The following is a 122,858-nucleotide window of genomic DNA, read 5'->3' as shown; positions in this document are numbered from 1 at the left end:
CACAGCTATAGCATAAGCATATGAATATGTCTCCCCCTGAGATTAACAATCTCCCCCTGAGATAAATAATCTCCCCCTGAAATAAATACTCGAAGAACTTTAATAAAAGACTTCCCTGATTATTTCGGTAGAGACGATCATATAAGCTTCTGTCTTTAGAGAATTCATAGCTTCTGACTTCTGCTTCCATAGGACAGCTTCAGAACTAGAATTTCTTTAGATCCCTAGAACACTCACAGCTTCTGATTCCTGCTTCCATCTAGGACAGCTTCAGAACTTGAATTTCTTTGATCTTCTGAACATTCACAGCTTCTGATTTCTGCTTCCATTCAGGACAGCTTCAGAACTTGAATTTCTTTGATCTTCTGAACATTCACAGCTTCTGATTTCTGCTTCCATCTAGGACAGCTTCAGAACTTGAGTTTTCTGGATCTTTAGAACATTCGCAGCTTTGAATTTCTGCTTCCCTCGGATAGCTTCAGAGCTTGAATTTCTACCAACATTACTTCATGCTAGATTTGTATCAGAACATTGTTGAATGTACCAGAGCATCATCAGAGCATCTCTACATCCTGAAATGTTACAGAACAAAAACTAAACGACAAAAGTCAGCATGAACGAGTCAGAACATAAAATGTATATTCTAACACATTATATGTATCAGAGCTATAGCATTATATGTATCAGAGCCATATAGGCTGAAATAATGTATCAGAGCAAATTGAATTTTGTCAGATCAGAAAATAGACAAATATAGATCAAATTCTATTATCAGTGCTTCTGATTCATTCTTCTTTCTTGCTTCTGTTCTCTGAAGCTTGACAGCACTCGGCTTGCTTCAGTTTCCATGGTTTTGCTTCTTGTGTTTGCTTTGAAGATTCTCTTCACTTCTTTATACCTGCAAAACACTTAAACCATATAGAACTTGCAGTTCTTGTTAGTAAATGTGTGGGAGCTTTACCCAGCAACTGATAGATTAATCAAATCATTTATCATTTATCTTCTCCCCCTTTTTGTCATAACATCAAAAAGAATATTTCAAAAGATTTAGATGCATAAAACGACAAATAAAATCACTGGAATGTAAATCAAAGAAAGTTTTTCATTGATAATTAAAAAGGATTACAAGAAAGGAATGCAGGAAAACAGATGCAACAAGGAAAGGAAACTACAAAGACCAAAAGACTAAGATCCTAGCCTACGCAAAATCCGCGCCAGAACATCATGAATCCCGTCAGTGCTTGTGGCTTGCCTTGTCATGAAGGAACGAAACTCAGCATTGGCTGCTTCTTGCGCGTCCAAACGAGAAGCCAACATAGCTTGATTCTGATGAAGAGTTTCCAAGGTCTCCATCAGAGCTGAGGTTTCACCAGAAGAAGAAGCACCAGTATTTCTGCCAAGAGGGACAGCAATCTCAGCAGGGTGATCTACTGGGAGATCTTCAGCTTGTGCATCTTCCATTTCCTCATCTGAGTCTGACTCAGAAGTAGCCTTAGCATATTCTAGTTCAGGCAGCTCAGAAGTTCCATCTTCCAATGCTTGAAGAATAGCTGCTAGGTTTGTTGGAGGAGTAGGACCAGCAACTTCAGCACGATAAACCACTACTGGAAAGACCATGTGAGGTGCTTTTTCAGAAGGGTTCATTCTGAACCAGTTGAACAGCCACTGAAAATCTCCAGTCAGCACAGGAAACCATGGTCTCCACACCACGATGTCTCTGCAGAGATTTTCTTCTTCCAACTCATCTGCTGGCATCTTCCTTTCAAGAACACTTCTGTTCCTGAAGAGATGGTGATGGCTGCTCTCACCAACTTCCAACCGGAGACCACGAACACCAGGAGCTTCAGACTGTAGCAACCTGCCTAAAAATTAATGTTTAGAGTCGCCACCTATTCTACCAAGGCGAATAGGAAACCTTTGATGGTTTAGAGATTCAGGGTAAGATACCATATTCGGGTTAAGGGAAGGTGTTAGGCACCCAAAACCCTTTCCTAAAGGTTAACATTTCAAAGATTAGGGTTAGGGCAAAGGCAGATGATAATCAGTTATTAGGGTTGACAAAATTAATTATTAAAATGATTAGGGTTTGGAGGTGGGAGACTCGCCTTGTTGCCAAATGCCTACGTATCTCCTTAGGGAGAATCAGAGTCCACGTAGTTCGGGGGACGGGTTGTACGCCCTTAGGGTTTGAAATTTGATTTGATATAGTTTGCCTCAAAGGCTTTTGAAATAGCCTATGATAATGTATGATTCGATGCATACAAGTTTTGGGAAGTGTTTTTTAGGAGTGGGCGTACAACCCTGATTTGGCACAATTAACCGCAATGATCAATAGGTTTGATCACCATAGTTAAAAGATTAACAATTGCATCACTACCAATTTTAATCGATTGATTCGATTATCACTAATAATGAGTTGAGGTATTTTTTAATAATTTTGTAGAATTTTATTTTGTATTGTTACCCCTCGCAATCGATTGATTCGATTAAAAAGAATAACAAATTAAATCGGAGAGAAAAACGGTTAATCATCACAATTAATAAGATAATTGCAACCATTTAACCACATAATAGAAACCAAATTTTCTTAATTAAATAACATTTTAATTAAATTGTTGCTAACCATAGCGATTAATCGATTTAATCGGCACGAATAACAAATTGTAATTTAATAATAATATCATATATATTTTCCATTTACAAAATATAATTATTAAACAATTAATTAAACCTTTAATTATATAAAAGAAATAATTACAATTTGAATATATTAATTAAATTAAATTAGTTAACTAGGTTTTGATTCAATATGGTTGCAGTTATGGTGTATGGTATGGGTATGCAACCAGGATTCGTTGGATCTAAATTAATAGAATTCTATGGCTCAGATTTGAGGGTGCATAGTGAGGGTTTGAAGCTGAGGCGCACTGGATCGAGGGTTGAAATTTTAGAAAAATAAATGGGCAAAGGGGAGGCTCGAACCCACGACCTCCCTTCACTAACGTTTCACATGACCACTGCACCACCCACACACGCGCGTTAAACAACTATCAAAAAATAAACAAAAACAAAACTGGAATACGCAAATAGTAACGCGCGCCAAAATTTGAATTGGCGAACCAGATCATGCCAACGCATCATCACTTACCTCCAGACCTGCAAAACCTGCATATTTAGCTACGAAACTGCTAAGGATTTTTCGTAGCAAACCCCTCACTACCAAAAATAACGAACAGCACATGGATGCCAATAGGAAAGGCGCAACCCCCTGATTCCACTCGTTTTGGTCACGCGATCTCAATGCCAACCCTGCCTTACCCTAATTTTATCCCTACTGAAAACCCCCAAATCCAAAACAAAACCCTAACTCGGCCTCCCATGGGCCGAACATGATTTACGCCCCCAAACTTAAAGAAAATGATTCAGAAACGTCCACAGCAATGACACAAACTCAAACATACAATCAAATTCACATGAACATGCGTATAATATGCTAATCGATTCAGTTTTTAAAACTACATACCTTGGCTATTATGGAGAAATTCTGGGGGTGCTGAAGCTGATAAACGATCCAAACACGTTCCAGATTACTTGAAGAAGCTTTGGAGACCTTTAGTTCTCGATGAAAGCCCCAAATTCTCCAAAACCGAATTCCACTTTTTATGACTTTTTCGGTTCTTGCAAGTACTTTTCTTCCCAGAATTTTCGTCCTCAACCCTTATGCCTCTCTTTAGTACTTATAGGGGGATCTTTAGGTCAAGAAAAAGAACCAAAATAGCCTTTGAATCCAATCTTGCTTTTTTTGAGAAATTTGATTTTCTTACTTGAATGCTAAGCTACTATTTTGGCCAAGATTTGATTTTATTCTTCTTTGATCCCATTACCACGAAATTACATCATGTTTACCATTAATATTGATTGGATTTTGGCCTATACCAATATTTTAACATAATATTTGATTTTACACTTAATTAAATCATAAAAAATGAGATAAAAAATTATATTAAATCAAATAATAGGTTAAATTTCGTGGCATTTTGTTTTGGGCATGCTAATGACTTGTGGACCAAGTTTGTATTATAAAACCATAGGCCCATTTGCAAAAACTTCTCCATTTGAACCCTCTTTTTCCACATTTGGTCCCTAAAAATCTCCTAACTTTGATCAAGCATATTTCACTCAATTTTTAAGATATGAAGGAGTGCTAGGACTTTTTGGAAACCTCAAGATGTCCTCTATAAGCCACTTTGGAACATATTTTCCATTTGGAGCTTTTATCTTGATCATATCCTCTTTGCAAAAAAACTGCTTTTGGAGACTGCTTAAAAAGGACCTGTAATCTTTTGCCTTGTACCTTCCAAATGAAGCATTTCTAGCCTTGGCTTGTGAGAGACAAAGTTGTAGAGAATCCAATTTCCTTCAAAATAGGCTTTGAGTGGGGAATTTTTGATGTTCCATGTGAAAGTTATGCCCAGTCAAAGTTGGGTTGACTTTCTCCTATAGAAACCCTAATTTGAACTTTTTAGATTGGTTCATCTCTGAGTTTCTATTAATGGAATCATGATCAATTTTGATCAAATGATGGATATACATCCCCATACTTGTTGTTTGACCCATGCTTAGAAGTTTGGCTCATGCCTTGACTTTGATTTTGAATCAGCTGATTGTAGATTTGGAGACTGTTTGAACATGTGACTTTTGGAGTGGTGCCTTGACCTTTGCCCTGGGGTTAGATTAGATCATTATGAGCCATATACCCTTGATTAAGAGCCTCATCTCATTGATCCCTCTTAGAGGAATCTCAAACCCTAGCCTTAGGAGGCTTTTGACTAGGAGTGCATCTTGAATGGAGCCCTATCCTTTGAAACTTTGTGAGTGAAGTAGGTAGGGCAAATTTTGGGGTATGACAGCTGCCCCTGTTCAATATTCTTAAACCTGAAGAGGCGGATAGGCTTGTTTGCCTGTTACGACCTGAAGGTGGAAGATTATTGAACACTGAGAGTACCCTGAAATTTGCTGGTATTGTGGAGTGTGAAAATAGATGTGTTGCTGGAAAACATGGTGCCATATCACTGCCAAGGGACTAACATGATAAGACGTAACGCGTGGGTTACGATTTTGTTGGGTGCCGTTATCACTGCCGTGACAAGACGTAACGCGTGGGTTACGATTTTGTTGGGTGCCGTTATCACTGCCGTGACAAGACGTAACGCGTGGGTTACGATTTTGTTGGGTGCCGTTATCACTGCCGTGACAAGACGTAACGCGTGGGTTACGATTTTGTTGGGTGCCGTTATCACTGCCGTGACAAGACGTAACGCGTGGGTTACGATTTTTGTTGGGTGCCGTTATCACTGCCGTGACAAGACGTAACGCGTGGGTTACGATTTTGTTGGGTGCCGTTATCACTGCCGTGACAAGACGTAACGCGTGGGTTACGATTTTGTTGGGTGCCGTTATCACTGCCGTGACAAGACGTAACGCGTGGGTTACGATTTTTGTTGGGTGCCGTTATCACTACCGTGACAAGACGTAACGCGTGGGTTACGATTTTTGTTTGAATTTGAACTTGAGAGTTGAGTTTGGAGATTGGATTCGAGGGAACCCGAGCTTTTGTCTGTGGAATGATGCTTTGCGAATGTATATGCTTATGATTTGTTGTAAATGTATGCATGCTTATGCAGACAGTACATATGTGAATGTTCATGAGTATGAATATGTATGACGAACTCGATGCTTTATCTCCTGTCACCCATTGGATTTGTTTGGCCTTTGAGCAGCTCCATGGGTCTTATCTTAGATCGCCTGAAGTTAGTATACTGGGGTATTGCGGTGCTTTCGGGACCAGGCTTGTATTGACTACCGGAGATGTCGTAGTCTCATCCCCTTTTAGCTTAGTCTGTTAGTTTGTAAGTTTCTTATTTTAAGTTCAGAGTTTAAAGTTTATAAGAAACAAATTATCCTTTGCACTTGGTGTTGAAATGATGAAAAGATAGATATGAAAAGGAAAGACTTTTATTGATTGTTGCCTTGAATTGGCGAGTGTACATGAGAAAGAAAAATGACAAATAGAAATGATATTAATACTACTATCGCTCTTTTACCATCGAGGGCCCCAGTAATCCTTTGACTTCGGAAGTTAATGATTGCTCGATTTCCTATCCTTTACGAATTGTCTTGGGCTCGTAGTTTGAAGTCTTGCCCCTGCTAGGCATAGTACTTCTTGACTGCATCTGAATTGATCGGATGTGTTAACTCGTCTCCGTCCATGGTGGTAAGGACGAGCGCTCCTCCTGAGAACACTGTTTTTATGACATATGGCCCTTCGTAGTTTGGTGTCCATTTTCCTCGGGCGTCAAGTCGGGGTAGTAGGATTTTCTTGAGAACGAGGTCTCCTTCTTTGTAAGTTCGAGGGCGGACCTTTTTATCGAACGCCTTTTTCATTCGTTTTTGATAGAGCTGCCCGTGGCACAAAGCTGTCAGTCGCTTTTCTTCAATGAGATTAAGCTGATCAAAGCGGGTTTTTACCCATTCCGATTCTTCTAACTTTGTGTCGGCTAGGACTCTTAACGATGGAATCTCCACTTCGATAGGGAGAACTGCTTCCATGCCGTAGACCAAGGAGAAAGGGGTTGCCCCTGTGGATGTACGTACTGAAGTTCTGTAACCGTGCAGGGCGAAGGGAAGCATCTCATGCCAATCTTTGTACGTCTTCACCATTTTCTGTATTATCTTTTTGATATTTTTGTTCGCGGCTTCAACAGCGCCATTCATCTTAGGCCTGTATGGTGAAGAATTGTGGTGTTCAATTTTGAACTCTTCGCATAACTCCTTCATCATGTTGTTGTTCAGGTTCGACCCGTTGTCGGTAATGATTCGACTTGGGATCCCATATCGGCAGATGAGGTTATGCTTGATGAATCGAGTAACCACTTGTCTTGTTACATTAGTGTAGGAAGCAGCTTCGACCCACTTGGTGAAATAGTCAATAGCAACCAATATGAATCGGTGTCCATTAGATGCTTTGGGTTCGATCATACCTATCATATCAATTCCCCACATTGCAAATGGCCATGGCGAGCTTAGTACGTTCAGTGGATTTGGTGGCACATGAACCTTGTCAGCATATATTTGGCATTTGTGGCATGTCCTTGCATGTTGGAAGCAATCGGCCTCTATTGTTAACCAGTAATAACCAGCTCTTAGTATTTTTCTTGCCATTGAATGTCCATTTGCATGAGTCCCAAAGGTTCCTTCATGGATCTCCTTGATAATCTCCTTGGCCTCACTCTTATCCACACACCTTAGCAACACTGAATCGTAGTTTCGCTTGTACAAGACATCACCATTTAGGAAGAACTTAGATGCCAACCTCCTTAGTGTCTTTTTGTCAATCGTGGAGGCGTTTTCTGGATACACTTGCTTCTCCAAGTATTCCTTGATGTCATGGTACCAAGGTTTGTTATCAGCTTGTTTCTCAATCGTGAGGCAATAGGCTGGTTCTTCAAAGTGTCTGACCGTTATTTGCGGTTCGTGATTAGGCCAGTTTACTTTGAACATGGAGGAGAGTGTTGCCAACGCATCAGCCATCTGGTTTTCTTCCCTCGGGATATGATTGAAAGTGATAATGTCGAACTCAGCCATTAGTTCCAGTATGAGGTCTCGGTATGGGATTAGCTTTGCATCTCGCGTATCCCATTCTTTATTGACTTGGTGGATTACTAATGCTGAATCCCCATATACTTCAAGTAACTTAATCCTCAGATCGATCGCCGCCTCTAGACCCAATATGCATGCTTCATATTCAGCAATGTTGTTGGTACAGTCAAAACACAATCTTGCAGTGAAAGGTATATGACGATTGTCAGGAGATGTCAAGACTGCCCCTATGCCATGTCCTAATGCATTTGAGGCTCCATCGAATGTGAGAGTCCATACCAATCCTGGTTCGGGCCCTTCATCGGGTCCGGGCATTTCATAGTCCCTGACCAGCATGATATCCTCATCAGGGAAGTCGAATTTCATAGACTGATACTCTTCAATGGGCTGGTGAGCTAGATGTTCTGCCAATACACTCCCTTTGATTGCTTTTTGGGTGACGTATTGGATATCATATTCTGACAGTAGCATTTGCCATCTAGCAATTCTTCCCGTGAGAGCCTGTTTCTCGAACACGTATTTCAAAGGATCCATCCTCGATATTAACCATGTGGAATGGTTCAGCATGTATTGCCTTAGACGTTTGGAGGCCCATGCTAGGGCGCAACATGTCTTTTCCAATGGTGAATACCGGGATTCGCAATCAGTGAATTTCTTGCTAAGGTAGTAAATAGCGTGTTCTTTCCTCCCTGTTTCGTCTTGCTGCCCCAGTACGCATCCCATGGACCTGTCGAGGACAGTGAGGTACATGATCAACGGCCTTCCTGACACCGGGGGTACGAGTATTGGTGGTTCTTGTAGATAACGCTTTATAGTTTCGAAAGCTACTTGACAATCGTCATTCCACTTGATTGGTTGATCTTTTCTTAGTAGCTTGAATATGGGTTCACACGTAGCAGTTAAGTGCGAAATGAACCTTGAGATATAATTCAAGCGCCCTAAGAAGCCACGAACCTCTTTTTCTGTCTTCGGGACGGGCATTTCTTGTATGGCTTTTACTTTGTCAGGATCTACCTCTATGCCTCGTTGGCTTACTATGAATCCCAGCAACTTTCCTGATCTCACACCAAATGTACACTTGTTTGGGTTCAACCTTAGCTTAAACTTCTTCAAGCGTTCAAACAACTTTTGTAAGTGTGTGAGATGCTCCTCTTCAGTATGGGATTTAGCGATCATGTCATCTACATACACCTCGACTTCCTTGTGTATCATATCATGGAATAGTGTGACCATAGCTCTTTGATATGTTGCCCCGGCGTTTCGCAATCCAAAAGGCATTACCTTGTAACAGAAAGTGCCCCAGGATGTCATGAAGGTGGTCTTCTCCATGTCCTCAGGAGCCATTTTAATCTGGTTATATCCTGAGAATCCGTCCATGAATGAGAACACTGAAGCTTGTGCGGTGTTGTCCACTAGTATGTCTATATGTGGCAGCGGAAAGTCGTCCTTTGGACTTGCCTTATTCAGGTCTCTATAATCAACACACATGCGTACCTTTCCATCTTTCTTAGGTACTGGGGACTATATTGGCGATCCACGGCGGATATTCGACTACGGCAAGGAAACCTGCATCAAACTGCTTGAGTACCTCTTCTCGGATCTTGTTATCCATATCGGGTCGGACTCTTCTGCGTTTTTGTCTGACAGGTGTACAGCCCTCTTTGAGTGGTAACCTATGCACGACGATGTCTGTGTCCAGCCCAGGCATATCCCGGTATGACCAAGCGAATATTTCCACATAGTCATGGAGGAGTTTGACCAGTGTTGCTTTTATGCCCTCGTTCAGTGTTGCCCCAATCTTGATTTCCTTGGGTTCTTCGTCGGTGCCCAAGTTTATGATTTCGATTGCCTCTTGAGGAGGGAGCATGCTTTTGGATTCTCTTTCCATTAGCCTTGACAATTCTTCTGGAAGTTCCTCGTCTTCCTCATCTTCTTCCTCAGACTGATTAGCGAGAGCCTCGAATTTATATTGAGTTTCAGCAGTATTATTATCGGTGATGTTAGAAGGTGATCTGCACAAGTTGATTTTTTTTGTCTTTTTAGTATGCAATTATGTTTGTGCTTTTGTTTTATGCAAGAAAGTTATTTGTCATTTTGAGAAGGTGAATGCAGGAGCGAGACAGGATTTTGATACCAAACGCAAACGAAAATTTTATTAATAAACTTGGATCTTTGAAAGTAAAATGGGGCCCTTACAAACCAACTCTATGCTTCGGGCGAGGCATGAGCGACATTGTTTTTTATTTTAATAACTTGAAAGGGAAATGAAACACACGACAGAAAAGCAAATTACTTTGAAATGTAAACTATCTCCGGTATCTCCAGGCTTGTCCAATTTTGAAGTTGTTCTCCTGGCCTGATCATTCTGATGAAATTGGACGTTCCCTCCATGCTAGATATCATGGATACGTGCTCATATCCACCTGTGACAAAAGTTTGTGTGATCGGAGGGAACCGTTGCTCTTCCTTTGCAGCCTTCTTTGTGGATTGGTATCCTAACCCCAGACGATCTTTCTTCTCTTGCACTTCTAGGATCTTGCCCCAGCCTTCCATCTGTGTAGCTTGCAGGTCTCTCCAAGAAGTCACCGCCCTTCGAGTCTTCTCAATTGGTAGTGTGACAGCAGTGGCAATCTCAAGCGCTTGGAATGAAGTCTCTAATGCCTTTTCTCCAGCCTCGATATACCGGTACGAGTCTAGATTACTGACGAATATGTCCTCCTCCCCACTGATAGTTACTATAGAGTTTCCATCCACAAATTTCATCTTCTGGTGCAGAGTAGAGGTGACTGCCCCAGCAGCATGGATCCAAGGGCGTCCTAGCAAACATGTATAAGCAGGCTCAATCTCCATCACTTGGAAATTGATGCAGAAGGTGCGAGGGCCTATTACCACAGGGAGATCTACCTCTCCAAATACTGGACTTTGCGACCCATCAAAAGCTTTGACCACCAGACGGCTTGGTCTTATTACTAGCCCTTCCAGATCTATCTTGTCTAGGGTAGCTTTTGGCATCACGTTTAACGACGACCCTGTGTCGATCAGCACTCTGGATAGATGAGCTTTCCCACATTGCATGGAGATATGCAGGGCTTTGTTATGTCCTTTCCCTTGTGAGGGCAACTCGTGTTCACTGAAACTCAAACATGCCCCAGCAGTAAGGTTAGCTACCATTCCATCGAATTGGTTTACAGTGATGTCTTTGGTTACGTGAGCAGCACTTAGGATTTTCATCAAAGTGTCTCGATGTTTTTCTGAATGAATTAACAGCGAGAGGAGTGATATCCGGGATGGCGTTTGATGCAGCTGATCCACTACCTTGTAATCACTTTTCTTGATCAGTGCCAAGAACTCTTCAGCATCTTTATTGGTGGTATCCTTGTCAGTGGGTGTGCTACTTTCAGTAGGGACCACAGTAGATTGGTCGTTTGCTTGTGCTAAGTTCTCCTTTGATTTAGCAGTATTGAATATGCGACCGCTACGCGTCATGCCTCCAGGCCCAACGATGTTTGTCACATCGGTATTAGCATTAGACTCATACTCCCACGGGACTGCTTTCATTTTATCTACAGGGTATGGATCCCTGACTGGGATGATCCTAGTGTGCCCTTGTGTGGGTATCAGCAGTGTGGCTTTGGTGCAAGGGATGATCAATGTCTTCCTTGCCCCTTGCCTTGGTATCATTAATGGTTCATTTCTGTCCAACATGGCTACATACTCTTCCTCAGGATATTCCTTGAACTGAACCACTCCTTGATTCACTAGTCTTTGCAAGGTCGTCTTAAAAGCTTCGTTATGTTCGAGGACGAACCCCTTTGCAAGTAGATACCTCTTAAGGGCATCTATGGGGGAACTCCGTTGTTGAACAAACTCTTGCTCGGTGACTAGCTCGATTGCATTGACTGTGCCATCATGGCGAGGCATGGGGTTCGTCTTTACATTAGGTTTGTCAAAAGCAATTGCTCCTGACTCTATTAGGTCTTGAACCTTGTGACTAAAGGCCCAACATTTTTCCAATGTATGTCCGGGAGAATTGGCGTGAAATGCACATCTCTCATCAGCTTTGAAATTGGGCATACTTTTTCCGGGAATTGGAGGTGGCATTGGTCTGACTTCCACTAACTGCTCATTTAACAGGTATTTCAGTATCTCACTTTTAGAAGTGGGCAGAGGGTCGAACTTCCTCGGAGGGCCTTGGAATCTTGGTCGAGGCGGGTATGTCATAGGAGGTCTAAACTCTTGGTGCACTACTGCATTGGTCTCCCCTTCCTTCTTTTTAGCGAAGGTTGAGGTGGGCCTCTTAGAGTGATAAGAGTTAGATGAAGCTCCTTGTATCTTCCCATCCTTGATTCCGTCCTCAATTCTTTCGCCGATAACCACTAGATCTGAAAATCCCGAGGATACGCTTCCAATCATTTTGTCGTAGTATGGTCCTTGTAGAGTTCTCATGAACATGCCAACTAGCTCTTTTTCCAACAATGGAGGTTGGACTCGAGATGCTAGTTCTCGCCATCTTTGGGCATACTCCTTAAACGACTCTTCCTTTTTCTGAGACAAGTTCTGCAGTTGCATCCGATTGGGAGCCATGTCCAGATTATACTTGTAATGCTTGAGGAACGTATTAGCAAGGTCGTTCCAGCTTCGGATATGTGTCTTTTCCAACTGCATGTACCATTCGACAGATGCCCCACTCAAACTGTCTTGGAAGAAATGCATCATCAGCTTTTGGTCATTGGCATAGGCAGCCATCTTCCTGACGTACATGCGTAAATGACTTCTAGGGCATGTAAGTCCTTTGTATTTTTCAAAGTCGGGCATCTTGAATTTGTGAGGGATAGTCAAATCCGGCACCAAACTCATTTCATAGGTATCCACATCAAAGGCATCATATCCCTCCATTGCTTTCATTCTTTCCTCTAGTGCCTTGATTTGTCCGCTATTTCTAGCAGTCTCCTCAGAATCAGCTTGGGTTTGTTTATGCTGGGACTCCTGGTTTGGCTCGTCCACCTCCCCGTATTGTAAGTCCACATAGTCCTCATCTTTAGGCGGATTGTTAATAGGGATGCGAACGGTACGAGGCGCCCCCTCCTTCTGAGCGGTGGGAATGAATCCCTCATAGGAAGCTTCTCCCTCTTCATGGGCTTTAGTAACCTTCTTTGACGAGTGGGTGTTTGATTTGTGAGGATCAAATCCCTGAACGAATCCTAGCAGTGGACTTCCATTGTTCGGCATTTCCTCATACCGATTCTTTTCTTCCCTAGCTCTATCCTGTTCCTCCTTAATACCCTTCATGAGACTCAACATTTGAGCCATTCCTCCCTTGAGGTCCTCCACATTTCCTTTCAATTGAGTCATCTCTTCTCGAAGGGCGGCTTGATTCTGTTCTAGTTGTTCCATCGCTTTCTTCTTTTGAGATCTTGTCTGGATTAGCGGTGGAGTTGCAATGGTGTGACTGGAGATGAAGATAGTTTCCTTTTAATGTTTTTGTAATTAAATATGACATGCATGATATGAATGTTATGTTTTATGCTATGTTCATGTTTTATCCACATTATTATAGTAAATGTACTTTCTCCTTTTTTTATTCTTTCCTTTCTCTTTTTTTTCTTTTTTTTTTTATATATCTATTTGGTGAATATTATAAGAACAAAAAATAAACACACTTTATTATTAAAAAGGGAAATACCACTTCATTGTTGGTTTACAAATAAAGGGAAAGAAACTGAAATTGAAAGATACTCAAAGAAAATTAGATTGAAAATTCTTAAAGTAAAAGCAACAAGTGAGGAAGAAAAAAACATAAAACTAAGAACGCCTTTGGATGTTTTCTTGGAACTTGTCCACCATACTTCTACAAAGCTCCATGAATTCTTTGACTACTTCAGGAAGGATGACGGGAGATGATTCTGCTTTCTCCAAACTTTTTGGAATATCTTGAATTAAATCATTACACAAAAAGACTAGTTTGTCATAATCCTCGCGATATTTCTCGTAGTCTTCAAGTAGCTTAGGAACCATGCTTACGTGCTCACTTGCCGCAGAAATAATTGTGTGAAGTCTTTTCCAATGATCTCTTTCATTCAGGGCTGCCTCATGTATTTCTTTTTCCTTTGCGAACACCTCCCTAAGTGACACCATGGCTTGGTATGCTCTATTATACTCCTCGGTGCGCTGTCGGAACGCTTCTTCCACTGTTACTCTCCTTGCACGCTCTTGTTGTCCAACATTTTGAGCTTCTTGAAGGTCATATCTGAGGCCCCTTATTTCTCTTTCTTGGCCCTCAGTCCTATCATTTAAATTAAGGATCATTGTTTCTAGCTCTTTCTCGGTTTCTTCTTTATCATGGGCAATTTCCTCGAAGCGTCTTCTCCACCTTGCAATTTCTAAATCAGCTTGGTCCAATCTCTCATTGTGTGCTGCTAGATCGAAATTAGCACTTAGATACCCTTCAGTTGCACGTTTCCTCTTGCCTCTTTGTCTATCACTTTCCTCCTTCATCGCTTGAAGCTCTTGGTTCTTCTCTTTGAGGTCAAGGCGTAGTTGACTTTTCTCATTAGTAAGTTGATGCAAATCAAGTTCTAATTTCTCTTTCTCCTTTTGGGACGCCTCTAGGGCAGCCCTAATTCCTTCTATCTCTTCGATGGATAAAGGAACAGGATCAGGAGAATCAGGCTTGTAGGCGGGATCCACAACAAAAGGAAGCAGCACTTTCTTAACTCTTTCTTGGACCCATGCGGTGTAAGGTGCTCTTGCAACTACATTCTTTGGCCCAAAGTCTTTTCTTTGAACATGCTTCCAAGCTTGAATTACTTCTTTCCATATTCTTGGTTCAGCCTTCCCATTGTCATGCAATATTAACTCTTTTATCCATTGTTCGGCGGGTTCTTTATCCATGGAATGACCCAATTGGCGAAATGCTAGAATGGGGTTATAATTAATACAACCAAGAGTTCCTATTAATGGTACATTGCTGAATTCTCCACATCTATAAATAATCTTTTCTGAATTTAATTTCTTTGCATACCATAGAATAGAATCTGCTTTTAGAGCCCTTAACTTTTGAGACCAATCGTTCCTACTCAATTCTTTGATAAAGCAACTAGATTTGTAGAGATGAGAAGTCAACCAAGAATATAGCCAATGAACACAACAAAATAGCATTCCTCTTTTCTTTTCATACTTTGTATGGATAGCATAGTAAATATTAGCGAGGATTGTCGGAGTAGGATCTTGTCCATGCACTTTAAAGGAAGTAAAAGCATGAATGGCAGCGGGATCAACATAATCAATATTCTTTGGCAATAAAACCACTCCAAAAATCAGAAGAGCTAATAAATGTCCACAAATGTCCCATTGTTTCTTTTGAGCATACATTGTAGCTTGATTTTCTAAGTAAGATCTCTTGATCCCATGCACATCTCCATCAGTTTTGTAGTTAGTCTTCAATTCCGTAACGGACAACCCTAAAGCTTTTGCCAAATCTGAAAAGTCCACTTCTTTACCCACACCAGTATAGAATTCTTTTTTGATTTTTGAGAACCCTAGCGAAGAATCCATTTCTTCCAAAGTTGGAGCCAACTGAAAGTCTTGAAAGGTGAAACACCTAAGTGGAGGGTCATAAAACTGGGCCAAAGCAGTAATGGCTTCTTCTTGTACTCTCACACCCAGCAAGTCCAAAATATTCCCATAGCGAATCACAAACCTATCCAAAGCACTTGACGGTAATTTTTCCTTGATTATTTTCAGTTTCTTGATATCCGGAGTGGAAACAGTAAAGTGAACAATGGTCTTCTTGGTACTCATCCTTCCTACACATTCACCAAAATAGAATATATTTTACATTTATATTATATATTTTTTTTTTATTTACTATTTTTTTGTGGATAAAACATGATGGAGATGCAAATGATAAATGATGCATGCAATCACAAAAAACATAATAACAAAAAAAGAAGATAAAACATATAAAAGAAAACATATAATATTTCAAGAAACCTAAGTTCATAGGTTCGACGTAGGGGGCTCTAGGGAGCCAACCTTTTTATGGGGGTTCTAGAAGGTCTCATGGGGTCGTTCGTAGCCTCCGAGACTCTTTGTCTCTTCGGATTTTAGAACGGCTCATTTTATCCATGAGGTTCGAATTTTTGGGGTAGGTTCTCGGAGAGATCAGCCAAGTATCCAGTCCAGCCCTCAACAAAGTCAAGCCTCGTTTTGGACCTTTCCGAATACTCAACCCACTCCGAGTGGAGTTATCAATGAGACTCGTAGGCGATTCGTGTCCCCATTTGGTCTCAAAGTTAACTCCCACACTTAGGGTTTAACAAAGCATAACAAACCAGCAATGCATGTAATAATAAAACATTTAAAGGCAGATAAACAAATATTTAATCAAAAAAACAAAAAAACAAATAGACAAATAAACAAATAAAATAAAAATAAAAATATTAAAAGGTGCAACCCCCAAACCCTAAAAATGGCAAAAATGCCAACCCTAAAATGCGCCCCAAACCTAAACCTAAAACCCATAGGAGCATAGTATTCACCATTATAGTGTTTCCCCAGCAGAGTCGCCAGCTGTAGCAACCTGCCTAAAAATTAATGTTTAGAGTCGCCACCTATTCTACCAAGGCGAATAGGAAACCTTTGATGGTTTAGAGATTCAGGGTAAGATACCATATTCGGGTTAAGGGAAGGTGTTAGGCACCCAAAACCCTTTCCTAAAGGTTAACATTTCAAAGATTAGGGTTAGGGCAAAGGCAGATGATAATCAGTTATTAGGGTTGACAAAATTAATTATTAAAATGATTAGGGTTTGGAGGTGGGAGACTCGCCTTGTTGCCAAATGCCTACGTATCTCCTTAGGGAGAATCAGAGTCCACGTAGTTCGGGGGACGGGTTGTACGCTCTTAGGGTTTGAAATTTGATTTGATATAGTTTGCCTCAAAGGCTTTTGAAATAGCCTATGATAATGTATGATTCGATGCATACAAGTTTTGGGAAGTGTTTTTTAGGAGTGGGCGTACAACCCTGATTTGGCACAATTAACCGCAATGATCAATAGGTTTGATCACCATAGTTGAAAGATTAATAATTGCATCACTACCAATTTTAATCGATTGATTCGATTATCACTAATAATGAGTTGAAGTATTTTTTAATAATTTTGTAGAATTTTATTTTGTATTGTTACCCCTCGCAATCGATTGATTCGATTAAAAAGAATAACAAATTAAATCGGAGAGAAAAACGGTTAATCATCACAATTAATAAGATAATTGCAACCATTTAACCACATAATAGAAACCAAATTTACTTAATTAAATAACATTTTAATTAAATTGTTGCTAACCATAGCGATTAATCGATTTAATCGGCACGAATAACAAATTGTAATTTAATAATAATATCATATATATTTTCCATTTACAAAATATAATTATTAAACAATTAATTAAACCTTTAATTATATAAAAGAAATAATTACAATTTGAATATATTAATTAAATTAAATTAGTTAACTAGGTTTTGATTCAATATGGTTGCAGTTATGGTGTATGGTATGGGTATGCAACCAGGATTCGTTGGATCTAAATTAATAGAATTCTATGGCTCAGATTTGAGGGTGCATAGTGAGGGTTTGAAGCTGAGGCGCACTGGATCGAGGGTTGAAATTTTAGAAAAATAAATGGGCAAAGGGGAGGCTCGAACCCACGACCTCCCCTTCACTAACGTTTCACATGACCACTGCACCACCCACACACGCGCGTTAAACAACTATCAAAAAATAAACAAAAACAAAACTGGAATACGCAAATAGTAACGCGCGCCAAAATTTGAATTGGCGAACCAGATCATGCCAACGCATCATCACTTACCTCCAGACCTGCAAAACCTGCATATTTAGCTACGAAACTGCTAAGGATTTTTCGTAGCAAACCCCTCACTACCAAAAATAACGAACAGCACATGGATGCCAATAGGAAAGGCGCAACCCCCTGATTCCACTCGTTTTGGTCACGCGATCTCAATGCCAACCCTGCCTTACCCTAATTTTATCCCTACTGAAAACCCCCAAATCCAAAACAAAACCCTAACTCGGCCTCCCATGGCCGAACATGATTTACGCCCCCAAACTTAAAGAAAATGATTCAGAAACGTCCACAGCAATGACACAAACTCAAACATACAATCAAATTCACATGAACATGCATATAATATGCTAATCGATTCAGTTTTTAAAACCACATACCTTGGCTATTATGGAGAAATTCTGGGGGTGCTGAAGCTGATAAACGATCCAAACACGTTCCAGATTACTTGAAGAAGCTTTGGAAACCTTTAGTTCTCGATGAAAGCCCCAAATTCTCCAAAACCGAATTCCACTTTTTTATGACTTTTTCGGTTCTTGCAAGTACTTTTCTTCCCAGAATTTTCGTCCTCAACCCTTATGCCTCTCTTTAGTACTTATAGGGGGATCTTTAGGTCAAGAAAAAGAACCAAAATAGCCTTTGAATCCAATCTTGCTTTTTTGAGAAATTTGATTTTCTTACTTGAATGCTAAGCTACTATTTTGGCCAAGATTTGATTTTATTCTTCTTTGATCCCATTACCACGAAATTACATCATGTTTACCATTAATATTGATTGGATTTTGGCCTATACCAATATTTTAACATAATATTTGATTTTACACTTAATTAAATCATAAAAAATGAGATAAAAAATTATATTAAATCAAATAATAGGTTAAATTTCGTGGCATTTTGTTTTGGGCATGCTAATGACTTGTGGACCAAGTTTGTATTATAAAACCATAGGCCCATTTGCAAAACTTCTCCATTTGAACCCTCTTTTTCCACATTTGGTCCCTAAAAATCTCCTAACTTTGATCAAGCATATTTCACTCAATTTTTAAGATATGAAGGAGTGCTAGGACTTTTTGGAAACCTCAAGATGTCCTCTATAAGCCACTTTGGAACATATTTTCCATTTGGAGCTTTTATCTTGATCATATCCTCTTTGCAAAAAAACTGCTTTTGGAGACTGCTTAAAAAGGACCTGTAATCTTTTGCCTTGTACCTTCCAAATGAAGCATTTCTAGCCTTGGCTTGTGAGAGACAAAGTTGTAGAGAATCCAATTTCCTTCAAAATAGGCTTTGAGTGGGGAATTTTTGATGTTCCATGTGAAAGTTATGCCCAGTCAAAGTTGGGTTGACTTTCTCCTATAGAAACCCTAATTTGAACTTTTTAGATTGGTTCATCTCTGAGTTTCTATTAATGGAATCATGATCAATTTTGATCAAATGATGGATATACATCCCCATACTTGTTGTTTGACCCATGCTTAGAAGTTTGGCTCATGCCTTGACTTTGATTTTGAATCAGCTGATTGTAGATTTGGAGACTGTTTGAACATGTGACTTTTGGAGTGGTGCCTTGACCTTTGCCCTGGGGTTAGATTAGATCATTATGAGCCATATACCCTTGATTAAGAGCCTCATCTCATTGATCCCTCTTAGAGGAATCTCAAACCCTAGCCTTAGGAGGCTTTTGACTAGGAGTGCATCTTGAATGGAGCCCTATCCTTTGAAACTTTGTGAGTGAAGTAGGTAGGGCAAATTTTGGGGTATGACAATTTCGTATGAAAAGTATTCATGGGAACCAAAACATGTTATAAGAAGATTAAGAAGTTGGGGCTGGTGTTGTCATCGTGACGATGAAATTGAGACCTTATTTATAGGGTCACAAAATCCTATTTAAAACTAATTATCCTTATTGATAAGTTCTAAATAAGCTATGTCAGGCGGTGATCGGAAAATAGCAAGTGTACTAATTTTTACCGATGTAGTTATTAAAGTGGAGATTATCCAAGTATCGATCTCGAGGACTGCTGTGGTAATATAAGTGAGAATTAGAATTCAATTGAATAAAAGGTCATCAAGTATGGTTTTTGTTGGTTTGATTAACTTAAAATGACAATATTTAAAATAAACAATAAGTAATAATTGACTTGGTACAAGTATGAGAAAATATGCTAAGGTAGATGTATGAATCGCCTTGTAATTCATGTAACCGCTGTCTTACGAAAGATTCGTTAATATGATTAAGTATCAATTCTCAATATAATTTTCCCTAATTCCTTAGCGGAAAATCTATTTGGCACTAAGATTCAATTTTAATTCCTTAACAACTAAATTTTGCACCAAGAACCTTGTGAGCTCAACCTAGAATGGATGATCAATACCGTCAAATCCTTATTCCTAAGCAGTTTACCGGTAGTGTTATTATTCAAAAAGCGTTAAGGTGGTTTTTCCGACCTAACCTTAACCGTAAATCAACATAATATTTTCCAATAGAATGAAGCATGAGATACTTTGAAAATAAACTAAATTCATAGAAACCTTAAATTCGTAAAACAACGGTACTCAATTCATTACATAAAAGCGATTCAGGGACATCCCCTTAACATAGATATGTTTAGCTACTCATAGTAATTAAGAAAACTACAAAGGTAATTGTAAACATTACAAGAGATGAGGATTGCTTCAATCTTCAATTGCTTCCGCTCTTGAAGATCTCCCTTTTCCAAACCCTTGATTGCTCTTCTCTCCTTCGTAGAAATCTCCAATATGATCCAAGATGCCTCAATCCTTATCAGAATTAGGTTTTAGTAGTATCAGCTCATCATCCAAACATGCGAAAGGTCCAAAATATCCTTAATGAGCTCAAGCCTTTTAAAATATGAAAATTAGAATTTCGCCTCGCGCCTGCCAACACGGGTCGTGTCCCGTGACACTGGCACCCGTGTTGGCCTTCTGCCAACATCACGGATTACTTTTTCTCCCAGGCTTGCTGACACGGGCAGTGTCCTGTGACATGGGCAGTGTCCTGTGACACGGGTACCCGTGTCAGGCCACTGCTTGCCCCACTCTCTTTTGTTTCCTCCTGCTTCCTGACACGGGTTGTGTCCTGTGACACCGGTACCCGTGTCAGGCCACTGTATGCGCTATATCTTCATTTTTACTTCGACTCGCATTTGTTTGGCTCTGCATTCTTCTTATGGACTTTACTGCATAAACCTGAAACATAATTACTACCAAAACAAGCATCAAAAGCAACTATTATACTAGAAATTACAAATAACATATAATTGAAAAATATGAAAGAACTAAATTAAAACAAAGAACAAACAAACAACCATGTTACCGAAATGACCGATTTTTATCAGATAATTGACGGAGAATAAGTAAAATTGGTGACCGATCAGGCGGGAAAGATGGTGTATTGGGTGGTGGAACTCTCAGAATATGATATCCAGTATGTCTCAAAAGGAAGCATCAAGTCTTAAGCCCTTACAAATTTTGTTGCAGAGTTTAGCTATTAGTTGACGGTGTCTCGAAAATGAAGAATAACAGCTCTAGGATAGTCATATAAGTACCTAGCAATATACTTATCGGGCAATCCTTGAAGTTAGAGTTCACATCCAGCAACAATGAGGCAAAATACAAGGCGCTTATAAAAAGCATGGTTCTCTCCTTATAAATAGGAGCCTTCGGACTGAAAGCCAAGAACCACTCCAAATTAATCACCAACCAAGTCTCTGAATGATACCATACAAAAGAACCCTAATTGATAAGATATTTGTAAAAGGTACGAAGTATGTCTTCTCGCTTTACTTCTTTTAAAATAGGACATGTTCCCCTCGAATAAAATTTTAGATCAAACCTTTTGTCCAAACTTGTGACCTCTAAAAATTAAGGTTTAAATGAACGGTGGTCTTAGAGACACAAACCTCCCTCAATATCGAGGAGGGTGAGGTTTACACCTTGGAAGTTATCCTTGAGTCTTCCTAGATGTCACCCATACTTTGTTACCTATAGTTAGACGAACTCGCACTGGATCTAGAGGAATCAAGGAGAATTTGAAAGTAGGATGTTAAATACACGCTTCTCTCGAGGAAGCTTTATAAAATAGGGAGAGCTTCTCCAATTCTTCGATGCCTGGGAGAGCGTGAATCTTCCCTGGTACTTGGTGAAGTACACAAAGGAGCTTGCAACAGTCACATCGGTGGAAAAGCTCTCACCTACAAATTTTTAAGGGTGGGATAATATTGGCCTACTCTAATAACTAATAACATCGCCTTAGTTAAGAAGTATGACCAATGTGAGAAGTACACCCACCTTCTTCAATCATTTATAGCACCTTGTCCTTTTCTACCAATGAGGGGTGGACCTCTTGGGTCTGTTTCCCTAGCTCCAAATCAAATTAAATTCTTGATAGTGAGAATAGATTCCACAAAGAAAATAGAGGCGAAAGTTGTCGCTAAAATCACGACAAAAAGAGTTTATTATTTCTACTGGCAAAAAATTATTTTTCAGGTTTGAACTTTCCGGAGCTACTATTTTTTATAACGGGACCCAATTCACCAGTGCTATGATCACTGACTTTTGCCAAGATTTGGAGTACATTAAAAGTTTGTATCTGATGTACACCCCAAGCTAATAGAAAGTATGAATCGGTAAACAAAGTAATTCTGAAAGGACTCAATAAAAAGCTTGATGTTTCCAAAGGATTATGGGTAGAGTTGTTCCACGAAATATTATGGTTATATCACACCACCCCTCACTCTACTACCAAGGAAACTCCAATCTCCATGGTGTATGGAACACACGCCTTTCAACCCGTAGAGATTGAAACACCCTTGTTGTGACGCTCCCAATTTGATCAAGAGAAAAACAAAGCAGAATTAAAATGTGTGGCAGACCTAGTCGATGAATTAAGGGTAGCCACCCGTGTTTAAGAATTCCCCGACAAGTATAGAGCCGCCAGAGGATAAAAATACAAAGTCAAGCCAAGGGATATACATGAAGGCGATCTAGTCTTAAAACAAGGGGTTCTACCTACACAACACGGGAAACTACAACCCAACTAAGATGGACCATATCGCATATTCCAGAAGCTCCCTCATGGGACATACAAGTTGCAGGAACTGGACAGACAGCTCCTGCATAAAACTTGGAACAATATTCATCTTAAATATTATTACAACTGAGATTATTTGAAATTTATTAAAAAATGTAAGTATTTATTTATGAAAAATTTCTTGAATATTTATAACAAACAGGGATATTTTCTAAATATTTTGTATGCTAGACTTCATAGAAAAGATCCATGCAACCTCTTAAGATAATATTTTGAATTCTAGACTTCATAGCAAAGATCCTTGTCACCTCTTAAGGAAATATTTTGAATACTAAACTTTATAGCAAAGATCATTGCCGCCTTTTAAGGCAATACCTGGTAGGTCGGACTTCATACTGAAGATCCTAGTCGCCTCTAAAGGAAATATCTTGTAAGTTGGACTTCATAGCGAAGATCTTTGTCACTTTTAAAAGCAATATTTGGTATGTTGGATTTCATAGAAAAGATCCTTGTCGCCCCTACAGGAAATATTTTGGATGTTGGACTTCATAGTGAAGATTCTTGCCTTATATAAAGGCAATACTTTGTATACTAGACTTCATGGTGAAGATCATTGCCGCCTCTCAAGAAAATATTTTGTCTGCTAGACTTCATGGAGAAGATCTTTATCACCTCTTGAGGCAATATTTTATGTGTCGCGTGTCATGTATGAAATCCTCGGTGCCCTTTAAGGCAATACAAATAAACTATTTGAATTCCCTGCCTGAGAGACAAAAAGTTTCATCGGCCGGAACAAAATACATAAATCTCCCCCTAGGGGCATGACCAAAGTCTAGTTTAAGAGACTTGGTCTTAAGTCTTGTATGATAGGTTGAAAGAAGTTTCGCCCGAGAAGTCCAACTCATAGTTACATAATTCGCCTAAGTGGCAACGAACCGCGAACCAATTCGCAAGTACCAAAATGCGGTTCTTTTACGTATTGGTACGTGACAATTCATATGGAATGCGTTTAAAGCCACGTATTTAATGAACCATATATGATTCAGTTAATTGGCCTCAAGACCACTAATGATAATGGTAGTAAAATGTAAGCTGCACAATAGGATATACTCATTATGCTTTATTTACTACCAATTTACTTGTGAGAAGTGATGTGCTTATTATTTTATAAACAATTCTCCACTCTAATGCTTATGAACTACCCGATGTGGGCCTGTTTTTATACATAGATTGGTTTAAAAGCTTACTGAACATTATGCAACATTAATAAATTTTAGTTTTGTATTACATATTAGATTGTACTTATTATTTTCATAAATGGACTAGCAAAAAACTATTGATGGTGTACCGATAACGTACCGACTAAGTATACCCCCCACGTACCGAATTCTTCAAGAGTTGTGAATCGCGAACCTGAACCCGTACCACGTACCGAAGCGAATTGTGAATTATGTGACTATGGTACAACTCTTGGCCTGATTGACTTGTAGCCTCATTGGCTAGGCTCCATATAATTTCGCATAAGGGACAAAAATATCCAAGGTTATCTGAATTACTGGAACGAGAGACATAAATTTTCCTCGTGCGAACCAAACATATAAATCTGTCCCAAGAAGCACAACATAAGTCTAGCCCTAGAGGCTTAGTCCCAAGTCTTGTCTAAATGTTTGATTGAAGTCACGCCTAAGAGGTACAACGTCTCGCCTGAGGGACTTCTAGCTTCATTAACGAGACTCCATATAATTTCACCTAAGGGACAAATATCTCCCGGGCTATCTGAATTCCCAGCCTGGGAGAAATATAGTTTCCTCGGGAAGAAACAAACATTTAAATCTCGCCCAAGGGGCATGATCGAAGTCTAGCCTAAGCGACTTAGCCATAAGTATTGTCCGAGGCCTTGATAGAAGTTTTGCTTGAGAGTTCCAACACCTTGCATAAGGGATATTTAGTCTGATAATTCAAGCTCCATATGATTTCTCCCAAGGGTCCAAGATATCCCAGGTTATCTAAATTCTCCGCCTGAGAGACAAAAAGTTTCTCCAGGTAAGACCAAATATATAAATCTCGCCCTAGGGGCTCGATCAAAGTCTAGCCTAAAAGTCTTAATCTGAAGTCTTGTTTGAGGGCTTAATAAAAGTCTCACCCGAGAGGTCAAACGCCTCGCTTGAGGGACTTGTAGTCTCATTAGTCAGGCTCCCTATAATTTTGCCTAAGAGACCAAGATCTCCTAGGCTATCTAAATTATCCTCCTGAGAGACATAGATTTTCCTCGGGCGGGACCAAACATATTAATCTATTCCAAGGGGAGAAATCGAAGTCTAATATAGAGACTTAGTTTTAAGTTTTGTCTGAGGGCTTGATAGAAGTCCCAAACGAGAGGTCCAAAGGGACTTGTAGTCTCATCAGCCAGGTTCCACACAATTATGCCTAAGGGGCCAAGGTCTCCCAAGCTATCTGAATTCCTCGCCTGAGAGATATAAAGGTTCCTCGTGCAGAACCAAACATATAAATCTCAACTAAGACGCACGACCGAAGTCTTTCTTAAGAGACTTAGTTTGAAGTCTTGTTTGAGGGCTTGATAGAAGTCTCATATAAGAGGTCATATGCCTCGCCTTAGGGACCTGTAGTCTCATGTCCCATATAATTTTGCTTGAGGGACTTATGGTTTCATCAGTTGGGCTCAACGCAATCTCTCCTAAGAACCCAAAGCCTAATCGGTTTGGTTACTCACACATATCATTGGGAAACTTAGGGCTTCGGGATACTCCTTCGTTTTAAGATCGAAAAAATATCCTGCCCTTTATTAAATCCATCGTGCTTGAGGGATTGTGTAGTGTTATGTTTGTAAAAGATATGGAGATGGCGGGTTCCTTATAGCCCCTTGGAGGGGCGACGGCCATATGTTTCCTACAATGAGGTATCACCTCTCCCCAAGTGCCTTCATTTGCCAAAATATGGGAGAACATAAGAAAATGTGTTTCTTGGGAAGAGAGAAGTCAGGGTTAGAAGTTGATCGACGTCTCCCTAGGAAATAGGAATTCAACGGTCCATCATTGATTGAGTGGGTGGTAACCCTTCCCAAAAAACTCTAGGTCCAAGACCTCTATAAATATTTCTCCTCTAAACTGGAAGATGTGAGATACCATAATTCATACGCGCATATCCAAGCACCACACTAATATTCAGAGCTTGTCACTTCACGTGAGAAGATCCTCTAAAACCACCATACAGAGCTTCTCCCCGCCGTGGACAAGCCCTAACCACCCAAATTTGTTTAATCTACTAAGGCCTCTAATACCTACCTTTGTGGGATACCATGCATACTTGTACTTTTTGAACATTATATTATTTTCTAGAACATTAATAGTAGAAATTTTATTCCACTCTATATTTTGTGTAAAGATTTTTATAATTTGGTTGATACAGATTTTATAATTGTTATAATCATGATTAGTCACTAAAATGACAACTACTTAGTTTCCTTTTTCTATAAATAATAGATTTTACAAATAAATATTCGAATACTTAATTTTTAAAATATATTCGTAACCAAAAACTGTCTCAAATATTTTAGAAAGTATTTCTTCCATCATCTTTTAAATTCATTTACATTTCTTAAAATTTTAATTCAAAGTACTATATAATGTCAACAAATTTACTTTTCAAAACATTGTTTTTTTTTATTTCTTTATTTTTCTCACATTTTAAAAGCCATTTTATATTATAGTTTTTTTTACCATGAAGTTTTTTACTTTGATATTCTTTTAATTTAACTATTATTTCTAATTATAAATTTTAGATACAAATTAAATTATAGGTTGATAACAACTTCTAAATAGTAATGAATCATCTAACAAAATAAATACATAAAGTAATTTATTATTAAATATTAATGATTTATAATTTTTAATAATCTTAATAAACAAACAAATTAAAATGAATGGTTTAAAATTTAATTAAAAAGTATATATATGATAGGATATGTAACAAAATTAGAAGAAAAAAATTAACATAAATAAACAAATAATTATTAAAAAAATAAAAAGTGTAATGATTATGATTTATACTAAGAACAAAATTTAAAAAATAATTTGTAGGTGGAGAATAATTATAATAAATTAATAGAAGCAATTGAGAAAAATCTCACGGAAGAGACTCGATATTATGAAAGAAATGAATAATTTTGAAATACTAAAATCCAACGGATGATATTTTAACAAATATAATAATTTTTTATATAGCAAAACTCATATTTTCTCCCCTCCCCTCTAAATTCCTTAATTCGGAGGAACGCAAAAAATATATTTTGGAGGGATTTTATTCTCCTCCCCCACATTCTCCTCTTAAAATTTGAAAACATATTTAATTAAAAAATTTCTCTCTCTTCTTCTCCTTTCCCTTCCATCTATCTGGAATCAAACATATTCTAACAACAGAACCGTCACAAGTTTTGTAGACTACAATGTGATTAACAGTAATAATATTTAGTAGTTGATGTTGATTCTTAAAACGGGCATTTCTAGTTTAACACATTAGTATAGAACATATAGCCCCTCAATTATTCTCTTTTTATCCCTCGTCCTTTTGTTATTCCAACTAGCTCCGTGTATATCTATGGGTCTCTCCTAGCATCTTTCTAAACCTGCTTTACTTATTGTTTAGTCTACAAATAATTTATTTTCCTAATTGGTTACATGTTTGTTTGTACTGGTCAGGATGGAATCAGCTAAGCTAAGAACGTGCATAATGCAAAGTATGTAATAATAAGGATCATGTCTCAAATCTCAATGAGTCTGATTCTACATTCACTATATATTTTACTTTTTGTCTATTTGCCATTTTATTACTCTAGTTTATTTGTATTTCTTATTAGGTAATTCTCTATTACTAGTGTTACTAGAAGTTACAAGAGGATTTTTTATAAAAAACCAATTAACTTTGAATGGTACATAACTGCTTGACTCTATAGACTACTATCTTTACTTATTTTTTTCTTGCATGTAATCCACTAGTTGAATAATATCTTTGAATGCATACAACTGCAAGGAATTACTTACATATACCGATAGTAATAAGCCATTGGTAGAGACAGATTTAGATAAAATTGGGAAGTCTGAACCTATAAATGTCAATCCAATCAGTGCACCAAATTAGCAAAAGGAGAAAGCTTTTGATTCCAATAATGGTTCAAAGGTTGAGACTGATTATGATGCGATTGCAGGCAAGGAAGAAATATTACCACACATGGAAAATCTGTTCATGACTCCACCTCTCAAGACTTCCATACTGCTCTCACGACACCTAGACATAAGAGGTTTTCCGAAATAATGTATTTTAATAACAAATACATTAGTAACATTACCAAAATCAATCAATGACACATTTGGTTATACAACCCATTTCACACTCACCATTATGGCCTAAGGTAAACACTTTTTCTTTTTCTTTTTCTAACACTTTGTTTGGATGTTTGGAGGAGTGTTGAAAATTGCTCTTGACGGAACGAGATTCAATCAATTTTTTGATTGATTTACGATTTTTATTCCTCACTTTTTACTTGAGTGATTCAACCAATCATTGGTTGTAAAATAATTTTCTCGCACAATGATTTGATAAGAAAATAAATTATTGAAAGCAAAAAGGGGGGAGAAAAGAGAAATTAGGTTTTGGGAGAAAAAGGAAAAAGAAGGATTAGCAAATCTGCAGAGTTTTTCTCTGCCTTTTAATTCTAAATTGTAACTTTCTCTATTTCTTTATTTTACAAGTGACGGGTACCTTCTTATTTAGAATGAGACTGCTTACTCATCATAAAATCTCTAACTAATTAACAGACTTCGATAGATTGTATTCCACTCACTGTTGAATCCACACTACTATCAACTATACACAGCTTCGACTCTGCCGAATCTATAATCATGCTAAACACAAGGAATACATATTTAACACACCACCTAATTCATTATGTCAAAGCTATATACATTCATCATAGTTTTCAATCTCTTGAAGAAAACCACTTGCACAACCTTCGTCATGATGTCTCAATATGATTCTCAGTCTTGCCGAGTTCCAAGTTCAGCTTTCCATTTGTTACTTGCTCTCTAAGATAATGAAATCTCATTTTGATGCATTTTCTTCTTCCATGTGTTATCAGGTTCTTGACAAATTGATGAAAAACATGTTATCAATCTTCATGACCATTGCTCTATGAATATGAATCTCTGGAAATCCTGAGACCATGTTCTTCCTCTTCAAGTTGTTGATATCTCTAAAATTATGGTGAACAAGTCTGTAGTGCCACAACCATTCATCCCTGCTAGTTGCAGTTGCCATACACTTGTGCTCCATCACATCAAGTTCAATCTTGAAGGTTCTGTTTTGATACATGGGTCTCTTCAAGATTAAATTTTCACCTGAGTCGAGAACTCTCATCATCTTATATTTGATTAATACTTTTTAATTCTTCTCGATCAATTGCCTATGCTAAGCAAGTTTCTTTTCATGCCTGGTTTATACAACACATTTGCAATCACTAATCTTTTTCCATATTTCCTCATGATTAGAACATTACCAATACCTTTAGCTACTAGGGTATTGTCATTTGAAAATTTCACCTTGTTCTTCATGGAGGGACTTATGTTGACAAACTAATCTCTCCTTCTAGTTATATGTGATGAGTAGCCTGAATCTAAGTACCACCGATCTTTAAATATTTCTTATTCTTCTTCTATTGTGACCATTAGCAGCACTTCTTCTTCTTATTCCTTTTATTTTGTGTACAATCACTAGCATAATAACCATACATGTGATAGCTGAAACACTGAATATAGCTCTTGTCAGGTTTCCTTCCAACACCTCTTCCTCTACCTGTAGTGTCACCTCTATGATTGCTTTGGTTTGTAGTTTCACGCATTTCCTTCTCGTTGGCAACTTCTGCCAATTTAATTAGTGTAACATCCTTTATATTTGTTATCGTTCCAACTTCCTTTGTCTTTCTTTTCTTTTGCTGAGTGTGCCTGCAAAGAAACGTTACCTTTCACCTGGCTTGTAGATCTTTCATCCATTCTTTGTTCATGAGATTCAAGCGTCTCTTAAAGCTCTTCTTTTGTCATACTAGATAGGTCTTTCGATTCTTTTATGGCTACTATCAGATGGTTTAATTTTGGATCCAATGACCTCAAAATCTTTGCAACTATTGATCTTAATGTCAATATTTCTCCATACATCTTGATTTGATTCACTAGTTTCGTAACCCTAGTGAAGAAATCAGACACACTTTCAATTTCTTCCATTTGAAGTAACTCATACATTATTTTATGAGTTTGTAACCTCGCCTCTTTCACCTTCTCATCATCTCTAAAATATTTCTCCAAGATGTCCCATGCTTCTTTTGGTGTGTCTACATCACCAACTTTCTCAAAGTTGTTTGGACCAACGCGTTGATGAATTATAAAGAGAGCATTATAATCTTTCTTCTTTGAATCTTTATGTGCATCCTTTTATTCATCTGCTGCATTTTTGCCAATTGGTGTTACTCCATTCTTCACAAGATCCCACATGTCTTGATAGTAAAAGACAACCTTCATCTACTTACACTAATTATCATAATTCTTACCATTCAAGATTGGAAGATTTGTTGGAAAATCACCCATTTGGATGAGAAATCATTGCTATATACTTCCCAAGAATCGTAGTCAGTTCTCTAGATATCAGATGTTGGAAATTGCTCTTGACCAAACGAGATTCAATCACTTTCTTGATTGATTCACGATTCTCGTTCCTCATTCTTCACTCGAGTGATTCAACCACTCCTTGGTTGCAAGACTATTCTTTCGCATAATGATTTGAGAAGAAAAAACAAATCTTTAAATGAGAAAAGAGAAATTAGGTTTTAGGAGAAAGGGGAAGAAGAAGGATTAGCATATTCAAAGTTTCTCTCTGCCTTTTAATTCGCAATTGTACAATTAGTGTTTTAGGAACAACAACCGTATGATATTCAGTGCCTCTTCCTAATCCTAATGACTTTATATTTAGGAATCTCTCTAAATACGAGAACCCCTCTCACTTTCTCGCAATCACTAACCCCTAGTAATCAATTCTACTATTAACACAATGATTGTTGAACTTATAACTCAACTAAAACAAACCAACAACTATACCAAGTTAGTGAAACATAGAGTGATGTACAATAGATTCAACACTAATCTTTATTATGGCATTAGCGTGGAATACAAGAAACAAAATACTCACAAACCCTAGGCACTAAGAAGTTAGTCTAGCCCAAAAATCCAACACCTAAACATGACAATTGAGTCTCCTTATAAGAAAATCTTTTGGGCTTTTCTACTTTGGACTTCTGAATTAAATTCGTCCAGAATAATAGGTAAATTTGTTGGATTTGATAAGCTCCATAAAATCTCCAACAAAAGATATGATTTGTTATATTTCAAATTCAAACTTAAATCTCCATTTAAATTTGATTTTATCTTCACAGCTTTCAAACAAATCACACAAACATTGCTAACCAATCTGCAACAAATATGATTAAATCTCAATCATAAATTTTGCACCAAGTAACATCCATCATGACGTGTTGATCAGGGTCATATGTTGCATTACTCACAAGTTGAAGCATCGTGTTCAACATGTTGCATTAGAATATCCAAATTAACTCTCTTTATATATCTCCTTTGTAGAGTAAATTTTTTATAAATATGTGTCTGAATCAATACTGCAATAACATATGTTTGTTGTCAGAGACCAAATGTTGCAGCACACATGTTGGAACATTGTGTTTCACATGTGTCAGTTTTGCATTAAAAATAGTTTGAACATACTCCATGTTGTTTTGCATAATGCAGTCAATTCAAAAGGACTAACATAAAGAATGATAAAAGAATTTTTATCATTATCATATTTTTAATTTTGTAAATACTATAACAACATATATTATATTTGAATAGTTCGCCTAAGCCTTCTAAAATCATTCAAACCCCTCTTCAATACAATTTTTTAGTTCGCTCAAATTAGAGGGATTTTGATTTATGAATAAAAATAAATTTTCCAAAATCCTCCTTACCTAAATCCTTCTTTTTTTCCACTCAATTTTTCTTTTTTTTAAAAGTCCTCCATCCATTCTTCTCCAAACTCTCAAACAAAGGCTAAGGAATTTTGTCCTTTCACCCTAAAAAATGTGATTAGAGCTTAATCTAACTCATTTTTACAAAATCGGCTTGTAAGGTGATGAGTGACAAATTTTATAAACTCTTTTCATGTTGTATATTTAATTAATGTTGGATTTGAAATCTTCCCAGTTCACCCTCTCACATACATTCAACACGGTTAGATTTGATTTTATGATATAAACAGGGGAAGACCCGAGTTGTTAATATGTGGGCTTGATTTTTATAATACACTCCCTTGCACCAATACTATTAGGCCTAGTGCACATATAAATTGTGGATAGCTCGAATTGATAGGCTTGTGATATCATGGTAAAATTAGAATTTGGCTTAACTCATCCTACAAAATCGACTAATAAAATGAGAAATGACACTTTATATAAACTCTTTTTAGCCTTTATATCTAAGCGAGATTTATTGAAATTATACTTTTAACAATATATTTTGATAGCAAATACATTAGTAGTATTAACAAAATCAATAACATGTTTTCGATAGTATATTTTGATAGATTACATATATAAATAAAAGATTGACGGGTTAAATATGTTATTGTTCCTCATAAAGATAGTCATTTTCATTTTAATCCCTCTAAAATTTTCCTTTAATGAATGGTCTCTTTAAAATTTCCAATCCATACTTTTGGTTCATCCTGCTAACATTCGTTAATAGAGCTGATGTGGCACAAACACGTGGCAATGCTAGCATGGCAAAGATGATGACATGGATGCCACATGACATTTTGTTTCCATTTTATATCATTTAAATAAATATAATTTATAGCGACAGATATTTCTTCACTAAATTTGTCGTTAACATGTACAGAAACACAAAAACCGTAGCTAATTTGTAGCTAATTCAAACACAACATTCTTAAGATTTAGACTTCATTTTTTTCATGATTTTTTGCAAGAAATTTAATCACATTATAAGGATCTCTCTCACAACAATTTAAATTTGTTTGACTTTAGATGAATTAAATATGATTTTTTTACGAGCTGATTTTCTTTAAAACTGAAACACGGAAAAAAAAACATTAGCATATGATTGAGTTTTAAGCTATTATTTTTCAAGGACTTATCTCATAACATATATGAAGTATTTGCAAGCTTTCATTACATTCCGAATAAGTCTTGATTTATTTTGATTTTTAGATCAAAATACATATATATGTTTCAATCAGAAAATCAAAATAAATCGAGATTTATTCAAAATATCATGAAACTTTTAAAATAATTTGTATGTGTTATTATCTAATTCCTTGCAAAATATTAGCTTAAAATTCAATCATATTTCAATGCTGCGTTGTTTCTGTTTCATGAAAATTTGGCGCTTAAAAAAGTCTTATTTAATTCACCTCATGGCAAAAAAAAATCAATTTTTATGGGAGATATCCTTATAATTTTATACACTAATGTGAAAAAAAAATTAAAATATGTCAGTTTTTTTACGATCAATAGTGTTAAATTTCTCATTACATCACTTGAAAAAAACACATTCATATGTGTTTAGATAAAAAAAAATAGAGACTTATTTGAAATGCCATGAAAACATTTAGATCCTTTTTATATGTGTTATGATATAAGTCTCTGCAAAGTATTAGTTTAAAGTTCAACCATATGTCAATGTTTTCGTTTCATAGAAAATCGGCGTTTGAAAAATTCATATTTAATTCATCTCAAGTCAAAAAAAATTGTGAGAGAGATCCTAATGATGTGAGAAACTTTCTTACAAAAAAAAATGTAAAAATGAAGTCTAGGTTATAAGAATAATGTGTTTAAATTAGCTAGAGATTAGCTACGAGATGGCTATAGATTAGCTACGGTTTTTGAATTTTTGCATGATGTTCATGTTATCGCTGAATTTAACGACAGAATATTAGTCGCTATAAATTAAATTTATATAAAATTGAGACAAAATATCACGTGGCATCCATGTCAACAGCATTTTTGTCAAGATAACATTGACGTGCGTTAGTTTTTTTGCACCCCAATTTTTTACCACTGAGATCCCACCATATCTTAAATAGTAGGATCATCATTGTCATTATAATCGTCATGCATTTATCATTTGCTAACCAAAATACAAAAAAAAAATTGTTGTTTGTTGCTTGTGTCTCAAGACAAGAGACTGGTCAAGAAAAAATTGAGCAAATTAGGGTTTTGAAACCCACAAAGAAATTTAACATTCTTCTAAGATTCAAGGGACTCTCTAATCAATACCAAGGTCCAAGGATGGGTCAATGCAAGATCAATCACCTTCAAGATCATCAGAAGCTCAAATTAGGGTTTTTGACCTAATTTCACTAGAGGGTTGACTTTTAATCAGGAGATGGTTCCAAGACTCAAAATGTGATTCAAGGGCATCCAAATCAACATTATAGTCCATCCATATCATTCATTTGAATAAGAAAGCTTGATTCATTTGGAAATCATAAAACGGTGGTTCATTTGGAAAAAGTCAATTGTGCAAGTCAACCTTTGACTTTTGAGAAAAATAGTCAACTATGGATATTCAAGGATCCAAATCATCATCATATGGATATCTAAGACATTTGATCAAAGAAAATTCAAGGAATTCATCAAGAATCAAAAAAGTCAACAAAAAGTCAAATTAGGGTTTTTAAGTGTATTTTGACCTAATTCATGGATCTCCAAATTTTGCTTACACACTCAAAAATATCCAACATCAAAGTTGTAGATCCTGGCAAAACAAACAACTTATCATATTGGAACTTTTTGCAAAAAAATGATTATTTTGAGAGATATGGAATTAAGAAGATAATTTTCAAAAGACTTGGAGAAATTTTCAAGTGTTTTACTTGGATTTTTTCTTAACTTTATGACCATTTTTCTCAATGATCCAAAAAGAGTTTGAGGAAACTTTTAACTAGTGAATTTAAGTATGTAGCAAGGGCTTTCCAAAGAGCTAAGTAGCAGGAAAATCCATGGCTTTATCAAAGAGATATGAATTTGTCAATAGGGCACCATGAACACTTGAAATAGAGCATTTTCATGAAGAACAAATTCCAAAATTCATCCAAATCTGTAGGAATCTCTCAAGTACAGTCATTTTAACTTGTTCAAGAGGCCATAATCAGAAGATTGCACGTTCTTTTGAGCTATGGACCAAGTATTTTATGCATTGTCCAAGTTTCATGCCATTTATAAACTAAAGTCTCCACTTCCATTTTAGAAAACCTAGCTTTATGCACAAAGTCCACTCCTTGAGCCACTACGATGTCTCCTCTGCATCAAAAGCAAATTGAACACCACAAGCAAGCTCTCCAAACTCAGAATAAAGTCATGGAAGCATGCTTGAACTTGTACCTTGCCATTGGAACTCCAATTTTCTCATTTCTTCACACACAAGCAAAGAAGTACAAAGTCACATGGGAGCTTCAAAACTCTGAACTTTTTCCTCCCACAAACCCTAATTATTTCCTATAAATAAAGAGTATTACTCCCTTGATCAATTACACCAGAATTCTCCAAGTCACCTATCACTTGAAATTCTCACTTTTCTTGTCTTTGCACTTTTATAGTGATTCTGAGTTCTAGCAATTATGGGTGTCAACCAAAGGTTTGGGAAACTTCTAAACATCATTTTGAAGGTGTTTATACCTTCCATGACCCCTCAAAACTCCCCTAACCAAAAAACACCAATTTCACCGCTACAAGTGTCATGTCAGCTTTGTAAACAGACGTTAGTTGAATGGACCAAAAATATGGATTGAAAATTTTAAAATAATTATTCTTTAAAAGAAAATTTTAAAGAGACTAAAATTAAAAATAATTAATTTATGAGGATCAATATTTATTAATTTATTTTTAATTTTGTAGTTAGGAATGGCAAGCAGACTCAAACCCGCGGGGCCTACCCGCACCCGAACCCGAGTCAACGGGTGAAAACCCGAATTGACTGGGTTTGGGTTTGTGTTCGGGTGCGGGTTTGAGTAGTGTGAAATCCGCACCCGAAACTCGAAATTACACTCGTTGGTATTATTTTGCCACCCGAACAGCATTTTGGTTTAGGTTCGAGTTCGGATGTCAATTTGGTGAATTCTTATTTACCCAACTCAAAAAGTTAGGTAAGGTTACCTTTAGTATAAAATGCATTGAAAACATGAAACAATTAATCTATATAATAAATAATTAAATACATAAAAATTAAATGGTGTCATCTAATTGGTGGAAGGTACACTACCCATCTTTTTGTGATGGGTAGAGAAGTTGTCCCCTACCAATTTTAGATACGGGTTTGAGTAGTGTAAAACTCGCACCTGACCCGACTTGTTGTCATCCATATTTTTGTAGCTCTAATTTAAAGAGTAACATCCAAATACCTGAGTAGAAAACTTTAGCTGAGTATACAATCAAATTAATATATCTCGAATAAGCCTGAGTGTGAATATTTAAAAAAGAAAATCATTGACTTCATTAAAACAAAAAGACATGTGGTCCGTCGATAATTCTCCAATTTTGAAGCTCTCTTAAATGTTGTACCTTCATAGTTAATAGAGTCACGAACTTCACGTTATTTGTATTAAATGTCACATATTACCTGAAGTTGCATATTCCTATACGACAAAATCAACCATTCAAAGCTGAAACACAAAATAATGAAAAATATAATCGTGAGAGCTATAGATATAACTTTTTTTTTGACACATATTAAGCTATAGATATATTTAAAACCCAAATGTTGCACACAAACCCCAATAAGGTTAACTAACGTACAATAATAATCTAATCAACTCTAATAAAAAACTAATAACAACTTGATTAAGACAATAATTAAGCTACATCCCATTCGGGTTAAAATTACACAGTTTATTGTAAAAACCCTAAATTTAAGCACACACAATACCAATTGTGGCGGTCGTGAACCGCTCCGAAGCAGACCTTTTAACCAAAGAAGAAATCTCCGGCGAAAGAGAACCAATCTCAAATTCAGGAGCTTCTGGTATAGTAGAAAGAACCGATCCAGATTTATCATAAACCACGTAGAAACGCTCATTAGAAGATTTTTCTTCCACTGTGAAACTATTGCTGCTTGAAGAAACGTTGGATTTATCATTGCTTGACTTGAAAACGGAACGAATAAACTTCTGAAAAGAGCGAGAGATCTTGTACGGCTTCCTCGAGGTAACCGACGTAGAAGAAGACGACGAAGAAGATGATTTCTGAAGAATTGTGACCCGACGTTCTGGTAAATGAGACATTGAAAGTGATCTGTTTATGGCTGAGTCAAGCTGGTGTTTGAAGGAGTTGAGTTCGAAAGAATCATAGAGAGTGCTTCCACAATCCCACACAGTTTTGTTACTGTAATTTGACTCTTCTTTCTTTTCTTTTTCTGAGAGTTTCTGTTTCTCCATATATATGAATAGGATGCTTTTGTTTTTGTTTCTTGTTTGAGTAGAATACTTAAATACTAAACAGGAGCGTTATTTTGGTTGAGAGAGAGTGTGACGTTTTTTGATATTGATGCTTTTTCTAACGGTTGGTGAAGGATCAAACAGATTAGTTATGACTTGTGTACCATAAAGGCTTACAATCACGTACTACATGTATGAACCGTAAAATCTCTTTCATTATGTAGCATTTTTTTCATATGTATTGCTCATAGTTGTTAACTAATCATTGGTCAAATGGAGATGTACATATTTCTGTTATATATCACCTTCAGTTCTTTATATTTTAATGATATCTTCCATGGATACATGATTAAGCAATTTGTCACTATTTTATCCTTATCCAAGTTATTGGAGTGTTTACTTTAAAAAATTTAAAGGAGAATTCTATGATATCATTTGAATTTGGTTGAGTGACCAAAAAAAATGGGTTAATTTTAAATTAAATAAATATAAAAAAAGTGATGTAGGGTTAATTTTAAATATATTAAATATAAAAAAAGTGATGTAGTGTCAGTTAAATATTGGGTATCATCGTAATAATGTAATTCTATGGGTGAATTCTTATCTACCTAATTCAAAAAGTTGAGTAAAGTTGCATTCAGTGTAAAATGTCTTGGAAACAACAAACAATTGTATTATTTAATAAATAAATAAATATGTTAAAATTAAATGGTATCTTGTGATTGGTTGAAGGTACACTACCCAACTTTTTGTGATGGTTAGAGAAGTTGTCCCCAATTCTATGTCTCACATTAATATATTATTATGTCAAATTTTATTTGCAAAATAATAATACCTAAAAAATATAATTAATAGTTAATGAATATGATACAAAACACACAATTAATATAGATATATTTTAATATTTCTTCGTAGTTAAAGCACAAGTTTAACAAACGTTGAGACTGTCTCTGAAATTCTAAAACAGTATGAAAGGGGGGCTTTGGTAAAAAATATCCACAATTTCATATCATGAGGGGACGTGAAGAACACAGACATGAGCTCAAACTTATTGCGAACGAAATGAATATACATCTCTGATCTTACCGAGCAGATCAGGTGGCCGGCAACAAAGAAGGCTCGATATCCGGAACGGTTGAGAGGGGAAAAATGGTTGTACCTGCAAGGCACTCCGATGCCGAAGTAAGTATGTGATCCACAAGGTACAACAAAGTGAGAGAATTTTGGGGTAAGAAAAGATTACCTTGCCCTCTGGGATTAGAGGGCTATTTATAGGGTATCCCTAAGCGAAATCGGCTCCTCTTTCTAAGGTGTGGATTTAGGTAACGCATGAGCTGTCCGCTTACCGGGCACGAGGCTCTCTCGTGGTCGGTTGTCTTTGGTGTTTGCCCGGAACGGGCCGGGGGAGGTTGTCACGCGTGTGTCCAGGGTGCCTTGGGCCGAAGGCTGGATTGGCCCAATAAGGGTGATTGGGCCGGTCCAGAACAATCTCAATGTGTTTCGTTAATATTGAACTGGGTTACTAGAGAGATAGATGGCATGACGTTGGCATAATAAACCATGATGGCCTTGGGTAACACTTTTCTAAACCCCACGAAATCAACGATTAATTGAATCATGCTAACACAACCACAAGAGTGTCACACTTCATAAGACATCACAATTATCCTGCTTCGTAACACGGGTTACCATAATGAACAATTAAACTACACATTTTATACCTAAGATGCTACACGGCTTCCAATATGTCTAATTTGTACTTGGAATGTCACACGGCATCCAACACATCTGATTTGGGTCAAGTACTATAAAAAAACAACGCAACGGATTTATCATTAAAATTTACTTAATACTTCCACAACTAAGGTTGAGCCTTAAACTCTAACATTCATAACATCATCAAAAGATAAGTGTCGTCAACACTCAAATCAACATCTTAGAGTATCACCATAAAATTAATAGCAGATACTTCAAAATACTCAACAAAAGAAATAAAAAAGACAAGCGTCAACCTCAACCCAGTGTTACATGAATCAGAGCATAATCCCTACTACTTAAAACGATAAACTGAAACAAGCTCCAAAAGCTAACTTCCACTTACTTCCTTGGAGTCTACTCATGAGTATCTGCACGTTACCCACGTGGAGGCAGCATTCAAATAGAAGAGGTGAGTAATAATAATCAATCATAAATAACATATGAGAAAAGTAAACTTCAACAATTCTAGTCTACGAATCAAAAGCATCAATACAACATATACTCACGCCTTCATTCATCATGATAGTTCACACATAATCACATAGTAATCATCGTTAATCACCACATCATATATCATCAATCCAACATATGTGGTGTCACATAGATGTTAATGCAGCGACACTAACTCAAATGCATGTGGTATCAATTATGAACACCTGGTTCATTTTCCTCCATGATCCCCACCATAGGATTGATTCCCTCTTGGAACGGAGCACATCACAAATCTCTACCATCACCATAGTAACACTTCACTAAAATTGTCGGACAAGGAATTCTAGTTACTCGCACTTAATCCATCATCATAGAAACAATGCCACATCATAAAGAGAACTGAAGTTCTCACATCATGGATGCATGAACTCTCATCATGCAACAACAAAAACACACATAGGTTCGAACTTGGCTAGTCAAGTGTGTCCTCAACATCATATTCATTATTAACATAGCATTTCTATATTTGGACATGCAAACATCACTAATACATCATCATAATATCATCATAATAGGTCATCATAGCACAACATTAGCACAATAGTACAATAACTCATTAACAAAACATATAAACAATCAACTTCCTAAAAATAAAATACATAGAACTAATACTCGAAAAATTAACCTATCTATATCATATTATAGTTCAGTGTGTTAGCTTTCTAACGCTTTGAACGGTGCTCAATTTGGACTTACGGGTCAAAAGTTGCATCCGTTCTGCCATTACTTGGTACATGCTCGCTACAGCTCGCTTAGCGAACTCGTCACAGAAGAAAAATAGGTAATTTCTCTACTATTTCGCTACAGCTCGCTTAACAAAATACCCCAGACAGTAAACTAGAAAAGTGTGATTTTCGCAGTTGGAGGCTTTCCGGACCTCTGACTTCGATTCCGTAAAAAGTCTCAGTCTCAAAATTCATAATACTACCATTATATAACATTTATAATAGCCTACAACACCTATTTATAGGTCCTAATATCATATATATATATATATATATATATATATATATATCATGCAATCATCAATTCATATATTTAACACATGATTCATGAGCACATGATACAATAATTAAGATACCACGAAATTATTGTCATCAACAACACCACACAACATGATCATCCAACATCAATATCAATGGATTTTTATCAGTTGCATCAATAATCATTATAATCAACAACAATCAACCCCTACATCTACCATTCACCCATATCATTCATAATTGACAATCTTTACCCACCCTTACCTTAGAACTCTCCTAGAATTGCTTTTCTTTGAACTCTATGGATGGATACCTCTTGTTCTTCTATACCCTAGCCTCTTTCACCTTTTTCTCTCTATTTCACGTATGGTGTAAATTGACCTCACTTTTCTCCTTATTACCTTTTTATTTAGTAACCTTGGATCCTTTTATGTTTTTCCTCATATACCATCACTTATCCTCATCCAGTTACCATCATGCCCCTAAAATCTCTACACATTCTATTTATTTATTTCTCTCATTATTTTATTAATAAACCACATGAACTAATATTTAATAATTTTTAACAATTTCTAATTACTCTCTACACCTCACCACATGTTCACACACCCCTACTCCCAAACTTATCTAATTAAATCATCAAGAATATAATTAAATAAACACCACAAACTCCAATTAAATCTAATAAATTGATTTCTAGGAAATGGGGTGTTACACCTTGTGGATGGGAAATGTAACTTAAGAAGAAGGCGAATTAGGAATTAAAAATTTAAGGGCTTTTAACTTGGCACTCTTAGGAAAATGGTCTTGGAGATTAAAATTTGACCCAGATGGTCTATGGCAAAAATTTTAACAAAGAGATATCGATTAGGTGGAGGAGGGTTAGGTGTAGGCATTGGAACAAGATCCACTTGGTGGAAAGATTTTACTGAAATAGGAGAGAAAATTCAAATTGATGAAGACAGTTTGATGAGGGAGGAAGTTAATGGTTTAGGATATTCAGTAAAAGAAGCATATAAGGTCTTAAGAACAAAAACTGATGCAACAAGCAGGTCCAACTCAAATCTAGCAAGGGTTTGGCTCAATGTGATACCAAAAAAGGTGTCTATTTTGATTTGGAAAATGATGCAGAATAAATTGGCAACTAAGGATAATCTATGCAAAAAGAATGCATTGTGTTAGGAATCATGGTATCCATGAAAGGAGGGAGAGAAGAGCTTCAAAATACTTGCATGAATCAAGATAAAATGTTATAAAATGAATGAAATGTATCCTTCTAATGAGGAGGTTACAAGTATATATACTGCTATCTCACTATGACTAATATGTAATAACCTATATTTCTAATAGTCCCCCGCAAGTTGGAAGGTGTTCATAACACTTCCAACTTGAAATAAGCAATCCAAAAATACATCAAATGGAAAGAAAATACAAGAGAAGTCGAAAATACATCGACCAACATCAAAGCCGTAAAAGGCAAAAGCTTAACCATTAAGTAGAAACCACAACTCAAGGCTTAGTCACTTAATAGAAGCACCAAAGCCTAACCACCATAAGGTAGAAGCACAACAAAAGCCAACAAAGGGCACAAAGCTTAACTATCATAAGATAGAAGCACATCAAGAAAGCCAACAAAGGGCACAAAGCTTAACTATCATAAGATAGAAGCATAACAACAAAACCAATATAGGCTAATCACCCTCACAAAATAGGGCAAAAGAAAAACTTCAAAGCCAATAAGGCACCATCAATGCAACAACAAAGAAGTGTATCAAAAAACCCAAACTAGGCTTCAGTCTTCACAAATATAGAGAAGTTGCTCCATGAAAGAACCACAACTAACATCTCAAATTGGGCGTCTCAAAGCTTTACATAATCTCCTGATGCACAAGCACTGCTATCACAGTAATAGTATGTGTTTCCCACACTCCTTTCATATACCTCTTGATAGTTGCAACACTTCCTCAAATTAATAACAATGCTCATCAAATTCTAAATCTTGTTACGTGTTTGACACCATAAGCCATTTGTATTCACTAAGATTGGATTCACTTGTTGCAAATATCATGACTTATGTTAACCAACAATCAAATATCCCATTTGGTTGAAATTAGAACCATCCAATACAAGCATAAAACAAGGCTTAATCCCAATACGTGTAAATTGCACTGACAGTAACAAAATGTCGCAAGCTTTCAATCCATAGGCACCAAATAGTAGCAACAAGATGAGTATTCAATTCATAAATCCATGTAAATCTTCCTTCACTAACACAAACATACAACACTATATGAATAGAAATGAACAAGGCGATTACCATGTATCGCAGTATCAATGCGACGAAATACTGCGAAGGCGCTTGTGAAGTCTTTCAAACAGAAGTGAATCAATCTTCAACACAATCTGTGAAACCTCCAAGATTGATACGAAAAATCAAAAACTACTTAGAATTATGAAGAATATGTTCGCAAAATGTAGCCCAAGAAATTGCACATTGTAAACAAGATTACTACTCCAAACTTAATTCACAAATGGAGTTCAACTATCCATAAGACATCAAGGCAAGCAACAACCCCTACAACAAAATTGAAAGCCAATAACAGAGACAAAGTGTTTCTGACTTGTATCGATGATGAAAGACAACGAAGCACGAAAGTTTGACTCTGCAACCAATTTCTTCTATGATGACAATGCCAATACCACTCGCAAATAAATCCAAACTCAAGAATTGTCTGATTGGAACAACCGCAAATCAGAATCACTTTAAACCACGACTATATGGAAACGATGCAAACGATAACGATGTCAATGGTGTTTGCAGTTGTGAGTTGCCGCTATCTCCGACGAACGACCGAACCAACATCGTCAAAACAGAGAGAAGACAAAACCAAAATATGAAAGAATCACCATCTTTGCAATGTTGACGAAAGAGGTAGGGAAGCAATTAAACGAAATCCTTCGAAGCTTGTTAAACTAAGAATTGAATTGCAAGAATCTCAAGTAGAAATTGAGATATCATAGAAACACAAACAGAAATGGATGCTTACACCGTCAAATCGCAACAGAAAGTTGATGCTGGCATCATCAAATCTCAATACCGGAACCAAAGGCAATATCGAATACTTCAATCAAACCTGCAACTTGAATCTCAAACAGAATCTGTGTAATCTCAAAGCAGAATTGCGAGAATCAGATGTAAGAAAATACAATTGATCTTGAAAAAATACAACCCTAAGATTTTGGGGGAAAGAAAATTGGAACAAAAAAATACAAACAAGAATCAAATCATCAACGAAAGATGATGCCACATCAAGGAAATTCGAAACAAAGAGATAACTGAAACTCCTCCAAGAAATTGAACGAAAACGAAATTGAGAAAAAAAATGGATGATGAATCTGTAAACATGAAACAACAAGAAAATGAAAGAAAAAAATTCCATTTTTTTTCTCAAGAAAATGCAGCGGAAATTTTCCTTTCAAGGTGGATACCAACCAGGCTCTGATACCATGTTAGGAATCATGGTATCCATGAAAGGAGGGAGAGAAGAGCTTCAAAATACTTGCATGAATCAAGATAAAATGTTATAAAATGAATGAAATGTATCCTTCTAATGAGGAGGTTACAAGTATATATACTGCTATCTCACTATGACTAATATGTAATAACCTATATTTCTAATACATTGGATCACAGTAGCGTGGAATGTGTTAATGATTGCGGTAAATCGGAGTCAATAGACCATCTTACGTTAGAGTGCAAAAAATTTTTGAAGGTGTGGTATCAGATATGTAGTTGGCTAGGAATCACTGCATCTTTAGAAAATAACTGTGAAGCTCATTTAAATAAGCTTGAAGGGTTGAAGGGGTGGAGTAAGGCGTATGTTTTGAGGATGAAAGTTATATGGAGTGCTTGTGCATGGACAATTTGGAAAAGTAGAAACGAGAAGATATTTCGTAATATAAATGTTTGTGTTGATAGAATGGTGGAGGAGGTTAAACAAAAATCATGGAAATGATTATAGAGAAAAAAATATGGATTTAAAATGTAACATGTATCAATGGTTTAGTAACCCAAAGCCTTTCTTTTTTATTTTCACTGAAAACTCAATTTCTTGTTAATTTTCCAGAATTAGTAATTTGAGTGAGCTGTTCTGATTGCTTGTGTATTGGCGTTGTTATAGTCTCTGTTTTACAGTGTTTGTCAGCATGATATCTTATTGGTTGAAGTTACATTTTCCGCCTAGGCTTAGCTGATTTGATGCAGAGGTTGATAGTGTTAACTTGTGATTGGTTTAGTCATAATGTCTCAGCATATATCTTTTTGGCCGCAGTTTTGTTTCACGTTTTGGCTCGACTGATTTACTGTAGATGGTGATAGTTTTAACTTGTAATTAATCGTTTCAGGTAGTTGCGGAATTGATTAATTGAGTGTATTCAAATCAGTTGTGCCTTCAAGTCGATAACTTGGTTCGGGAGTCTCGTTGTAATATTGTTTTTCGGGTCTGTGCTTTTTATATGTATGCTGGTAGATAAATATGGAAATCGAGTGGTGGATATCAGTGTTTTTGGGTGTTCTTGGAGCCTTAGAAGGTTTTACAGTGGCTGATTTTTAGTCCTAAAGGTAATATATAATCATAGTGCTTTGGTCTGAATTAGGTGGGCTGGAAGTGGTTATAACTTTGAATTTTGATTTTGGTGTGGTTTTTGATTGTGGTGTTGTTTCTGTATAAGAGGATTTGATTTTCAAGTCTTAGAACAATATGATGTTGTATCATTTCCTGCCTTTGCCAAAAAAAATGTGACACGCACATGATTAGTTGGAATAAGGTAATCAAACCTAAATAATTTATGTGTCTCACTTTTAAAGAATAATTATATGAATAAAAATAGATTATTTTTAGACAAAGAGAATAACGGATCACCCACTTAGAAAGATTTAGGTATTAATTCCCCTTTGATCATCATGTGAAATATTTGGTGTTTTAGAAATAAACTTGTCTTTAATGTCAACATACTATGCAGAATTCGACAATAACCACGATGTTTCTGCATCTTCGAGCAATTTGACAAGCCTTTGATGTTATGACATCAATTCATGTCCTTTGCCTTTTTTCGAGAGATTTCCTAACAACATGGAAATGATGAGACTATAGCTCTTACTGTAGGGGGCATTGCTCTTATAAATATAATAAAATTATACTTTTGAGAACAGAGTCATTTTTTAGGATGTGTAAGATGAGCTACATCACAGGATCTCAATTTTTTTTTGGTTTAGAAAGTAGTTAAATAGGGTCTCATAATAGATTTGTCATAGTTAAAAAATGACTAAAAAATTAACCATATTTTTTTTATCATAACTTATCTATAACTAACCAACACATGACCTCTAAAAAATTAAGATGGCCTATATGATATGGACCATTTCAATTTTCATTGTGTTAATGTGAGAAAATATAATGTGATTAATCTCAAGATTAAAAGTCCTTCTAATTATATGATATGGACCATTTTAATTTTCATTGTGTTAATGTGAGAAAATATAATGTGCTTAATCTCAAGATTAAAAGTCCTTCTAATTGATATTCAATTTTGTTGGAAAATAAGTTTTAAGAAACTCCTATGCTAGCCTTCTAGTAACCATTGTGAGTGCACTGCTGATCGCGAAAAAATGGGTATGTCTATGATTATGACTGCAAGTGCACAGTCTATCGCGTAGCTTTAAAGATTATCGAACCCAAAGGACTAAGAATCGACCTACGATACTTAATTGTTACTACGTAAATCTAAGGCTAATATCTGATTAATTAGGATCAGACGGGGGAAATAGGGAAATAGAATTAAATTGAATTAAGAGAGAATTATATCGGTATGCAATGGTCGGGCGTCGGGGATTTTGTAAACTATCAACGTGAATCGTAATTTAAAATATCTTTCCGTAGAAATCATTAGTTTAAAAACCTTCCTCTCACACTCTCGTGTTTATTGATTACGATCTTATTATTAAACCTAAGTGAGTGCTCTCGATGTGTCAATTAAAATTTAAAATAATTTTTGAAAACAAATGAAGACTAATTAACCTTAAAACGCTCTCGTTGTATTTAAGGTTAATGCTTAATTCCTACTGTCCAATTAAAATCTCAAACTCTCGTTTTTATTGATCCTAACTTCTATCGTTTTTAACTCTCGTTACAAAATGGTTTAATTAAGTATTAGAAATTATAACCAGATAAATAGATTTTCATTAATAAATTACGTCGAAAGCATTACTAGATTCTCTCAGTTGTATGACTTTACATACCGGTAATAAATATTTAGCCGGGCATTATTTTAATTAACGGATCAGAACAGATATAGCAGATAAATAATATTCCAGACATAAATGGCCAATACAGCATAAATAATAAACAATAATTAATACTGAAAACAAAAACCTGAATTAAATTGCGGAACTGAGAATATCAATTTGGTAGTACCAAATCTTGAATCCGAAACTGGAATTAAATTGCAGAAACAAACTCTATTCCTAAAACTAAATCTAAATTCTGAAGCTGAAAAAGAAAGTTGAATTGCAATAGTATTTCCGGTGTGGAATCTATTGCTGAAAAATGGTTGGGAAGAAGACTTGAACTGAGCTGGAAATAAAATACAGAGAAAATAAATTGACGGCAGTAGGGTAAAAGCTTCGTCCCTCTTCAAATCTTCTTGTTGGGTATTTATAGAGTTGCTTTAGGAATCTTGAATCTTGAATTGTTTCGTCTCAGTGCTGGCTTTACGGAGGAAAAATAGGCGGAGAAAATATAGGGTTGACGACGCTCTCTTCTGAGTGTGAGTGTGTGACTCACGTCACACACTAAAGAAAGGAAGTGTGCCGACCGGTAAGAGGGGGTGACGAACGGCATGGCCTGGTGGGTGCCACTCGTCGTGGGCCACTTGGTGACGCGCATCCTCCTTCTTAGGCTGCTTGGTCCGTGGGCCTGTTTCTTCTTGTTTGCGCCCCCTATCATTTTAAGCACCCCTTTTGGTCTTTTTCTCTTCATTTTGGCTCATTTCTTTGATTATTTTCTTTGCAAGCCTTGATTTATTAAATACCTGAAACAAAACAGAAATACAGGCATAATATGAAATAAAGTAATATAATCGAAATAAAATAGGAAAATAATACATATAAATTAATCTAAACATACGATACGTTTTCGTGTTATCACTTGCCCATTAGATGTGTTGCATGATGTCAAAACTTAGGAAAGCTTTAGCATTTCTGTACATTGAACGGTATCTTTGAGTCGTTATGTGTACTATGCATTAGGGATCGTAGAATGCACCTAGAATATGTTTGAAATATGTATCATGCATCAAAAGTGAATTACATAGCATCAAAAACCAGTTGCAAGCTTGAAGAATTAATTTTTGCTCAAAATACAAGTGCATGTATCCACACATACATTCTTCAGGTCAACACATGTACTTCAATATTGAAGCATGCGGCTTCTATTTGTATGTGTCGACACATACCATTTCTTAGGTCGACACATACACTAGAAATTACACTTATGTGTCGATACATCCATATTTCAGGTCGACATATATGTTGTTATTTTGAAGCCTATAGTCTCTATTTGAATTTTTCAACACATAACCTGATACAGGTCGACACATGAATCAATACAGGTCGACACATGCTGTTTTTTTATAGAAAATTTGCATCTTTTTTCACATTTTAGGTTTCCCTCTTGCCTCCAACTTGCACCACTATAAATACATCATACATGCATCATTTTCAATTTGATGAAACTATAAACACATACTAAGATTGCTCATCATCCTTAACCTCTATGCATACACACAAACAAAGTATACATAATCATTCATTATTTAGGTGTCATTTAGACTTGGTTGATAATGTTCCATTTAGATTAGTTGTAACCTAAGGTTGGGTTAAGAATCATATACAAATGGCCAGCTAGTATCATCAAAAGAATTGAAACCTGGATGAGAAAAAACTTCATTTGGAGTGGGAGTTTGGATAAAAAAACAAGCTTGTTAGCGTTGCTTGGAAGACTTGTTGTAAAAGCATGAAAGAATGTGGTATTGGTTTGAAATCTCTCAATACTTTCAATGCAACTACCAACCTTCATATGTGTTGTATTTTTCTCAAGGATAATCAAAGTTGGTTTTCTCTTCTTGCTTCCAGAGTTAAAAGAAATTGTAGAGTCATCACTTACTCCATCAAATATTCTATTTGGAGTAGTATAAAATAGAGTTTTAGCATTGTTATGGAGAATAGTCTATGGTTAATTAGAAATGGATCTCGGATTAATTTCTGGCCTGGTAACTGGATTGGAGAACCTGTTGCCTTCAAGTTCAAAATTCCTGAAATTTTCCATAATTCTCTTACTACTAAGGTTAATGATTGGCTGGTTAACAGGTCTTGGGCTATTCCATATAACATTCAAGCTGCTATCCAAAATCTTCTGCCTCTTATCTCATTTGTGCACGTTCCTGAGTTGGATGTTGATGATGTGCTTGTCTGGAAAGGTATTGAGAATGGTTCATTAAGTCTCAAGCAGACCTGTAACTTCATTCAGAAACCTCACCCTGGTGCTTCTTGGTCCTCGTTTCCTCGGGATAGAAACACTTTTCCCTCGCATTCCATGCTTGTTTGGAGATTCATTCACAACAAAATTCCAACAGACAATAATCTTTCTTTAAGAGGTTTTTCCTTTCCCTCTACGTGTTCCCTCTGCAAAACTAATCAAGAGACCTCCTGCCATATTTTTTTCAATTTTCCTTTTGCTAGGCACCTCTGGAACTGGATGAAAGATAAGCTTCAGGCTCAAAATCCAATTCACAATATGTTAGATTGCAACACGGTTTTAGCTGCCAATTGGTTCCCTCAAGCTAAATATGTCATTATTTCTTGTGTCACCAGTTTGTTTCATCAGATTTTGCGTGCTAGGAATCTTGCTAGGTTTGAGGACATCAAAACTCATTGGAAAATTGCACTATCATTATTACTGCTCATGCTAAGTTGGTTGGAAATATCAATTCTAGATGCTCCACCTCTTCTATCTCCAACTTCATCTTTTTGAAAAGGTTTTGACATTAATATTCATCATAGTAAGCCTTTGAGAACCTTAGAGGTTCTTTGGTCTCCTCCTCCTCTTGGGTGGATAAAAGGAAATATTGATGGATTTGGTAGAGGTTCTTCCTTGTTGACTTCTTGCGATGGCATTTTCAGAGACGACAAAGCTTGTCATGTTAGGATTTTTTGTGCTTACCTTGGTGCGGGTAAATCGGAATCGGTTGAATTATTGGTTTTTATAATTGCTATTGAGAAAGCTAGAGAGCTTAATTGGAAGAAGTTTTGAATTGAAACAGATTGTTTGCTTGTGGTGAAAGCCTTCTCCAATTCTATTTTTGTTCCTTAGAAAATCAAGTCTCGTTAACTTAGTTGTTGGTCTTACATTCTTACCATTGATTTCATGATCACTCATAATATAAGGAATCGATACTTGATAGATAAATATTTGGTTTGTACAGTGTGTAACAAATTGAGTGTGACATCCCTTACATTGTCTAGTTTAAAATTTTGTTAAAAACAATTGATAGCTTGATTCTTACTTTTTTTCCAATACAACTTTATTTATTATACCCAAACCACGTAAAGCTTTAACAAGAAAATTTATAAATTGGTAACTTACCCTCCTAGTCCTAGAATCAAAATTGCAAACTCAAGGTTGTTCTTTCCTTCACAACACTTCCAACTAAAACAATAAAATAATAAAAGTAAAAGCCCTTAACAGCAAATAGAAAGTCACGGATTACACGTATGCGCGCGCGTATATAACACTTTCATTTTGATTTAAAACGAAAAAAAAATCAAATTTTCGTTGCTATTTCTGTAATTGATCACCTTCAATGGCGTCTCAAGATTCAAAACCTCCGAATCACGCGTTTCTCAGTATCTGCAAATCTCTTATCGCCGGTGGAGTCGCCGGCGGAGTGTGAGTGTTTCACTCCGTTTTATCCTTTTCAATTCGATTCTGTTTGTGATTTCTTGCTATCGTGTTTTCACATGTGATTCGATTCTGTTTGTGATTTCGTGCTATGGTATTTTCATGATAGTTCACGAACAGCTGTGGCGCCTCTAGAGAGATTGAAGATTCTACTGCAAGTAGTTATTTATTTCCGATTAAGTTAGTGCTGATTTTTTCTTACTATTGTTGTTGTGTTTGGTGAATAAGATCGTTTTGAAAATGCAGGTTCAGAATCGTCACAATGTGAAATACAATGGAACAGTTCAAGGCTTGAAATATATATGGAAAACGGAGGGTTTTAGGGGATTGTTTAAAGGAAATGGAACCAATTGTGCTCGTATTGTTCCAAATTCAGCAGTCAAGTTCTTTAGTTATGAGCAAGCATCTAAGTACGTTATGCACATCAACTGTTTGTTTTTTTTCATTTATATCTTTGGTAAATTTGTTACTTCAGTGTTCATCTGATTACTGTTTTATACTAATGCAGGGGTATTCTAAGTCTCTATCGGTTGCAAACTGGAAATGGTACTGTATTACTTCTCCCTTAATGATCTATTATGCATCTAGTTGATAGAATATTTTCTTCATCATGGCGCGGTGATCTGATTATTTTAATCTGTCAATTTGATGATACCTTTAAATTTTCTCGATGAGTTTCTTATTTGAATATGGTTTTTTTCTCCACATTAGAGTTTTTGTATCCTTCGATTTGCATTTTTTATTCATGTTATTGTTGGGAGTTTTATCAATCTTTCAAACTTCAAGGCTATGTCCACATTTTTTCCTTTTTTGCAGAAGAAGCTCAACTCACTCCTCTTCTGCGTCTTGGAGCTGGGGCTTTTGCGGGAATCATTGCAATGTCTGCAACTTATCCTATGGACCTGGTGCGAGGACGCCTAACTGTACAGGTATTGTCAAGAAAATTCTTTCTGAATTTTGATTTATATATATTTAGTTCTTAAATTGTTGTCTGTGGAATTTGAGGATAACTCATTGACTATCCATCTGTGTTGGCTATTAAGTTTAATTCATTTTCAATGATTCTGTAGACAGAAGCATCTCCTCATCAATACAGAGGGATTTTTAATGCTCTTTCAACAGTCTTCCGGGAAGAAGGCGCAAGAGCATTGTATAAAGGATGGTTACCTTCAGTCATAGGAGTTGTAAGTAACAACTATTATTTTTTCAATAGATATTATGCAGATGAGCCCTGTCAGTTTTGAAACAAAGCTTTAAATTGCATGCTCCTGTAACTATGTTGTGTGCAGATACCGTATGTGGGTCTAAATTTTTCTGTATATGAATCTCTGAAAGATTGGTTGATTCAAACAAAACCACTTGGAATAGCACAAGACTCGGAGCTAAGTGTGACCTCAAGGCTTGCGTGTGGGGCTGCTGCTGGAACTATCGGCCAGACAGTCGCATACCCCCTTGATGTCATTCGCAGAAGAATGCAGATGGTGGGATGGAAAGGCGCTGCTTCCGTTGTCGCTGGTGATGGGAAGGGGAATCTTGAGTATACTGGCATGGTTGATGCATTCAGTAAAACTATAAAGTATGAGGGATTTGGAGCTTTATACAAGGGCTTAGTCCCCAACTCAGTCAAGGTTAGTTGATCTGATAGGTCATTTGCATAAACTAATTACTTTTCATGTTCATATGCTTTATGTTTTGAATCATTTATCTGAGTGAGTGAGTAGGATTAAATTTTTCAGTTGACTAGTCTTATCTTTTCCTATAGGAATTTAGAGTTTTGGATACATAATTGAACAAAAACATGGAGAGAACAACTTTTTCACCAATTTTATCATTGAAAACAAAAGACCCACATTAGTTCAATTTTTAGGACCGATTAGTAATAAGTGGTTATACAAAAGATCAGCATTTTCAATTGCAATTATGCTCTATTAATTTCAGGTGGTCCCTTCCATTGCCATTGCCTTCGTGGCATACGAAATGGTCAAGGATGTTCTTGGAGTTGAAATGAGAATATCTGATTGAAGATTTAACAATTGTATGATGCTTAAGGTTTGACATGTGAAAATATTTTTTTGTAATTATATTTCATTATTTTCACTGATTTTGTGTAAATAATTAAAAATGAAATAACAATCCTAAGTTGTTCTTATGGATTATTTTCTTCAAAGTTCAATTTTACTCAAATATGGTGATGTTATTAGTGATTATTTTTGTGTTTCATTGGCATACAAATACATATAACGTGAGAAAGTTTACATTTTAAGTTCAACAAACTCACTTCATTTTCTTTATCCTCATATCTAACATCAAATCCTTCATATAGAGACAACGATCACGGTGAAACTCGGTCAAAAAACAAAGCTGTCTTATTGCTTCCTTCTTATTCTCCCCAAGGCTAACCAATTCATCATCTTTCTCTTTCAGTTTCTTTTCCAATTTCATCATTTTACTTTCAAGTTGAGTCACGGTTTTCATCAAATTCATTTTTTCTCCTTCCATGCTCATATCAGCTTCTAATTTCAACACCTTTTCTCTCAGCATCCTAATTTCATCTTCATAATCAGCGATTTTTTCCTCAAACATTTTGCTCTCTTCCTCGTACTTTTGCTTTGTCGATTTGTAAGTGTCTTTGTTTTCGTTATTCAGCAGTTCTGCAACATGGACCCTCCGATGCAATAAGCGTATATTGTCTTCCAATTTTTGTCGAATTCCTTCTGCCAATTCTCCCATTTTTCTTTCCATTTTTCTTTCCATCATTTGTTTATTCATTTTGGAATGTTTATTCTCTTCGTGTGTTAGATCAATGGTTTCTGTTAGCTTCTTTATCGTTTCTGAATCTTCCTTTTGACTTTGCTCATTTTGTAACTTCAACTCGCTTTTCTTTTTTTGCAAAGCATTTATCTCCCACATTGCATCTCTTAACTGTTCTTCCAAATCCTTTTCTTTGCTGCATTGAGATTCCAATTCCTTTATCCTTTCAATGAAACATTGGTTCTCTTTTAACAGATTTTGTTTAGTTGAAACAGTTTCAGCCAAATTCTCCTCTAAGTTTTTTATCCGAATCAAACTTTGTGAAACTTTTTCCCTCTGATTTTCTAGTTGATATTCTAAATCGGTATTCTTGTTGCATGCAGATTCAAGGTCTCTTAACTGTTCTTCCAAATCCTTTTCTTTGCTGCATTGAGATTCCAATTCCTTTATCCTTTCAATGAAACATTGCTTCTCTTTTAGCAGATTTTGTTTAGTTGAAACAGTTTCAGCCAAATTCTCCTCCAAGTTTTTTATCTGAATCGAATATTGTGAAACTTTTTCCCTCTGACTTTCTAGTTGAGATTCTAAATCGGTATTCTTGTTGCGTAACGACTCAAGGTCTCTTAACTGTTCCTCCAAATCCTTTTCTTTGCTGCATTGAGATTCCAATTCCTTTATCCTTTCAATGAAACATTCTTTCTCTTTTAGCAGATTCTGTTTAGTTGAAACAGTTTCAGTCAAATTCTCCTCCATGTTTTTTATTTGAATCAAATATTGTGAAACTTTTTCCCTCTGATTTTCTAGTTGAGATTCTAAATCGGTATTCTTGTTGCATACAGACTCAAGATTTTGCTGCATAACATTAACTTTATCAGTAAATTCCTTCTTTTGCTTCGATGCTTCATTTCTATAACGTGTTACTTTTTCTTCATTTAGTGCATCTGAAGTTTTGGACATTGCACGTTCCTCATTGTTCTTGAGTTTCTCATGTAACTCAGACAGTACTTTTTCAAGCTCAGCATTCTTTGCGCGTATCTGTCTCACTTCATTTGCTTCTAATTCATTTGTTTCTGTTGATTTTTGAGTCTCGAGAGCTTCAAAAGTGTTGACTAATGGGGAATAACGTTCCCTTTGTGATAATCTTGAGCTGAAATCTGGAAATTCTGTGCCATCTGAAGATAAGTAGTCAGAGTCTAAGCTACAGCAAGAGAGGGAAGAAGCCCTCTTTATTCTACGATGAGCTCCTTTCATATATACTCTGGTAAGACGATCGTACGGTACGTCCAGTGACTGATACTGATTGTAGATGTCCTCGACTAGTCCCTCAAGTTCTGTCTCATTCCTCGAGTTGTCTTCTTTTTGCCTTTCACCTTCACTCTTAATTAGCTGTAGGACTGTCGAGAAGTTGTTTTCAATATCTGCATGAGAATGAGAAATAAATCTTGTTTTATATTATTCTCTTAATCTTAATGTTCTGGAGAGTCAAAATGTGTTCAGACAGTATTTATTTTCTCGTTCATTATCTGTGATATTTCATGTCCACTTGAATCTACAAATGTTGCTTCGATAAGACCTTTGTAAAGAATCGTTTGGATGCAAGAAAACTCTATTGACGTCTATCCAAATACAGCTTTAACCAAGCATGAAATCGAAGTTGAGGTGCGAGAAAGACAATTCAAACTTATGTATGCATGTTCACAACAAAAGAATATGCACCTGTTTTGGTTCTTCTGAGCTCTTGAGAATTTTCGGGACAAGTTTGATTCCCAAATGACAGAGATAATTCCCTCAAGTGTTTCTTGATCATCCTTTAACCATTGGGACAATCCTGAAATTATGAAGAGAAATTAATTTTACAATCAATAAAATTCATCATTTTGCGATTATTTTCAGCTTGGAAATACAAAATTGGCATGATAAAAATTCAATTATTTCATGCATTTGTTGATATTTTTTATAGCCTGTTTAACATTTAATTTTATGGCTGACTTTTGATACATTACATTATTTAATGTTCATTCTGTGTTTCTCTTATGCATTGCAAATTAGAGAACACATTTTCTTCAACAAAATGTAAATAAAGCATATGTGATAATAGGTTTCAATCAATTTCAATTTTTACTCAAATATATATAAATACATAATGATAATCCTTATGGTACCTGGGAAATGGAAGTTGATATCCACCAACGTTAAAGGATTCAGAAATATTGAAAAGAAAAAGGAAAAGCAAAAAAAATAGTAATTTTGGGGGTGAAATAAAAAATAAAAATGAAAGGATGTCTAATAATAAACATTTTGTCGGTAAAAAATTATTATTCTCGTAGTCCTGATTTTTTTTCTGGTAAAAATATTCGGATATTTTAGGTGCCTCAGCATGCCATTAATCATTTAAATATTTATCTATATTTATTTTTGTTTTAGAAAATCAAAGTTCATAATTAACATTTTGTTAAGAGTTGCGGACAGGATGAAATATAATTTTAACAAAAATAAAAACTTGTGTTAAAATAATATATTTTCACTTTTTATTATAGAATTAATTATTTATTTGCAATTATATTAGTTAATTAATGTATATTGCACTTTGCATATATAATTATGGAAATGTCGTGAATGCTTGTTTATTCTCATTAGTGAACAAGCTTTATTAATAGAATGCAATTACAATTAGCAACTACTAACTGTCTTACTTAAGCTTTATTAATAGAATGCAATTACAATTAGCAACTACTAACTGCCTTACTTAACTTAGCCAAATAAATTAGTTAAGCTATGACAAATTCTCCTCTTAACTGAACATACAACATTTTAGTTTAATCATTATCGACTTATGATGAATTTTTGCATAGAAACACCTCATATTCTTAGGAACAACCAATAAGAAGTTAGCAAAATTTTAATTTATTTAAATTTTAAAAAAAAAATTATTTGGATTTATGGGTAGTTCATAGTTGTGATTATGAAAGAGAGAAAATTTTGTATTTGTTTTTTAATTAATTAAAATTTTGTGACCGCTTGTATGTAAAAGAATTTCTTATGACTGAGTTTACCTAAGAATTTTCCTACACTTATATCCTTAAACTTGCAAATGGATTTTAAAGTCAATGGTTTGATCATAATGTCAACAATTTGGTCTTGAGATGAACCGTGGACAACCTGAATGACTCTCTCCTTTATGTTTGCTCTTTCGTGCATCACTAAATTTTTAGACAGTTTGATAGACAGGTTTGTTGTTATAGTGAAGGGTAATGCAACATTCTCGATTGCTTTCAATTTGTATCAAAATTTTCTTCAATAATGCACCTAGGCAAATGCTATCAAAAGCTTATTTGAGTTATCGTTTGTGGTGGAGATAGTTACAATAGGGTTCTTTTTGAATGACCATGAGATAGCTCTTGTTCCAAACATAAAATTATGTCCTAAAGTGCTTCTCTATCATCTAAGTGTTCTACATTATTTGTATATGGTCATCCAACAAGCTTCCCCTCCTTACATGAAGGCAAAACTAGATGTTCATTTTAGGTACCTGATAATCCTTTTTAAAGTTGTCATGTGAATTTTGTTGGTCTTTCCGGGTATCTTGCAATCAAGAAAACTAAGTAGGCAATATCAATTCTAGTTGCCAAGAGATACATGAGACACACTACCATTTGCTTGTAAATATTGACTTCAACACTCTTCTATAATTCATCTTTGGAGAGCTTGCACCTGGCAACATTGGACTATACTCCCTCCGTCCCATATTATAAGCAAATTTCACATTTTTAGATTCATTCAATAATTAATGTATTTAGTCTGTATATAGACTAAATACATTAATTAATGAATGAATCTAAAAAGGTGAAATTTACTTATAATATGGGACGGAGGGAGTACATCATTTGCAAAAAAAAAAAAAATAGCATACTTTTGTTGATGGATGAAGATTTCATTTATGTCTTGCTTGACTTCAACTCCTAATTACTTGAATTCATTAAACATGATCTAATCATGAGTATTTCACAAAGCCTTCTTGACAGAAACTATGTTGCTATAACAAGCCATTAGTGCTTGTCTAAGACCATACAAGGAAAAAAATCAGTTTGTACATTATATCCATGTTACACTTTTGATAGCCTAATGACTTCTCAACATAAACCTATTCATCTAATTCGCCTTGGAGAAAAACACTCTCGACATCCGTCTGAAACAAGTTGCAATCCTTCTAAAAAGCTAGGCTAGAATGTTTTTTATTGTGTCTTATCTTGCTAATGATGCAAATACTTATTTGTAGTACACTACATATTTATTGGATTTCAAGTGTGAAAGTTGTGCTAAATGATAAGATTGGTTGAAAATATACATGTTAATACTCTTTATGATAAAGTATGATTGTTGGTGAAGACAAAGAAAATTTACGTATTATTTTCAATCAAAGTGGAGATTGTTGAGTTTTGTTAAAAATATATATGTTAAAAAAATTCAACATTACTTAGTTTTGTGAATGACGAGGGAGTCCAAGGCTACCGGTTAAAGTTGTGAAAGTTAAGAAAAATATAAGGAATATAAAATAGAGATCAAGAATGCAGTGGACAAAGCCAAAAGACTTTGCCATACTGTATCAATCCTTACACACCAATATATGAAAAAAAATCTATATAAAAATTTGCGAAAGGGTGTGGGAAAAAAAAGATAGATTTGAACTAAGTGGAGTGTATAAGAAACATCGAATGTAAATATTTTAGTGGAGTGTACAAAAAATATCGAATGTAAATATTTGATTAAAGAAAGGAATATAAAGGAATATGAATAACTATTTCAAGCACTTAATGAGGTATATAAAATCTTACTGAACTCTAATATAATATATATAAGATGAGGACCTAATTATACGTTGAATTCAAAAACACATTAATATAAACATTGAAAATGATTAATGATAGGTCAAATAACATAATTGTTAAATACTTAATAAATGGAAATTTCTAAGATAAAACTTTTTAATAAGATTTTGAGGAAAAAATATTAGTGGAGACTTAAAAAAAGAAAATTTCTTTGGCCACCTCCCTATGGGGGTCACCCCCAGCGAAAATTCCAAAATACCCCTGCTTCGGAAGTTCATTTCCGAAAGCGTCTTTTTTTGAAAAAATTGACTTATTTCGGAAGTTCATTTCCGAAAACATTATTTCGGAAGTTCACTTCCGAAATACTGCAATTTCTGCAGATTTATCAAAACACTCCCCCTCCCTCAATCATTTACCCTAAATCAAAACAAAAAGTGGCAAAGGCGAAAATTTGTGCAAACAGAATTCCAAAGCTGCATCAAGGCTCCAATCACACTGCTAAACAACATTCAAAAGCCCTCAATCCTAACACTTTGTAAGTTTTGAAATTTTTAGATCTAGTTTTGTGATGCATGTTATTTAGGGTTTTAATTGCATAAATGATATATGGTTAGGTTGTTAGTAGTATTTAGGTTGTTTAGAAGCATTTTGATTTGGTTTGAAGTTTGGTTTAGGGGTCTGTCATGGAAGTTGCAGAAAACTCCATCGCAGGGGTGTTTCGGAAGTTCATTTCCGAAAACACCTTCATCCCAGTTTTCGGAAATGAACTTCCGAAATGTATCAGAAGTTCAAATTTTTTTGTTTTTTATTTTGTCTATGCATATTAATCGTTTTCAATTGTTTACAGGAACATGTCAGGCAACCAACCAGCACGCAGGACTGCGTCTTCTAAAGAGGGCGCTAAGGGAAGAAAGGGTTCTTCAAAGAAGGAGGTGAAAGAGGTGAAGGAGGTGAAGGAGGTGAAGGAGAAGAAGAAGCTTTTGACTGGTTCTGCTTCTCGTCCCCTGGGGGTCCATGGCTCGGACGTGCAGGCTCAGCCTTCAGGCGTGATCAACGCTGATGGTTCTGATACTGAGTGGGATGAGGATTGGTATAATTATCTTCATTCGGAGGAGTTCGCTCGTCGGGAAGAATAACGTGTTTTTATTTTGTTTGATGTGTATTTTGTAACCCTCGTCGGGCAGAATAACATGTTTTTGTTTTGTTTGACGTGTTTTGTTTTGTTTTGTTCTGATTTCGGATTGTATCGCACAGTGTTTTTGTATTGGATTTATCATGTTAGTTTTTGGAAGTGGTAACCGGGGTCGGAACATATGACGGAGGAGGTGGATGTTCGGAGGAAGAAGAACCGGAGGTACGTCCACCGCGAGACAAAGGAGCCAATCAATGTAAGCTATAGTTTATCATTATCATCTGGGGACGTCATTTCTAAAAAATCAAGATTAAAAATAATAAGATTTTTTTCCCAATTTTTTGTAATGACGTCCCCTGATGATAATGATAAACTATAGCTTACATTGATTGGCTCCTTTGTCTCGCGGTGGACGTACCTCCGGTTCTTCTTCCTCCGGACATCCACCTCCTCCGTCATATGTTCCGGCCCCGGTTACACCTCCTCCGTCATTTGTTACTTACAGTAGTACGTATTTTTATTAAAAGAATAAAAAAATCTTTTGAAATTTGGAAGCCTTTTTTTCTCCCCACCACTCTCTCATCCCCACCTACCCGTGTTCAACAATATCTAACTTTAATTTTATGTAATATTATCGTTGTAATCTTCACCCGATTAAATAAAGCGAATTGTTGTTGTTTTTCATTTTATTCTGTCCAGACATATTTTCGGAAGTTCATTTCCGAATTCTCCAAGGGGGGTGCGTTCGGATATGAACTTCCGAAACACCACATTTTCTGAAAAGTAACTTTATTTCGGAGATGCATCTCCGAAATCAATATGTTATATTAAAAAAAACACGTTTTCGGAGATACATTTCCGAAAACACATTTTTTAAGAAAAAAAGTACAGTTTCGAAAATGAACTTCCGAAACAAGGGGTAGTGTGGTAAATTCACCAGGGGTGGGCAAGAAGGTTAGGAGGTGGGTGAAGAAATTTTCTAAAAAAAAATCAAAGTATCAATCATTAATTTTGTTGTATACTAAAAGATCAACCATTGCAACGATCTACTTATGCGACCTACTTACTAAATCATGTAACAGAGCAATATTGAATTGATGAAAAAAACTTGCAATTAATTTTCTTTGATTTTGAAAAGTGCTTAATAGAGTTTGTGAAAAATATCAGAGAATAAGTTGATCTACTTATGCGACCTACTTACTAAATCATGTAACAGAGCAATATTGAATTGATGAAAAAAACTTGCAATTAATTTTCTTTGATTTTGAAAAGTACTTAATAGAGTTTGTGAAAAATATCAGAGAATAAGTTGATTAGAGGGGGTATAAATAGGGTAGCTCACAAGCCTAGAGAGGAACGTGAATCTATTCTTGTGTGTTCAAATGTGTTGGCCCTGAGCTTAATCGCTCGTTTTTTTAGTACAACATCGCATACCATAACACGTGAAAATGTGTGATAGCATACAAAGTATAGTGTAGCCTCCAGTAAAATCAATCAATAAATAATTTTACATGTTTTGAATCTAAGCAAGTAACACAGTAAAATTGTAATTATATGTACACTCAACAATTGACTTTGGTACTGACCTTACACATTGCATGACTTTCAATTCACATTTTTAGGAAAGCAGATGTTCCTCAAATGCAGTTCTCTGTTGCAAACTTTTTTCAAAATAGGAAACTACATTTCTGTTTCAAACTTTATTAGCCCAAAATTGACTTAAGCTATGTTTGGATAGATAGACTAGTACAGAGCAGAGTGGAATAAAACCTAATGGAATGGTTTGAATCAGGGTGGAATGGATCAGATATTCGATGCCATGGGTCATATATTCCATTCCATTGTGTGTATTTTTGTTGATTTGATGTAATGGAACATAACTAATTAGTTCATACCGTTGCATACACCCCCCCAAATTACGCTCTATCCATCATTTGCAAATCTAAACAATGGTATGCGATTACTTAATACTCCACTCCATTTCATTCCATCACATACCACAAAAATCCAAACATACCCTTAGCTGCTAAAGCTACTGCAAATGCCCGTTTTACAACAATGGAATCATATCAGCCTACAACACACTCTCAATCGTCAGCAGAAGACAACTTTTGTTTCTTCCATTTGTAAGCAGCTTCCAAGATCTTGAGATTGGTTGTCTGAGTTTCCTCAGGGAACAGATAGTCGATAAATTCTTCAATTCTGCAAATCAAATTGAGAAGAATGAAGTAGGAAAAAAGACAAATAGCAAAAAATTGTTCGTTTACGGAGTTAACAGCAATATATCATAGTCAACAAGCCTAATGTTATTGACACCAGAGAATAGCAGTGACTACATTGCAAATGATACCATATAAAATAACCCTTGTAAACCATTCAAAGACAAACAATGAGTTAGTTACATACCTAGAAGAGCCATCTTCAGTAGAAATTTGCCTTCTCTTCTTGAGCTTCTTGGGTAGCTTAGACTGGACTAAGCTAACATCACCTAGTTCTCCAGATGAAGCCTCCAAGTTGAGCCATTTCTCCAATAGCATTGCCCTTTCTTCTTTTAAATCTGGAGCTGATGATCTGAAGTAGTTTAGGGCTTCCTCAAACACCCCTAATACACGAACAAAATTAAATATGATTATGCTGCAGTTCAAACTTAATACACAATTACGATTTATAGCATATGAGCATAATAGGATAACATACTTCTGGCACGCTTAATGCATTGCTCCTTTTGTTCTTGTTCTGATAAGTCTAAACTCTCATCAATAGCTGTTGCTTCAAACTCTGCATAACTTATCCATACCTTCAAGTGCTTTGTTCGATCAAGAAGCCTTTCATAAAGCACTCTAGCTTTCTCGAATTCACATTCAGCAGTTTCAAAGTCAATGTATGCCTGCCATATATTTACAATTTTATAGTTAGGTTATGAACAACATGTATATAGGTTTCTTAGACATGGCATGCATCAGAGGATGGCAATCAGATAGAAAGAAAGAAAAATGACAACATAGCAACAAAAAACAGAGGTTATCACACTGGAGCATAACTATATTTGATGCTTTCAAGGGATAGAGATGCTTTGGGAGGGGGTGGGAGTGGATTGGGTAGCAAGTGCTAGTTGGCAAGTTAGTTAGGCCATGCAACATTAGTGGGGAGGGGGTGAAGGATAGGGAATTAGTAGAGGTAAGTGTATAGTTATTGACATCTGTATTGGTGATGCATTTGAGATCTAGCTCTGGTACAAAAATATAAATAAATTTTATGTACCTTCCATAACAACTCAGGCATATCCAACGCTGGTTGAGCAATTGCAAGCTCAAATATTGCTCTAGCTCGCTCAGTCTCAGCTAAGGATCTCTCCAATTCTGCATACTTGCTCCATGCATAGCAATTTTCAGGTGACCACTCTAGATACTTTTCATACAGTTTTCTGCATCGATCTATATTACCAAGCTGCAGTTCTATCTCTATGTATTTCTTAAATATCTGTTGTCAGAGAAAAAAGGTGCATGTGAAGCTAACCATGCAGCAATGAAAATAGGCTATATAATACTTTCGTCTAGATAGAAATTAGTACATTACCTTATCTTTAGGAGCCTTTCCAATAGCATTTCCTAATATTTGACGAGCCCCCTTGAGATTCAGCTGACGTATTTCAAACTGGGCTGCTAGAAGCCATACCTTAGCGAATGAGAACTTCGGGTGAGGTATCTGGTTGAGACACTCCCTAAAGAAATGAAATTCAAAGAGAATGAAAGCAGTGTCAATACTCAATACTCGAGAGGATAATACTGCAATGATAAAAGTATTAGTTTTTAGGTAATTTAGTAAAGGATGGTGTTAGAACTGGACCAGAAAATATTTTAAAAAACAAAAAAAAATAACAGTAAGTCAAAGGACAGAGATGACGAAGCAGAATCAAATGTGGTTAAGAATCTAGAGGAAAGAAGTGGCACAAAAACATATGTCTTACATACCAAAGATGGTGATTTAACTGAACCAGAAAAGGTAAACATCGGCAAGTCAAAAATAAATAATCTGAATCAAATGAGAGTGTGTGACTGAAGAACCAAGAAGAAAAAAGTAGTAGAGAAAGTCGGGATATATCTCTATCTCTATTATATACCAAAAAGCAAAAACAAAGGTTGTGACCTAGGTTTCTCCAACATACCTCACATAACTATTTTCATTTGAGAAAATATAGAACCCGTGACCCCAAACCTCTTCTATGAATCTTCACTCTTCTAACTACTTAGCCAACTCTTCTTCCAAATTAGAAATTGGAAAACCTTTGTTTAATGATCACAGACCTCTCTTTCCTTATTCGATTTAAGGAAATATAGAACCCATTACCCCCAACCCTGATCATATGTTGGTATTTATTTTCTTTTTTGTACTTTCATTGTTTCTTATAGCTCATTCTTTCATATATTGTTTTCTACACAACGTAATGACATTGAAAGGAACATGTAGTTTTTCTAACAGATCATTGCTTTGAACTAAACATTCTACACAAGACTAAATCAAATTGCATAGTCAGTGTTCAAAACAAAACTGGTAGACAAAAGGAGCCGCAGTGCGTGGAAGACTAAATCAAATTACCTATCCATTGTATTAGAACAAAAGCAAGTAGATAAAAGGAGTTGCGGTGCGTGGAAAACTAATAGACATTTATAACTTAACAGACCCTAACTTTCTTCAAACAATAACTAGTAGACAAATGGAGTCACGTGCGTGGAAGCCTTTGAGGAAGCGTGCAGTGACTTTCAAGCAAAATATGAAATATGTTTATTATACTAATGAGATGAGATTCCCAGTAAAGATCCCACATAGCAAATCTACATATAAATGATACAATCAAGGAAAAGCATGCACAGAAAGAACCACATATTATCATTTAAGTATCAAAATGTAAACATGACATTTGGAAGCTTATAAAAGACCGCTTACCTGTACACATCTCTTGTTCGCTCCATATCTCCAGCATCAAGCTCTTCATAGAGTGCATAATTAATCCTAAGTTGCACAGATCAATAATAAGCACCAGGAAAAAATGCAAAATCACTAAATAAATAAACAACTAGATAGTAACACAGGATTCAAATCAAACATACCACAAATAAATATAGCGCTGCCAGTATCGTTTCTCCTCAGCTGGTGGAACATTAGCTATAGCTCTCTCATAAACCTCCCTAGTTCTTCCCTTATTCCCCACACTCTCTTCCAATCTTATATAATCAAACCAAGAATCGTAATTCAAAGGATTTTTCCTCACTTCATCTTCATATTGAAACCTCCTCTTCCCGACAATAGCATCCTCAATCCCCTCCCTATCACCATACTGCTTTTCAAATGCAACAAACTTGCGATACAAATCTTCAGCCCTCGCCTTCGGAATATTATCAAGTGCAAACTTATAAATACACCTCGCCCTCTCTGCCTCCTTACACCTTTCCTCAAACTCCGCAAACGCCACAAAAAGTTGCTCAGCTTCCTCATCTTCGGCAAGCTTCTGCACCGCTCTTTCATACACATTCCTCGCCCTAGGAACCTCGCCATTCTTCATCTCAAACTTCGCATATCGTATCCAAGCACCAACCCTAGGGTGACACAAAACAAACCGCTCGAAAATCCCTCTCGCTCGTTCAATTTCATTATATCTTAGCTCAAATTTGATATAAGACAACCACCCTTGCTGATCCGGCATCCATTTCATCCACCTCTCGAAAACCTGTCTCGCTCCAGCGACATTCCCCAGCACCTCCTCCATATGAATATACTTATACCACAATTGATCCACTCGAGGCAAAAGCGTAACGGCGCGATCCCAAACATTCCTAGCATGATTAATAAACTTATTCTTCATTTCAACCTCCGCATACTTCAACCATAACGTATGATTCTTGTAATCAACTTCCAAAGCTCTCTCCCAAACGGAACGTGCGCGTTTGAAGTCTTTCTGCGACTCTTCCCACTGAGCGTATTTTATCCAAACACTCACATTCCATCGAACTCGCCGGATTAAATCTTCGAATTCCTTTCGCTTACGGAGACGGTACTCGCCGAGTTCGGTGGGATCGGTGATTTTCTGCTTGGGAGGACGGATCTCGGCCTCCTGACGCTCTCTAGCTTCACGGAGAATTTGCTCGGCGGTGATTTGAATGGGGGCGGGGGTTTTGTTCTTAACCCTAGTTGGTCGAGGTAGTTTCACCTCTGTGTCCTTTCTGGTGAGATAACCCAAGCTAGGGTCGGCATCTTTGGAAGAAGACATTGGGGAAGGATTAAGAGGGTGTGATGAAATTTCTATGAAGAACTACGAAATTTAACAGTAAGGTATTTGAGACGCGCTGAGATGAAGAGAATGAAAATGGGGATTAGGGTTCTTGAAAGGGGTTTCTGTGTTTCAACGAAGGGGGAAAGAGAGAAGAATGTTATCCGGGTTGGGAAGAAAAGGATGGAGTCCAACTCACTTGGGCCCAATTAATTTTAAGAAAAATAATATTTTAAAAAGTTTGCGATTACCACCAAATTTCCTTAATTACCCTAATCACATTTAATTTAAGATGGTTTTACATATCCTGAGAGTAATTACACAACTAATCATAATTACATTCCAACAACTAATTTAATGCAAATCTTTTTAATGCAAATCTTTTTTATTGGAATATGAAAAATATCCACTACGTTCTATGCCACTCATTGCAACACTTCTACTATCAATCCAACAACCTAATTAATTTTCTTCTAAAATCTATTCTACTTCCAACATATCTTCTAAAATGCAAAGAATAAATTATTGGAAAACGAAAAACAAATCTTTTAAGTTTCTCTTCAATCATCCATATTTTTTCATTTATTTAAGCAAATTGAAGTTATGAGTGATCTCATTCTTCATCTTTTGGTTCCATCTTCCACCATCTGCAACAACAATTTTAAATAAATAGTAACAGCCACAAAAACTTTTCATTCCAAAACAACATAGTGTATTGCAGAGAGTTTGTAATTTGACAAGGTATGTAGTCACACAATCATTCATCCTTTATCGCTATCATGCTTTTTCTGTGTTGAATCACCTGTAAATAGCAAATGCATTTTCAATATCTTTCTCCATAGAACCAACACTTCCATCAACCAACAACATCAACACACGCACAACAATGGCGGAATCGAAACACCGACGCTTACGACATTGAACAAATCCAAAAACCCTAAACTAAAAGCAGAGGAAGCACAAAAGATCTTACTCGAAAGCAGAGGAAGCACAAAAGATCTTACTCGAAAGCAGACATCGGTAAAGCTTTCATCAATTAGTAGCCTTCGCCGTTAGATTTTTGTCTTTATTTTCCTTATTGTATATTCCGTTTGTGGTTGTAGTTTGTAAATAGTTTCAAATTAGTGAAATCCGGGTATTGGGATATGGTCTGGAAAAAGGTTCTGATTTGTTTTTGCTTTTGCTAATCCCTTTATTGTTTGGTTGTTTGTGTGATGCTTTTTATTCTGATTTCAGTTTACCTTTGAATTTGTGATTGCTAGGACTTTGTTACGCCGCTTGGATGATAGATCGAGAGAAAAAGAAGAGAGCTAAAAGGGTTTCAGTTTTCTTAATTTTTCTGCTATGTTGTTTCGACGATAGATCAAAGACAAAGATGAGAGAGCAATGGAAACGTTGATGAGAGATAAACATAGGCGGAGAGAGAACATTATTATTTTCCTCTTTTTATGTTTTTTTGGAAAATTAAATGAAAAAATAGCGTGGTATTGAAAATTGTTAATTGAGGATTTTTTTTGCCTTTCTAAGAAGAAATTCAAATTCAAGACTTCAAATTTTGGTGTCTTTCTATTTTATTTATTGATTTAATTTAATTTTGATTTAGGTTTCTGCATGACTTGAAAATAAATGAGATTAAATAAAAAATTAATGAAAATTATTATGAACCAAATATAATAATATATTTACTATCATTTCTTTTCATAAATGTTTAATTACTATTTAATTTTTTTTAATATTTGAAAACAGTAACAAGATCAAATTTTTTTGGCACCACGTGTTTAAAATAGGTTAATTTCTTCTATAAATAAATTAAAACACAAATATTTTTAAATGATGTTTTATAAAATATACTTTTAAATATTTTAACCTTTTTGCTATAGGTTTTAAATTAATATAAAAAACGTATGAATATAAAGATATTTTAAATAAATTTTTATATAAAACATTTTTAAAATATATCTTTCGAAATAATTATGTTATTTTATCATATAATAAATCAAAATTAATCTTTATATTTTAATTATTTTATTTTATCTTAAAGAATCATAAATCAAATTTGATAGGGAGATAAAAATAATAATAAAAAATAATAACTTTTTTATTACCATTATTATTACATTTTATGTGCCAAATTAATTCAATTAAACCACTATTTTTACAAATTATATTTTTAAAAGATTAAGAAATTAAAAGAATATAGTACTAATTTTATTGAAGATTTGTTGACAATTTTATTAGGAGTCTACTTTAATATATAAAAATCAGTTTGAGAGATTTTTTCATACCCCTAAACGTAATTACACAGTTAAACCTATTCAATTGCCTTTAGCCCTAATTAATTATAATGTTTTTATTGGAATGAGTAGTCCATTTAACACGCTGCCTTTTAGTCATTCCATACTAATTATTAACCATTTTAAATACAATTTGTAGAAAATTTTAATAATATTAAACCGTTAATAATACATGGAACAATTAATCTGAAATTCTATCAATTTGATAAGAAAAGTTTTATTGTCCAATATTATCATTTAATTATTTTTTTATTATAAACAATGTTGTCGTTAAGTTTTTTTGCTTTATAAATGCAATTCTTATTAACAAAATTACTAATTTATTTAATAAAATATTAAATAGTTTTATTTTATTTTATCGCAATCCTTTGTCATTGATTAAACTGAACCTGTTAGACAATCGATGTCTACCAAAATTAATTTCATGTCCAAGTTTAAACAAATATTTTAATCCGATTTTCATGCCTTCAATTATCTTTTTTTCATCATCAACTTATATCAGCATGCCTTATGTCTTTAATATTTGACAATATCTAAAAACAATCATTATTTTTTTTTGCATGCTACAAGTTTTCCAATCAATTCCAATATCTAAAAGTAATCACTACGGTTAATTAATTATAAAAAGGTGGAATTCATATAACTCTCTACCTTCCATACAATATCAACAAATATATAGTACCTTGACATAATTCAAATTCAAATAGAGGAATGAGTATAAAATAATTGTAAATAAACATACAAAAATGATTTTGTATAGAATTAAAAATTAAATGCATATAACAACTTTCAATACGCATTATTGTATCTTCCCCATTGAAAATAGTTGACATTAATTCTAATTTATATTCATTCCTTTAATATCTATAAAAAAAATATTTGACATTAATTCTAATTTATATTCATTTCATTAAATATATCAAATATAAAGAAAGAGTTGGTATATAAATCTTTTTCTGTCAAGATTATAAATAAAATTATAAGTTATTTTTTATTTAATAAATGTTCTATTTTTGTTATTAGATTTGCAATTTGAATTAAATATTTTTGTTGTTTTTATTTCATTACATTTTTATTTTTGATTCGGTATGAGTAGCTAACACAAATATGAGAAATTAACGACATATATGTGATAAGTAACATTAATATTAATAATATACATCATCTTTTGTATATATTTTTCTTTGGTAAATCAAATTAAATATATATTTAAAGTTAAATAATGAGATTTAAATGTGTTGCATTGAATTATAATATGTCATTTCATTATTTTTTGTTTCTTGACTTATATAGATGTTATAATTTTTTTTTTTGCAATTTTTTATTTTGATAATTTAAATTTGCAATTTGAATCATGTTCATCCTGTTAATGTGCGTCTGCGGAAAAAAAGGCGGGTAGACATACTAGGGGTGGGAGCCCATAAAAACGGTTGATAATGGTAGTACATAATAACTACATTATCTCAATTTTTATTTATTTTTTACTTTTTATTAAGAACTATATTTTTTTAGAGTTAAAATTGTAATCAACAATAATAATTAATTATCTCTAATATTATTTTAATTTTTATCCAATTTTATTCTTATTTTTTAGTTCATTGTAAAATTTATTTAAAATCATCTCTATACCTTTCATTATTTTGTTTGTCTTTCATATTATTTATTTTGCCAAATATTTTTGCGTATTAATATTTATCTTCACGACAATAAGTTACAAATATTTTTATAAATAAGAAATAATTTACTGTTGATACAATTATTTTTATAAACGGTAATAAATTATAAGTATTTTTATAAACGGGAAAAAGTCAACTGTTGATAAAATTATTTTTATAAAACGGGAATAAGTTACAAATATTTTTATAAACGGGAAAAAGTCAACTGTTGATACAATTATTTTTATAAACGGAAAAAATCTACTGTTGATACAATAATTTATTAAACGGGAATAAGTTACAAATTTTTTTATAAGTCGGAAAAAATCAACTCTTGATATAATTGTTTTTATAAGCGAGACTAAGTTACAATTATTTTTATAAACGAGAAAAAGTTAACTGATGATACAATTATTTTTATAAACAAAAATAAGTTACAAATATTTTTATAAATGGACAAACGGAGGGGTGGCAAAACGGACCGTTTGCTCCGCCCCGCCTTAAACTTGCCAAAAAACGAGCGGGCGTACAAGCCCGCCAAGTGAAATGGGCATAAAAATCATGCTCGCTCCGCCAAGATGACGAACGGCGGATTTTCCCGTCTATTTTTTCATTTTATTAAATAAATTACATACTTTTTTTATTCAATTAAATTTTTCATTTATTTTTTAAAACAACTTTTTATAAAAGCATCTTTTAAACAAATTTTACTTAAAAAATATTACTTATATTTACAAATAAATGTATAAAATAAAACCATCAAGAATTGAAATTACTAGGATTAACTAAAAAATGGTGAACTTAATTACTAGAATTAACTAAAAAATGGCGAACTTATGGCGAGACGGACATAGGCGAGACAGGTTTTGACGGGCGGCGGGCTTTGACGGGGCGAGCTTTGGCGGGCGGCAGGTTTTTGCGGGGTGGACTTTGTTGGGCGGCGGGTCCAAAATTCTAACCTAACCCGCCAATTTTTGGCACGTGCGTGGGTAGGGCCAGCGAACCATGACCTATTTCGCCACCCCTACACACTGGTTATAAAATCTTGCCTCCGCCCTGCAAAACCATGAGTGTAGAGTGTGGAGGACACACACACATTGCACCTTTTATGAATGAGAAAAAATCAATTGTTAATACAATTATGTCTCTATGTGAAATGTATTATACCAAATACTCATATATATTCTTTAACATAATTCATATGTATATCCTAACAACAACTACAACCTAATAAATTAAATTAATATTTATATGACAATCATCATTAAGATATTTTTTCTTAACTCATATGTATTTATATATTTTAATTATAATTACATAATATTTATTTAATATTTATATCGGCATTGCGCGACCCGTGCGAACGCCCGGGTCCTTACTAGTTCATTTAAAAGTTTTATAAAATTTAAATAAATTTTAAACTATTCAATTGGAGCAGTGTTTTAAAAACCGGACCGGTCATCGAACCGGTGAGGGTACTGGGTCACTGGTTTATCGGTCGAACCGCACGACCAAACCGGATTAAACCGGATAACTCGGTTGAATAGACCTATCATTATATAGGTATAAAACCGGTCGAACCGGATGATTCAGTCTCTAAAAAAATATAACTAGCTTTTAAATTTTTTAAAAATATCATATCATAAATTCACAATTTCATAACTTAAATTCAAATTTTAAACAAAGGTATCACGCATAACAAAATAGTAAAAAATTACAAAGTCTAATTGCAAACAAAGTCTAATTACAACATAATCTAAACAAAGTCTAATTACAACATAATCTAATTGAATAGTTTATAACAAAATAACTCCAATGTGTACCAAATTTAATTCAAAATAGGATCCTCCTAAAAAGAAAATCAAATAAAATTCAATATGTTTATGCTATTTAAGAAAATTTATTAGCAAAGATAACAAATAGACAATAAAGTTTGTAATTTGTCACTAACGAAAAAAACTATGTGAGAATGCTATTTAAGTAATACACTACTAAATATATTAAAAGAAAAATTTAAAAAAAGTTTAAAAGAAATGTTAAAAAAAAAAAGTTTAAAAAAAGTTAAAAAAAAAAAAGAAAAAAAAGCAATTAAACCGCCGGTTTTCCGGTTTTCACCGGTTCCCACCGGTTTGATGGCATACCCGATCCGACTATTGAACCAGACCGGTTACCTGGCCGGTTCCCAGTTCGACCGGTCCGACCGGCCGGTCCGGTCCGGTTTTTAAAACACTGAATTAGAGCATAAATATCAGGAATGTTTTAGAGTATTTTCATGGTGCAACAACTCTTATTTGAGTTTTTTTTTTGGGGGAATTCACTAATCGACATCATTTTAAAACAATTCATTCAATTTTAACTCTAATAATACAACTCAAATGGTATATTTAGATTGATGGATCGGAGTAGCATGGAATGGAATGGAATGGTATAAATTTATGTTTCATTGTTTGGATTGATTAAAAACTGATGGAATGGAGAAGAACTCGATGGAATGCATTCAATCTCATTTCATCATTTTCCATTATTTCTTATACCTGCAATTTGGACGGAATCACAAAATCTATCTATTCCGTCATGAAATACCCAAACAATAGAATACAATCTTTATTTCATTCCGCTCCGCTCCGTACCACTCCATTCTGCTTCACTCTATTCCGCTCCGTTCATATTACTCTATCCAAACATAGCCTAAAGAATTCATATAAGATCTTACAATTTACCATATATATAAATATTTTATCCATATTAAATGTTAGTTTGATACAAATTGATTAAAATATTTCAACTAATACCATTCTTTATTATTTGTGTCAGCTAGAGCTGTCAAAATGGGCTCGACCCATCGTGCCGGCCCATAAGCCCAATAATTTAGCACGGGCCGAATCGCAAAATACCTTCAAAAAATACGACCAAATTTTTTTGAACCAACCCATCGAGCCTATGTTTTTCATGTGATGGGTCGAGCCAAACAGGCTTTGGGCTGGCCTATTAAAAAAAATATTTTGGTAAATTTTAGGGAAATAAGATTTAGATAAGATATGATTGCATAAATATGTTTTCAAATGACAAAGAAAAGTTAAAGAGGATGAACATATAATTTCAAGATGATTTGATCAATAAAATGGTTTTGAGAAGAAGAGAAAATTTGATAAGTATTGGTGATAATATTAAGTTAGTTTGTACTTTTACATGAATGTTTTTGTGGTATATATATATATATATATATATATATATATATATATATATATATATATATATATATATATATATATATATATATATATATATATATATATATATATATATATATATATATATAGGGGACGAATCCAGTTCATTAAAATCAACAAATCAACATTTAATGGTCGTGATTCATTGTTATCATTGCTTATAATAACCAAGTGTTCTCACTTGAGTTGTAACGCCCCAGACTGCTTTCGGGATGATCGACTGACCCCACAAACCAACACGGGTCTTTTCAGCATGCTTTGACCTCACTCGCATGCTTTCCGGGAAACTTCCCAGAAGGTCACCCATCCCAATACTACTCCAAGTCAAGCACGCTTAACTGTGAAGTTCTTATTGAACGGGCTCCCGAAAAGAAGATGCATCTTGTTGGTATAGGTAGTACCCATCAATCCTTATAAGCTATCCTTCAACCATGCAGTCCCATACCTGCACGGCCTCATGATCCCTCTCCTTCCGATGTGGCGACCACCCTTGCCCTCATAGGCCTTCGGTGTTTCATGCGGTGCAACTAACCCTCGCCTTCTTCGGCCTCGGGTGTTACATGCCCACCAGCTTCCGCATGGTTCGTGCTCGAACCACATCGTACTGGGAGAGGTATAGCTCTGATACCATTTGTAACGCCCCAGACTGCTTTCGGGATGATCGACTGACCCCACAAACCAACACGGGTCTTTTCAGCATGCTTTGACCTCACTCGCATGCTTTCCGGGAAACTTCCCAGAAGGTCACCCATCCCAATACTACTCCAAGTCAAGCACGCTTAACTGTGAAGTTCTTATTGAACGGGCTCCCGAAAAGAAGATGCATCTTGTTGGTATAGGTAGTACCCATCAATCCTTATAAGCTATCCTTCAACCATGCAGTCCCATACCTGCACGGCCTCATGATCCCTCTCCTTCCGATGTGGCGACCACCCTTGCCCTCATAGGCCTTCGGTGTTTCATGCGGTGCAACTAACCCTCGCCTTCTTCGGCCTCGGGTGTTACATGAGTCGTCCCCTATATATATATATATATTTATGGATAAATATTTTAAACATCACTTATATACGTTTATGATGACTCTCTACTTATGTTATATTGCATTTATCCATTACATTCCTTTTATAAAATTAAAATTATAATATTGAAATACGGGCCAGGCTGGCCCATCTGGCCGCACGGGCCTTTGAAAAATGGGTCGGACTCATTTTATGTAGCACATTAAGCAATCGGGTCGGGCCAACCCATTTAAACATATTGGCCCACTAGGCCAGAACGGGCTGGGCCATGCCGGCCCATTTGACAACTCTAGTGTCAGCCACGAACGGTGCTTGATGAAGCAACACCAAATCCTAGTTGAAAAACTCCAACCATTAAACCGTTGAAAAAACTGGCTCCACTCTGGCGGACAAGCTTGAAAAATTGCCACTGGAGTTGCTCTTATCGTTGTTTTACAAATTTCAAAGACATTATGTCAGAAAATGATGGATGTTTAGGTGACAGTGTCGTAATTTACTTTGCAGACATCCATCTGTCCGCAAAAACTTAAATTGGGACAAAAATATAGAGAAAAGTGGTGATACACTGACAGTGTAAATTAATTTTACAATGTCAACTAATTACGATCATGATCCAGCTATATCACGCTTTTATTTTAAAAAAATATCAATGCATATCAATTAAACTCCAATTATATATATATATATATATATATATATATATATATATATATATATATATATATATATATATATATATATATATATATATATATATATGATGTATAAGTCGGAGTGATTTTAAATAGGAGATAGGAGTATTAAATGATAACCATTTGATTATATAAATGATCTTGATGAACATTAATTGTCTATGTTTGTATGTGGCGTCGTTAAGATCATATATCTAATCCAATGGTTGGCATTTAATCTTCCTATCTCTTATTTTAAAAACCATCTTACTTGATACATCCCATATATAAAATAAATTTTGAGGTATATTGACTCATTTTAGAGTCTTTGATAGATTGTATAGATATTTATAAAAGGGTTAAATAAGTTTTTGGTCCCTATAAATATTGCAGTTTTCATTTTTAGTCCCTCTTTGCCTTTAGGCAACGGTTTTTACAAAAAAACGTTGTCGAAACCAGCTAAAACCGTTGTCCCTCTCTGACTTTTAAACGCATGATCATTGCTTTGTCTAGGAGCAGATGATCATATCTCAATTTGGGTGGTGATGATCATATTTTATCTAGGTGCAGATGACCATTCTTTTTTTCATTTAGATTACTAAAAAGTGTTCTACATGTGAAAACAAGTACCTTATAGTATAAAATATTCTCAATTATATTGTTATCATAAAAACTCTAAAATTAGAGTTTGTTGTTCTTCATGCCAATTTTGGTTGAACAATCTTTCTATGTTTGAAGACAACAAGCATATATAACTCTATAAACAATTTTTCCAAAAAAAAAAACTTAAATGGTGAGTTTTGTAAACTTCCTTTGAATCTAAGTTGTTGGAATTTAAATGTGAGTGGTTAAGTCTCACATCGATTAGAAATGAAGAAAATGTTGGATTTATAATAGAAATGACTCATACCCATAATGTCGTAGGGTTTCGGGAGAATATACGATATCAAGGTCTCTTGGATCCTGAACGTTTGACTCATTGACACTTCTGGTGCTCTCCAAACTCCCCAACAAGTGGTATCATAAACTAGTTAGGCTCAGTAGGGGAGCAGAAATGGGATTTTAGTGTGGATCTAAGCTACTGATGTGGGTGACTCACACATGTGGAGGAGATTGTTGGAATTCAAGTGTAAATGGTTAAGTCTCACATCGATTAGAAATAGAGGAAATGTTGGATTTATAAGAGAAATGACTCATACTTCTATTGCCTTAAGATTTTTGGTGGATATGTGGCGTCAAAATCTCTTGGATCCCCCAACGTTTGATCCATTAATACTTCAGACGCTTAGCTCCCCGGACTCCCCAACAAGTGGTATCCGAGTCGTTGGTTCGAGTGAAAGACTGACTCACTTGTATCGAAAATCCTCCCACGTGGTAGTGGGTAGAAGGCATGTCCCATTGAAAAAGTGTCAATGGCGGTACAAGCGTATGTGATTGAAATATTTTTCGGTTGAGGGGGAGCATTGTAGATATACTCACATTTTAGGGGGGTGTTGAGAAAAACAAGTTTGAGTTGAAAGTCTTGAAAAAAAGTATGGGAAAGTCTCACGTTAATTAGAAAAGTGGAGATTAGGCACTTTATAAGTGAGATAACTCATACACCTATTGTCTTAAGATCTTGGGTAGATCGGTGACATCAAGGTCTCTTGGATCCCCAACATTTAGCCCATTGGCTCTTAGTTCCCCAGACTGTCCAACAAGTGGTATCAAAGCCCTGGTTAGGCTCTATGGGAGAGCGGAAGTGAATCCTAGTGTGGATCAAGGCTAAAGACCCACATTGGGGGAATGGAGGGAATGTTGGGTTTATTTGAGAGATGGCTCATATCCCCGTTGCCTTAAGGTTTTTGGTGAATATGTGGCGTCAAGGCCTCTTGAATCCCCCAACGTTTGCTTCATTGACACTTCTGATGCTCAGCTCCCTAGACTCCCCAACACAAGCCAAGTTAAAAATAAGTAATTTAAAGAGAAATAAAATTGATTTCTATCATTATTTATCTCCATGTATGCACATAATAACATTATACAATTCCCTCAATTTTGTCATCAACAAAAAGATTATAGAGAGAGAGAGAGAGAGAAATGTAGTTTGAAAGAAGAAATTGAACTCTTGTTAAGATAAAATCAATAAAAGTTCACAAAATAGAAGATAATGCTCAAACATATAAACAGAAATCAAGGGTTCGTAGAAACTATGTTTCTAAGGGTTGCTAGAATGTTATAAGGGTTCCTTGTAACTAAGCGCGGTTGTTATGTTGCACTTGAAGAATGTTGGTTTTCTCTTGCATTTTTGCTTGCATGTGTTATTGATGTGTGGCTTGAATCTGAAGACATTTTTGCAAATACTCATTATGGAGCCTAATCTTCCACGGTGGATGAAGTTTTAGTGGTAAGCATGTTGAATTGGGCTCTAAAAACTAGTTCATGAAGAGGAATGCACTGAGAAATAGTAATTTGTCTTAGATGAACTAAATATGTTAAAAACCTTAGATGAAGTCTGAGACTAGGCATAGATAGGAGAAGGGTTTTCCTAGATATTATCTCTGAGTTCACTAGATCTTCTTTTATATCTGAATTAAAATCATCTTGAATCTTTGGTGCATCTTAATATTTTTGGGCATCGGGTGGAGGAAGTTGTCTTATGTTAGACCTCCCTACGAGGTAAATTCAGATGAAGAAAACATTAGAAGTATCTCTAAAATTTTCTTTAGTAAATTCCCTTCCAACAATCTTGTTGATTTTAAGTTCCAGTGAGCTTCAACACTAAGAGGGTTCAAAGAGTTGAGACTATCTTGCCTCAAATAGTTAAATATAGCTTTAAATTTTCTATGGAAATCAATCAAATTAGGGAAGACTAAAGAAATCGTTGAGGTAGGTTCAAGTCGGTTGGTTCAACCATGGTTAAGGTTTGCTATGGTGTTGAAGATAAGGATAGGTTCAGGAGTGGCAGAGAGTACTATGATATGTTGAATGGAAACAGGTGGTAGGGGTTATGTAGATGACCAGTCAAGAAGCCATCCAAATTGTAGGAATTGACTAGATAATGTTGCAAAGGGTGGGGGTGTAGGGCCTCTTGCTCGAAATTTTGCTAAAAAATCTTTGGTGCAAAGTTTAGAGTGAGCCAAGAATAAGACATGTGCTAGGTTGAAGAACCCAAAATTATAATATGGCAAGGCAAACCACTTCCCCAAAACAACTACATAGATACTAAGAGTCTTAAATCACTAAGGCTGAGGTTTAATAGCACGTAACTAAGAAAATTTGTTTACAAAACACGGAATTACACCTCGCATCCTCCCAAGTACTTTGAGTCTTCAAAAGCAAGGATGTTCACTTCGTCAAAGCAACCTCATGGAGTCTTCAATCGCTAAGAAGGAGGTTTTATTAGAGTGTAAAATTATACTAATGACCGAGATTATCCTAGATAATAGCACCAAAAACTTGACAATTATCCTAGATAATAGCACCAAAAACTTGACAAATAATCTAACAAGTGTACTAAATCATCGTCAAATAATAAATTAAATGTTTGTATTCACGGGAATTACTCAATTTCAATTCATCAATACTATCTTTTTGAAAATATTATTTTTTATAATTGGATAATTGTTTCTCTTCTCTAAAACTGATTATCTAGTATCACGATGAGTTGACAGAGGTTGAAGAAGAAAAGAATCAAATGGGAGGGTGGAAAAAAATCTAGAAAAAGAAATTAGAGAGTAAGACAACTGATACCATGTGAAGTTGAGGAATAATTTCTGTAAGGATTAAAAACTTTCTTCTTATTCATACAACCAATATGTAACAATGCATCTCATAATATAATAATTTGTTTCAACAGCTTTGAGACTTGGTCAAGAAAAAGGAAAAAGACCAAAAAGACCAAAAATAATAACAAAATCAAAAAGACTAGTTAACAGATATAACTGTCGCAACTACTACCTTTTGTTATTTTTAACTATAAAACATGCTGTTAAGTTATCACAACTCTAAGCTCATAAATGAAAAGCTATACAAACTTATTTTCAATCCATAAATAACTTAAAATTCATAAATGATTTGCTTATACCAGAAACAACTCCACTGTAAAAAATGAAAATGAATCAACATAAGAAAACTAAGGTACCTATGACAATGAATTGAATACAGTCACCTGGTTGAATACCATAAAAGCAAATTAATGAAAGCAAAGGTTAATAGAAATGATGTTCATTACAGCAAAGCTTAATAGAATCTTCTTCAAGCTATACAATTCAAAAGCAAAATGCAGTATCATATTCCATTAGAAACATACCTTGCTTCATCTCCTTCCCCTTTTTCGTCTTTTTAATTTCCATTGTTTCAATAAAACTTTTACTCCTTCTCGCAAAGTTGCTTTCTTTCCCTCTGCATAATTCCATAACTCCGAGGTTACATACCGCCCACTCGGATTATATTCATTTATCTCTTTCAATGCTGCCACCACAGCTCCGTGGACTTCTTCCCCCATCTCGTTCTTAAGTTCTTTCAGCTTTTCATCTTCATCGTCAATAACTTCCTGAAATTAAAAGACTCAAACTTAAAAGTGATATCATGTATGCCGACTCCATGAGATCTATAAGCTCGAGAAAGGCACACACACCTGATGTTTTCCTTGAATTATAACAATTTTGAATGGATGCCAATCAGAGTCCTTCAGATACTCTTCCCATAACGAACACAGTTCCGAAGCTCTATTTTCTGCATCATCCGCGTCAAATTTCTTCTTCATAGCTTCTAGAAATGGTCTATCATCAAGCTCCCCCATTCTCTTCACACCAATATTGGCACGGCTCGGCATCTCTTTAATGGCCTGCGATAGATCAAAATCCAAGACAGTATAAAAACTTCATAGCATAAAATCTATGCACTAGTACAAGCTACAAAAGATGCGTTAGAGAAATTACAGTAATCAATTCCTTTCGAGCCTCCTGCAGTTCATCATTGCTCTTACGCTCTTTAACGATCAGTGTTTGGTTCAATGCGTTCATGTCTCGAAGCAACCGTTCCTTTTCTCTTAAATCTCTGTGTAAAGCATACATCTTATCCAGAACATTAAAGTCTCCATCATTTTCCATGTGCTTCATGACATTTAACTTTCCTTTTAGTTGTTGAATCTCCAATTCCAGTTTTTGTTTCACATTTATTTGTTTTTCAAGCTGGATGATTTTTGCATGGAGGTGTTCTTTTTGCCGCTGGATAAATCGATAATCAAGCACCATAAAATAAATCACGACATCGACACTTTTGGACATTAACAAAGCACAGAACAAGTTACACAAACCTTTTGATCCGCGGCCAGTTTCAAAACATTTTCACTAGCTTTCTGTTGCTCCAGAGCAGCCATTTCAAGTAAGCGATTTTTCGTTGAAGTCTAAAAAAGCAACAAATATAAGCATGGAGCTAAACAAAACATTCAACAGAAAATTAGAAAAGCACTACACCTCAGTAATCTCTTCTTCCAACTTTTTTCGTTCACTTTCATTATTTGCCTCGCGTTTTTCCAGTTCAATTCTTCGTAACTCGAGTTCTCTTTTCTGAGATTCGAGTTGCAACTTTAGTAGTTCATGACCATTCAAAACACTCTGAAAGTGTTGAGTTGCACTTGACTCTATTTTCTTCATCTCTGAATACAAGCAAAGCAATGACAACATAGAACAACGCCGTTTGAGTAATTCAACTTTATTTAAAAACAATGAATAGCAAATTAGAGAAAAATTATCGTATGTTCGATAATAAAAGATACCTTCACAATGAGATTGAGAGAGTCTATCTATTTCGCGTATTACAACGTCCATGCGAAGTGTAATTTCGTTGCATTCTACTTCCATTTCTTTTATCTTGTTTTTCTTTACCTGAAGAGTGTCATTCAAACTAGACACAAGTTTATTGAACATTCTATCATCATGTTCCATGATTTCAGGTATTGTTTTAACGTCCATTTTTTGTAGTTGTTCCCCGATTGCATTGTTCATTTGATAGTCATCAGCTTGAGCAACCCACGCGTAGAGACCAGATTTTTGTTCGGTATGAGAAAGCCAAGCCTTCTTCCCATGATGATCTAATTCATACGCCCTTTCAAATGATAATGCATTATATAACCCTAGCCAACTTTTATCGAATTCCACGACTGCAGCTCCGGCGTGATCCGAGGCATTCAAGAGTGGGCGGACTCTAGTTGGATTAAAGCCCCTGATTCGATATTCATCCCTTAGCTTGGAACCATTTTCACCAACACTTTGTCCATCTTCTGTAATTCTCGTGGGAATGTTAACCACAATCCCAGTCCACGGCCACACAAACTGCTTTTCGGAATCAACAAGAATGCCTCCATTTGCTGGTTTTGTTGGATCTTCCACATTCATAATCATAAGATCCTGTTCTTCAGAAGTGTGGCCTGTTAAAGTCTCTCCTCGGCTCGACATTGTGCTGCCTGAAAGACAAAATAAAAAGTTAGTGATGGAGCAGTCACATTCACAATTATATCATTTTACAAAACTTGAACTTTAAGTTTTGAATAATTGCTTCCTTAACAGAAGAATCACCACCTTCATTCACAGGTTTTGGTGAAGCAGTCACACTCCCAAGTATATCACTTTTCAAATATTTCATTAAAGCCAAATGAGTTGCCTTCTCTTTGACGTTTCTCTTTTGCGAACTACTAACCCCAGAAGCATGTTCAAAGAGTTCCCTGTACACATAGCCCATTCTTTTCAATTTCGGGCAGTATGGACAAGCGAAAGTATCGTCTGAGATTCTCACTTTGAGACTTCCCTTCTTGAGTTCTTGATAAAATTTATTTACATACAACCAACTTATTTGAGATTCACTTGAATCAGTGTCCTTATTAGAGCATCGAGGTGCGACAGTTTCTGCATATTCAATCAATACTTGAGAAATAAATTAACTTGAACAAAATAAAATTCTTAGTATATCATAAACAGTATGATCACCATCACCTTTTACAATATCCTTTTCCAAATACTTCAACAACGCGAGATGATTAGCCCTCTCTCTGGCACTTGTGTTTTCGGAACTAGTCCGATCCACCATAAAAGCATGTTCTAGAAGTTCCTTGTATGCATAATCCTGTTTTCTGTGAGGACAGTAGGGACAGATGAAAGTATCCTTTGAGGTTTTCACATTGTGAGTTCCATTTTTGAGTTCTTCATAAGCTGTATCTACATGCCACCAACTTATTTCTGTATCCTTGATTGAACAGTGAGACATTATTCTTAGAGGAAAGATTGTTAACCTTGAAGAGATTGGAAGGGGTATGCATGAGAGAAATTGAAATTGAAGAGGGAGAATGAAAGGGAAAATTTAGGATAGTAGCTATGGAATTTGGTAAGAACAAACAACATTGCTCACACGTTGGAAGTGTTGCTTCACATGTTCCAACACTTGAGTTTCACTTTGACTGACAAACCAACAGAAACTAGTACTTCATTGTACTTCTGAATAACAAACCTGTGCCTTTGTAAATGAATGTTTGGTTTCCATTTTGATTTGTTTTTAATCCAAAGGAGAATTGACTATGATCTTTAGAATAAATGGTTTTCACATTGAAATTTATTGTTTAAGTTAGTTTTACATTAATATATTCAAAAATAAGTTATTTTAGCTTCAACTTATTTTAATTAGAATTATCAGTTTTACAACATATAGATCACTCCCAACCATCTCAAGGCTCCAATACACCCGCACTCTTCAAAGTAAATATTTAACTACCCCTTACAACACTCTAAAATAAGAGTATAAGATAAAATATAAAAAGTCAAATTCAAGCTTAAAGTGTTTTTGACGGACATATATTATAAAGAAAAACTTAAATTCTATATATATAACCTTAGACTCACTCTTCCTTCACAAAAATAAGTGATGTGAGATTTTTTCAATATGTATATTTTCAATCAAACCCTAACATCATGTAGATTCTCGTGATGTTAATAATTATATCAAATCACACATTTAATATAATAAACAATGGGCAGTATCTAGCAATACATCACTACTATCCATATTCAAAAATGTAACGTGATTTGACAAAGTGTTTCAGATCTTTAAAAATTTTATTCCGTCTTTTTTATGGTCATATAAAAATATTAAAAGGTGCTCAATAGTAAAATAGACACACACCGACACAAATGTTTTCCAAAAATATATATTTTTATATGAAAGTTATTTTTGAGGTACAAACAATTTTTTAGGTTAATAATTGATTATGCATGTTGCATAATCCATTATGATTGTAAACACCCTCCATAATCGATTATGGCATTAGTAAAATCAATTATGCTTTTCGATTTAATTGATAATCATTTATGGACCTTGTATAATCAATTACGCATCCTATCAAATCAAATATTTCTTAAAATATTTTAAATAATCAATTATGCCACTCAAATAATTGGTTGCAAATAGTGTCACCTCGCCCATAACATCGTGATCATGTTTCATTGGTCGATCTTGTCACCTTATCTATAAAAAGGTACATTGAAAATGTTGCAAATCACATTTTTTTAACAACAATCATTTACTATTTCACTCTTTCTCCCTCAAATTTTCTATTTTAAATATTTTCTCTCATTAAATATATTTTATTTATGAAAGTCTTTTAACTATATATTTACTCTTGTAACCTTCTGAACTCCGATTTATTTTTTCTACACTTGTGGTGTAGTTTCTGGTGATCACTTATCATATTTTAGGCATGCTCTGTAAATCAAGAGAGGAGATATCTCTTGAATTAAGATTCTTGTTTGAAGAGTGCTTGTAATTGTAAAGATTGGAAATTGACCATGTGTTAAAAATTTGTTTATAATTAAATCTTGAGGTTTTCTCATTGGACAATGGATGTAATTCTGGTTGGTTTTAGGTTAAACTAGGATAAACTCTAGTGTGATATTTTTTATCACTTATCTCATTTACTTTTCAATATCTTACTTGTCTCCTATTTTATTTTACTAAACTTCAAACTTTTCTATTAAAATCCATTCTCTTAAAATGCTTTAAACAAAAAAAATTATATTCACAATTCACTCACTCTCCACCCTTTCATGTGTTTGTAGTCACATATTGAATAAGTTATATCAAAGTCTAACTATTATTTAAAGACTAATCATCTCAAAAGGAACGAAGACATAATTCACTAAATATCCATCATCTGTCAATGGAGAAAATAAAAATCTTTATTAAAGGGCTTGATTATGATATTTGGGATGCTGTTTTGAATGGTTTGTTTGTCCTTAGTCATCTTATCAACGATTCAATAGTGAAAAAACCTAGAAATCTTTAGAGAAAGAGGAAATGTAAAAAGTGTAACACAATATGAAAATTGAAAATAAAATATCGTTGTAGGTATTAATGAGTTATATTATATATCACATTTTTCTTGCATGAGCGAGAAAGACTTAAGGGAGAGGCGATACCTCCCATCAGGCGACCTTATATCATCGCCTTCTCTTAGAGCTGTCTCAGGACATCGCCCTAGGTAAGGCCTTTTGTAAATATAAAACTATACTTTCCATTTCCAGACATCTTATATTCTTCTCAAATTTTTCAATTGGTAACTTTTCTTTATAATTGATGTAGGTTTTGACTCAAGAAAGGAAATGGCTTATGCTCTCTGGCTCCTCCAATTCTAGATTTTCTCTAAACATACAATCTAACCTAAAACCTTTCTAAAAAGATATAACATCTTAGTTTTTCATTAGCTCATTTGACTTCATCTACTGTCTTAGTGAATCTGTTAATGTATTCTTAAAGTGTCTCTTTCTTCCTCTAAAGAATGTCGTTGATAGTGACCACTCTATTTAGATGGTATATTTAGGTTATGGATAGTTGCTTTCGAGCCGACCATCAAATGGGACAATGGAAAATTTGGTTATGAAACAATTATAGTTGTCATAATTGTAAAAGGAGATAATTTCGGGGGAGAAATAATGTAAACTTAAGGAAACACAATGAAGAATTCGGGAGAATCAAAAGATGATTCCCATAAACAACACCACTATTGCGTAATGGAACAAAAAATACAAGATGTTGATGATGACCACCGTAGAAAGGATTTTGGGGCAATGGTTATGATTCTAGGATGAACATAAGGGGGGCCTGCAAAAAATTAGAATTCCAATACTCAAGTTAGTATTTGAAAGAGGTTGAACTGTTGCAAATATGAGTGAAAAGAATATACGGGCGTGACACAAGGCCACACTTATAGAGGAAATAATTATGACAATTCTTGAATATCTGATGTGGAGTGCTAGTGACCGTTGGATATGGATTAAAGATCAAGATGAGGAGGAAGGTCATGCTTCAATGTAGTGTTCGTGAGTGAAGGTCCATTTGTACATCAAAGAATGAAATACTATTAATGGATTGAGCTTATGACCAGGGTCAATCGGTCGATCTTAATGGATCTTTAGCCAACTAAAACATTCATTTTTTCAACAAATTATCATTAATGTTTGACAACCCGACGAGATTGTTGTTTCTGAAAATAATAGTGAATGAGTGTTATTTGAGAATAAACAAAGATAAAAAAATATTAATGATCGTTGTTACACTTTATAGGTTTGAATATGAACGATATTTTATATGGAATGTAATATTCGAATTTGCCCTTATGTACAATTACTTAAGTATGTATTATTGGAGTTGTTAAATGAATCAATCAACTTCACCCCAATGGACTAGTATATATAAATGGGTTAGACTGGGACACTCTGGTTGCTAAATGAATTGTTAAAATACAGTCTGACTTAATTATTGACGAGTTGTGCGATTCGATGGACCGACTTGTCTCATATTTCAATATTATTATTTTATATAAAAAAAGTAGATGCAATGTAAAATAAAACTTGATAGTACATAAATATCTATTCACCAAATAAATCATTATTTGTTTTTTTTTCATTAAAAACATGTGTAATAGCTAAATGTAAAAAAAAAAAAAAAAAAAGCAGCAAAAGTAGAAAATACTTATCACAACTTACAAGTTGTAAGCTTAGAGATGCTATAATACAATCTTACATGATAAAAATAATTATCACCCCAACAATTCAAAATTAATATCAATATAAATTATAAATTAGACAATTTTTTGAAATTGAAAAAAATTGATTTTAGTGTATCTATAAATTATTATTATTATTATTATTTTTATTATTATTATTATTATTATTATTATTATTATAAAAAAAAAAAAACTCTTATCTTAATATGGTTCATTGCTTAGTTTTCAACCGTTTCAATATTTAACACTTTTATAAGCAACACCAAAAAATTAATATCTAGATATTTTTTTTATTTTTTTAACTACCAATCTTTATTTTCTAATTTTTTATTATTAAATGAGCAAGTTTAGCAAAGGGCGGCAAAACGGGTTGCGGCCCGCCGGTCCGCACACCTGTCATTGGGGTGGATATAGGCTAAGTTAGGCTTTATAAGGCTCGAGTCCGCCCTACGATAAACTTAAAAGGTCTGAGCTTGGCCTGTGGCCTATAGTATGCTCTCTTTTTTGGCTTGGTCTGACCTGACCTTTTTAAAAGCATGACCTAACCTGAAAGCCTATTTAAAAGCCTATTTTTCATTATGGTTTTCAATTAATCCATATTATTTAAAAAAACTTATAAGTCGTCCTATATATGCATATATAGACCGACCTATTTAGCCTTTGTTCTAATATATATGCACATATAGGCCGATCTATTTAGCCTATTTTAATATACATGAAAATATAAGATGACCTATAAGGCTTCATAGATTTTTCTAATAGCCTAAGCATGGTCTATTTTATTAAATAGGCTTTTAAAAATGAAGATGAGTCATTCTTCAAAATTAAAAGATTATTGATTTGTGATTCCTGTACTCTTTAAAAAAGAATTTAGGTGTTTTGGGGTTAATGACTAATGTTTTTGTCACAAAACAAACACAAATTACATGTTACACATCAAACGTCACGTGAACAAAATTAAAGATCAATATAGTTCTCTTTTAATCCATGCACAAATATAAACACAAAGTAAACCTAAGGAATTAAAAATGTGGTTTAAGTTAATTTGAAGTGATATAAATGAAAGAAAAATTATTATTATTATTATTATTATTATTATTATTATTATTATTATTATTATTATTATTATTATTATTATTAAAATTACATATTTTTTTATAATAAGAGTGAACGTTATATTTATACCGTTGATGAATAGAAATCAAATCTTTTTCATATACAAATAAAATAGTTGTAGATAGAAATCAAATCTTTTTGATATTTAAATAAAATAGTTGTAGATAGAAATCAAATCTTTTTGATATTTAAATAAAATAGTTGTAGATAGAAATCAAATCTTTTTGATATTTAAATAAAATAGTTGTAGATAGAAATCAAATCTTTTTGATATTTAAATAAAATAGTTGTAGATAGAAATCAAATCTTTTTCACTATACCCAACCCAAATTTATTAAACCCTATGTAAATATAAATATTCGGCAAGTTCTGTTGGCGGCAACTTCACATAACTCTTGGTTTCGATTTGTATATTGTTTCGTTCTTTTGGGAGGAACAATTTAGCAAGAAGTTTTAATGGAAAGAAATGTGCTCAATCGAATTTCAATTTAAGTTTCTTTTTATGAAAACCATTTACATGCTTACAAGATTTGGTTTTGTTTCGGTTTGTAAATCGTTGAGATTGATTGAAAAGAAAAGCGAAGTGATGATAGAAATTCATTTGTATGTCAATCCGTTGATGTAATTCATGAATCCCGACAGGTTCTGATCGCTTTCATATTTCCCTCTCTTGCTTTATTTCTTGAGTTTCTCGGTTTGATGATCAACTATTTATGGTTTTTGAATTGCTATCAGAATTGGGCATATGATGAATCTGAATATGTGTAAATGGGTAATTTGCATCTGAATTTCGTTGATGTCGATATTTGTTTTTGATAGTTTGTTTCAGTGTTTTGTTTTCTGTTTTTTGGATCCATCTAATCTAAAATGAGCTTAGCATTAAATTATCATCATACTAGGCTATCTCTAATTAGCAGCATGTGGCTAAGATTGAGAATTTGGTGAAGCCAAACTATTTTAGGTTGATATCTTTAATTAGCAGCATGTGGCTTAGAAAGTTATCTCTAATTTGCAATATGCGTTCTTAGAGGGCAGACAGTTGGTAGATTGAATACTCATAGCAAATGGGTTAGTAAATGATAAGAAGCATTGATGTTTAAAGAAGATTTTGAAAAAGTGTTGATGTTTAAAGTGGGTTTTGAAAAATCATGACTTATATGACTTTGTGAATGTTAAATATTTGGGCTTTGAGGGATTCAATGTTAAATGGAGAGGCTGTATTTCAAAGTGTCTTGGAACATTAACAATTTTATTGTTGGTAATTGGAAGCCTCATAAAAAAATTCAAAGTTGGTAAAAGTTGTGTTTTCTTATTTTTGAGGGTTATTAGTTTGGTAGAGATGTTCACTTGTTGCATATGCTGTACGCGAATGATACTTTAATTGTGGATGGTATTTTAATTGTCGGAAAAAGTTGGCATACGAGATGTTCACTTGTCGCATATGCTGTACACGAATGATACTTTAATTGTGGAATGATATTTTAATTGTGGGGAAAAGTTGACTTGTCGCATATGTTGTACGCGAATGCTACTTTAATTGTGGGAAAAAGTTGGTAGAGGAAATGTTTACTTGCCGCCGAGATGTTCACTTGTCGCCGCATATGCTATACGCGAATGATACTTTAATTGTGGGAATAAGTTGGCATACGAGATGTTCGCTCGTCGCATATGTTGTACGTGAATGATACTTTAATTGTGGAATGATATTTTAATTGTGGGGAAAAGTTGGCTTACGAGATGTTCACTTGTCGCATATGCTGCACGCGAATGATACTTTAATTGTGGGAAAAAGTTAGTAGAGGAAATGTTCAATTGTCGCTGAGATGTTCACTTGTTGCCGCATATGCTATATGCGAATGATACTTTAATTGTGGGATAAAGTTGGCATACGAGATGTTCTCTTGTCGCATATGTTGTACGTGAATGATACTTTAATTGTGGAATGATATTTTAATTGTGGGAATAAGTTGGCATACGAGATGTTCACTCGTCGCATATGTTGTACGTGAATGATACTTTAATTGTGGAATGATATTTTAATTGTGGGGAAAAGTTGGCTTACGAGAAGTTCACTTGTCGCATATGCTGTACGCGAATGATACTTTAATTGTGGGAAAAAGTTGGTAGAGGAAATGTTCACTTGTCGCCGAGATGTTCACTTGTCGCCGCATATGCTATACGCGAATGATACTTTAAATGTGGGAAAAAGTTGGCATACGAGATGTTCACTCGTCGCATATGCTGTATGCGAATTATACTTTAATTGTGGAATGATATTTTAATTGTGGGAAAAAATTGGCATTCGAGATGTTCACTTGTCACATATGTTGTACGCGAATGATACTTTAATTGTGGGAAAAAGTTGGCAGAGGAGATGTTCACTTATTGCATATTCTTTACGAACGGGAATTATATTTTAATTGTGGGAAAAAGTTGCCAGAGGAGGTGTTCCAATTTTTTTCCATTTCTTGAGTTTCTCAATTTTGGAGGTAACTTTATCAATTATTTATGGTTCTTGAATTGTTATCAGATGTAAGAATGGGCAGTTTTGTAAAATGGGTAATTTGCATATGAATTTCATTGATGTTAATATCTCCTTGGAGAACTGATGCCCCTAAGTGTTTTCTGTTTTTTTGATCCATCTAATCTTAAATTACTGTTGCATTAAAATTATCATCGTACTATAATGAATTTGTCATTGCTACATGAATCATTTGATTTGCGATAGAATTATATTATTGTCCCTTCAAATGCATTAAATCCATTGGTTGTGTAAGATATTATGTTATAATTTTATTCAATCACTTATTATTTGGACTCTAAAAGATTATGGTTGTGGAAGACTAGATGGTTTGAATTAATTGCGGGTGGAAAAAGGCTATTATCAAGTATATTGATGGAGTTAATAGAATAAAAATAGGTGCTATGTAGTGCATGATGGGGGATTAATGCGATTAAGTTAGAATGAGAATGCAAAGAAGTTGGAGAAACAACAAGAATGGTTAGCTGTTAGACTTTGTGAAGTTTTTATCTCAAGCAGAACTTATAGATTTACTATTAATTGGCTGAAGATTTACATAGTCAAAATTAGATGATTAACAATGTGCTATATTGATAGATTCATATTTTCAGAGGGATGGATAGATAAAGTGGCCAGAATATTTGCAATGGTGTTTGGATGAAGGACTCGTTCTTTTCCAATTCTAACTTGCAAGAAAATTAGTATTTGAGACCAAAACCGTTTTGTGTAATCAAATGTTGGAGTGAGTTGGAAGGATATCATATATTTGTGATAGAATTATATTATTATTGTCCCTTCAATGGCATTAATAGCATTGTCAAAGTTGAATTTAGAGAGGAGGAAATAAGAAATGTTGGTTGGGATTGTGAGAGTTTGAAGAATCTTGGCCTGAATAACATAAATTTCAAGTTTATTATGTAGTTTTGGGATGTGATTAAAGTGTCCTTTTTTCACATATTCATTGCTGAATTTCATTATAACGGAAAATAGTGTGTGTGGAGTTAATAATATTTTTTTAGCATTGATTCCAAAGATTGAGAATTTGGTGAAGCTAAACTATCTTAGGTCGATATCTCTAATTAGATTTTAGGTCGATCAATATCTTTGATTTGCAGCATGTGGCTAAAAAAGTTATCTTTGATTTGCAATTTGCATTCCTAGAGGGGGATTTGCAATTTGCATTCTTAGAGGGCCGACAGATGGGATATGGAATACTCATAGAAAATGAATATGCAAATAAGAGGAAAAAAGAAGCGTTTTTAAAGTGCATTTTGAAAAAGTATATGATTTTGTGGATCGTAAATTTTTGGACTTTGATGGATTCAACGTTAAATGGAGGATGGATTTTAGAGTGTCTTCGAACATCAACTATTTTTGTGTTGGTCATTGGAAGCCTCCCCAAAGAATTCAAAGTTGGTAAAGGTAGCATTTTCTTATTTAAGGGTTATTAGTTTGGTAAAGGTTGCGTTTTCTGTTTTTTTAGATCCATCTTATCTTAAATTACCGTAGCGTTAAAATTATCATCGTACTATAATGAATTTGTCATTGCTTCATGGATTATTTGATTTGCGATAGAATTATATTATTGTCTCTTCATTGGCATTAAATCCGTTGATTGTGCAAGATTTTGTGTTATAATTTTAATCATTAACTTATTATTTTGAACTCTAAAAGATTATTGGTTGTGCAAGACTAATCTGGCTGATCATGGTTTGGATTATATGATTTGGATTAATTGCGGGTGGAAAAAGGCTATTATCGAGTATATTAATGGAGTTGATTGAATAAAAATAGGTGCTAGATGGTGCATAATGGGGGATTAATGCGAATATGTTAGAATGAGAATGCAAAGGAGTTGGAGAAACAACCAGAATGGTTAGATGTTAGACTTTGTGAAGTTTTTATCTCGAGCAGAACTTATAGATTTACTCTTAATTGGCTGATGATTTACATGGTCAAAATTAGATGATCAACAATGTGCTATATTGATAGATTCACATTTTCAGAGGGATGGATAGATAAAATGGCCAGAATATTTGCAATGGTGTTTGGATGAAGGACTCATCACATTCCAATTCTAACTTGCGAGAAAATTAGTATTTGAGACCGAAACCGTTTTGTGTAATCAAATGTTTGAGGGCCGAGAAGAAAACTATAATCCTAAGAATGTAATTTGAATGTGTTAAGAGATAATCAATAGTGCTAATATGAAGAAAGTTATAAGATAGTAGAGTTACTATCTAAGTATTTAGCATAATAACTGTTACTTGATGTTTATTTTGGCAATTGCCTATATTGTAAGAAATTTGTTTACTTAATTGTACTTATACAAGTCTCCTATTTCATTTGGTTTAGTTAACGATAAATCTCGTGTTTCAAGTTTCAACCATTAGTTTGAGGTCCATTCAGGTTCTGCTCCCCATATGCTTGAAGAAAGCAGGGGCTATATTGAATCTATTGTCATTGTATTTTGCCAGTCCTCTTATAGATCCAGATAGAGATTCGAGAACATTGCCACCAGTTCGATGAAACTCGCAAGTGCAGTATAGCTCACGAGAAATGAGATACATGTCGCCACTGGTTCAAACAAGATGATGCAACCTGGAAGCTCGACACAGGGTGTGACTATAAATCGGAAGGACTCACAATCTCCAATACCCGACAACATTGACCGATCCGACAGACAAGCTTTTTTACATATACTATCTGGTAATGCAATATGGATTTTGCCGGTTAAACATTTGCAAGCTAATAATTACAGAACATATAATAAATATTCATGTGCTGTCTGACCTGAGTTATTGGTAGGATGAATGCAAATTGTGATTATTTTTGTTTGTAATGGATTTTGATTTGGCCATATTTACCTGCACATGTGAATAATGGCAGAGAAGATGGATATTAAATGAATATTCATGTAATAATGATTTTGCCGGTTAAACATTTGCGAGCCAATAATTGCAGAACATATAATAAATACTCATGTGCGGTCTGACCTGAGTTGTTGGTAGGATGAATGCAGAATGTGATTATTTTTGTTGTTTGTAATGGATTTTGATTTTGCCATGGTTACCTGCACATGTGTTATATATATGTTGTGGTGTCGATTTTTGTATGTCTTGCAATGCATTTTGATTTTAGAGTTACATTTGGAAGATTGTGAAAATTGTTGGGACAAATTAGCACTGCTATGATTCGAAAAGAAATTGGAGATGACACTAATAGGATGGCTGGGAAATCAAATCAAATATCTCCTGTCTCTATTAATCTCAGTATCTACCTGCCAAGTGTTGTCAATTTGATGCTGGTAGATCTGTCTGTTTTAGAAAAGGTCGCAGTAGAGGAACAACCAGAAGGTAGTGACATCTAATTCTATAAAAATTCCTAAACAAATTGACCCTGCTGGTGTAAGAACAGTAGTTCATGTAACATGAATACTCAATGATTTCTGGATATCGGGGTGGCTATTATCCGATTTTATCGACATGCTCATTACAAGTCGAAAAGATAAGTAACTCTTACCTTTTTAACTTCCTAAAATCACAGCCGACTACTGTCTATTAACTAAAGAATTCACGAATGCTTATCTTTATAGACAGGATAAATAAACTATTAATGTGCGAATATAATGGAGATTATAGTTGTTTAGGGGCTTACTCTACAGTTGGTTGTTAATAATCACAGTAGATTCATCTTTGGTTCCTGTTGTTGTCACATTATATGTAGCAGGTTGTTTCTACCAGGATGGATAGTGGGTAATTTGGGTGAACTGATACGCTACTTGGTGACGTGGTTATGATGTTTGATTACTACTTTTAACTGTTTGCAGTAAGCAACTGTGATGACAACGACTACATATCGAGTCTCATGGGAGGAGAGATCAAGATTGCAATGATTGGAGATGACAGGTCAAGCTCTAATGTCATCGTAAAAGAGTCGGATTGAAAATAACAATGACAAGTCAGCGTTTCTTTTGCTTTTGCTTCTCGAATATGAATGGAAGCGTGGCATCCTATGTTCCAAACCGGACGTGGGTCAGCGTTTCTTTTGCTTCTGTGGCATCCTATGTACCGAACCGGACCTGGAAGTTAAGGTGGTTGAGGTGAATCATGTGTACCAATTATAATAGCTTCAGTTCAGTTGCTCTCGCAAATAGCAGTAGATTTCCAGGAGTCCTAACCAAGCAGGAAAGTTCGCCCACGATGAAACCAATCTTTTTGTTTGGTATGAGAAAGCCAATCTTTTTTCCCGTGATGATCTAATTCATATGCCCTTTCAAATGCCAATGCATTATATAACCCTAGCCAACTTTTATCGAATTCCACGATTGCAGCTCCGGTGTGATCCGAGGAATTCCAGAGTTGGTGGACTCTACTTGGATTAAAGCCCCTGATTCGATATTCATCCCTTAGCTTGGAACCATTTTCACCAACACATTGTCCATCTTCTGTCATTCTCGTGGGAATGTTAACCACAATCCCAGTCCACGGCCACACAAAATGCTTTTAAGAATCAACAAGAATGCCTCTATTTGCTGGTTTTGTTGGATCTTCCACATTCATAATCATAAGACCCTGTTCTTCAAAAGTGTGGCTTGTTAAAGTCTCTCCTCGGTTCGACATTGTGCTGCCTGAAGACAAAATAAGGAGTTAGTGATGGAGCAGTCACATTCACAATTATATCATTTTTCAAAACTTGAACTTTAAGTTTTGAATAATTGCTTCCTTAACAAAAGAATCACCACCTTCATTCACAGGTTTTGATGTAGCTGTCACATTCAGAATTATATCATTTTTCAAATATTTCATTAAAGCCAGATGAGTTGCCTTCTCTTTGACACTTCTCTTTTGCGAACTACTAACCCCAGAAGCATGTTCAAGGAGTTCCCTGTACACATAGCCCATTCTTTTCAATTTCGGGCAGTACGGACAAGCGAAAGTCTCGTCTGAGATTCTCACTTTGAGACTTCCCTTCTTGAGTTCTTCATAAAATTTATTTACATACAGCCAACTTATTTGAGATTCACTTGAATCAGTAACCTTGTTAGAGGATCGAGGTGCGACAGTTTCTGCATATTCAATCAATACTTGAGAAATAAATTAACTTGAACAAAATAAAATTCTTAGTATATCATAAACAGCATAATCACCATCACCTCTCACAATATCCTTTTCCAAATATTTCAACAACGCGAGATGATTAGCCCTCTCTCTGGCACTTGTGTTTTCGGAACTAGTCCGATCCACCATAAAAGCATGTTCTAGAAGTTCCCTGTATGCATAATCCTGTTTTCTCTGAGGGCAGTAAGGACAGATGAAAGTATGATCTGAGGTTTTCACATTGTGAGTTCCATTTTTGAGTTCTTCATAAGCTGTATCTACTGACAACCAACTTATATCGGTATCCTTAGTAGAACAGTGAGACATTATTCTTAGAGGAAGGACGGTTAACCTTGAAGAGATTGGAAGGGGTATGCATGAGAGAAATTGAAATTGAAGAGGGAGAATGAAAGGGAAGATTTAAGATAGTAGCTATGGAATTTGGTAAGAACAAACAACATTGCTCACACGTTGGAAGTGTTGCCTCACATGTTCCAACACTTGAGTTTCACTTTGACTGACAAACCAACAGAAACTAGTACTTCATTGTACTTCTGAATAACAAACTTGTGCCTTTGTAAATGAATGTATGTGATTTGACAAAGTTATTCAAATCTTTAAAGGTTGTTTAATGAAACTTTATTCCTTCTCTCTTTTATGGTCATGTAATGTAAAAATAGTAAAAGGTGCTCATTAGTGAAATAGACACACACAAACACAAATGTTTTCTAAAAATATATTTATAAAATATTTTTCTTTGAAAGTTATTTTTGTTATTTTTGAGGTAAACACAATTTTGTCTGTTATTAATTGATTATGCATGTTGTATAATCCATTATGATTGTAAACACCCTCCATAATCGATTATGGCATTAGTAAAATCAATTATGTTTTTCAATTTAATTGATAATCATTATGGACCTTGTCTGGGCCGGTCTTGTGAGTGTGCAAGGTGTGCCACCGTATAGGGCCTCAAAAGTTAGGGGGCCTAGTGAAATTGGGCATCTTTTTTGACATGAATGGCACGAGTTCCACTCTAATGTTCCAAAATTTTGATTTATTTTAAATCATAAAAGTGCATCAAAAAAATTTAAATCACAAAAGTGCATTAAAAAGGAATCGAACTAGTTGAAAGTGAAAAGTCCTATCAATATTTTTTTTTTGAAATAGCAAAATAACATTAAACTGAAATAGAAGGCACAAGAGATGCCAAATACAATCAACTATCAAGGCCAGAGCACAATTGTTCATGACAGCAAAGTACCCAAACTCCTAAACCAGAATTTACATAACTGATACTAAAAGCCTGAGCCTGAAAATGATACTAACAATAAACTCCCCTCACTTACAGAGTGATGAATAAAATACAGAAAATACATTCCCCTATATCAATCTGACACCGAAACAACGGGAGCCTAATCCTCAAAGAGCGAATGAATTCCTGGGCAGCTCTCACCAGACTGCAACCTTGGCAACCGCCTAAGCGCTCGACTACGGATCAGAAAAGCCAGCATACAGTTGAAATCACATCTTGCTTAACTCCACCAACAGCGCCGCAGAGCATAACTAGAGAACTCATCAACCACATGTATAAACAAAACCGAAAACGCACCGGCACCACTTGACTCACCAATTGTAACCAAAACTATGTTGTATGACAATAACCATTACAGAACACCAAAAGCTGCCTTGCCAGAATTCAGACTGCTATACTGGAGCTGACTTGTAGGAATCGATCTGATGAGATTAGACAAACTGCTGCATATCCGCGATCGACGCCCAATGATAAGAACCACTCCAACTCTGCCCAGACCCAGTTTCTCAACCATCAAGAATCCCGATACACGCCTTAGGATTATTACACCACGCGACTATATCATCGGCTATAGAATTTGATTTAAGTTTGAGCCATCTCCATGCCAAAATCTTTGCCTCTTCAACCAGCTTTTCCATTTGAATTTCCTCGCCCCGAAACACTTTGTTATTCCTGCCTCTCCAAATGCACCACACGCCTGCTGCCCATATCACTCTCATTTTCATGGTTAAATTTCTTTGTGATCCAAGGAGTCCTTCGAATTGTTCAAGATGTTGCCATCCTTCATTTTGTAAGTTTAAATCCACTCCTATCCAGTTGCACAACAGCTTCCACATACATGCAATTTTAGGACACTCAAAAAAGATATGAGATACCGATTCCTCTCTCCCGCACTCCCCGACACAGCCCATTTGGCTATTTGTTAACACTCCCCTTTTGAGTAAATTGTCTTTGGTAGGGATTCTATTTTGTAACACTCTCCACACCATGCACGATACTTTTGATGGTATAGCCTTATTCCATATTTTGCACCATGGTAGGCTACGCGCTTGTTGATCTTCCACCTCCAAGCTTTTGTACACCTCTTTCACCGAATATTCCCTAGCTGATACCCACCCACCTACATCCAAATTACATATATCTCTCCACCATATTGACGCACCATTAAGACTCAGACTTATGACCCCATTACTCATACCATACCTGTTAACTAGTGCATCGAACCATATCCCTTTCCTATCAATATTGACCGCGACATAATTTATATATTTAATGAACATTTGTAATGACCTTTCTACTCTATCATTTATCGTTATAGATTGTGAATAAGTGATATAAACCTTCTCACTATACAAACTCTAGAACAAAAAGAATAGTCATTATCTTAACTAGTGTCTTACCTGTGCGTTCGCACGGATACCCGTCGTTTCCGCGCATTTGGGTTTAGAAAAATCAGAAATATTAGGAAAAAATTATAAATTAGATTAGAGGTTATCATAAAGAAAAATGGTGTGTGGAAAACAGAATTTATTTTTAAAGTGTTGGGCCTAAATGTTTGTAAGAATATGTTGGGCCTAATTTGATAAGTCAATTTAATAATATTTTACTGCATCGCACGCGTACCCGTCGTTTTCGCGTATTTGGATTAAGTCAAATAAAATGTATTTGTAAAAGATTATAGGGTTAAATGGCTTTCACCCCCCTGCAATAGTAGCGAGATTCGGTTTTCCCCCCTATTCAGGTCACCTAGGATACATTGCTGCAAGCTTACCACCAAACCATGCATGTTTTATTGATTATAATTGCAAGCAATAGCTGAACTATTAAAAATAATACCCAAAATCTATAATTTCTTAATGTTATAACTTTTTAACAATTCTTTTTAACTATATTAACCTTTTAACTATTTATAAACTAACATTTTAAACTAACTATTTTTTATAAACTAACATATTAACGTTTATTAACATTTTAATGTTTTTTACAAACTAACATTTTAATCTACCTATATATGTTAATAAAATAAAAACGTTAATAATTATAAAAATATTAATAAAATAAAAATGTAAATAAAACGTTAATAAAAATGTTTTATAATTTTTTTAACATTTTAAAAAAACTGGGCAATTATTTTTAAAGAACATTAATAATGTTTATAAAATGTTAAAAAAATGTATAAAACGTTTTCAAAAAACCTGGGCACTAATTTTTTTAACAATATATATTTTTATTGTTTTTCAAATTTGTATATATTATAAAAAATCTGGGCAATTAAAATAGTTATTAAAATATTTAAATGTATTTTAATTAACGAATTTTTATAAAATATTTAAATATTAAAAATGTTTATTAAAATGTTAAAAATGTTTATTATTAAAAAATGTTTATTAAAATATTAAAATCATTATTTAAAATTATTAATATATAATGTTTATATAAAATAGTTGTACATATAACATATTTTATATAATTATATTTTTTTAATAATTTTAATTAACATTTTATTTATATAATTATATAATTATAAAAAAACGTTAAAATATTTAAAATACATTTATATAATTATATAAAAAAACGTTAAAATATTTTAAATACATTTAAACATAATTATAAAAAAATTAATTAAAAACGTTAATTAAATATTTTATAAATAAACGTTAATTAAAATACTTTTAAACATTTTATAGTTATATAATTATTAAATAATACATCTTTTTTAATTTATATATTACTGAAAAAGTTAATTAAAAAACTAAATAAAAGAATGGAGTATTATTGAAAAACTAAATAAAAGAATGGAGTATTATTGAAAAACTAAATACAGCTTTTTTAATTTATATATTATTGAAAAAGTTAATTAAAAAACTAATTAATATGTACAGCTTTTTTAATTGAAAAAGAATGGAACATTATCATATAGAACTTTTTTGCAAATATAAATAACAAAACATGCATGGTTTGGTGGTAAGCTTGTAGGAATGTAACATTAGCCCGGATAATAAAAGGTGTTCGTAAACGACTAAATTGTGGTTAAAATTATGAAATTACTAATATTAAACAAATTGAATATTGAAAAATAAAGTCATTAAGAAAAGAAAGATAATTAAACTATAATTAATATATTTTAGGACAATTAAAATACAATTAAAGTGATACAAACATATATTATATAAATATTTCAAAGTACATATATTTAATTTATTTTTTTAACAAAAGAAAGATAATGGCATAACAAATGAATGATAGATGCTAGTAGGGACCCGTTCCCATATCTGCAGTTTAAAAAACTCACGTACTGAAGCCCATATCTGTGTAGGCACCAACGTTTGAGGTTGTTCCCGTATCCTATAGATATTTAAATTCGTTTAATTTATTATTTTAACAAAAGAAAGATAATGGCATAACAAATGATAGATGCTAATAGGGACCTGTTCCCATATCCGCAGTTTAAAAAATTCACGTAATTAAGCTCATATTCGCGCAGGCACCAACGTTTGAGCTTGTTCACGTATCATATAGATATTTAAAGATGGATATTTAAATTCGTTTAATTTATTTTTTAACAAAAGAAATATAATTGCATAACAAATGATAGATGCTAGTAGGGACCCGTTCCCATATCCGCAGTTTAAAAAATTCACGTACTGAAGCCCATATTCGTGTAGGCACCAACGTTTGAGCTTGTTCCCATATCTTATAGATATGTAAATTCATGCAATCCACCGTCACTTTGGTTCATGTGCGTTCGTACGGGTACCTGTAACACCCCTCTAATAACCCGCGGCAAATAAACAATTAATAAATCAGAGTAGGCATGCAAGGGGTATCACAATTCATAAAATAATAAAATTACGTCGGTACCTGTCATGCATTCACTGAAAACAACTAAATTTATAACTCATTAAATAAGATCATGTTTTACACAGCGGAATTAAAAGCACAAAGAGTCCACATTCATCATTAATGCGTCTGACTCAATCAACAACCAAATAGAGTTATAATCAACTCAAAACAAACGTGTTCCCAGTGTTACATCTACCAGAGCATGACACCGACACTATAACTAAAAACCAACTTATGAGTTAATCCTCACCAAGTCGCACCGCTATCCTCAATCTGAAAATGACAACAAGTAAGGGTGAGTCTCATCACAGTTAACCAATGTTATCACATCATAAATAATAACATATCATAGTTATATCATTCACCCAATCGTTTCATATTCAGACAATCACCATTCCTATATCCACAGATAAACAGACAATCAACCCATAACATACACAATCATGTTATAACAAATCATGCACATGTATGAAACTGACACTATGCATGTGGTACCAATCCTCACCAGTGGAATCATCCACCGACCGATCTATCATCAATTCAGATACGGCCCTGCCAGCACAAATTCCACACAATGGGAATCCTGCCCCTCGCTGAATCCTCTCATCATATAGGATTCAGCTCATGTTTATGAATGCATGCAACATATATATAACATACTTTCATCATTACCATTCTATGAGTAGCATCATCTATACTCATTTCATCATCATCATCATCAATAATAAGCATGTTCATATATACATCACATCATTCAATATCATCAATCATCAGTAAACCACAGAATCACATCACAAGGTTTACACAGTACCAAACAGTACACAAACAACATACCAATCGAAAGCTACACATCATCGAGCTTTCCAGAAAAATCACAAAACAGAAATTTCACACACAGAACGCCATACGCGTATCATATGACCCATACGCGCCCATACGCGTATCACCTTGCCTCATACGCGTATCATACGCATTTCACCAGAACTCAAAATGGCCTAGAAACCAACCCATACGTGTATCAGCCTCACCATACGCGTATCACCAGAATAATTTTCCTCTTTCCAAAATTCCATACGCGTATGAGCATCCCCATACGCTCTCATACGCAAAACACCAGTACATGGCTCTTGGGACAGGGCAACTGCGTATCATACGTGTACAGCCCCTTGGGAGTGTCCCCCATACGCGTATCAGTCTCATCCCATACGCGTATGGCACTGTTTCATACGCGAAAAACCAGAAATGCCCAGAAACCTGCATAATTCGTAACAGTCCAAAACCCATTCGTTTCCACTCATACCAGTCCACGATTTGAGTAAAAAAAAAACAGAAAAATTGCATTTAAACAGTGTACGAGTTCGTCCATAACCATAGTATATGATTCTATAATCAATTTCGTTCATCATACCCTAAATCTATCAGTTCTTAGGGATTTATCAGTCCACAATTTCAATCCAAAAGATGAACACAACACAGAACATGGAAACCATTGATCAAAACAATACTACCAATCTATACTACTACCTATAACATGATAATAGAGATTAAATTGAGAGTCTCCCCTTACCTTAGACAAGAGTTCTTGATCCTTGGTCTCTCCCTCTACAGATCTTCTTCACGTTCTCCGTGTTCTCAACCCTTCGTTCTTTCGCGTTCTTTCTTCCTTTCCCAATTTCCAAATGTTTTATGAAAAATAATAATATTTTAGTATAAAATCACCCTCCTTCTTTTACTAATTACTCATATGGCCCAAATGCCAGAAACCATTATTTTCCCATTATTTTCACCAAAATCCCTAATAATTCTAATTATTAATTCAATATCCAATTAAATCAATATTAAAATTATACGGGTGTTACAACTCTCCCCCACTAAAAGAGTTTTCGTCCTCGAAAACATACCTTAGGTAAAGAGCTCTGGATAAGAATCCTTCATCTGACTCTCTAACTCCCAGGTAACATTGCCTTCAGCTGGTCCTCCCCAAGCTACTCTGACCAAAGCTATCTCCTTGCCACGCAATTGCTTCAGCCTTCGATCCTCGATTCTCACAGGTAAAGTCTCAACCGTCAAGTTATCTTTCACCTGTATATCATCTACTTGGATCACATGGGACGGATCTGAAATGTATTTCCTCAACTGAGATACATGAAACACATCATGCAAATTCGCAAGCATCGGCGGTAAAGCGATACGATAAGCCACTTCTCCCACCCTTTCAGAAATTTGGAATGGTCCGATAAAACGCGGAGTCAACTTCTTCGACTTCAATGCCCGACCAATCCCTGTCATAGGAGTAACTCTCATAAACACATGATCTCCCTCTTGAAACTCACCAGATTCGTACCAACACAACGGCGTCCTACATCTCCTACCATACAAAGCCTCAAACGGAGCCATACCAATACTCGAATGATAACTGTTATTGTAGGTAAATTCAATCAAAGGCAGATAACTATCCCAAGTACCTCCTTTTTCCAACACACAAGCACGCAACAAATCCTCTAACGACTGAATCGTCCTCTCAGTCTGTCCATCAGTCTGCGGATGATAAGCAGAACTCAATCTCAGCTTAGTACCCAAAGCTTTCTGCAAACCTTCCCAGAATTTAGATGTAAACCTCGGATCTCTGTCCGACACAATACTCGAAGGAATACCATGAAGACTAACTATCTTCTCAATATACAACTGAGCTAGCTTCTCCATCGGATAATCCATTCTCACCGGTATAAAATGTGCAGACTTCGTCAACCTGTCTACCACAACCCAGATAGCTTCACAATTTCTGACAGTTCTCGGCAAACCCGAAACAAAATCCATTGATATGCTATCCCATTTCCACTCCGGAATAAACATCGGTTGCATAAACCCAGATGGTTTCTGATGCTCAATCTTCGACTTCTGGCAAGTCAAACAAGAATACACAAATTCAGCAATTTCCCTCTTCATTCCCGGCCACCAAAACAACTTTTTCAAATCATGATACATCTTAGTAGCACCAGGATGAATACTCAATCCACTACGGTGTCCTTCTTCCAAAATACGCTTTCGGAGTTCATCATCATCAGGAACACAAACTCTGTCACCAAACCTTAGTATACCATTCTCGTCGACTCTGGATTTACCAGTCTTGCCTTGATTAACCAAAGTCAACTTATCAATCAATCCAACATCAGCCTTCTGACCTTCTCTGATTTCTTCAAGAATACCACTAGTCAGCTTCAGCATACCCAATTTAACACTAGTAGGAGTACCTTCACACACTAAACTCAAGTCTCTAAATTGTTCAATCAAATCCAATTCCTTCACCATTAACATAGACATATGCAAAGTCTTTCTACTCAATGCATCAGCCACGATGTTTGCCTTACCCGGATGGTAATTCAAACCAAAATCGTAATCCTTCAGAAATTCTAACCACCTTCTCTGTCTCATATTCAGCTCTTTCTGATCAAAGAGATACTTCAAGCTCTTATGATCACTGAATACCTCAAATCTCGAACCATACAAATAGTGTCGCCACAACTTCAAAACAAACACCACAGCTGCCAACTCCAAATCATGAGTCGGATAATTCCTTTCATGCACTTTGAGTTGTCTCGACGCATAAGCGACCACTTGTTGATTCTGCATCAATACACCACCTAAACCCATCAACGATGCGTCACAATAAACCACAAATGATTCTGTCGGATTCGGCAAAATCAAGATAGGAGCACTAGTCAATCTTCCCTTAAGCTCTTGGAATCCTTCTTCACACTTTGCATCCCAAATAAAGGCTTGTCCCTTCCTGGTCAGTTTAGTTAACGGCAATGCTAACTTTGAAAATCCCTCAATGAACTTTCTGTAATAACCTGCAAGACCAAGAAAACTACGAATCTCTGATACTGACTTCGGAGCTTCCCACTGAGATACAGCTTCTATCTTTGTAGGATCCACAGCAATACCATTCTTAGAAATCACATGTCCAAGAAAACTGACTTTCTCTAACCAAAATTCACACTTCGACAGTTTGGCAAAAAGTTGCTTCTCTTTCAACAATTCTAACACAGTTCTGAGATGCTCTGCGTGTTCTTCCTCATTCTTAGAATATATCAGAATATCATCTATAAATACCACCACGAACTTATCGAGATAAGGATGAAAGATCCTGTTCATATATTCCATAAAAACACCAGGTGCATTAGTAACCCCAAACGGCATTACAGAATACTCATAATGTCCATACCTCGTTCTAAAAGCAGTCTTCTGAATATCGTCATCTTTCACACGTATCTGATGATACCCAGACCTCAAATCAATCTTACTAAATACACGCGCTCCAACCAGCTGATCCATCAAATCATCAATCCTCGGTAATGGATACCGATTCTTGATAGTAACCTTGTTCAATTGTCTGTAATCTACACACAGCCTCATTGAACCCTCTTTCTTCTTTACCAGTAACACAGGCGCACCCCACGACGAAACACTAGGACGAATAAATTTCTTCTCAAGCAATTCCTCTAACTGCTTCTTCAGTTCAGCCAATTCAGACGGCGACATGCGGTACGGTGCCATCGACACTGGACTAGTTCCCGAAACCAATTCAATCGAAAACTCCACTTCTCTTTCCGGTGGTAATTCATTCACATCTTCTGGAAAAACTTCTGGAAACTCACACACCACAGGCAATTCACCACTCGCCACTTTTTACTTCACATTCATCAATGCAAACAACATAAACACTGTTGCACCATCACCGATAGCCTCATTCACTTGTCTAGCGGTCATCTCCAGATTACCATTACTCACCTCTTCAGGAAAAATTACCGTCTTTGTAAAACAGTTGATGTGAACACGGTTGAATTCCAACCAGTTCATTCCCAGGATTACATCAAGTTCTTTCAACGGAAGGCACACTAAGTCTATCCCGAATTCTCTACCAAAAATGTCAACCGGACAATTCAAGCATGCAGACGAAGTAGTTACTGAACCCGACGCAGGAGTGTCAATAACCATACTTCCATTTATATCAGATATCTCTAGATTCAATCTCATAGCACAATCCAAAGAAATAAAAGAATGAGTTGCTCCAGTATCAATAATTGCAACTAAAGGTGTGCCATGAATGAAACACGTACCTTTAATCAACCTGTCCTCTGGAATAGTCTCTGATCCGGTCAAAGCAAAAACCTTTCCTCCTGACTGGTTCTTCTTTGGCTTAGGACAATTAGGACTGATGTGACCTTCTTCTCCACAGTTGAAACAAGTCACAATCCTTTTCTTGCAGTCAGCAGCAATATGACCCACTTGGTCACACTTGTAACACTTCCTCTGATCAACCTTGCATTCATTCCTACGATGTCCCATCTCGCCACAATTGTAACACCTGATACGAGCACTGGAATCTCCCCCACTGGGTTTCTTCCAATCAACAGGTTTACCTCTACCATATGGCTTACCTCTATCCATAGGCTTCTTACCCTTTCTGTCAACCAACTCGCGAGAGTGAGATGACTTCAGCTTGATGCTATCTTCCTCAAAAATCCTGCTACAATCTACCAGGTCAACAAACCTCCGGATCCTCTGGTACCTGATACCCTGCTTGATCTCATCACGAAGACCATTCTCAAATTTGACACATTTCGAGAACTCACTGGCTTCATCATCATTGTAGTGCACATAGTACCTTGCCAGTTCCACAAACTTGGCAGCATATTCCGGTACTGACATATTGCCTTGAACCAGTGCCAGAAATTCAACTTCCTTTCTTCCCCTGACATCCTCAGGAAAATACCTCCTCAGAAATTCCCTCCTGAATACAGTCCAGGTAATTGCTGTATCACTAGCATCCAGCTCAGCTTTAGTTGACAATCACCAGTCATCAGCTTCCTCAGATAACATGTGAGTGCCAAACCTCACCTTGAGGTTCTCAGTGCAGTCAATGACTCGGAAAATCCTCTCGACCTCCTTGAGCCATTTCTGAGCACCCTCTGGATCATGCGTGCCTTTGAACATTGGAGGATTGTTCCTCTGAAAATTTCCCAGTTGCCTATCAGCACCAATCCCTGCTCCTACAGTCCCTCCTCCAAGCACACCAGCAATCATGCCCAGAGCCTCAGCGAGAGCATCATCGTTTCTTCCTCCTCTTCCAGCCATTGTTCTGCTTAATCACAAATAACCCAGTCAGAACAAAAGTATCGATAGTATCTCGTATTAGTCGCATACACAGAAGGACTGACACAAGGACTCCGGTCACAACGACCAACCAGGCTCTGATACCACTATTGTAACACCCCTCTAATAACCCGCGGCAAATAAACAATTAATAAATCAAAGTAGGCATGCAAGGGGTATCACAATTCATAAAATAATAAAATTACGTCGGTACCTGTCATGCATTCACTGAAAACAACTAAATTTATAACTCATTAAATAAGATCATGTTTTACACAGCGGAATTAAAAGCACAAAGAGTCCACATTCATCATTAATGCGTCTGACTCAATCAACAATCAAATAGAGTTATAATCAAATCAAAACAAACGTGTTCCCAGTGTTACATCTACCAGAGCATGACACCGACACTATAACTAAAAACCAACTTATGAGCTAATCCTCACCAAGTCGCACCGCTATCCTCAATCTGAAAATGACAACAAGTAAGGGTGAGTCTCATCACAGTTAACCAATGTTATCACATCATAAATAATAACATATCATAGTTATATCATTCACCCAATCGTTTCATATTCAGACAATCACCATTCCTATATCCACAGATAAACAGACAATCAACCCATAACATACACAATCATGTTATAACAAATCATGCACATGTATGAAACTGACACTATGCATGTGGTACCAATCCTCACCAGTGGAATCATCCACCGACCGATCTATCATCAATTCAGATACGGCCCTGCCAGCACTAATTCCACACAATGGGAATCCTGCCCCTCGCTGAATCCTCTCATCATATAGGATTCAGCTCATGTTTATGAATGCATGCAACATATATATAACATACTTTCATCATTACCATTCTATGAGTAGCATCATCTATACTCATTTCATCATCATCATCATCATCAATAATAAGCATGTTCATATATACATCACATCATTCAATATCATCAATCATCAGTAAACCACAGAATCACATCACAAGGTTTACACAGTACCAAACAGTACACAAACAACATGCCAATCGAAAGCTACACATCATCGAGCTTTCCAGAAAAATCACAAAACAGAAATTTCACACACAGAACGCCATACGCGTATCATATGACCCATACGCGCCCATACGCGTATCACCTTGCCTCATATGCGTATCATACGCATTTCACCAGAACTCAAAATGGCCTAGAAACCAACCCATACGCGTATCAGCCTCACCATACGCGTATCACCAGAATAATTTTCCTCTTTCCAAAATTCCATACGCGTATGAGCATCCCCATACGCTCTCATACGCAAAACACCAGTACATGGCTCTTGGGACAGGGCAACTGCGTATCATACGCGTACAGCCCCTTGGGAGTGTCCCCCATACGCGTATCAGTCTCATCCCATACGCGTATGGCACTGTTTCATACGCGAAAAACCAGAAATGCCCAGAAACCTGCAGAATTCGTAACAGTCCAAAACCCAATCGTTTCCACTCATACCAGTCCACGATTTGAGTAAAAAAAAACAGAAAAATTGCATTTAAACAGTGTACGAGTTAGTCCATAACCATAGTATATGATTCTATAATCAATTTCGTTCATCATACCCTAAATCTATCAGTTCTTAGGGATTTATCAGTCCACAATTTCAATCCAAAAGATGAACACAACACAGAACATGGAAACCATTGATCAAAACAATACTACCAATCTATACTACTACCTATAACATGATAATAGAGATTAAATGGAGAGTCTCCCCTTACCTTAGACAAGAGTTCTTGATCCTTGGTCTCTCCCTCTACAGATCTCCTTCACGTTCTCCGTGTTCTCAACCCTTCGTTCTTTCACGTTCTTTCTTCCTTTCCCAATTTCCAAATGTTTTATGAAAAATAATAATATTTTAGTATAAAATCACCCTCCTTCTTTTACTAATTACTCATATGGCCCAAATGCCAGAAACCATTATTTTCCCATTATTTTCACCAAAATCCCTAATAATTCTAATTATTAATTCAATATCCAATTAAATCAATATTAAAATTATACGGGTGTTACAGTACCCGTCGTTTTTGCGCATTTGGATTGAGGATAATAAAAGGTATTAATAAAAGACTAAATTTTGGTTAAAATGGGTAAAGTTATAAAATTACTAATATTAAATCATTTATTCATATTCTATAATAATTTAAATTAGTAACTAAATCATTTAAAAAAATAATGGTTGAAAATACTGTAACCATACAAATGAATAATTAATTAAAAATAATTTAATTATACACTTTTCATAATCACCAAAGATGTATAATACTGATATATTTCCCGTTAATATTCAATATTTTGATCAGTAATTTAATATTCCCGTTAATATTCAATATTTTTATTAGTAATTTCGTGTTCCTTTATATTTAATATTTTGATTAGTAACTTCATGTTGTCGCAAATATTAATATTTTGATCAGTAACTTCATGTTCATGTTAATATTCAATATTTTTATCAATAATTTCATGTTCCGGTTATTAATAAATTCATGTTTCCGTTATTATTCAATATTTTGATTAGTAACTTTATGTTCCCATTAATATTCAATATTTTGATCAGTAATTTAATATTCTCGTTAATATTCAATATTTTGATCACTAACTTCATATTTCTGTTAATATTAATCGATTAAAATAAATTTACAAATCAAATATATTATTCCATATATAAAAATATTTAATCGATCGTATAATTATTCCTATAGGTATTGATAATTATTACTATCAGTTGACGTCATTTATAAGTAATCTGTAACGATAGTTATTTTTAAAATAAGTATTGAGAATAGGCATTGAAAATTGATAATTGTGAAAAATAAATTAATTCCATGTAAAGAATAACAAAGCCCAGCACATTAGAAAAAAGTTGGGCAATAGATGGAACTTTATGGATAACTACACACACCACAACAATGGCATAATTTGGGTCATGTGGGATAAGAATAAATAGAAGATACATTGTATTAATTGCACTGAGCAGTATATCCATATTGAGATCAAGAATGTGAATGGAGACCATAAAGGGTGGGGGACTGCAATTTACGGTTTAAACACACTTGGTCAAAGAAGGAAGCTTTGGAAGGATATTGAGAAGCTGAGCAGGAACATTAATGGCCCATGGTTTTTAATGGGAGATTATAACAATGTCTGTCAAGCTCAAGACAGAATTGGAGGTAGAATGGTTCATGAGGCTGAATACATTGATCTAACAACAATGATGGCAAATGAAAATTTGAATGAAAATGATAGTCTTGGTGACCACTTTACATGGTTCAACAAACATACGCAAGATCCCATTTATTCTAGAATAGATCGGGTTCTCGGGAACATGGATTGGCATATGGCAAATGTTGGCACAATGCTAAAAGTCTTGGATCATGGGGTCTCTAATCATGCCCTCCTGTACATGGATGACCAGACCCACCAAAAGCCTGTTAGATCTCTATTTAAGTTTCAAAATGCAGTCATTGCAACTGAGGGGTTCCATGATATGGTAAAGCATAACTGGAACCAGCCTCTAGAAGGTACTGCTATGTATAAGATCTGGAAAAAACTATATCGATTGAGACAAGGTATAAAGAGCCAAAGCTTTCCTTTCAAAGGTATCTCGCAACAAATTGTGGAAGCAAGGAACAACCGCAAGAATGTTCAAGATGAGCTGATTATGGACAAATTCAACATCCAACTTATTGAGAAAGCCAAAGAGTTAACCACCAAAGTTCTGGAATTGAACAATACTGAAGAACAACTCCTAAAGCAGAGATCAAAACTTGATTGGCTGAGACTTGGAGATGGCAACAACAGTTACTTCCATGCATCCTTAAAGAACAGCCAAAAGCATGCTTATATTCCATCCTTGCACACAACTGAAGGGCAACTTCTGACCGATCAAAAAGATATGGAGCAAGAAATTGTAAGATTTTATGGAGACTTGGTGGGTACAGCCGCGGCCAGTCTGACAGGGATAAACATTGTGGCCCTTAGGAAAGGTAAGCAATTGAGTAGAGACCAAGGGGACAGACTGATTGAACCTATCACAGAAGCTGAAATTCACAAAGCTCTCAAGGGGATAAGAGATGACTTAGTCCCTGGTATTGATGGCTACGGAGCCAAATTCTATAAAGCTACATGGGCAATTATTAAGGTGGACCTAATGAAAGCAGTGATGGAATTTTTTGATAGGGGAAAAATGTACAAGGAAATCAATAGCACCATTGTGACCCTCATCCCCAAGTGTGCCAATGCAACAATGGTTAAGGACTACAGGCCCATATCATGCTGCACCATCATTTACAAAATCATTTCCAGAACTCTTACCAACCGACTGAACAAAGTTCTAAATAGCATTATCCATGAAAGACAGGCTGCCTTTATACCTGGAATGCATCTCCAAGATCATATTGTGCTTTCTTTTGAACTGCTCAAATGTTACAGTAATAGAGGAGGGCCACCGAAATGTATGTTGCAGATGGACTTATAGAAGGCGTACGACACCGTTGAATGGCATGCTGTAGAGATGATCCTTAAGGAGCTTGGTTTTCCTAGCAAATTTATTGGTTGAATAATGACAACAATTACAACAGTGTCGTATCGGTTCAAGGTTAATGGCGAGTACACTGAAATTCTAAATGCGAAACGTGGGCTAAGACAAGGGGACCCCCTATCCCCTCTGCTCTTTGTAATCGTTATGGAATATATGCATAGGGTGTTGCAAAACCTGAACTCAAATCCAGAATTTAAGTTCCACGCTAAATGTGAAAAATTAAAGGTGATCAATTTAAGCTTTGCTGATGATGTTTTGCTGTTCAGCAGGGGGATGCTACTTCTGTGAGACTGCTCATGGAGGGATTTGCGGAATTCTCTGCTTCAACAGGGCTTAAAGCTAACCCAAATAAGTGCAAAGCTTATTTTGGTAACATGGACACTGCCGAGAAGGATAGTATAAGAGAGATTACAGGTTTCAATGAAGGGCCTCTAACTTTTAGATATCTTGGGATACCCCTCTCAACCAAGAAATTGTCAGTTGGTAATTGCATGATTCTGGCCGACAAAATTGTAGCGAGAATCCACCATTGGAGTTCCAAGCTTCTTAGCTTTGCGGGGAGGACCCAACTCATTAAAAGTGTCCTGTTTTTTACAGTGAATTTCTAGATGCAAGCTATTCCCATCCCCAAACGTGTTATTCATATTATTGATGTTGTATGTCGCTCTTTTCTATGGACAGGTTCGGGGATTATCACCAGAAAGTCTCCAATTGAGTGGAAAAAGGCCTGCTCTCCAAAGAACCAAGGAGGCCTCAGCATAATATCTATTGAAGAGTGGAACAAAGTTACTATGATCAAGATGCTATGGAATATTTGCAAAAAGAATGACAACATGTGGTTCAAATGGATACATTGATATTATAGCAAAGGTGAAGATATCATGGAGGTTCCAATAAGGAGTACATGCTCATGGATCCTCAAAGCCATTTTGAACCAAAGAGAGAGCTGCCCAAATACCAAACTGGTCTCAATTACTGCAACAAAAAAATTTCAAATCTAAGATGATATACCAAGCAATTACTGAGCATGACCAAGAGGTAAACTAGAAAAAGCTTTTCTACAGTAACTATGCCAGGCCTAGGGCTCTTCACACACTGTGGATGGTGTCATACCCCAAAATTTGCCCACACTGTTTAGTGACAAAAAATTTTGAAATTATTTTTAAAAATTGGATTTTATAAAATCTCGGGTTCATTTACATTGATATCCTGAATTTTATATATATTCGGTTTAAAGTCTATGTTAAAATATAATAGTTTACTCTTAAATTGCTTCTATTTTAATAAATAGAAAATGTTGGCTGGTGCTTCATACACTTTCAATTGGTTTTTTATTTCAAATAAATAACACAGCACAATTGGTAAGGATGAAAGGCTTGCAAACAAAAGGTCACGGGTTCAATTCCCGCTTGGTGCATTTCTATGTTTTTAAACTATTTTTTAATCTTTTTTTTTGCACCTGAACGCACCTGGACACATGTATGTCCAGGTTCTTAATCTTGGTCATCAAGAAAGATCCATGGGCCTTTGGGTTGGATCATTTCCTTTTTAGGATTGGTTTTGACCTAATTCCACTCTATAAATAGAGCCCTCCACATTCACAGTTTTCACTAACAATTCTCACAACTTTCTAACAACACTCACAATTTCATTCACATATTTTCTCAAAACTCTTTTAACACTTCTACGTTTTTTTATTTAACAATTTTGGCCGATGATTTCAATATGAGGCCCCCTCTTTTATTTACAATTTTTTAACCAATTTGAACCATATGATGAATATATCCTTATGGTTGTTTTTTTAATCTTATATTCATGTAAATAACTTCCTTTTAATCCTTAGTTGGTCTTGTTTATAAACCACACGTGAGTAGATTTATGGCTTAATTTTTTTCATTCATAAATAGTCCCTGTGCACATATTCTTTACTCACTCACAATAAACCTTGTTTTCTAGTGATTTTCACATAGCTGTACATATATCATATAATGGTACATTATTCCTTAAAAAAAACGCCTGGTTAATTACAAACCCAAGAGTTCCTTTTATTTGTTTCGGGTGTCTAACTTTTTCTTTATATTAGTCATTCAAACTATTCACCTTCATACAATAAACAACACCATGAACCACCAACATCTAGTAATTATCATGATTACTAAACAACTTGTAAATATAAAACAATAAAATAAAATTTAGCAACATTTAAAAACTAACAGAAAGAACAAGAACATCAACACAACTTGTAACTGCTAAACAATTTCTATCGCTATACCAAATCCTGTTTTTGTTTGTTATTTATTTACAGGAAAGTCAAAGGAAAGACAACCTTCGACGAACAACCACTCTCAGCCGTGACCTCCATCACCAATCAACTTCGACCTGCGATAACCAGATTCAACCATCACTCTAAACCATGTTAAATCTAACAATTTTTTTTTCTTTTCACTTTCATGGATCTTAATAACTTGTATGAATTTGTGTTGCAGGATGAAAAGGATAACAGGCACATCGCAATCGGGAACGTTCTCCTATCACGTAAAGCTGAAACGAAGCCCGGGAGCACACCATGGTCAATTCACTCCAACAACCGCACTATGTCCGCCGTCGGTGCCTACTTTGACCGGCCCTCATCACCTCCACCGTTGTTCATCTCTCCAATCGATCTTCCAATGGAAACCCCTGCCACGACCGCCGCCGCCACAAGCACCACAAGCCCATACGAAATCGGACCTTCCTCCGACGAACACAACCATGCAACGGCTCCGCCTGCCGCTCGTGACGCAGCTCCACAACAAGAATCTCACCATCGGTTCCGGATCCATGGTCTCCGCAAAAATTGCTTCCGTCAGCTTATTATGGGTAATCCTCTTTGTCTTTTTGAATTCATGAGTTTGTTTGCTGGTCCAATTTTGGTTTGGTGTCATGGTTATGGAAAGGAAGACTCAAAATTGAAAATAAAGGTATGGTTCTTTAACCCTTTCTCTGTAACTATGTAACCCTCATATTGTACTGAGAGAGAAAGAACCGTAGGTCCCAATGTGTGGGTGTATGTTAATTACTTTCATTTGTTTTTGTTTTGTTATTATGAAATCTTATGCCACGTGTTGCGATCCGATTGGCTTCACACAAGAGTTGAAAAGTCATAAACATGAAGAAGAAGAGTGTACCGCCCCTTATGGTTTCTAATGTGGTGTTTATTTGTTTCTATTTATTTATTATTTGCATTGTTAGTTTTAATTTACTCATTAGAGCATAAAAAAATACATATATAAAAAAATACTAAAAAGAAATTTAATATAATTAATTAATTAGGTTTTATTTTTTCGTATTAAAAAACACAAAAAGATGTCATTCATTTCTTAATCTCTTTTTTTTTTAGAATTAATATGCTTAGCGTTCTATTTTCTTAATTAATTTTAATTAACAATTGTTAGTATTTTATTTTTATTTTTTTTATCACGCGTGACTAACACTTTCTTAATTTCTTTTTACGAGGTACAATTTGAGCAATCGAACTATTATTTATTCTATTTTCGTATTTCTACCAATTTTTGTATCTACTTATGGGATGTAATAGTAGCTTAGGATCTTTGTTTTACCGCGTTTTACTTTCCCGCACTTCCCCATTTTTAATTATGTACTCCCCATCCCGAAGCCATGTAATAGCGTAAGATTTATCTTTCTGCTTTTTACTTTCCGCACCATATAACTGTGATATACTGCTTAGATGTATGGCTAATAGGATTGTATGGTAAGAATAAAATTAACCGTTAGATCACTAACTAAAAAGATAAAATACTCTGAAACAACTCACGTGATTGCTCACACACTCACTCCTAGGGTACGCCCCTCTTGGTTGCCTTCGATTATAAGGTCGTGTCCCTCGAATGTAGAGGTACCAATTAGCAAGGTCCCTCAATTAAAAATCATTGTAAAGATCATAAGTCCCTCGATGACCCGCGATGTTGCCTCGGTAATATGATCTAGTCTCTCGAATGGTTGCCTACGAATACATGATCTAGTCCCTCGATGACCCTCAAATTGTTGCCTTCGAATATTGCTAAAGGTACCTCTACCTGTTGCCTTCAAACGACCTCGATGACCCGCACGTCCAATATAACAAGGATTTCCTACTTCTATATAGTATGGATGATCCTGGGAATCGTAAAAAAGCATAGAAAAAGACTAATTTAGGGTAGTGCTTCTTAATATGCCTAGCTCAATTAAAAAAACATCTTTTCAATACTCTTTCAAAAAACTAAGGCTACGCATTTACGCTAAAGTCCTTATGCCCTTTTTTCAATTCAAAACAAACAAACATGAGCTAAGCAAATTAAGAGCCCGTAGATAACTACGGATGAAAAGGGTGCTTACACCTTCCCTTTTCATAACTTACCCCCCGAGCCCGTTTTCTTTCAAAAAGGTCTTTTTCTGTACTTTTTACCTTTCCTAACGTTGGACAAAATAAAAGTCGGTGGCGACTCATGCTCACCGCAACATTGTTGCCTTTTAAAAAGTAAAAGTCAGTTCACCGAGTTACAGAACTGGCGACTCTGCTGGGGATTCTTTAAGAGGGGTTTACCTTAGGGCTTAGTTCATTATAAATGTTTTTAATTGTTTGTTTGTATGCTTTATTTTTAAGGGAATTGCTTGGGTTTGTTATTGTGTGAAAGGTCCTACACCCGGATCTAGTGTACCTTAAGTATGTGGCATGAGACCAGGGAAACTGTACGACATGTATCGTTATGGTTGAACTGGTGGCCACCGTTAGTGCGACACTTTGGTTTGTCCTGATGGCCCTTGAATATGATCGAGGAGACATTTGGCTACCGCGTGGTGTCACAAGCACTAATTCGCCCTTAGAACCTTAGTTGAACTTGACTTTGGCCTATAGGAAGTAGCGAGATAGCTGGCTTTGGATTCCTGACTGAAGCCGGTTGATACTCGATGCTACACTCATTGAGATTGGACTCAAGGGATGCTTTTGGCTGGCCGATTGAGTGCTATGTTGAGACAATGCCCACGAGAAAGATCAAGGATATGAGCACCCTAGAACCCGATCTTTATCTAGAACAGGTTGAACCAACTAAACTTCAGTGGGGAGGGTACTTACCTTTGAACTTCATGCAAGCCTTTAAACCTAAGGATGCTTGTGTGACTTGTTTGTATTCATTATCTAACTGTTTGGTTTCCTTGTAGGATTTTTTTTTTATACCCTAACAACTTGATTTCCTTGCAGGATTTGCTTATACCCTAACAACTTGATCTCCTTGCAAGATTTGTCTGTACCCTAACAATTTAATTTCCTTTGCATGACTTGTGTATCTCTTTTATTTAACAATTCTGACCTCTTTCAGGTTTTGTTTATATCTAACAACTTGAAATTTCTTGTCGGACTTACATATGGTCATTACCTCTTACTTCTAGGGCTATTGTTGTTCGCCACCCTATACTTCTAGGGCTATTTGTGTGATTTGAACTTTCATCTATAGCATACACATGACATTACACACAACTATTAATATACACAAATTCCTCAAGCTACTCAAAACAAGCTCAAAGACAAACACACAACTATTAATATACACAAACTAGAAAACCAGATGAAATTGTCTAAACTAAACATAAACTAAAAAGAATAAACATGCTTGTTTTACGTCGTAAGCTCGACGCCTGTTATTTAAGAACGTTCCTCCAAGTCACTTCCACCCGGTTATTCCTAACCACACACAAGCAAACGTGAAAGGAACCAAACAATGATATAACAAATTTACAAATATAGAAAACGTGTGCAAGTATAGTAAACATATACAAGTATCAATATAAACAAGTGAGAATATACAATATGTGCGATATATACAAAACTCAACACTAAAGAAACTATCGCAATGCGAATTCAATAAAAACACCAATCCCCGACAACGGCGCCATTTTGTTGAAGCGGTAAAGCGGCAAGCAAAAAGTAATAGGTATTATTTATTACCGGGTGATATAGGTTATATCGTATCGTAGTCCACAGAGATTGGTGATACCGAACTGCCGTTCGACGGTTTCTTATGGTATTGAGTTTGGGTTAAAATGGGTTGAAATCAAACAAGTAAAAATTAACATATGAACATAAAAAAAATTCATTCTTGATAGAGAATAGCTTATTTGGTTTGAATCTAAACTACTCCTCACAAACTTAGATTTATCAATCCGCCGTACTCAATCTACAATACTCGTCAGAATCACCACATATCCCTCACATCAATGTCCATGTCTGCAACACCGACGGAAATTCACTATATTGCTCTTTCGACGATGTCTCCACCGATCGAACAACATAGAGACATTAAACTCAGATATTATGTGGATGTTAACTCCAATCCTATGTCTAGAATCAAAAGCTAACAGATATCCCCCTAATCAAGATTTGTGATGTCTATTTCTACAACAACACAAATCCAAAGCATTTAAGCAAAAAGATCAAGGAAACACCGATTAAGATTTGTAAAGCAAATATATTATACAACTAGTACAAAGAGTAACAAACATCCATGTGTTTAGAGTAAACTTACAAACAAACCCAACAAAAGTGGTTACAAAGAGAAGAGGAGGAGGAGAAAACCAAATCTTTCGCGGTGTCAATCACGATCAATCGAGCTCCCGACCAAGAATCTTCCGATTACAAGCCACAAATGTTGTTTTCTAAGCTAAATCTACCAAAAATGGAAGTTGATGAGTTGGGGATCAAAAATACCCCAAAACATACCTAAAAGATATGATTTTACAACATATATACAAAACTGAAAATCGCAGACCGCGCTAAGCGCGCCCACCGCGCTAAGCGGGCTGTTTTTTATTGTTCTTAAGCCGCCAGACCGCGCTTAGCGCCAAAAACCCGCGCTAAGCGCCCAACTCTCTGCCAAACGGGTCAAAAATGCTTCCAGACCCCGCTTAGCGCGGTCAAGCCCGCTTAGCGCGCTCAACAGAACAGCAAATCTTGTTTTGGTCATATCTTGAGAACCGTAACTCCGATTTGCGCCCGGTTCGAAGCGTTGGAAAGCTTATTCCATGCTCTATCTAACAATGAACAAATTGCAACCAAATTGATGATTTATTATTCTTATTTTGAGCCTTGTCCGCCGATGAATTGGTAAAATCGCGTGTTCGTCGCCGTGTCTTCGACACTTTATTCCTCAAAGCTTCGAACACACATAAATACCTACAAAAAGACAACAAAACTATCAAACGGTATATATTTACACGAAAACGAATCAAAACACAAACGATACAGATATACACAAAAATGGGGAATTATTCAAACGGTATGAACAAAAAGCGTCGTTAAGTGCCACTATTTACATACACAAAATAACACAATTTGGCACTTAACACATGCCACGGCAGGCTAGCGACCAAAGATAGACTCTGCAGGTTCTCCCTTTTGGACGACGATGAGTGTTGGTTCTGCCATGGGAAAGAATCGATACAGCATCTATTTTTTGAATGCGCTATGACACGGAGCGTTTGGCAGGGGTTTTAGACTGGTTGCAGGTTCAGCATAATCTCCATGGATGGTGGGAGGAGTTGGATTGGCTTATAAGCAAAACCAAAGGCAAAGGATGGAGGGCAGCCTTGCTTAAGTGTGCCATTGCTGAAACCCTTTATGGGTTATGGATTCACAGGAACAACACATGTTTTGGCAAAGAAGTATCTCCAAACCTTGGCCAAAACATCATTGATATTATTGTGTTTAGAACTTGGACTATACCTACACTTAGGAAACATGTAAGCATCCTGATGATGCCTTAGCTTTTTGTCGAGTGGTTCTTTTAGTCATCTAGCAGCTGGATCTATGGATCTCTGTAATAACTTGTTTTTTTGGCTAATAAAAGTTTTTTATTCCAAAAAAAAAAAATTAATTCCATGTATTATTATCTTAAAAAGATTGTATCTTAAATGGAAACCATAAATATTACAATATAGAATTAGAAAGATTTGTCACTTAAAGTCAAATAATCAATTAGAAATTTCAAAGGTAGTGAAATTAAAACCAAATAATATAGGGTCTGTTTGGTAAAAATAGCGGTTGACTGATAAGCTAGCTGATAGCTTATAGCTTATGACTGATGGCTGATGACTGATGACTTATAGCTTATAGCAGATGGTTGAGACTAATAGCTTATAAGCTCATTGAAGTGTTTGGTAAAATTAGCGGTTCAATTAACTTATAATTATGTAAAATGACATAAAAGATATTTAATATATAATTATTTTATTTTAAATTAAAATAAATTATAAGGGTTAAAAATGGATTTTAATTGAAATAATAAGCATAAAAAAGGAAGAAAAAGTAATAAGCTATAAGACATAAGCTAAAACGCTATTTGAAATAGCGTCTGAAAAATAAGCTATAAGCTAGTAAAATAAGCTATAAGCTCGTGATGAAAAGACCGTTAGCAAACGGGTCTGAATTATCATATGAGCTTATAAGACATAAGACATAAGCTATAAGCTCGAAAATATGTCTTACCGAACAGAGCCAAAGAATTTATTCGTATCCTTAATCACAAAATATTTATACAAAATAGCTACTTGTTAAGAAGAATGAAAAGTTAAATCCCCTTCACATAATAAGTATTAAATTCATACATTTAAGTATTAAAATCATATATTTAATCATCTTAAATAAAAAATAGTCAAAGGATATAATTATTAAGTATCAGTAATTATTATTGTTTTAAGTTAAAATTAAACTCACAACGAAAAATTAAAAACATAAATGTCAATAATTTAATCGTGTACAAATATAATCATGTGTTATTATATTGACTTTTGAGTTTCTTTGTATTATTAAGTTTTTTTAAAAAATATTTTCATATTATTTTACTTCTTTTTTTTTTTGAATCAAAGACTTTTTGTATTAATTCAAAAACCATAGGTACAAAGCGATCCAAATGGATCCAGCCCAACAAATAGAGACTATAACATCAATCTAGCTATATAGGATCTTAACTTTAGCTTCTCCCACCCTCTATAAACGATTAAATCTATAATTTTTTCACCAATAGTCAATCTATCAATATCCTTCCCAAAACTTATAGCATTTCTAAACATCCAAACGCCATAAACCGTCTCCGCTATAGCCAACTTGAGCAAATCCGATCGAACAGATTTACCTTTACAGTTCTACACTAACTAGTTCAGCTCCTGATTCCAATCGAGAGGTTCATGCGAACACTCCATCCAAGTTAGAACCTGCTTCCAAATAGTGTTAGTAACAAGACATTCAAACAACAGATGCTCCACGGTTTCATCCTGTGTACAAAAGCAACAAGTAGTATAGTCCACCATTCCAAATTTAAACAATCTTGCTCTTGTGGCCAATTTGCAGTGGCACGCCATCCACAGAGTGAATAGGGCTCGAGGTCGTGCACTGTTACCACTGAAAAGTCTATGCCATGGAACCTAAACACAGCCTTTCATCAAAAGCTTATAGACAGCTCTGGTGCTGAATATATGCCAATTTGTCCAGTCCTGTATGCCATTAATCGTCTCTCTATGGCGCAAAATGATTTTAAAAATCCAGGAAAACTGATCTTTAGTCTCCATATTATTTTACTTCTCTCGATCGCACATGTTATTATATTAATATTATTATGAATAAAATTATACTAATTCTACAATATGTGACAGTATAAGACTAATTTTAATATTAATAAAATTTTCATTTAAAATTTTGTGGTATGATATTAATAAAATTATGAATATTTTGATTTTTATGATAAATAAAATATAAAGTTATATATAACAGAATAATATTAGTAGAAAATATATTAATATGATAACATAATTGTTATATGTAACATTAATAAAATAATTTAATATATTATAATTATAAAATAAATATTAATATTATAAAATTCGATTTGAAATACCAGTGTATCGCATGGGCCAATGATCTAATAATTTTCAATCATCATATTATGTAACTGTATGATAACCTAATGAAACATGACCTAGTAATTTTCAATCATCATATTATGTAACTATATGATAACCTAATGAAACTCCATTGACATACGTATTTCAAGTTAAATAACAGCTAATATATTATTCTATGGTCAATAATTTGAAATATTTTGGTACGTTATATCTTGAAGACAATAAATGATTTTGATTTGTTTTTAATATTAATGTATTTTCATTCAACTGTAATATACAAACACAATACATACATATATTTAGAATGATTTAAGGCCAATTAATATTTTCATAAGTGTAACAGAAACGGTCATATTTTGTTAATATTGCTTTAAATGCCAACAATAATTGATATGTGGTTTGTTTTAAGGTGTTGCTTTTAAAAAGAAATAAAAGAGAAAATATTTTCTAACTTTATAGGAAATAATTTAAAATCATCAATTATGTGAACAAACGTGAGTTATAACATGTAGTACATTAATTACAATTAATTAAATTTAACGATTAAAATAGAAAATTAATAGAAGAAAATTATGTATCTTCGATATTTTTATCTTTTTATCACATTATTAATATTTATTATTATAATATAGTATTATTTTTAATTGGTTGATAAAAAAAATTATATGAACCAATTTATTTCAAATTTTCTTTGGCATATAAGGTCTACGTCTTCTTTGCCCATACATTTCATGTCGCTAAAAGCTAAAGTATATAAAATCTTCTATGTCTATATACGAGTAAAAATTAGAAATAAATGGTATGATTAATAAAAAAAATATCATACAATATTTATGCAATAAGAATTATGAAGAAAAAAAATTAGATACAAATATAAAAGAAATAACTAATCAAATATAAATATAAATAAAATTTCAACTAATATACATTATGACGGTATATATATATATATATATATATATATATATATATATATATATATATATATATATATATATATATATATATATATATATATATATATATATATATATATATATATATATATATATATAATGGTCGTGAGTCATTGTTCTCATTTCTCATAATAACCAAGTGTTCTCACTTGAATCGTCCCCATATATATATATATATATATATATATATATATATATATATATATATATATATATATATATATATATATATATATATATATATATATATAATTGCAATTAATGATAGTATATTTTTGGCATTTAATTACTACTAATATATAATGTTTTGAAAAGACATTGATATAAAAAAATTAGTAATTTTTTTAATACACTTATATAAAATATTATAGTAATTTATACTAATTTTATAAATAAAAACTAATTTTACAATAAAACTAATAATTTTTTTTATTTAAAATCTAAACTCTTCAAACTAATCTCTAATAGCAGCTCAGTTATATATATATATATATATATATATATATATATATATATATATATATATATATATATATATATATATATATATATATATATATATATATATATATATATATATATATATATATATATATATATCATCAAAGTGAATAGAAGGTTCAAAATGCGATGACTATTAAATCTGTCAAACTTCTACTCGTTGTGCCTGTTTAATTAGCTGCATTGGCGATTCTGATATTTGTGATGACATAAATCATATGAGTTAATAATTCAAAAACAAAGTTGATTATTTTTCATTAATTGAAAAAAAAAACAAACATTACCTCCACAAATACAGACACCACCGTGATGGAATGATCAAGTCCATAAAAATTGATCAGTTTTTTAGTCAATTATGTAAAAGTAATCACCCTCTTCAAAAAGTGGTATACCTCCATAGCCAATGTCTTCAATCATATGTAGAAATTAAAGAAAGAATAAATTTAAATCATTTGTAGGAATTAGAGATAGATTAAATTTATATCATATGTGGAAATTAGAGATGTATTAAATATAAATCATAAAATTTTAATTGGTAACTATATATAAGTCAATTGCAATTAGAAGTCTGATTGATCAATGCATATATACATTATGATATTGCATCCTAAAATGTTGGCGGATGCTGTTAACATCAATATAATAGTTAAATCCTACACCTGCTACAAACCATGGAAACGACTATAAGGCGAGTGATATAACCTTCTTTTGGAACAACTCCCTGTGTGTCCCTGTGTGTCTGCTTCCCAAGACCAAAATAGGTAGCAAGAGTAGCCATCTACAGTGAAAGAAATTGTAATTGTGATTTAAAATTTACAAATGCCATCACAACTCCCTGTGTGTCCCTGTGTGTCTTATAGAAAATGAAGAGAAAAAAAGAAAAGAAAAAGAAATGATTATCCTTAAAAGATGAAAAAAAAGGGTAAATTCAAAGATGAAAACTATTTAGATGTGAGTGATACGAACAGGGCCGGCCCTGTGCATGTGCAAGAAGTGCTACAGGACTCCAAATTTTAGGAAGCCCCAAATTTTTAGAAGGTCCAATTTTTTTAAATAAATATTAACCAAAATAAATAAAATGTTATAATAAAAATCCAATAAATAAAAAATGTTATAATAAAATCTCAATACATATAAAAATTGAGATAGATCAAAACTCAAAATAATTATAATTAAATATATTATTGATTAATACTAAATATAATTTTTATGTGTTTTTTAAAATTATTAAAATTGTATTTATATTTTAAATTTGGCCCATTTTTAAAATTAGAACGGAGCCTCTGCATTGATTTGGCCGGTCCTGGATACGGAGACATGAGTTGAATGGTTTAAAAATTCAAAAGATTAATGAGACACATAAAAAATAAAAAATAAAATAAAAATGAAGATGAAGATGAGTCCTCCTTCAAAATTAGAAGGTTATGAATTTGTGATTCTTGTACTCTTTAAAAAAGAATTTAGGCGTTTTAGAGTTAAAAAAATTATAAAATCTAAAAAAACACGGTTAATGACTAATTTTTGATCACAAAACAAACCCAAGTTATATGTTATACATCAAAGGTGTGAGCAAAAGTTA

The 122,858-nt window shown here is 34.9% G+C and overlaps 6 protein-coding genes and 3 pseudogenes across 6 annotated transcripts; 4 read left to right on the top strand and 5 right to left on the bottom strand.

The window, feature by feature from the left end:
• Window positions 1-36,428: 36,428 nt before the first annotated feature.
• On the bottom strand, window positions 36,429-37,181 carry LOC131647082 (uncharacterized). Its single transcript, XM_058916996.1, has one exon. It carries the CDS (start codon window positions 37,132-37,134, stop codon window positions 36,610-36,612), a length of 525 nt encoding a protein of 174 aa, XP_058772979.1. The 5' UTR covers window positions 37,135-37,181; the 3' UTR covers window positions 36,429-36,609.
• Window positions 37,182-50,185: 13,004 nt separating this feature from the next.
• LOC131652492 (mitochondrial adenine nucleotide transporter ADNT1-like) lies at window positions 50,186-52,550 on the top strand. Its single transcript, XM_058922350.1, has 8 exons — window positions 50,186-50,371; window positions 50,493-50,541; window positions 50,630-50,793; window positions 50,892-50,929; window positions 51,200-51,312; window positions 51,454-51,567; window positions 51,673-52,011; window positions 52,322-52,550. Exons 1-8 carry the CDS (start codon window positions 50,286-50,288, stop codon window positions 52,403-52,405), a joined length of 987 nt encoding a protein of 328 aa, XP_058778333.1. The 5' UTR covers window positions 50,186-50,285; the 3' UTR covers window positions 52,406-52,550.
• A 6-nt stretch (window positions 52,551-52,556) lies between these two features.
• LOC131652491 (COP1-interactive protein 1-like) lies at window positions 52,557-55,346 on the bottom strand. Its single transcript, XM_058922349.1, has 3 exons — window positions 55,297-55,346; window positions 54,851-54,962; window positions 52,557-54,552 (listed from the first exon to the last, which is right to left on the bottom strand). The coding sequence occupies exons 2-3, from the start codon at window positions 54,939-54,941 to the stop codon at window positions 52,658-52,660; spliced, it is 1,986 nt and encodes a 661-aa protein (XP_058778332.1). The 5' UTR covers window positions 54,942-54,962; window positions 55,297-55,346; the 3' UTR covers window positions 52,557-52,657.
• Window positions 55,347-60,577: 5,231 nt separating this feature from the next.
• On the bottom strand, window positions 60,578-65,546 carry LOC131652490 (uncharacterized). The gene is made up of 7 exons (XM_058922348.1): window positions 64,201-65,546; window positions 64,037-64,102; window positions 62,669-62,813; window positions 62,354-62,572; window positions 61,790-61,979; window positions 61,499-61,694; window positions 60,578-61,294 (listed from the first exon to the last, which is right to left on the bottom strand). Exons 1-7 carry the CDS (start codon window positions 65,355-65,357, stop codon window positions 61,180-61,182), a joined length of 2,088 nt encoding a protein of 695 aa, XP_058778331.1. The 5' UTR covers window positions 65,358-65,546; the 3' UTR covers window positions 60,578-61,179.
• Window positions 65,547-78,435: 12,889 nt separating this feature from the next.
• Window positions 78,436-81,695, bottom strand: LOC131652488 (protein INVOLVED IN DE NOVO 2-like). Its single transcript, XM_058922346.1, has 7 exons — window positions 81,195-81,695; window positions 79,988-80,593; window positions 79,686-79,867; window positions 79,526-79,615; window positions 79,149-79,436; window positions 78,845-79,054; window positions 78,436-78,760 (listed from the first exon to the last, which is right to left on the bottom strand). Exons 1-7 carry the CDS (start codon window positions 81,469-81,471, stop codon window positions 78,524-78,526), a joined length of 1,890 nt encoding a protein of 629 aa, XP_058778329.1. The 5' UTR covers window positions 81,472-81,695; the 3' UTR covers window positions 78,436-78,523.
• Window positions 81,696-86,952: 5,257 nt separating this feature from the next.
• Window positions 86,953-87,027, top strand: LOC131654486 (small nucleolar RNA snoR14; annotated as a pseudogene).
• An 83-nt stretch (window positions 87,028-87,110) lies between these two features.
• On the top strand, window positions 87,111-87,179 carry LOC131654473 (small nucleolar RNA Z101; annotated as a pseudogene).
• A 1,732-nt stretch (window positions 87,180-88,911) lies between these two features.
• Window positions 88,912-88,991, top strand: LOC131654470 (small nucleolar RNA Z101; annotated as a pseudogene).
• A 6,824-nt stretch (window positions 88,992-95,815) lies between these two features.
• On the bottom strand, window positions 95,816-96,505 carry LOC131650344 (uncharacterized). The gene has a single exon (XM_058920058.1). The coding sequence runs from the start codon at window positions 96,503-96,505 to the stop codon at window positions 95,816-95,818; it is 690 nt and encodes a 229-aa protein (XP_058776041.1).
• Window positions 96,506-122,858: the final 26,353 nt, after the last annotated feature.

The sequence above is a fragment of the Vicia villosa genome, linkage group LG2 (genome assembly GCF_029867415.1).
Source record: "Vicia villosa cultivar HV-30 ecotype Madison, WI linkage group LG2, Vvil1.0, whole genome shotgun sequence".
NCBI classification, from domain to species: domain Eukaryota; kingdom Viridiplantae; phylum Streptophyta; class Magnoliopsida; order Fabales; family Fabaceae; genus Vicia; species Vicia villosa.
The sequence above is the reverse complement of the archived record's forward strand: the minus strand, read 5'-3'. Positions and strand labels throughout refer to the sequence as shown.

What these genes read in the sequence shown, in the direction of transcription:
- LOC131647082 (XM_058916996.1), bottom strand. Translation starts at nt 37,134, where the DNA reads ATGGAGAAACAGAAACTCTCAGAAAAAGAAAAGAAAGAAGAGTCAAAT.
- LOC131652492 (XM_058922350.1), top strand. Translation starts at nt 50,286, where the DNA reads ATGGCGTCTCAAGATTCAAAACCTCCGAATCACGCGTTTCTCAGTATC. An exon ending in GATTGAAGATTCTACTGCAA is followed by an intron (nt 50,542 to 50,629) that starts GTAGTTATTTAT and finishes TTGAAAATGCAG; the next exon opens with GTTCAGAATCGTCACAATGT. An exon ending in TAGTCCCCAACTCAGTCAAG is followed by an intron (nt 52,012 to 52,321) that starts GTTAGTTGATCT and finishes TATTAATTTCAG; the next exon opens with GTGGTCCCTTCCATTGCCAT.
- LOC131652491 (XM_058922349.1), bottom strand. Translation starts at nt 54,941, where the DNA reads ATGATCAAGAAACACTTGAGGGAATTATCTCTGTCATTTGGGAATCAA. An exon ending in GCTCAGAAGAACCAAAACAG is followed by an intron (nt 54,553 to 54,850) that starts GTGCATATTCTT and finishes ATTCTCATGCAG; the next exon opens with ATATTGAAAACAACTTCTCG.
- LOC131652490 (XM_058922348.1), bottom strand. Translation starts at nt 65,357, where the DNA reads ATGTCTTCTTCCAAAGATGCCGACCCTAGCTTGGGTTATCTCACCAGA. An exon ending in CAGCGCTATATTTATTTGTG is followed by an intron (nt 64,103 to 64,200) that starts GTATGTTTGATT and finishes TGTGCAACTTAG; the next exon opens with GATTAATTATGCACTCTATG. An exon ending in ACTGAAGATGGCTCTTCTAG is followed by an intron (nt 61,295 to 61,498) that starts GTATGTAACTAA and finishes TTTGATTTGCAG; the next exon opens with AATTGAAGAATTTATCGACT.
- LOC131652488 (XM_058922346.1), bottom strand. Translation starts at nt 81,471, where the DNA reads ATGTCTCACTGTTCAATCAAGGATACAGAAATAAGTTGGTGGCATGTA. An exon ending in CTCTCAATCTCATTGTGAAG is followed by an intron (nt 79,868 to 79,987) that starts GTATCTTTTATT and finishes GCTTGTATTCAG; the next exon opens with AGATGAAGAAAATAGAGTCA. An exon ending in TAATTCAAGGAAAACATCAG is followed by an intron (nt 78,761 to 78,844) that starts GTGTGTGTGCCT and finishes TTTTAATTTCAG; the next exon opens with GAAGTTATTGACGATGAAGA.
- LOC131650344 (XM_058920058.1), bottom strand. Translation starts at nt 96,505, where the DNA reads ATGAGTAATGGGGTCATAAGTCTGAGTCTTAATGGTGCGTCAATATGG.